We start from the raw sequence: 141104 nt of genomic DNA, 5'->3' as shown, positions 1-141104 counted from the left end.
TGTCACTGCTGCCTCTCCAGTTCTCACTATTTTTTTCCCCTCCAATTCAAGGCTTACATGAAAAGAACATCACACCTGTATGTGGCTGTAGTCATATTTCATGATCTACTCTTGTGTGTTCACGAAATCTTAGTATGTTATATGCGATGCAATGCTGCTTTCACAAAATCAATGCACACATAGAAAATGCTGTAGCTCCCTCCTACTCACTGCTGAATTATGTTTTGCTAAGTAAAAGTGAAGACAAAATGCCAAATGGTTAAACCAGCAATCATTAGCGCTAAAATTGGGAGTTAAAAAAATGAAGCGAGAGCACATTTCCAGCATTTTATGTTTGCTTTTTTAATGTATACTCCTCCCCCCCCCCAAAAAAAACAACAACCAGTGCATAAAACACAATTAGTTGTAAGTAACTCATTATTAGTTGAAGATTGTAACAGTTGCTTACACATATTGTACAGTAGACAGCATGTATTGAGTCTTAGCCAAAACGGCCACTTGGTTGAATAATTAAATAAGAACTCCAATCAAATGATCCATGATTTGCATGCCTTCTGTTGCCAACTAGCTCCATCTGTTTGGTTTTCAGAGCTCTGACACAGTGGCTCGTGTGAGTGAAACAGCAATAATGTAATTGTGGATGTGACAGATACACCAGATGATGCAGGGACTGTTTGGAAGTCTGGTCCAAGGCATACTGTACAGCATGGTGTCATATGGTCTGCAAGAAAGCATGACAAAAACAGTTTCATGAAGACTCTCTACTGTCTACTGATCCTGATTAACTTTAGTGACTGGCTCATTCATTCAAATGTACAGTCCTAATATTGGAACTGCGCTTAAAGGCTCTCTTGAAGCATGCATTACAAAGTTACTGTATCTTAATTGAATAGCAGGCTTCAGAGCTTGGAGGGTGAAGGACAATAGGAGCAGGGCCAGTCTGGCTGGGTGCCAGTGGACAATGCAGAGCCGGCCTCAGCTCTCAGCAGCAGGCAGAACCCACGCTGAAGTCCACATCAGGAGAGACAGCCTCTGCTGCTTTGATGGATCTGTCATAGCAGCCGGTGTCTGCCCTCAGCTGGAGTTCAGGTATTCACCACCAATAACATGTTACTATAGTATGATAGGCTCTTATTCAGTATTCAGCATTTTTTTTATTTATTTTTTTGCACATATCATGATGTGTTTGGAGGACAGCGTGGCATCTCTGATTATATTATTATTAAGACATCCTGTTAGCGATCTTATTAGCAGTCCATTAAAACTGGTGTTCACTCAGTTTTAACCCAGTTTCATCTGAACATTAAGACGCTCTCGTGTCATAAATTACTGAAATCTACACTAGCATTTCTATAATTTTTCCGATAACACAACAATTAAACAAAGCTTTCACCGACAATAAACAACATTCAAGACTCTGTCAAAGACCTCAGTGATAAGATAGCCAATGAGGCAGAACTTTCTCCAGTTTTATTCTTTTTCCATTGAAGTGCATTTGCTTAATAAACCAGTAATGCCAAGGTCATTCAATTAATGTCTCTCCCTTTTTATCAGCTTCAGAGTAACTGAGTGCCACTTTGCCCATCACACTTAAGTGCTTTTGTGTCCAAGTAGAATGATCATACAGTGCAATTTTTCTTTATTCTGGCTGATGGAAATGGAGTGAAATAATTAAGATATCTGAATTGAAATTATGCTATTTTTCTCCTTTTGTACAAACTGGGTGTTATTTTCACAGCTATCATTTGTATTTGCCATGAAAACATTTGAATCAGGAGATACACAAAAATGAGATACAATGCCATGTTTTTTTAATATCTTATTTCATATATATATATATATATTTTAGAAAATCATAGATGATATTAAAAATATGACAATAATTTCTCAGTCCACATGTTCAACCCTGTATGCTGACAATAGCTTTTGTAGATGTTTGTCATCCACTTTGCAGATTATGCTAGAAACATATGACATAACTAATTTGCAAGCTAAAGGTCACATAAGCAAATAAGCATTAGTTAAATATGGAATGGAAACCCAGATAATATTTTGAGGATGGTCTTTTTTATCTAGTAGTTATATACAAGTAGTTAGACAATTGTGTAAGGAGTGGTAGTTTTTAAAACTTTACACTCATACATTAGATCATACTCCATGCACTACAAATGATTATGCCATTTTTGAAAAAGCTCACAATATTCCAATTTATTTATTTATTTTTAAAAGCACTTTCTGTGACCCTGACACAATGAATAAAGACAATTTCTTTAACAGCACATTGTCACAAGAATAATATGCCAGGTTCACTGCAGAGTTGCACTTTTTTTCCCATTTTTGGATGCCTCTGTTAACTCTGAAAATGAAGATAAGGCTGAAGCACGTGATAATGAGGATTATACTCTTTGTGAAAAGTAATCAGTCAAATATTTCAGACATACTTGGTGTTTGAGAATGAGTAGTTTAATACTAGCTCAAAGGTCAAGAGTTTAAAACTGTCAAAAACTGCAACCCACATATGCACAACAAGTAATGTGACAATAAGTGTGATTTGTCATTATGCAGACAAAATTTAATTGGATCTATCTATCTATCTATCTATCTATCTATCTATCTATCTATCTATCTATCTATCTATCTATCTATCTATCTATCTATCTATCTATCTATCTATCTATCTATCTATCTATCTATCTATCTATCTATCTATCTATCTATCTATCTATCTATCTATCTATCTATCTATCTATCTATCTATCTATCTATCTATCCATCTGTCTATCTGCCTGCCAGACCATATTCACAGCTGCCTACTATAGTGAAGACAAATGTAAGAGAAGCACATATTAGTGAAACACAGTGACCAGAGTTGGATTCATTTTGCAAGGCAATGCTTTTCCAAACAGCTCCAAGACTTCCTGATCAGCTGTAATCCCCAGCTTTCACACATAAGTCATTGAGAGCGATGGAGTCCCCTCTGTTTACTCACTCCAAACCAAATGATCTTTCACAAGTAGACCACTTCAGATGTGAAATGGAATTTGCCAGGGTGTTCTATCCCAGGTCCATTTCTCTGTACGCTTTACCAATTCCCAAATAGGGTTCGGTCGCTCACAGATAATGTCTGTGAGGATTGAGCCTGGCTCCTCTGTTGTTTTAATGGCCCACGGGGAAAGGTATTTGACGGAAGTAAAGAAGTTCTTTTAAGCACATACACTCCGTTGAATTTCATTTTGTTTTAGTTGCTGAAATGCTTTTGTTCATGGGACAGTAGGGAATGTCTATGATAGTGAGTGAGCTTATTATAATATAGCACTATTGTTCACACTGAGTAACTATATGTATATAAATATATATATATATATATACTTGCATATACTTGCATGTTAGAGTTTAGAGCGATTAGAACTGATGGCTTTATCTTCGCAGTCATTGACAGTGTTATTGCTGTGGTACATAGTTATGATAAATGGTTGTTTTAGGAGGGCTGCATTTACTTTGTGGAGTCATTATGAGAATATTATGTATGAGAAAACAGTCATTAATATTCATTATAATTGCAAACTACTGAGCTGAATGCTGATGGAGTCTGCTCAGTTGCCAACACGGTCCTGCTTTTTCACTCATTGCATTTGTACGGCATTCAGTGTAGGTGTCTGTAACATAATATGACTTCCCCCCCCCCCGTAAGCTCATGACACCCTTGTGGGAAGTAGAAATTAATACAGTTATCATACCATTCTCTTGCAGTACACTGCAGTTCAGAAAGATGACATGAGATTATCAGAAAAAGATCAGTTTTTCTTTTTTTCGTAACTTGTTTTGTGATATATTTGACTGACTTTTGTGGAAATCAGTGCATTAGCTGCTTCATATTCTCCAAAGGATTCAGTGTTCCTATTCCAGTTGATAAGGGCTCCAATTTTGTTTGTGTCTGGTAATTGGAGCAATGTTGAAGCGAGGAGCACTGATACATTTCCCAGTCTATGTGTGAATGAGGCTGGCTATGGAAGGGAAAGGTCAGGCCCTGGACTTGCCTTCCTCCCTCAGGGCCCTGAGCAGTAGGGGCCGGAGAACACCACAAACAATTAAACATGTTGCTTCTCAGGGTAGAGCAGCCCGACTCCTGTTGGTTAGAGAAGTTTTTACCTCAGTGGGTTGTTGTTGGTCACTCTTCAGAGCAATAATCTGCAGGTCTGAGCAATCAATACAGCTACGACAGCTTCAGCCTCCATTAGTGCAGGCATCTCTTGAGTGCCTGTGCATGAGCAGAAGAGCACAGAATAGACATCAACAAGCACTTCCGTGCACGAAAACACATATACACATACAAACATATATTCAAGCTCATGCTCTGAATTGCTCTTCACACATGTACGCACACTCACACACAGACACTGATACAGGGATGCAAAGACCCTTCACAAATTCACATTACATTTATATTCAACTGCAGCATTTAATTCAATTTCCACAACATTTTGATGCAACGCATCAAACACATGCATGAGATGGGAGATTATTTAGATTTATATTTGTTTAGATTAGGTTTAGTTTAACATCATAAGATTTTCTCCATCATAATTCCTCTTCACTGCACTAGCTGAACTCGACCGTAACAATATGTTATCCTGAGCACAGAATGAAATTACTGATGCTGTCGTTTTCTTGGAGGGGCAGCCTTTTTTTCCTCTGGTGGAAGGAAAGACTGCGGTCGTCATTAATAGCTATATGAGTCAAACAACATGAGATTACATTATCACCCTTATTTAAACAAAAGCACCATCATTCTGTAACCAAGCCCTTATCAAATGGCTTTTGTTTGTTCTGCCCCACCCCTCACTCTGAAAAGATTTTCTGTAGTATCTAACTCAACACATTCCTATGATTTCCTGTGCACATTTACTACAAGACTCTTTATTTCATCAGTACTTTAAAAACTGAATAGAAAATCTAAGCGCATAAAAAGTACAAAATTAACCAAATCTAAAGACTGAAATAATAATAATGATGATAATAATTAAAGGGCCAATACAAAACCTTAAGCACTGGACCCAAGACCATGACAATTTTTGAAAACCATTATCTGTTCTCCTATTCCTGCTCTTGGCTGCTTTTTAGGTAGAACAATTATAGACTCAACAAGTGGAATGCCACTAGAATATCTCCAGCAAAATCTAGTACAACAGTAACTTTACATTTATGCAAACACAGACATACCTTGCTAAATGCTTCCTAGTTGAAAATCACAAAAAAAAAAGACATTTTTTCTTTAGTCCTTGAGGTGAGAGAAAATACAGGTTTCTTTGCCTTTAATTCTTGCTACTTGTAAGGTCCAAAGGTTAACTATTACAATAACATTATTACTGCAACAACAACAAAGAGTAAGAATAGGATGCACCACATGTTTCAATGGCAGACCTTGCTGATCACGTAAATAATATAAGCACAACGAAAAAATAATTAAAAAAAATATGTTTCCTTTATTTTGGGGGTCTTTCGTTTTCCTTTCATTAACAACACAGCATGCTAACGAACAGAAGAACACATTTTGGGCAAAATTCATTGCAGTTGATTGTTGGAGACAAATCCTGTATGTGGAAAAGTCTCAAGGTTGGTTTAAAAGAGAGATTTTTTTTTTCATTTGCATTCTTCTTTATACTTGGTGATGAAAAAAGCCCTTTAGTAAAGCGATCAACGATCTGGGTATATGCATCAGAATGACATGTTTACATAATGCAGAACAGATAATGATTAACAAGTGATTAATAGAGTCAATAGATCCAAACACACCTTACAAATCTATTTTGAGAGGACAGGTGTGACCGCAGATTTTAAGGAAGCCAGCTCTCTTTTTTGTCATTATATACTCATTGTCCAAGAATTAGCTTAAGGAAACTGTAGCTTTAAATGTCAAAAGACACATGGGGTAAAACCAATGTGATTGCTTTAAAAATTATTTGTGATTTGTGTCACTGTAGTTGTCTCTTTTTTGATTTCATTTAATTCTTAAGATACTGCAGTTTTTATTTTTCTCGCTTAAGACGAGTCAGCCTTTGTCTTTTGACTTTTTTCCCTTATCAGCTGTGTGTAGTCACAGTTCCCTGCAGGTTCAATTTCCCTTAATTGTTCAGTGACCTTTCTATATACCCTTAGCAATTAGCTGATGAGTTTGTCTGTACAGTGGGTCAGCATCACCGAGTTGTAATCAACACAAACGCAAGGAGGTTGGTCAGAAGAGAGATGAGCTTGGCATTCAATGGCTCGTACCTCACTATACTTTATTAATTACAAAACAATAATCAAATGGTTTTTGATGAAAGGGAGGTACATAACAAATGCTGACCAAAATGGCGGATAGAAAAAATACAAGCAGAATAATCAGAATTAACCCTACATGTCCCTGTAATTATTTGCCACTCCAAATGTGTGTATGATCAAGAATGCTTCAACTCATAATCATACACACTGATATCCATTACCATCAAGATTCTTGTAGCGAAAATACTTCAAAATGTTTTACATCTCTGGCCTCATGTTTAAAATCTCGACATAAGGAATCGTGCATTTACTTTCAGGTAAATAGTTGTGAAATGACACACAACCAAACTTTTAAAAAAAAAGAAAGAAAGAAAAAAAGAACATCAGTTTTATAACTCAATTTCATCCAGTTTTTATTTATAAACCACCAAATCACAACAACATCGTCTCAAGGTGCTTTATAATGTAAGGTAAAGACCCTACATGATTCCCTGTATCACTTCTCGTGGCAGCACAGCTGAATGAATGAAAGGGTGCTCCGCTGCCTGTCCAGTCAGTTGTGCAGAGGATGGTCACTTTATCTATGATAAATAACAATATTTTCAGCGACTTTCTCTCCACCACAGCTTCAAAAGTGTCCAGTTTGCAATCAAAGAGCTGCCTCACTCATTAGTTTATTCAGTCTGTTGGTGTCACCAGGTCAGATGCTACTCCCCCAACAGACCCCAGCACACGCCGCTCGCCACAACTGAGTGATGGAAAATCAACATTTTGCTGCACACACTGAATGATCTCTTTAGGAAATAGAACCTGCTCGTCCCCTTTATCTACACAGCTTCTTGATGTGAACGCCCAGTCGTCTCAGCATCCAGATCAACAAAAGGCTGAAGTGGCAACTGGGAGATATTTCTTCCCAGACCACTCCATTGTATAGTAAATAATAATACTAAAAACCATTTTACAGACAATTTTACTTTCTTGTACGGTAGTTGTAATTTATTGTTGTGTTCGATTTGTAGAGTTTCATCATAAATTTTCTTGTTGGTAGTTTGCTATGTCCTGAGGCCAACACACTGATCCCTGACAAAAACATACTACGAATAAGAAACACGTGCTCTGGAGTGATACTAGTACCAGTTTGGAGTTGAACCGGCTCATTCTCCATTTACTAGAGAGCCACCATGAAAGCACATCATTATTTCACCCTATATGTGTATTTGAAAGCTCGTTAGGTTATTGAAGCCCACTTTAGTTTATTTTATTTTCCCTTCTGTTAAATGTTTTAATATCACCAGTTGGCATTTATAAACGCTGTTGCAAAGGGTGCCTTCCATTTGCATAAACACCGACTGGTGATATTTAAACAAGACAATCCCGCTCCCAGTCCCTGACATAAGTGGTTCTTGGTTCTAGACCAACAAAGTGTTTGTGCCGCTCTCGAAATAGTTTTCCTGGCCCAGAGCCATCAAAATGTGAAGGACTGGTTCAAGAACAGGCTGTACTCATTATTGACTAATTCAGCATTTACCATTTTGTACAGTGATAGAATTGATTATTCAAATCAAGCCTTTGGCAGCAGAAGGAGAGTGGTCATGGTTTCCAGATTTCCTCTTTGGGGCTCTGGAATCTGGCACGTAGTGTCACCACATAGTACCTTACTCCTACTTGAAGGGCACCAAACACACACTGTTCTGGTTCTGGTGAGAGAGCGAGATACTCATTTATGTTTAACCATTGAAAATGGATTTTAAATGGATTTAACAAGGATGTACAGCTGTAGAAACTATTAACTGAGCTACTGTAACCAAGCCAAACTGCAGTACTGCAGCCAACATATAATTGTCTACATTCCATAAAATATCACTTACTAAATATATAATATAAAACTTTTGGTTATTAGACATGGGGAGATGTTTGTCAACGTGACACACTGTGATCAAGTACACCGATAGTTTTCCCACCACCTGAGTTGTGATATTCCTTTAAAGCTGCAATTATCAGAAGATTAACAAGTTCATGCTGCTACAACAGAATGCTGTGGGAATGGATTTTGGTTCCAAGAGAACTTGGCTGTTTGCCATCGCTGAAGGTGACAGAAATCTTGCCGATCTTGCACGACTCTGAAGGGGGATGGACAGAGCTGGCTGGGTGGAGCTTATGAATTTGAAAGTCATTACTGTTTGGGCTTCCACTCTGCCCTGACTGCCCCAGTCCACCAGATCAGCTTTACTCAGCAGATTCTTTTCCTGTGGGAAACAGAGGAGAGGCAGCAGACAGCTCAAAGCGCTCTAACCTAACACGTGGCTAAAGCTCCTACTGTCCTAACGCTAATTATTGATCAGATGATTAAGGCAGATGAAGAGATTTTTTTTTTTGAAAGCGAGAGCTGTGATTGTGCATCTCACAGTTGTCTAGAGCTGCAAAACATCAATACTTTCAATCAAACCAGAGACCTCTTCTGTCAGTCACACTGAGTGAGATGATTACAACTGAGTCTTAAGACAATGAAGAACTTTATGGGGCTTCCTTAGGCACACTTTGACTCCTTGCAGGGATTCTAATGAACTCAGACCTGCTAAAGAGGTCTTCAAACCACTTCAAAGATCCTGAGATACTGGCCCAGCAGCACTACTTCCAAATTCACAAGCTCTCCTTTGAGGATATGCATTGCACACACACACTGAGCACGCACAAAGAGAAGAAGCAGCTAAACTGCATCCTTTCATGATTAAAAAAGAGAAATAGCACCAGTGTGTATTGAAACATAATGTGCTGACAACATTTGAAATACTAAGAAACAGAAATAAAAAAAATAAAATAGACAGAATGACTGAAATTGCACATTTGTAGAACGGTTAAAGCAACTACTATTGTTTTTCTATTTGCTAAAGTAATAAGTAGACAAACAGAGTATTGGGATTTCTTTTTCTATTCAAGCCCATGGCTGCTGTGCGTTCACTTGTTTTGACCTGAAATGGAATGTATCCAGGCAGTGGACAATTTAAAATAAGGTAAAAAATAAAACAAACAAACAAACAAAAACAATAAGGGTTAGGGGGGGAAATTGTTACATTTTTCCCTCTGGAAAGATATTAAATGATTATGCGTCACTGGAATCTCAAGTATTATAGGTTTGCTTTTCACTTTTTTTCTTTCTGGGAAGGAAAAATGCTTTTCCACTTTTCGGCGCAGAAACAAAGTCTATGCAATGATTTAAGAAATTTAAAACAGCATTGTTGCACACATTTTTAATTTACCATCATGCTGAGTAAAGACACCTGCAAGTTTTGTGTTGGGAATCTTTCTGTCTTTAACAGGCCACATGTAACAGCATTCATCCCTCTGTGGCTGACACCAGCCTTTCAGGGAGCAGGTGACTTGTTAGTACTCTAAGCAACAACGGGAACAGATGTGTCCCTGACAGTGGATGGATGGTCAGGGTCCATCTGGTCAGTGCAGCCCTGGACAGGAATGATGAATACAGCTTCATCAGTGAATAGCTGTCATCAATCGCATAGCGTAGCGATGGCCGGTGACAGCCACACGCCGGCCCTGGGCCCCAGGTGTGGTGAGGAGAGAGCTGGCTGGCTCTGGAATGCAGGTCAATCAGGCAAGTCTGAGCCAATGATACATATTGCAATGTAAAGTGCATGCATTACAAAGCGGATAAGTGCATTGCTTAGTTGGAGTGCAACGAATCTGCTAGTTCTTTGATGCATATAGGCAGACTGGGTCACAGATTTATTTCACCACAGGGCTGTTACTGAGCCATCGAGCTAAGGACGAGTACCAGGCGTCTAGACAAGTCATGGCTCTACATTGTCTTCCCTGGCGGTCCCAGATGAAATGTGCTGCATCCTTGTCTGCTTCAGCGCATAGACATGGAGAGGTACTAAAGCACTGACCTTGCTCCAGACCATTCTGAATATGTTATGGCTTTCGGTTCCCTTGAACTGTCACAACTTTAAATCGACCACTTCTAATGGTTTCATACACTGTATGGTAATATCCGAACAGAACTCGTACTGTACCTCCTTGCAGTGGTTTTAAAAAATAATTATGTAATAAATGATAGTTGTAAAAAAAATGTATCGAAAAATTGCAAACATACAGAGTGGATAATGTTTCCTACTTAAAGCACAAGGAAGTAAAGAATGAACACTGAACATAAAGAAAAGACCTGAAACAAATCCCTCTACACAGAAACTTGAATGCTCATTCATTTATTTATTTTTTTCAGTCACAGATTGATAGTTATCTTTACACAGCTGTCACTGATGTTAGATCTCAGTGTGAGGATATAAATAGCCTGGCCATGTGGCACACTGTCGAGGAGAGGGCCTAAACACAAGTGCACATATGAATGGCCTATTAGAGAGCAGAAGAGTAATACATATTTATTGGCACATTTCACCTTTACTCTTGCTGAACACAAGGCTCAGCTACTTCTAATGCCTTCACATGTGCTGAAAGGCTCAATCATTTTATCATAACCCAATTGACAGTTATACAGTTAAATCAATACAGACTTTAAAAAGCCTTTTTTCATATGTTGTTTGTTAATATTGAAACGTAAGCCTCTCTTGATCTTATGTATATGTGTATATGTATAAGGGCCTGGTTTGTTGATAATTGGGTTTTCTCAATTATCTAAGTATTTATTCATTTACCTAATGAGATTTGTGTTTAACACATGCACTGTCCGTTTTATTCCCAATGAAAATACTCAAAAACCACTTAACAGTAAAGCAATTGTCCGAAGCAACAGCACACTCTCTATTACAAATATAAGAATTTTACAATTAGAAACCAACAAAGCTGATATTAGCAGCAGTGACATAATTCATAGGATTTTCACCCAGGAGAACAGGGTTTGACTCCTATGGTGGTGGTTTTCCCACTTTTCAGCTACTTTAATGTTATTATAACATATACCAAATGAGGTCAGGTAACTGTTGCCCAATCCTGCTTTGAAATGCATGTTTTTTTTTTTATCTTAACTGAATGATGTCAATATATAATACAGATGGCAAAATGCCTTAATAAATTACTGTTGTGTGATTACTAAATTATATAATGAAGACATTTGATTACAGTATAAAATACATTGCTTTGTAATGTTTTATGTCCATTGATAGATAGATAGATAGATAGATAGATAGATAGATAGATAGATAGATAGATAGATAGATAGATAGATAGATAGATAGATAGATAGATAGATAGATAGATAGATAGATAGATAAATGACAGGGGGTTGCCCATCCTTTTTTATTCCCGTGGTTTGATTCTCTTTGAGCAAAGAAAGGTGGCGTAAGCCGGCAGAGAGCCTGTTTTGTACGTTTTAGCTGCCCTGTCCTTTCCTCAGCAGGGTGTCTCTTGGGAAAATCAAGGGGAGGAGAAGGCCATGGGGGAGGGAGAAAACATACACACAGGCATTACATCTCCAAAGCACATTGAGGTGTCGGTTGTCTGATGCCGCTTACATTTAATTAAACCCCTTCTCTTAACATGCTAGTTTGGTTATTATGCGGCTGATGTGTTGTATTGTCTTCCTCTGTTTTTCCCTTCCCTCTTACAGATGCTGCAGATGACCATCTCAACAAGAATCACTCTCATGTTTAAAGCTACACTTTGCTTTGTGAGGCTCCTTGGAACTGACATTAATCCACTTTTTCTTCTATAGACTGACAAGAGCATGGAATGGAGGTGTCACACTTGCAGACAGTGGAGGGGGCAGTTCAGCTTTGACGGCCCTGCTAAAGTACTGCAGCTGCCTGTAACAGTCAGAGCGCTGCAAATTGGAAATCCAGAGGAGATCATCTGTAAAGAACACGTCTACCAGTGGTGTAGGATACAGCCATATCAGAGAGGGAAGATGAGAAAAAGGCACAGCAAAGCAAGCAGGCTGTTATAAAACAAATAAAAGCATTCCGCTCATTCTTGCAGAATAGAAAAATAATTTTGCACATAAGTGACATTGTGTCAAGACCAGCCATTCTTGCGCTCATCAAGAATGTGCGGTTCACATCTTGCTGATCTTGACAAAGACATTTCTTACGTTCGCTGGAGTCTATAGTTTTGCCAGGATCCTCAAGTATTTATTGGAGCAAATAGAACATGTGGAGCAAATTGCATTACTTAAAGCAATTTGACCAGGTCAGATGCAAAGATTGACTACACGTATTAAAGTAATTCTTTTCTTTGGAAGGAACATATTGGCTTCTTAGCAGGAATGCTCGTTATGAGTTCATTCAATCACTGACCAGTACCTTGGGATTTCTGAGGCTTCACTTTTCTCTTACAGTATGTTATACAGCTTGTTGGCTTGATAACAGGGTCAAAAGTGTTGCTTATTCATACCTCACATCAGTAAAACACACTGCATGTTAGACTTGTTGAAAACAAAAGTGTAAAATTTTAAAAATTAAAAAAAATTTTTTTTTCATTCACTGATTTATAAAAATATTTAACAAACAACAATGACAGTTTCCAACAATTTCCATTAAATATTTACTTTAAAAACAATTTTAAAAAGTTTTCAATAGAGGAAATCCTTTGTTTCTAGCAAATCTATTCTGTGGTTTGATTCCCTGTGTCTTGTGGACCACCAGCTACAGTGACAGCTTTCGTCTGTGATCTAGGTCGAGATCTTTGCTGTTGGGTAGAATCAGTTGAATCATTTGGATGCCTTGCTTATCTAATGGTTTGGTGATGGCAGAAGCCTTCAGCTTGCATTAAAGTAGACATCAGCCTACAAGAGAGACTGGCCCGGGAGAGAGAACTACAGTACAAACTAACAATGGCAGCTCCAGTTTTTTTATATTTATAGCGCCCAGCAGGTGTCAGCCACAGCAGTCTCTCTGCCCCCTTTGACACCCCATGGCTGCTGTGTTCCACCATATGAAAGAAAAGCGAGGGGGAGGGTGGGCAGCTGCCGCCTGGGATTAGGTACCTGAATCCAATCTTGAGGAGCAGTGGGCTCCAGTGGCGTTAAAGTGTTTTCTGGAGAATTTCTCATGTTCCCCACTAGCTGATTATTTCCAGATTTTAGTTCTGCCTCAACGGAGATGAGCTCCACACAGTTTTGCCAGTTGTGGTTAAGATGTAGCTTGACACTCACAGGGCACAATCAGATGAGTTGTGTAATCCCACTTAAGGAAGAACGTCCCACATGCAAAAAAAAGAAAACAAATCCTAATATTAGTATTTGTCAACACACCTGAGTACATTAAATGTTAATATTACATTTGAGGTATATATGAAATAAGTTAGCTTTTTTTTTTACCATTCATTTCTTCTCCAACCAAAACAAAAAACAAAAAACAAAGGCTTTCCTCTTCACCCCTCTTTGCCTTCGTCTTTCAGTGTCAGCACAGCTCTGTCTACTCTTGCTCATTAACCTTGCTTGTTCTTCCACTTCATAGCCCAGCTAATATGACCCCCCTCTCCCACCCCCTAACTCTTAGAAGACCCTCAAACCCTTTGAATAACCAAAGGAAAGGGGGTAGTTTTGCAGTATTTTGAAGCAACTTCTTTCTATGTTTTGTTTTAGTTTGATTTCATCCTGAAGTGTAATTACACAGGACCATTTCTGGGAATGTGTTTACATAGATTTGTTTAGCTAAAACTTGAATCATAAGACTGCATGTGCTGCGTGAACTGTATTTTGGCATTTCAATTACTGACATTATGGCAGATTGCATCCATTTGAAGAGGTATCTTTACATAGTATTTTTCAATACAACTGCAGACGTTTTCACGTGTTAAAGGATGAAAACCACAGCTATTAGCAATGTTAAGTGTCAAAGTGTTTGGAGTGTTAAAATTAGCTAGCAGAACTAGATTACCAAAATAGAAATACACAAATATCGATTAGAAGACATTTGCATTTTTGAAACCTTTTTGAAGCTTTTCAACTACATGATAACAAAATGTCTTATTTGAAGAGAGCTGAGCACATGTTGATGACAGTGCAGCCTTTTGTTATTTATCATTTTATCACTTACCATGTGGATTGACTTTATTATTTTACCGGTCTCATTTGATAATCAATCTTTCTAAAAATAGAAAGAAAGTAACAAATAATTTTAAGCAGAGGTTTATGGCCCTACATCTATCAGTTTACCTCAGAATATATTTTGATATATGACAAATAATTACATTTGACCTTGGTAACTTGCCGCATTGATCAAAAGTTCGCGACCATTCGAGTGAACTGTGACTATCATTATCATTTTCTAATTTCCCCAATAACAAAATGTCTGTTTTTTGCTTGTCTGTTTTTCTAATTTTTATGTCTTTTTGTTTGTTTTATTTTGCATGAGCAAAATGTCCAACTAGGGTGAGCAGACAAAGAGTATAATGACACCTATAGGCAGTTAAACAGTTCTGTGTAATTGCCAAGCCAAGTGATTGTAAAGGAAACTCTAAGTAGGTGTAAAACGTCATTGCTCATGTGTTGGGTAGCATGGCAACTGCATAACCTAGACCTGGGAGCTGTCATTACAATTAACCTCTTTCAGCTTTTTACATTTAGAAAATTTCTTATTGTGTAATAAGATATAGCCCTTTCACCTTTTGAATTCATTAGCATGTCTTTCATTTTTACATTTGGTTTGTTAGATTTACATACATGCTGTTGAAAGATCAGACACCTGGAATAGAAAATGTGACATACTCATGACACAATTAAACCTTGTTAGACATTGTAGCTTTAAATTATTTCCATTACCTGAGTGTGACTGAAAGCAGAATAACAAAAACATTTTTTATACACAATTAATTTGGCAAAAAACATTGGTGATGATTGCTATAAATCCTAATTATTAGTAATACAATTATTTTTCATGACATCCTGGAATCTTCCTGTCCTCACTTTAGTGTCAGCTTCAGCTACCTGCAATTTCAGTCAAACAGAGAAAGTAAAACAGGCAAAATACCTTACTGGCACTCAAATTAAATATAATTATTGTAGCAGTGGGAAAACATTATATTAGCCCTGTTTAGCCAAGGCCAATTTTGTCTTGTACTACATTTACAATTCCTCTAGTTGCCAGTGTATTTTTGTATTTTTAATAAGTTTAATAATTTGTGATTTTAACATAAAACACAATCAGAAACCTTTAAACGCCTACAATTACTTTGGTCCAAGCCACAAACTAGAGAATGTGTTACAACACATCTATGGAATGAGCCATCGTTCTTGATGAGTGGTCACATTAATAAAATAGTTAGCCCCACTTGTACATTTCAAGTTGTACAATACATATTGCTGTAGTGTCTTACTTCTAATGAAATGAATTGAAGAAATGCTCAGTGATCTGTCCAAGTGCTAGACAGACCACCTTCGCATTCAACTGCCCAGTAAGGATAAGTTTAGCTCTAGCTTACTGGTTTTGTTTAGAAAATAGTTTTAAATCTACATCATTTGTATTCACATGCATTACTTCGCACTTACAGTTCATCATTCAAACATTGTATAAAATAACACTTAAAGAGCTCCCTGTCATTCTTTTAGAAATAGGAAAGCCTCGAGGAACATTTGTGTTATTAAAGGAGCTTTTCTCACTTTGGGGTTTCCCTGAGGAACGTTTAAGTCTCAACTTAGAAGAAAATATTACTGCGGAGCCTTTTTAAAAGGGGACTCTTAATAATTGCCAAAGTACACTTGTGTTTCATGGGTTTTTTTAAATTAAATTTTTGCTTTAGGCATTGAAGTATAAATAAATACCACAGTAATAACTATAGTGTTGAACCTATATGCATAACTGCTGTTTTTGACCGACAGGTGCAATCAGTAAAAAATTTCAAAAAGGTGTGCAGTGGGCGCATCATCCACTGTAGACGTACACAATAAGCAACAAGTGAACACAGTAAAGGGCTGAGATTCATCAAGTGGACAGAAATATGACTTTTATCTGCAAAAAAGCAACTATTTGCAAACTATTTCAGCACACCAGCTTAAAAGGTGCTAAAATACTGATCGCTTACTTCACATACTTGCAAGAATTTATAGTCTCATCTCATAAAAAAAAACCCACTTTGAAGAAACATTAACAATACTATTTTCTTCACACAGCTGGCTGACACAGTCAGTTATTTTACATATTTGCTGTAGAGCTGAACACTAATTTGATATCGCAGCTTTAGCGTTAACCATTTGATTTCCATGTCATATGTTCTTTTCCATGAGCCGTTGACTCCCACACATTGCTTCATTTTCTGTTGGTAAGTGTGCAGAAGATTTAATTGTTTGTTTGTTTTTAGTTTTTTCTGTCACCCATTAAGGCATGTATATATTGCATCAGATGTTTGTAAGACAAGTGGTGGAGAAAATGGATGGATGAATGCTTGGTTTTAGTGCAATTTAATGTAATATAACTTCAATGGTTCATTAGATTGAATATGTGGTGTATACAAGAATAATATTGACCTCGAACAGTGAACACCTAATAAATTCCAACAAGCTAACATTTATTTCAGTGTCAAAAAGGATAAAATGGAAATTTAAAGCCTGTGATTGCATTTTCATAACACATATATTTTGTGAACTCTATGTCTTTTGGGATTTTTTTTACTCACTGTGAGTGTAAATCTAGTTTATATTAATTCAGACTGAGTGCTAAACCTCATCAGCACGATTGAAAGTTTCCGTAACGAACATGTTAACATGTAACTGTTGTCTTATAAAAGAAGTTCTCCTCTTTGAGGTGTCTAGTTAAATGACTTGTCTGAACAATGACAAAAGAATGTAATTAGTAGGTACTGATTTGTGAAAGTCATATTGATACAGATGACTGAGTCAGAAATAAGATTAAGGAGGCCAAGACATCTATACAGAGCTTTAATTCTTGGCTTTCATGAGCATTAACAATATGAATGCCAAGAATTTAAGCTCCTTGATGTCACTCTTCATTGCAAGGTGGTGGCACATTCAACACAGTGAAGCATCAGTGTTCTTGCTAATGATGACAGAGGAGGCCAGGATGCCAACAAGATCCAGGGGAATTCAACAAAAATCCCCATTAAAAGGTCTAATAATTAAAATATTGATTAATTAGTCTTACATTGATTTACAGTCACACTATATCAAACCTTGAGTCTCTAATTACCGTGCCATTATGCCACAGGCTGACCTTCTCATTTTTTGTCACATGTAATGAAAAAGAACATTTTTTTAACTGCCTTTTAAATTTTTGACCTGTAAAATTTTAATGGGGAGTACAGTGGGTGTCGAATCTGGATTGGCAGTAAAGTCATGGGTGGCTAATGTCTGTGAGTCTGGTTAAGTGGCTGTACACACCGGGAGCTGAAACACCTCTCTAGAGGGATTGGTCAGGGTTACTCTGTTTAAACAAAATTGCATCCACCAGTCTCTGCAAAGGCACAATGAATAATTACACCAAACTTGACTTTTCTAGTGTTTCAGTGCACTTTTTTCCCAAAGCATTAAAACATCTGTGAAATATTCCCCGAAATGTTTTTAAGAAGCATGGAAATGAAGTTATCAAAGTTCTTTGATACAAGCACTTTTTGTGGTTGGCATTTGGTGGTTAGTTAATGAAGAGGTGTTGAACAGGAATTGAATCCTATTTTCCACTCCATAAAGTCAGAAAATGGTACTTCAGACACTTAGGAATCCTAATTTTCCTCCTGAAATTGGAAATGTGTAGACATGAGAGTGAGGTGCAAATCATCAACAAAGTTTTGGTTGACCAGTGGAAGGGTGCAGTGCTGGATTCAACTATCCTCAGTTCCATCTATCTATCGGTATGGGACAAGTAATGCTACGCAAAGTAATTTTCCCCAATCGGTATAAAATATCAGTGAAGTTTTGCTTGTTTCAGAGTGTACTCCACAGATTTAGCATTGCACTCCCATAACATTTGTGGACTCGGGGTGGATTTTATATTTAATTAATGTAGGAGAAGTGGAGTCATTTTTATTCCTCATATTGTTCCATTTTATCAAAACTCTGCCGCTGGACCACCAACAGTTTGAGGTGAGATGCATCACAGTTGTGTATTCCTAGTAGTTACTGATGGAGCCATAATGCTTTTATACACTGCGTTGAAGTGTTTTACAGTAGAAATGAGGTCCAGCTACAAAGGTCTGCTAAACTTCTAGCTAAATTTTTTTAAAGCCAAACTTTGACTTAAATCATTTACACAACATCCAATAATATTCAGAGTATTCAACATGAATATATTTGTCAAATGGGTGTTGTTGTTTAATACACCTTATTTCCTTTGACTTATGTTGGAGTTTCTCTGAAAAACTGCATTAAACTTCACAATGATTGTATTTTAAAAGTATATTTGGCATTTTTAGATTTTTACAGAGCAAAGCCATTTGAGAAAGAAGTAAAAAGGAATTACTTCAAGCGCCTCATGGTGGTAAGTGTTTGACACGTGAGTTCAAGACTAGAAGATCTTTTCAAAAAGCAAAAGGCTATAGCAACAATTGAACCACCATCAAAGCAGACAGCAAACCAAACATAGCGCAGAAGATAATCCTCACTCCAGTGAGCCATACAGGATTGCAAGACTTAAACGGAATCAAGGGGTGGTTGTTTATTTACCTTAATGTGACTTATCCACATGTTGTCAACTGTAAAAAAACAAAAAACAAAAACATAAATAAAAATTCTAGTCGTAACAGATTTTCATAACCACCCATTATGCTAATACATCAGGTCTCCCACCAACCTCCCATCCAACTTAAAATGCTTCAGAGCAGCCTGTTTATAAGAACCGCCAAAATACAGTTAGCTGTAACCTCAGATAAACAAAGCAAGAAAGGAAGATGGAAACATCTTTTTAATGTGACACACAAAATGTTCTCCTCTTTATAAAGGTTGATTTAAACAAACAACCAAAAAAAGTCAAATGACAAAACCCCTAAATCACATCAACTCCATAAAAAAAGACCGGGGTAACATAAATGATATTTTTTAAATATTTTAATGAGATGTGAACAGTCAGTAATACACCTCTATGATTTTGCTGAATCAGAACATATATCCTCCCTACCTTTGTTTGCACCCTGTATTTGCATTTCAAAGGGAGCCCCTGGGAAGCTGCTTTGCATATTTACATCTGATTAACAACTTTAAATTAACATGTCAAAATCTAAAGAAAAAAAATGTTCATCACTGACAGAAGACTGCACAGTTTTTGTACAAAATAATGGAACATAAGAATGAACACAAACTGTGATTATAGGCTGTATGGAATTAGTGTAAATGAAAACTAGAACTCCTAGCATTATATTAATTTTATATTTTTCTAGTAGAGTGTATATTTGAAAAAAAAGAAAAAGAAAAGAAAATCAGACAAGAGTATTGTGGATGTTGAAATTTTGAACACTGCATGAAAGCAAGTAAGCAAAATGAAGTATGAATAGAAGGATAATATTGCTTTCTTGTGCAGTTGTTTATAAACTACAAATTTAAAACTGTAACTGAACTATTAACTATTGGAAACTACAAATCATGTGGAAAGGACTTAACTGCTCCAAAGATGGCTCTAAAGCAATGCTTTAATTATTTAGCTATATGTTTTATTTCATGACGTATTCCTCCAACACTCATTCAGATTTCATGACCATTCCTTAGTGGTCCCATTATTATGTATTTTTTACACATCTGCCCATAATGGTGAATTAAAAGGAGGGTGAAAGAATGGTCAAGCCACCACATCATTAAAAAAAAACCTTCAAAATCTAGCATTCAGAGGAAAGAAAAACACAAAGTTCACAGTGTTAAGGTAAAGCTTGGTCGTGGTTAGGAAAAAACAGGTTTTAAATTTCTTTGTTCTACTGAGCTCTCTATAAGATATAAAATATGAACTAACTATGTGATTATTAATTGGACCCATTGTAATTTGAGGATTCTGGACTGCATATTGTTGGCAGCTCTCCATGGGGTCTATCTGTGCAGGAACGTGTCGAGGGGGTACCAGCCAGGATGCCTCAGCCATTTAGAGAGCAGCTTGCCACTTGCGCATCAGCATACAAATGAGTGGGGTTAAAAAGGCACGGCTCCTCTCAGAGACAGCCCTCCTTCTCCAGCTCAGCTCCAAAGGGTCTCCATGGACTAATTTCCAAAACCATCTCTTAATGTGGGCTTGTGTCAATCACCTGAACAGACAGCTTTATCCCCTGATATGGAGTAGTCACGGAGTAGAGCCTAGCAGACCAAAGAAATACAGTATTGCTTTACAGTAGCAGTCAAATAAAAAATAAAGAAAAATATTTAATGCCAAATAGATTATTATTAAAAAACTATGTAAAAAAATTGTAAGAATATGAGCTCTTACTGCATAGTGCATACTATCATGTTTACAACAACATTTGTATCATAACTGTCTTCTGTACTAATATACATTTAGTCATTTTTGTCATAACTGGCTGTGTGATAACATGGACACGCAGTGCATCACAGTACAAAAGAGCTATACATAGAAGTCGACAGCAGTAGGCTGAATAGAGATACAGTTATCTTCCCTGATTCACAAACAGCAACACATGCCACTTAACTCCTAAATACAACTTATCTCACACTTCATCTGAAACCCTTTCACGCTCTGGCTTCAGTGAACATTGAATAGCCGAGAAACCGTCCCTCATACCGAGTTTTGCTTTTTGTGTTACAATCCAAGATGACATACGACACGAGAAATGATGAGAAAACTGTGGGGAGGCTTACTGTAGATTGATTCTCCCATTGCTTCATTCTTTTCTAGTTAGTCTTTTATTGGCTACAAAGGTAGAGTCGTTGTGAAGCTGAGTGAGAGAGGAGTGAACCAGCCTGCCCTGCTTAATCCATGGGGCATTGAAGGAGGGTGATCACTTCTTAAGAGCACAAAGGCCTACAAGGAAATCAGTGCAGTCTATGAGATCCCAAAGCTGATTTAAAGGGGAGATGTCCCAGCTTGGGCTCCAGGCCTTTAGCAAGAATAAGGCCATCCGGTACAATAACAATCCAGGGCTCCAGAGGGTAGCACTATTCATGGTCAAATAAGAAGATTTCAGGTATGGATGGAAACCCTGTGTCCCTTATAGAAATAAAGATGTTTGCTTCTTAAGAAAAGAAAAGTAGATCTGAATGATTCACTTGCAGCATCACACACAGCATTTCCAGATTTGCTTAAATCTGCTGAAGTAATGTAGTTAGATTATATGGATTTGGGGTGTATACTGCATAATACAAATTCAATTACATGTACAGTATGTTCAGGCAAGAGGCAAATTATGTGTAGTCATTTCTCTCTTTCTTATAAGGCGGATCAGGTCTATCTTTATCCAAGCATCAAAATGAAAACTTACATCTTCCATTTAGCAACAGAAGATAAGGTTTTTCTTTGTCTGACTGTATGATTAAGTGAAATACATGGCCTTCAGATGTAAAAAGATTAGTGACACAACTGTTAGCTTTACTGCCAGCGGCAGTTTTAGGAGATAATCATTACTCTGGGTTTTCCTGAGGCATTCCTGTTTTTATTTCAAAGGCACTGATTGCACTTCGGAACGTTTATCTACCTGATGATGTGTATTCATTCACACAAAGTTAACATTATCCCTGGTTTGTCATCTATGTAATTTATTGAAACTAACCCATGTGGACAAAACCAGCTTTAAGGCAAACACACAACGAAGAGGACAAATTTAGTCCATTCTTTCACAGTTCTAAAGACCAAATTCAAAATTAATGAAGCAGATCTCTGATTTTTAGTCATTGTAAAAATGTCATTAATGTTATTATTCAGTCACCTCTGTGGTTCTGAATTTATATTATCGTCCCTTCATCTGTTGAATCTTGATAGTATGCATTTCCATTTTCGCCACACATCGTGGGACACTGAGAGCTGAGAGAGGGACACCCGGGATGCTCTGTATGGGAAAGGCATTAGTGAGATCAGTGCACTGCACAGGGTTTTCTTTTCTGTCTTTTATTCTACCCATGTAATCCAGAAATTTCTCTTTAACATGCTTTTGTTTGAATTCAATTTTGTTTGTCACAGTATTTGAAGTGGAAGCATTCACACTCCTTTACTTGTTGCATGCTTTCCCTTTCACACTTTTAGCACATAGTGGTAAATTGTAGAATGCACAATCTATATGATTAATGAAACTAGCATTTGGTGCTGTAAGAAAAATTTAGGAAAAGTATTTTTAAAAGCTATATAATCTCTTAAAACACTATTTAGTCACACATGTATTAAGACAGTAGCTTACACAAAAGTAATTTTTGAAAACATTTTCTGTATGAGAAGTGTTATGTGCTTAACATAACAATCCAAAAGCTGAAACCTTTAGAAACTCCAAGTACAGCTGTTCAACACAACCTACTGCATCACCTTTAAACATCATTACTCGTCTGGCTCTCTACATGTCTCTTTATTACTTTACAGCTCACCATAGTTACCATCGGGACACTGTGTGGAGAACATCTAGTCCAAATGGCCTTATAAATTTGAATGAGGTAAATACTTATAGGTCAGGTGTTTGTTAAATGTTTCTCTTTTTGTTGAGTATGCATTTTTATCTTCTTTTTTTTTTATGTTTTCCAGGTTCTCCATCCTTTGTAAGTAGCGAGGTCACATTAATTTTAACTGTGAAGTGATGCACATTAGAAGAACTGAAAAGATTTTTTTCTTACAAATAAAGTATTTTTTAATATAAAAGGAAAAAAAATTATATCATCGGTGGAACTTCTTTGTAAGACACTTCACGGTGTCAAATGGACAATATTAGAAATGGATTATAGACTTTGTGCTAACAAAATTCTGGAATATACTCGGATATGCTGTAGGTACTTTAGCTTTACTAAATAGCCCAAATCATTTTGTGACTCTGTAAGATGACCCCTTGAGCCAGTTTTTCACACTTTCAGGGTAAATCTCATTAAATCTTCTAAATATTAATTAATAAATTCTGCTCAGACAGGTGCAAAATTATTTGGAAGTTTGGTTGTTTTACTTCATTTGAAACATACATCGTCACCTTTTGAACAAATGAAAAAAAAAAGTTGTGTTTGTAACCTCAGAGAACAAGCATACAAGAAGATCTGCATTTGCAAAGTATGACTGATACTAACTGAAATTTGACATTTGGCACAATTTGCAATTTACATGTAAGTAGTGCTTACACTTTATCTTTGTCAAAAAGGGCCCTGTGCAGCCAAAAACAGACCTGCATTAACTATCATTCTGAGTTCTCACGAGAAGCATTTGGGGTTTTAAGCTGTACGTTAAATGTAATAAATGAAATATCTTTGTAATACGTAGGCGTGCAGATGTGCAATACATGCATTTATTCTGATTTGTTCTGACTCAAACATAACAAAATATCAGCAATGGGTAAAACACGAATATGTTCACATACCATTATAATTTAAGGGATCATTTAGAAGTCCCTGCACTATCCAGTTTCCAATGAGTGGTATTTAACTTTGACAATTATTAAAATATTCAGGAGTGCCAGAAATCTACATTAAACACTTTAAATTTGAGGACTAATTCCTTTGGCAGTGCTAAAACGGCGCTATCCTAACCTCAGCTTGCTTATTTCAACTCAACAACTGCTTCATACAGCAGATGTGAGCATGAGAAACAACCTGCTGTGGAAAAAAACACAAACAAAAAGCATTAAATTATTAATTTTGTGGCTCTCCAACACCTATAGAAAAGGTAAAGAGTACCCATAGATACTTGATTGGATAGAAAAACCCACATTTTGTTTGTTACAATCTCATAATCTGCACATCTCAGAAGGTAAATTTAACAGCATAAAGTCATGAATTTGTCATCTGCCATAAAAATGCTGACCAGGCGTACAATTTTCAAAGTTCTGTATCAAGTTATTTTTGGTGTGTACAATACAGAGCTGGAAGGGAACAGCGCCCTATACATGAAACAGCTTTGTAGCCATACATAACTCTTGATATAGCAGCACCAAGAACACAGTACGTTGTACATTAATTGACGTGAACATCTCTATTTCCATGTTTTAAATAACACACAGTAGCCAAAAATTTCAAAAGCAGAAAGTCATTCCCATTTATTGTCATAGTTAACATTCACAATACGTTGTATTTCTCATCATGTTCTTTGCTCAAACCTGCAGCCTTTGGGTCCATTTAACTTTCAGGTAAATAGTACTTTGAGAAACTAAAAACAAACTATTATAGACTAGACCTCCGTCAGTTACACTGAGGGACACACAAACATGTATTGGCAAAGATTATAGCCAGTAAATTTTTATTGCCATATTTCAGCCGTTGCAGAAATATGAGAGCAATTACTCCACCACCATGTGAATTGACCACCTCTGCAATCCATTACACATAAATGTGTTGTGATCCCTGTGTTCAACAGCCTGTTATGGACAGAGATGCATTCCTTTCCTTCTAGTGTGCAGACATGTCTGAGGTCATGGCCATTTTGTCCATATCCCATTTCTTGGTGTATCTTTAGCAAGCAAAGCAAACCATGTGCTGTAGCTCAGATTGAAGCCTTTCTCTGTTCTTGGTATATATGGGTCAAAGAGGAATCTTTTGAAAAACAGGAAGATAGGAAAACTGCCCAGCACTAAATGAAAGGGGTTTACAAAGCGGGAACTATTCTCTTAAATGTCTGACCAGAGCGAACTGATAGTCAGAAGAAATACTCTAAGTGCAAATATTGCTACACCTGCTACATCACTTTTGTACCTTCATACACACAGAAGCATCTGGAAGGCAATACTGGACTGAGATTCAATTAACTTGTGTTATAATAAGGGGCAAAGACTGGGAGTTAGCAGTACACAACTAAGGTCCAGAGGTATGATTGACGTTCGCCTTCATTCAACCTCAGCGTGAAAGGAAGCGCTAAGTAAACAAATAGCATGCAATCAAAACATTTTCTGTGTATCAAATTGCCCAAAAAAACCCAAAGATTTTTTGGAAACATGAAATGATGTTTGCACAGGATTATAAGGTACCGTTGCTGTCTGCAAGATCAGAGCTGGAATGTGTATGCATTGTGGTTTGTTGATGAATTGAATAAGTCTGCGAGCTGTGCTGTAAATCTTTGAGTTGAAGGACGAACAGTATCTCATAAGAGTACTGGCCGCTATCTGAGGGAAGAGAAAGCCTCTAGGCGATGATAGAGAGGTAGAGGGGGCAGTCGAGGGGACAACTGGTAATTTCAACAGTATCTTATTTTGAATATATTTCTTTATGGGGAAAAAACATTGCCCCTGTTGTCTTCTCTTATGGCTTATTATTTGCTTTTAAAATCAAAATCTGGTGAGGTATAGTGAGAAATTATGATGGCCTGTCATAGAATATAACCCAGTGAATTGCTGCTGATTTACTGTATTGTTGATCATTTTTGTTACAATAAATAGTGTAATTTACTCAGGCAACAGTAAATGCTTACTTATCCAACTAATTACATCAAATAACAATTTTCATAGTTGCAGATGAAAACAAGCTTTTAGTTCCGGGCTTTCCGAGGGTCGTGCTAAGACCCCGACTACTTAGTTGCAACCCTTGCTAAATGACTGACAGTGTCAAATCCTGTCTTGAAGTTTTTATGTTTCACTTCACTGCACATATGTCAGAGAATATTTTGATCTTAACACCACTGCTAAGAGGAAACACTTTGCACACAGCATAATGAAAACTTTTAACAAAGCATCACTTGAACAGTAATTCCAGTGAAATTTCAGTCAATAATATTATGACAGCATTGCTTTCACTACTAAAAGGGTAGTAAAAAGTAAAAGGCAGCCACTAAGTGTGTAAAATAGATTCAAACACTATACCTCCATGACTTTAGCTTTAACAATAAAGCTGTCAGTCAGGTAGTGCAGGTATGCAGTGTAGGTCATAGCTAATCAGTGGGTCTGTGTTACATATATCAGTGCTACTTTAATTGTCCCAAATTGCTGTAGAGCTTATGGGAGAGCACCTACCCCAGGAAGTATTGATCAGCTTTAAAGTGGTGATTAGTCAGCAAAGTCTCAGCGCTGCAGACTAAAGGAATGGCATCACCAATTTAAATAGCATGACTCCTATTTAAGGTTTTATTGGAATTTATTTAATCTATAGTCAGTTACATCTTCATTTTATTTGTTTGTCCCTGTACAGCTTTTTCCCATATTTTAGCTTGAATTCCAAGAATTAAATATGATATATCTACTGAATCAATTCTCCAATACCATCTGGCCACTGTTGCTAATTTTAATCAGAAGTCACATTTATATTTACATGTATCATTTTAATGCCACTGACATTTTACAGATTGTTTTCATTTTGTTTCCAGTTAGACTTTGATCTTGTGAAAATATTTTTATTTTTGTCTGCTTTATTTGCCTGTTCTTTAATAAATATTATTTGAAATTAATACAGACACTAAATGAGTGTACTTGCATCTCATTATTATGATAGTAAACATTGATGGCATTATCATAAGTGTCTGCCTGTACTGATTAATAACATTTTCTTCACAGTACTACTATTGTACTCTCTGGAAAATAAGTAAATGTATAGAATAAATTATTTGGGAGTTTATCTAATAAATTTGAAATTTATTAGATTATGTACTTGGACACTTTCTGCCCTCTTGTGGTGGTATTTTGTAGAAAAAGGACTCAAATCTTCATCAGTTAGAAGATCTGAGCTACTAAAAATTAAATAACTAGCAGTATTTCTACACATGAGTATGAATGTATATATATATATTAGATGTATGAAAAATATAAAGAATTGAATAATTTTTTATTATGGAGTTTATATTTGTAAAAGGGGAATAAATACTGATGCATTACATAAAATCCATTTATAAATCCTATAGGCAGCTCTCTGTTTTATAGCACATGCACTGTTGTCCATTTAGTGTCAGTTTAATTTTTAGGTTCTTGTTTTGTCAAATTTGTGGTACACAACCCTGACTGTAAAACAAAAGATTTTAATAAAGACATCAAAGAAAAAGTATGAGCAGAATAGATTACCATAATTTAAAATCAACAACATGATATAGTAACACCAATCTTCCCTGACTCTGAGCCAGATTAAACAGAGAGTGAATCTGCTCACAAATGCCCAGCAAAAGGTCAGCACGGTATTGAATTTTTCAAAATACCTCCTGGCATTGCAAATATTTTTGACCACTGCGTAATACTTTGGGGAAGGATGAATCCCCACTCCTCCATGCCCCCATCTCTCCCTCTCTCTTACACACTCACACACTCACGCACATACACACGGATACCGCTACACAACGGCTGCCAGTCTGCACAGAAAAACACCGCTCTGGGTTATTCATCGATTGACCATTCAAATCCCAACATATGCTGCTCTGCCTCTATTCCACTGTGTTCTCAGAAATGGACGATTTCCTAATTCTTCCACAAGGCTTCCTACTCTGTTCAGGAGTCTCTCACACACCATGTAAATGAGAAAATGTAGGAAGGAATTTAAATTGATCCAGTACGTGTGCAAATGCGCTGGTGAACGTGTAAATGTGTATCTGTGTGTAGCACGGTGAACATTTTGGCCTATTTTGCAGAAAAAAATACTAGTACAATATATCATCCTAATTTGTGCCCTTGGAGTAAATTGTCCCGTGATATATATCACATGAATGGAATGAATGGAATGATAGCTAAAATAAGAAAGGGAACCTGAGAGTTTCGGTGTACTTTTTCAGTGTACAAAAATATTCACCCCAAGTGCTGCACGGTCAAGCATATCAGCTGTACTTTGCTTTTCATGTCTTTCTAGCTTTAGTCCAAAATGTTTTCCTCTCCAAGACCCCCTCCTGGTTTTACCCCTGTCGTTTTCCTTTTCTTACCCATCCTTTTGATCACCTAAAACATCAGCCCATCACCACCAGAAGCTGTGGTTTATGTCTCCCTGCTGTCCAAAGCTTGCTGTCTGCCTTCCAGTGAGAGCTCCTCCCTGCTGAGCAGCTGCCCGTTTGCCAAACTCAAGAGTTTGTGGGAAAAGTGAGCAGGTTTTACATGGAGGACTGCCTTAATGTTGTTCAGTTGGTGGGAAGCCACACAGGGCGCTGCACTTCAGATTCTCTGTTTGTTCAACTGTGCAGGGCCAAACTCAGTCCCGCTCTCCCTCCTGCTCTCCACCTCACTCCCTGTTCACGAGCACTTTGTTCTGTCCCGTTGTACGTTAATCACAAAGAGATTAATGTAGATTAATGAGATCTGGATAAAACAGCCAGAATGAAATGTTTCATGTCGTGATATATGATGGGATGTGTAGAGACACGAAACATTTTCATCTAAGTAAATGTTTCACATTTGGTGTACTTGGATAAGAAATACTTTTCATGTAAATACTTGACTTGCTGCATTGTTTCTGTTTTCTCTGAGCAGTAGAGGTATGCCTTTCAACTGGGGATTAGGAGGGGATGTGGCCTCTATAGGACTCCCTCAGAGCAAAGCCAGTCCTCCCATGTTAATTTCTCAAGGTCAAGAAGAACCTCTGCAATGTTTCAGCTTTGAAGGTGAACTGCATATACAATAACAGGAACCCTGCTGTATAGGAAAACAACAACAACAAAAAATGATTCAATACCACTATGTTCTTGTTTTTAAAGATCAAAAAGGCCACATTCAGAGGCGTTTCAGGCCTAAAAAGAAAGAAAAAAAAGATTTGTCTGCTGAATGCGAGTTCATATAGGACTTGGTGCTAAATGAAACTTCTGGCTTTGACATAATAAAAGTGGTAACTTTACTGTGCCGCAACATCTCTGTTCCGTTATGAAGAAGCATTAATATGACAATTTACCACACTGTTATTTTTCAGGAACAGAGCAATACACTGTCTATGTATAACTGGGCTACTTTACATTGTAATAAGGCAACAAAATTCAACACATTAAAGCACACTGTGTTCCCTTATGTATTTAAAAATAGGGCTTAGGAAAAAGCTACATAGTATGTGTCCCGCCTTTTGAGATTTAATGACTATCCTGTGACTCCACAGAGAATTACTGCCAGTAATTGATTATTAAAACTTGAAATTGCCAACCACATCCATTATTTGACAAGTGCATTTGTTATCCTTGTAATTAACAAAGCTTGGCACTTACCGTTTGCCAGTTCCAAGACCCCCAGAAAAATATATCAGAGGTTAGAAAGGCTACTTATAGAGCAAGCACTGTCTGAGCAATTATCTGAGACATAATACATTACCAAAGATGCTCAATACACCAAGAAATTGCGCCTCACACCACGGCACAAACCACACTGTCAAATCTCACAGTCTGTAAGTATAGAAGATGCAAACTGGTATAGCAGCTACTGATTAACAACAAATTTATTCCCATTGTTGTTGCTGTGTTAATGTATACATTTAACAACCCACAAATTATAACTTATAAGTCTTATTAGTCTTAATTACTTGTTTGTTCGTTTTTTAATTAATTATCCAATGTTTGAGTCCAATGTTTGTTTTGTGAAATCATAATTCTAAACAAGAAATAAACAAAATACTGAATGACCTTTCAGACATACAAAGAACAAATACCATCTTAACAACTAATAATAAGTTAATAGAATTTAATCTAAAGCTGGTTACTATTTAAAACCATCTACATGAGCCAGTCTGCATACTCTCTAATAAACATATATAGCTTTATAGTTACCAGTCCTATCTTTTTGCATGACCCCAACAGCTTCTGATTTTATTTAAAATGACAATTATTTTATTTATTTTTACTAAGAATAATTTTCCTCTTCACAACATTAACATACAGAAAGAGCAAAAACACTAGAGACCAAATAACACTCAGTCTAAATATTGTAAATTATTCAATATAAGTAAAACAAGGAGTCCAACATATTTTAATATGTATTTTACCCTGTATCTGTAATAATGCCATATATTTCATAGTTTTTCTTTCAAACTGACCCATAATTATTGCTGCTTAAGTCCACTGTAGCCACCATAGTGCTTCTGGATTTGCTTCTAGCTTTAGATATTTATGATGGGAATTCCTTTTGCAAAAGAACAGTTAAAGCCTCTAACTGTTACGCATCCCTGAAACAAAACTATTTTCATTTCGTTATAGACTCTGCCTGGACTCAAAACCAAGCTGAGATAATGCCCTTTTGTTGATCAAGAGCAAAGCAAACAGCAAGGTCTTCATTTCATTGGAGATAATCAGTAACTGGCTGAAATCAGATAATTGAATCCAGACTTGGGGAATGCAACATGAGGGTCATTTAAGAACAGAGCAAAGTTGACAGTTCTCAAGTACAAAACCTGAAGTCATAAGAGTAAAAGTGCACGCAGGAGTAAATTCAGTGCAGTAGCATGAAGTGTTAGGAACACTGGTGGTTGTCCATGAGGGCCAAGACATGGCAGAGAGGTTTTCTTTACTGGGAGAGATGGTGTATCCACAGGCCGTTTGGGCAGGATAGAGGAGGATGAATTCATTAAAGGAAGCGCAGTCTCTCCCAGCTGCCATCTCTCCCCCTCCAGCCAGACTCCGATCAATGGCAGGAATACATCCAAAACAACATTTAGCACAAGACCTCGGAAGCAGGGGTGCATTTAAGACTTCTCTGTGTGCACTCATCTCCCTTGGATGTGCGCACTGTTTCAAAATGTGCTACTGAAGTAGAACAGGGGAGGTATGGGGGCAATGTGTTTGTATCACAACAGAGAAGATTGTTTAACACAGATGCTTCGAGACAATTTTGTTCTGTTTCATTTACTGCACAGCCGTCGCGATCCCTTATCCTTTGCTAAATTTTTCTAATTCTATTAATCCTTTAAAGTCAATTGTAGGTGACATAATTACCTCAAATACATTACTTGAAACTGATATTAATTCACTAACCACTGGTGTATAAAGGCAGTCAGTGGCATCCAGTCAGTGTAAAATTCATTGAATTATTGCAATATATATCAACATTTCGATATTTCTTCATGCATTTTAGCATTATTAGCAGATTAATGCAATAACAGTTAATGATATTCAATAATTAAAGTGTCTTACTTCTATGTCTTAAGCAACTTTAATTTTACACAACCCCAAATAGCATCTTTATCACAAACTGTATATGTATTATGTAACTAGGATTGCACCTGACCTATTATTTCAAACATAAACTTCCACAAGCAAAAGTAAAATGCTTCTAGTACCATCTAGTGGTTGTAAAAATCAGCCAGTGCTGTTGAGAGAAAATAAATTACATATATATATATATATTGCCCCAAAAGTTCAATAATTAATTCCAGACAGTATTAGCCTGATGAGAGCCATATGCAGACTATATAGTGTGGCTAAATTTAACTCTGAGCTGGATTCCATTAGAAAATCACGATGTACGTTGGCACAATAAAAATCTTTCTGACCAGAGCAGCACCCCTCTGTGTGCTGATGAGTCGGCTCAGGAGGAATCTTATACTTTGCTCAAGTTTAACTGCATTTATATGATAACCCTGTATGCCCTATATTACTCAAAAAGACAATAATATATTGTTCCAGTGTACTGTCATATGTTACTGCTATTTAAAGAAAGGGTGAGTTTGTTAGCATAGTGGTTCCTGCACACAATACCAGATCTTATCTTTACAGGTATATGCATAGCCAGCAATAAAAATTATGTACAGACCATGTATAAACATTAAGTGAATTTCTAAGCATCAATTCGACCTACTTTATGGTGGTTTAACAAGCCATGTGTTTGCCTTGCAGCCTGTTGTTAAAACAACCAAAACAATCATACAAAAATCACACCTTACAACAGACAGGTTTATATGAGTTTATTTACAAAACTGCATTTCAATGCACTGTTGTCCAGCCACTGTGATTTAAAATACCTTGTTCTTACATTGTTGCTGTTACAAAAAAAAAAGATTGTATGAAGCTGAATGTCAATGTTAGAAGGACTAACATCATTTAAAAAAAAAAAAGTATCTGACACCGTATATCCACAGATGTGGCTATAACGTCAAAAAATACAATCAGCCCAGGTGTTGCAAATTGTCTGCCTGAATCTCGGGAAATTACAAAACCTAAATTTCAATTTACAGTGAATTCAAATATCAGTCATTTCTGATTACATGTAAAGAAAAAAAATCTTTAGCATTTATTTCATTGCTCTTACTTCAGGGGAACTTTTTCACTTATTCCATGGATACAAACGGTTCACTTAATCATAACTGTATCTATATAGTTTATGCAGTGCACAATGCAAAGTCAGTGAGGTTGGAACCTCTTCACCGGGGCATTACAGCTCTTTGCCAATCCCTTGTAAGGCATGCGCAGTGAAACTTGCTCAGAGGTAATTTTATCACTTCAAATTAAAAAAAGAAACAAACAAAAAAAATGAGTAACTTTCTTAAAAAATACGAATACCTAGCAAAAAAAATAGCTTAGTATAATAATAGCTTAGTTGTTCCCAGACTTGACAGTGTAGAGCCATACTACAGGTTTCCACAAGCATGTCCTTGTAGGGATTCAGTCATCATTTACTTTTAACAGACCGTAAATGTCACATATTTACAGCACTTTTGCTCTATACATACTGCAGCACACGTTCTGCTGGATTATTTTCAATGAACACTCAAATTCCTGCTGCTGTATCTCAACTACTACCACCACATACTTACACCAATACATTAACGGGCCAAAATGTAATCCACATGATCTTCAGCACCAGTAGTTATTTATTTTATTGTGAAATTCACCTTTTTCTGAATAAGAAAAAATAAGGTTGAGTCATGTACCACATTATGAAAACAACTATTTATCTTTTTTTTTTCCAAGGCACAAAAACACCATTGTGTTTCTCCAGAAGAACCAGGAATTAAGGTGCATGTGGGACCTCAGCTGTCTTTTGGGTCCCTTGTTCACAGGGTTATCCGAGCACAGTGATGTCTGAGCTTGCATGGAAGCACCCCACGGTTTAGCTGGTAAAAATCCACCAACTGGATCAAGTCAGTGAACCGTGTTTGACCATCATCAAGACTGTAAAACAACTCTCCTTCATCGTCCACCTACAATGAAGCATACACACAGACATATACAAATCCATGTAGAAATGAATGACACACAAAAAACAGGTCACTTGGTGCAAATGAGTTTAAATATTTCAGATAATTTTTCAGAGATTAATGAAAAACGTGCAAAAATACTATGTACTATGCAAAAGTTATAGGTAATTCAGTTGTTCCAGGTATAATCAGGTATCTTATCTGATTAGTCCAAAATTTATTCTGCTGTGCTATTCTACAGAGGATGCTAGTTGTTAATGTCCAGGAAAACACCGAGACAGCCTGACTCATCAGAAGAACTGTGGCAAGTTTTTGAGGATGCTTAAAATAACCCACGTGCCGAGTACTTTGAAACGGCTGTAAGTTTACCAAGGTACACTGCGTTTCGAATGCAAATATATTCAATACAGTTATCTCCTTTCTGTTGTATGAAGGTCATGAATGAATAAAGGGAAAAATATTTTAGGGGTTCTTTTTTTGTAATCAAGAACCACTTTATTTTTGAACCTAAAACCTTTGCACAGTAATTTTCAAATGGTTAATTATACTCACTGGTAATATTTGAAAATGTTTAATTTTTTGCATATAGCACAGTGAAAGTACAAATGTCTTAGGGTTGCTCTGGCTGTCCCTCAGAAGAAACACTCTGAAACAAAGAGAATAAAAAGTATAGCAGTCATTATAAAGACTTACCAACATTAAACGGACGGAGTGAACTGCCTCATATGGTAAATTACATCACATTAGAGAATATTGTGTTGCTTTGCTTTAGTGCAAACATGCTCATGTTGATGAAAAAATTATATATATATATATATATATATATATCTGCAAATCAAGTTTAATGTCTTAAATGAGCCAAAGCACAAATAGAAGTGTATAACTGTTTACCCATCAATAAGACCCTGTTGAGCAATTAGACGGTGAGACTCTTCACGAGACAGTTTGCCATGAAACCACGGCTGAGCCACGTGGATAGCTGAAGCAGAGATGCTACGTCAGAAAATATCTTTCAGTTGTACATTAAAAAAGTGAAATTGATGTTTCACACACCTATGTTTAGCACAGAGCTCTGGGCTGTGGAAGGGCTCCCATGACCACTCAAGCGGTGGCAGCTTTTCCTCTGTGGGCGAAGAGAATTACAACTAATGAGTGAAAATAATGTTAATACATAGTTAATTTATGATGTTTCATTTTGCATAACATTCTAGCTCATTTGCAAGTTGCTTGAGGCATTAAGATTTTCTCACGCTTGACAGTCGCATTTACTTTTGGGAAATATTATTAAATTTAACATATTATTTGAATATATTCAATGAATAAAACAACAGAAAGATGTTTAAACTAAAGTGAAGCATTATTAGTTATTAGCCTAAATTTTATGCTTTCTTTCTGTTAATAGAACCAGATTAAGAGACATTAAGACTTACCCTCCACGACAAGCCTTCCTCTACAGCTACTGAGAGCACCTCGGATGGGTTCTCGATCACCCGACTCTTTTGGCCAGAAAAGTCCATAGCCACCAGAGAGTTCTCTGATATGCTTCTCTGAAATGGCACAGTTTGCACTGATGTGTATTTTAAAATATTAATACATTTTTTCAGGACTTTTCACACACCTGTATATGTGGTCATATAAAACTAAATTCAAGTCACGTGATGTGTAATTCAAAATACCCCAAATTCTTGCTATTATTTTGGTTCACTCTCTATTTTGTACTATGAAAAGGGAGTAGATTTACTTCTGCTGCCTTGTGGTATTGCATTGCCATCTAGTGTTTGAGTAACATGACTCCATCTTCATATTTTCTAGATGATTCCAGACACACACACACACACACACACACACACACACACACACACACACACACACACACACACACACACACACACACACACACACACACAAAACTCAACTGAAAAGGGATTAGAGAGGTTTTGAAAGGAATTACACTTGGGCACAAGTTAGACATTAAGCTGCAATATAGTGAGTGTCTCTAAATAAAACTGCAAACACACCTAAGAAAATTCTTCTTCAGGATTACAAAGAAATACTAGATTCATCTCCATGCTGGCCAGTAAGTTTGCAATTTAAGTAGCTAAAACAAAATTATTACTTTTAAAGCCCCTCCTATTAACAGTGCTGCACTTGAAATGATATAAAGATAAATCCTATTACTTATAAATGTGCTAATCAGCATAAGAGCAGGGCTTTGTTTTTAACTCAGTGCAATGAAGCAGTAATCTAGTATTCTAGTTTGTCTAAATAGCCTGACATTGCATTTAAGATATTCATTTATTCTCCTGTCTTTCTAGCAAATCCTCTCAGTAAAGTTATTGGCAACACATGACACTCCAACACTAGAGAAGAGGTGACAAGTTGTTAAATCTGTGGACAGCTGATCACTATGTATTTTTAGAAAGCAAGTAGTTCATGAACATGTTCATTACCCATAAATAGACTGTGTCTGCTGTTGCAAAAATACTCTCAGCACAGTCTAAGGCTATTCTGGGACACCGCAGATTCCTCATTTGCTCCATACAATTATATTGCTACACCACTATTTGCTGGCTCATGTTACTTTTGTGTCTTTCAAGCTACACCAGAAAGAGGGGCATCATTTTGAAGATTTATATTTCACCAAATGAATGTATGTCCAGTGCACTTTATTTTTTAGCTTTCGTAGAATCTGATAACTTTTTACCTGCTAAATATAATACTGTACTTCCTAACTGTTTGCTAATGTTATCTGTTTGTTTGAATTTTGTAGGCTGTAGATTCTGCGCTATCAGGATTGTGGGCTAGAGCAACAAAAGCATGAGCTTAACTTGGGCAAATAAAGCTTTTTAAAAGGTTCCTTATTATTGAAGAAAACTGAAAGTTTGTCAGTTATAGAAATACTTCACAGGAGTCACACTAAGAAAAGCAAAAGGTGTATAGGTGATGGCTAGATTCTACTTAAGTCTTGCTTTTGTGGATGGCGTTTTACTGTCAAGGGTTACTGGGACACAAAATTGAAGTGAACCATTATTATTTCACCCGCTGTTTGCTTACTGTGACAAGTCAAAATGTCTGCAGTGAAAAGGTCCATGTAGGGTTGCCACACTAACCTGCTGGTTCACACAATCATTCAAGTTGTTGCTAACCAAAATTGTGTTTAAAGTAGCTTTAAAAACAGGTAAGTTGCCACATATGAGAAAAAATAATAAAATATAAAGCTAGTATAATTACTAAAACAAGAAAAACATTAACTAACCATTGGTGAGGCTTTTTGCTTCTGGTGTGGCTGAATGAAATTTTGGTAAAGTTGCATCCCAAACTAAAACACAGGAAAAAAGAAGTGATTAAAATTGTGCAATTTAATCCAAACATTTGTTGTGTGTTAACCCATAATCCTTCCAGACCAATGGTGTAGTGATTACAAATGGCAGGTACAAGTAAATATGTTGCAATGCACTGTGTATATAATTTGTGGACTAGCAGGGGTGAGTAATGCTCTAAATTGTATCCAGATTATATCCAGACAATGAACACATGCTGCTTCTATCAAGAGTGGGAGTGATCTTCCAGCATCACTCAAAAGTCTCCCTTGACCTCCTCCCAAAGCTAAATCTGATTCAAACACTGACTCAGCATTCCTACTCTTAGATATCACCCAGAGTTATTTATCAGCAAGCCAACCTTTAACAAGCGCATGGCTGTAATCCAGCAGGTCCTGGTCTGCTCGTCATCTGCACAAAGCAGCTTCAAGTCCCGGGCAGAACTGCATTTTGTGGACTGAGGTGAGAAGTTGGAAGAAAACAAAACAGCCCTGTGAATCAGCGTGCATCTGCTCCTTCTATACAGTTTTGGCATGTCTCTGTTTTATAGTAACAACATCAGTTACAGTACTGCTCTTACCTTCACACAGAAGCCAAATTCTGTAGGTGCCCCGTGTAGTTTTTTGGCTGCCAAAACAGTGTAGACATCACTGTCACTGAAGTCAGCAAAGAACTGGAGATGTCTTGGTTCCTGTTAAACACAGAGAGGTCATAATAAGACAAAGGTACAGAACAGGTATGGACTGGAGGTGTGAAGTATAAAACAGCACATGAAACAATCTTAAGCCTTCATGTCTATACCTGGAACACAGGAACATCTCAGGTGAGTGCTGAGTGTATCTGTATTTGAACATTTCTGTGGTTTTTTTGATGTGATCACAAATGCAAAAAAAAATGAAATACTAAAATAATTGAAAATTACAAAATAATTAAAAGTCTTAAAAAGGAAAAACTTGTATATATTTAAAAATATTCACATTTTAAATTCCATGTCAGCAACACGAGTTTGGAAACTGAGATCATATTTGAAAAGCAAAATGTTTTTTCCACTCTGTCTTAATACAGAAAGTCAGCTACTCAAAAGCTTGCATCTGTGCCATATTTTCAGTATCATAATGCACCAAATGCTTTTAGTGGGTGGCAAGTCTGGATTGCAAGAAGGCCAGTCTAGCCTCTGGATGCTTCATGGTCCACTCTTACTTAACCCTTGGATACACAACCTACCAATACCTACACTCTTCCACGAGTGGGGTCAAAAATGACCCCAAATAGAAACAATGCATTTTGCTATAAACTCGGTTGTGATTTGTTTTCAGTCAGTAGGCTCTGGTCCTCTTGTCATCAAAGTGCAAGAAACGGCGAATATCTTTAAATCTTTGAATTGACATAGTGGCCTTGTACAATGGGTTATGCAGAGGACTCCCAAAACCACACTGACTGGTACATCCCAGTTCTTCTCACTTCCTGCAAGAATGGTCAATCAAATGAAGGCCAGGAGCTTTTGTTTGATTACATTTTTCCACTCTTTTCCCCTGTCGGTTGCTACTCTTCGTGCCTCCGTGTTTGTGCATGTCAGCACCTCTTCTATTATATTATCAGACATGAACATCTTCCACGCATCTATTGGGGAGACAGTACTAGACCCAGATGCAAGCCCTGGCCTACTAATTCAGAATATTGTGGCTAGTTAAAGCAGTAAGAGGGGCTCATTCTGTTAGACTCAATATCCATTTCCTCTTCAGAGGACTCATCAGAGGACTCCTCTGTATCTGACTGGCCTTGTTCAGAGGGGGGGACAATAGTCTGGGTCCTCTATATCTGAGATGTCAGATTCTGAGTCAATGCCACAGATGGGCTCTTCATCCCATCTGTCCTGGATCATTTGTAGGGCGAGGTCCACAGGGATCCTAGCTGGCCTCATAGCAGCCATGTTACTTTAAATATAAAAAATAAAAAAAACATCAGAAAGGACAATGTTTGAAATGCACAGGAAACTATAAACAGAGCTGCACATAAATGGTCCTCAGGTGCGCATTTGCTGTCAAAATAAAAGACGCGTACCAGATAAGAAGTTGGAACACTCGTTTGCGTACATTAGATGTTCTGGAGGAGGACGGACATTTGTTCAGAACTCTTAAAGATGTCGAAGAAGCAAGCTCGTAAGCAATTACTATCTCCACCACAAAAGAGGCACATATTCTCTGAATTTCCGGGAATACTTTTATTTTGACAGTGAATGCGCACCTGCGGACCACTTATGTGCAGCCCTGACTATAAATCATGTATGTTACTGTGTAAAAATTAATTCTTGATCCATCCATGTAAGTGGGACGGTTGGAGTTGCTAAGAATAAAAGTTTCATAAAAGATTCCATAGGAACTGCTTGGGGTCATTTTTGACCCCACTTGTGGAAGAGTGGGGTAGTGATACAAAAACTGCATTTTTTTTTTAAATTAATGAAAAAATAAATAAAAATGCAAATGGCCTCATGTTACAAACATATTTTATGAGGAATACCTGGAATATGAATATATTACAACTTTGCATTTTAAAGATTTTGAAGAAAAACAACCCATGGGGTCATTTTTGTTTTTTATTCCTAGAGTTTCCAAGAGTAAACGTTCTTTGGGAGGTAGGGCCTTTAGTTATCAGACTCCACTCCTGAATCAGGTGACCCTGAATGACCTATTACTATGCTGTCATAGAATCCACATGCTGGGAACACTTCTTCTCATTTACCAAACAGATATTAACTTATTACATTGTTCTCCAGTAGTTTGAATTGTATGTTGTATCTATGATCTTCTTTGCAGTTGAGTTACATGGTTACCCATCCCTGAGCCTGCTTAGTTGTAGATTTTTTTCCAGTTAAACAGTAAAACAGAGTTCTTCCTCTTCACTGTTGCCAAGTGCTTGGTCATAGTGGATTTTGAGGAGTTCTCCTACAACATTGTAGGTTCTTTAATTTACAATATAAAGCTTCTCTGCAATATTGTTGTGGTGAACTGTCGTGTTGCTAGGGTTGATTTCAAAATGAGCTATTTTCCAAAGACAGGATTTAAGCAATTCATGTTATCTTTGGATTGCAATGTAATTAAAAGACCATAACATATTTGTTTTACAAGAGTAAACGATAAATGATATCTACATTTATGTCAAAGCATGCTTTGGATGATTGTATATGATGGGTAAACAGTACATTTTCATCTAATAATAACACATTATCAACCATTCTGGGTGTGGTTACTCTCTTAATGTAACCAAAAGATAAGGATAAATTTAGATATGTTGATAGCGGCTGTATTGAGATGGTATCAATAGCTATTTTGTTTCAAGGATAACTTTACAAAAAAAAAAAAACCCTCACAGACTTTCATTGTCCTGCTTTCATGTGACTCACTATTCCTATGTCTTTTTTTAATGTTACGCCACAGTCATTAGTGTCTGTGGTAACTGACTAGCAAACATCTGACCAAAACCAAAGAAGAAGAGTAAACACGATAGACTAAAAGTGGGCGCCTTGCCAAGGTCAACCTGCACTTAACAACAAAAGGTCTACTGTTGTAGAAAATGAAAGGAGTTGAAAAGTGGATGTGTTGGCGTGCCTGGTGGCTAGGTATAAGCTTCAATTGTCAGCAGCATTGTGAGTACAGTTTCTGCATGGCTGCTGTGCCAGCTGACCTAATGAAAATCCAGCTCAACCTGTTTCACTCTCCTCTCGCAACATGAGTGAGATGTAGCCAGAACATGAAGAGGTGGCCCAAAATGCACAAACAGAGGTCGTGTATCAATCCCTAGAAATTTAAACAACAGTATAGTTGTCCATTTGGAACAATGCATTTTTCATCCTATATCTTTCTTCTGTAAAGTACCCCTCGTCCAATGTACAGATGTGGATTTTTAGAAAATGAACTGGTGTAATGCAATAAGATTGGTTGTATGGAATAGCCCACTTAATAATATGTTTTTTTTAAACAACCTGTGATTTTCCCATAATTCATAATACATTCTGTGGACAAGTTATTTTGTTCTACAAACCTTGGAAGTCCCCTTATTGGAGAAATAAAGCCCTGACCGCCGCAAAACAAAATAAGACTTCTTCCAAGACTTCCTGCTTTGCTCTTTGGCGTGAAGGTATCCATGGATCTCAGGACAAGTGCTGGAATTCAGAAAGGTCTGCGTTGGGTAGAGGAATATTTGTTCTTAGTTGGGTGTGTGCATTAAATAATCACAGTAACAATCTCCACTACAGGGCAGAGAGAGTGCAGTGCAAACATAAAGAACCTAAGAACCTGATACCTGTATAAGGTCACAGTGATCCACCATCCCATTGGTTTCACTCGATATGGAAACCATGTGATCTGGGAAAAAGTCCTATGAATATGAAAGAGACATCAGTTATTAACTTCTTCCACCCACATAATTTTGGGCTAGTACAAAGAGACTTGCTGTGTATGACTATAGATATATATACATAGAATTGTATAATTACTAACTCACCAGTGGTTTCCTAAAGAATTCATATTTAGCATAATTCTTCCTAAAATACAACCGGCTGTCTGTGTCCATCGCCCAGCTTGAAAGTACTTCCATAACGTACTCATGGTCTTCCAGAGCTCTTTCTAGTGAGAGCAAGAACAAAGAAATGACATGTTAACCTGTTTTGCTGTTGCTGTTTTTCCTGTTCTTTGTTTTCCCTCTTATTAAAATATACTATCTAGAATCAGGTCAAAGCAAGGTTGAGGACATGGAATTAAATGTTCTTGAAAAATAGAGTAATCTCTGAAAATGATTCCCCAGCAAAAGTTGCATTGAGGAAAAGAGTTTGATTATTAACCTTACATTAATGTGTAACCTCCAGCTATGGGCATGGCAAGAGGTACAAGAGGTACAACATAAACAGTTATTTCCTAGAACTTAATTATTTCCTAGAATTTTAACTGATTGTTGAATAACTGGAAGACATATTGCATTCAGCCAGCAGTGTAAGTTGAATAAATATCAGTGCAAGAAGGTTATCAGATGAATATACTTGTTACTGACAACAATCTTGATTTAATTCAGGTTAAAAAAATGCTTAATAAACAAAACCCACACTCACTGACAACATCTACAGAACAGATTACCAAATGATGAAACAAATGATGAAACTAGTTTGTCTAAAAATGGCTAAATATGTGTTCTCATCTACAGCAAATTAGGTGTATCCCTGGCAAATTCACATGTACACGCACACATAGATGGATAATTGTATATTGTATACAAATACAGTATCTAACAGTAAATAATAAAGTACCGTGTTATATAAATAATTACAGTTACAGTCATAGTCCATGGTTACATAACATTATTTATTCTGTGTCCTTCTTTCTGACAGCTTATCATAACTAGTGTTGAGACATTCAGGAATTTGTTGTTGTTTGTTTGTTGTAGCTCTTCTTTTTGACATCATAAGCATCATTTAACCTTGGCCTCATTCCCCAGTCACCAGTTTCCCACTTGTCCTTCCTTAGACCACTCTGGGTAGTTATTGCACACTGCAAAGTGTAAAAACAAAGACCTCCTGCTTTGGATATGTCCGGGTCTAGTTACCTAGACATGGCAATTTAGCCTTTATAAAAAGGTCCACTTACAACAAAACATATCAACAGGTTCCAATGTTAGTGGTTTTAGTGGTACGGCTTATTGGTGTATTTTTTCATCCTTCATTGTTAGAACTAAAGTGCTGAGATCAAGCTGATATTTGTGAGTTTTAACTGCATAGAAAAGCACAACTGATTTTTTCAAAACCTTGAAACGGAGTGTTAAAAAGAAAAAGAATCATTTTGATAGGATTATTGCAAGACTTATGGGTAAACTTGACTGAAAATGCTGCAAATAATTTTTTGCCATCATTGTTTTTAAATTTAGTATGATGTAAATAACTGGGTAGCTGTTACAGCATCATCTTACCTATTCCTAGATGGGAGAGGTGTTCAAAAAGTGTCCAGGCGTGATCATCAATGCAGTGATTCTTCAAGACAAACAGCTGACATACATCCTGGGCAGTTACATCAGAAGGAACTTCTACAGCTTTGCTGGTATTATCTTCACTATAAACTTTAATTACCTGAAGCAGAAACATTAAATTAACAACCATTTCAGGCAAGCAGTGAGAGACGTTAGTGACTTTTAAAGATACATAAGTTGTGTTTTCAGATTGGACATACTGTAAAGGATTGTGTTATAAGTACCATACAACCCAATCAGTTTCACCTTCGTATAGTAAACAGGTAGCTCATTTGCCTATTTGAACAACATAATAGGTAAGAAAAAAAAGACACAACACAAATGTCCTACAAGGCAGAAAACAGAATATAAAGACTCAAGCCTGCAGAGAAACACAAAGAACACAAGACACATTAAACAGGAACTTACCCGCTTGTTTGGAGCCAAGCATAGTATTGAGTTTGGGCTAGTTCTGTAGCCAAAACATGGCTGAGTACAAAGCATCGCAAATGAGAGCTTTTGTGAGAAATATAAACACTCTCATCAGACAGCGCAGCAAGTGTCAGCTGTCACAAGCAGCCTTTCTCTCGCTCTCTCCTTATCTTGCTCTGTGCCACAGTGAAGCTGAAATTAGGCAATTAGATAAAACTCCCTCTCAGCAGATTTCTTTTCTGAATCCACATATGTGTATCACTGGTGCTCGATACCAAATCACCTGCCTCCTTTTCTCACCACTAAGAGTCAGGAAGCCAGAGATCAATCTGCTTATTTACTAGAGGGTGGAGAGAGAGAGTCACATGGCTCCAACCCCCTTAGAATTGACATGCACACACCCAAGGCAAGCAGATCTCCTACATAATGCCCTGTGTGAGCCCAAGAGCAATTACAAAGGTGCTGGTTCAAGTCAGTCTAAAGCTGTCAGAGGCAGGTATGGAAAGTGTAGGAGCAAAGACCAAATGGCTGTCTCTTTTCTCTGAGTGAGGTCAATTGGTAGCTTAAACCTGGACAGGAAAAGCCTGACACCTTTTCTGTAGAGATAGGTCAGAGCTTTTCAACAGGGCTGAGTGAGGTTCAGCAAATGGGCCCTCCACCTATGACATCACCTCTTAGTGTAAACCACTTTGTAATCAATCAGGTCACGAAGTGAGTATAAGAGAACTATCTTTTAAGAATGGTTTATTTCATCACTCATTGTTTAATGTAGTCATTGCTGCATATTAGCACTACAGGTTTGCTTTCTAAAATGGTTTTTACCTGAATAAAAGGAAAAGAGAAGAATTGATAATAAAGTGCAAAATCATACGCAACAAATTGATTTGTTCATTGTAGTTCATATATATATATAGTTCACTGATTTTAATAAGATGTGCATTTACTGCACTGCTGGAGGTGACTGTATCAGGGGCTTTAGCTGAGTTGCTTCAAGGATGTGGCTTTCTGAAAATTGGCCAAATCAAATCATCTGGGTATCAGATTTCACCGAGAACAGGGTAGGGTCTGTCAGAGGCGAAGGAGTCTTTGTGGGCCATTAGCATTGCAGATGTGCTTTATGTTTGCATTACTCAGCAGAAAGTTGCTTTCATGAACAGTTTAGGTTGGACGACAAGATGCAGTATATACAATGAGTAAATATACCCTTCAAAAGGGTAATTTTATCTGAACCATGAGACACAAAAAACAGTGGTTTTTTTTTAAATTTAAAACAGAAAATAATTCATTAAATAATAACTCGTGCATTTAGTTTGACTACTATAAACTAATTATGTTGCATGATTTGCCAGTACCGTTAATCATTAGTAAAGTGTTTCCAATAAAAGACAAGGCCACACACCCTGCTGCAGGAGCCATTGATGCCTTTATCAGTAAACACAGAGTTGCAGCCATGAGCAGGTAACCTTGATGCAAAAGCCCACATGTTTTCATCTGGAAAACATTTATGTTTTCCTTCATGTCTGTCATGCCAATCAAGTACAACTTATGTGTTACAGTGTGCAAAAACAGAGAAAATTACCTGGAGAATATTTTTCTCCTATGGAAAATAAGAAAGTGCCACGACTGCCTAACTAAAAGTATCAATTTACTCAGTATAGCAAAAGTTATGGGTACAGTTATAAGGAGAGGAGATGCCAGTTAAAGTGATGCTATGAAAAGTGCAGCGATCAAAATATTTTCAGAAGTGCATTTACATGTGTGAAGACTTTGAGTTTGATCTTATATTTATCTGAATGAATTAAAGCTAAAAAAAACTGATGCTGCCACACAAAAACTGCTATCATGGTTTCCCTATATATAGTTCTGATTTATAAAAGTTAAATCCACATAAATGTGAATAACGGTAATAATGGTCATTGCTACTAACTTCAACTGCCAGTAGTCTGTCTGATCAGTGCATGTGGTGCACTGAGACAGCTATTTTCTTTTCAAGTTGGAATAGTAAAATTTTCAATTCACTTAAAAAATCTGCATAGTAAGTCCAAATTAAGGCAACCTTACTATTTATACACGTATATGTATACTTACTTACACATATGAATAGGTGGTGAGCCACTACTGATCCACCAAATTACTGTTGAGGATACACTGGCACAATTTCCCAATATAAGCTGCATTTATCAAACTATGATGGCAACAAGGCTGTTGATTTCAAGAGTTGTATCACAAGGGTGAGAACACATCGTGCTGTGTCATAAAGGTCTGTGATGAAAAGTAAAAAAGAAAAAAAAAGAGTCTGGAACAGGAAGACTAAGTCCAGATACTGGGTATGCAGCACTAAATATAGTCTTATTGAACATAAACTTCTCTATTAGACCTTCTTATCTCAAGGACAGGACAGAGTGATCCATTTTACCAATTAGCCTTCTCTGGTTAAACCTTGAAGTGCACTCCCACAGCTGCAGCTATATCACTGAGTGGTGGTAAAAAGTTGGCCTCCAGCCTCGTCTATATAAGAAAACGACAGAGAATAGTTCTCTTAGCTATCCACTAAAATAAAACTTGAAAATAAAGAGTTTTAAATTATTATAAAACCTCCTTTCTGGTAGGTAAACCTGTTTACAACTGGATCATCACTTATAAGATTACATATCCAAAACGTTACTATTGTCCCGAGACCTAGAAGGAATTAGATCATTTGGAAAGTATTTTTTAGACCGGTGGAGTCAGTGTGCAACAATAAGGAGATGAATTAGAACACTAGCCAAATGTTATCAGCCAACACTGATAAGCCTGCTGGGAAGCTGTAGTTGCTACTTTGTAAATTACAGTGGCTGATAGAGGACTGGGCTCAGGTATTTCACATTAAACTTAAAAATATGTAATTGTGGTTTTGCTTGTGAACAGTCTACATTTTAATTAGATACATCCTATAAGATACTGAAACACTTTGTACTGATGTCTAAATTAAAGTATGAACATCCCTGCTTTCCCTTGTTCAGCACTGATATTCCATATTAAAGAAAAGTGACACTTCACCAGATTCCATTTGTGATATGAAAGTGCAGGCTACTTTCTGCTTTTAATACATCTTAACATCTTCAAAAGGCTACTGTAGTATTGATGTATAATTAATAGCAAGAATGTGTTTTATGGTACAATTATTTTTTTTAACAAAGTACTGCAAATATCTCAATTTAAATAAGTAACAATAGCACAGCCGAAGCACTGTGAACACCATATGTGAGCAGAACATTTATGAAGATTAAATCTTTGAGAAGTTTTAAACATTGTAAGCCTTTACATAGTGGTCACGGGAGACCAGATCTAATCCAGCACCATCTGGAAAAACAGCTTAAATTTAGAACACTAAACAGAAACAAAAAGCAGCCCTTCGCTAACAGGGAGGGAGACAATACAAAAACAAATCCATATAAGATTCCTACCCGCTTCTGCAGACAAAGAGGTGTGATGGCAGGCAACGTGACTCTTCTTGCATGGAAATTCATGCTTCTGCCTTACCTGCACAATTAACTATGAAAAGAAATATCCATGCATAGTAATTGAAAGTAAGGCTAATGTATAAATTATAGTTGGATATAATATGATAGTATTAAAAATAGTTTATATATATTTCTTTTCTGAGCCGTTCCAGTGCTAACAGTGTGATTCATCAAATTGCAAGTGTTAGAAATCAAATGTTGTTTCCTCACCACAGCACAAACTCCTCCTCTGTCCTTGGGGATGTAAAATCTCTTTCCTTTTCTTTCCTTTTAGAAAGGGAGTTTCTCAAAGTAAAAAGTTTCTCATGGTGAACACAGTTAAAATATACAGCCCAAGGCCAAAGAAACGTTAAATATTTATTTTTAAAAAGAGCAATTTTAGCCTAGCGATAATGTAAAACCAAAACAAGAAGCTGAAGAATTTCCCAGAAAGCACATGTATCATATTTTTTCATTCTTACTTTGTAGCCAGACACTACACTGCTATTTTTAGTCTCTGATCCACTTTTTTTTTTATAGAGAACATTCACAAGCATGAATATATTCTTGCTAATTATCAATGTTCAGTTTCCTTCTGAGACAAGGAATTTGGAAATGAGTAGCTATCAAAACCACAAAACTACAAAAACAAGCTCATAAAAACTAGGTTAATGTAGATCCATAAAAGTACATCAGATCTCAAATTAGTTGTTTTCTCATTTTAAAATGTTGAAAACTGTTAAAATCTGTGAATAACATTTATAACCTGCCTGGTGACTTTAAATGACTCTGAATGTCACATTGTTATTGGTGTGAGACTGGCTGCTATAAGTAGTTAAGAAACTGCTGATCTACTGGGCTTTTACAAAAAAACCACAGCTAAAGTTTAGAGAGAGTGGTCCGATACGAAAATAGCCAGTGGGCAGAAGTTCTCCAGGAGAAAGTGCCTTGATGATATCAAAGATTAGAGGAGAGTGGCAGACTGCTTCAAGCAGACAGGAAAGCAAAGAATCACTGGTTATAAAACAAGTATGCAGAACAGCATCTCTGAATGCACAACAATGTTAAACCATAAGGCAGAGGGGCGCCAGCAGCAGAAGAGCACATCAAATGGCAAAGTGTCAGTAGTTCAGACTGCTGTAATGGCATGGGATACATTTCTTAACTTTGGGCAAGATAAGGATCATTGAAACTCATTTCATCAAACCCAACTGAGTATTTTGCTGACCGTGTCCATCCCTTTATGACCACAGTGATCACAATTCTTGAACGTGATAAATTCACTGTACTCAAATGTGACAAGATCTCAATCTAAAAGGCTAGATGTGAAGTCGACTAATCTGCAGCTTTCTAATGCTATTAAGTCAAAATATTACATTTTGAGGAATGTTTCTGGCATCTGTGCCATGAGTAATTCAGGCAGTTTTGAAGGCCAAAGCCTCCAACCCACTACAAGCAAGGTGTGCCTAAAAAAAAGTGGCCAGTGAGTACATAACTAGACTCTATTAGACTTTTCATTTCACAAATTACACCCACTATGATTTGTGCATTCATCTGAAAGGAGGAAACAGTTGCAAACTTCCAGGATGCTGGAATTCATTATCTGATAAAAGTCACACACATACTGATGTGTTATTGTTGGATATCTGGTCAACTTCAAGGTAATGTGTGGATTCATGATTAAATACAGTTTATGTTTCATTAAAAAAAAACCTCTGACCTTGAGACCCTGCCTGCCTACCTGGAGGGGCGATGACATTATGCCATCAGCCTTTTACAGCTAAGGGGTAAAACTGATAAAATACTTTTTTAAAATGGTAGTTTTAGGTATAGTTCTCTGCGTGACACAACCTGGGAGCTTCTCCTACACTGAGATAAAGCTGTGACTTCTTAAATCCTTGAAAAAGAATTTAATTTTCTGCATCTACAATAAATTTCTTGTATCTCTTCTCATCGCTATATTTCATCACATTTACCCTCATAGCATGAAACATGGCGGTTTGGCTAAAGTTACTGTACTCTCACGCTCTCACGAGAACACACAGGAAAAGAAGAACCGGCAACAACAGACTTCATGTTTATCTGGAAACACAGTACATTGACTTGTGAGAGCACAGACAAGCAGACGCTGCTAGTTATCACGCTGCTAAAATGAATTGGAATTAATGGACCCAGAATGATAACAGAGTCGCCACAACTCCCATAACAAAGCTAGCGCCAGACACATTGTCCTTGACCATAGCTGTTTCAGACAAGACCCCTTGCAGGCTCTGTCAGAGTAAGACAACAGCCAGCGATGCAGCAGGCCAGTGGTGCATATATGAAGGTATATAGTGCATGCTAACCTCTGGGAAGGGAGATTTTTAGTGCAAAGCAAGGACCCCGCTGTCCATGTTTCATCGCTATGTTACTTTGTTACTTGTTAGGTTGCAAGGAAAAAGGAACAGCTTCTGCTTTTTTACATTTTATTTTATTTTTTGGATCCATCCATCCATTCATTACCTTCTGTTTATCCAGTTCAGAGTTCTGGTGGGGCTGGAGCACATTGCAGCTGTCAGGGCGAGGGACAGGCAACACCCTCAACATGCTGCAAATCTATCACACATTCATGCTATGAACTATATGTCAGAAACTGCTGAGGCAGCATAGGAAATTTGCACACCATTATAAACATTAGTCCAAGAAATCACAAGGTAAACAATATTTTCGTATTACCTGTCACGGTTCTGGGTCAGTTTGACCCAGTATTTTGAGTTGTTATGTTTTTGGTGTGTTTTTGCATTTTGGATTCTTTTCTTATTATGATGATAATGATGATTATGACTCTATGTTTCGGTTATTCTTGTTTAGGGATTAGTTCGTAGGTTTTTGTGTTCTCACGTTTATTGCAGGTTTAGTTCAGTGTCTAGTCTGTCTCTCTGTCGTGTCTGCGTGTTTGTTTAGTGGTGTCTTGTTTCCTGTTTTACTCTGAAGGTTCATGTTCCCGTCTTATGTCAGTGTTTCTAGCTTTGTTCCCCCTGTCTCATTAGGTCTTATTCCTCCCAGCTGTGTTCCCCTTCTGTCTCTAATTCCTTGATGACTTCCTCAGTGTATTTAAGCCCAGTGTGTCTTTGTGTCAGTGTCAGATCGTCTGTTATCCTCACCTTGTATTTTCGTAGTTTCCCTTATTGTGACACTGTGTTTCATAGCCTGCTTAGTTACTCTGTGTTTATAGTTTTTTCCATAGTTCCTTCACAGAGTGTCTTAGCCTTTTTAGTTTACACAGTGTTCTCTGTCTTCTTAGTTTTCCCAGTTTCAGTGTTCCCTAGTGTTTTTGTCATGCCTTCAGCCACAATAAAGGCTTGCCTTATTTTGGAAACCTAGTTCTGTCTCCACCGTGTCTGCTCTTGGGTCTACCTCATTCTTCACACCGGCGCACCCCGCCGTGACATTACCTCTGTAATTCATTCATTTACAACTCTATTTCTTTCTTGTGGAGTCATAATCAATTTTTTGCTTGTTTTTTAAAATACAATGAAAGCACAACAGCAGTGCTAAACAAAGCGATGTCAAGCATTGGGTCTTGCCACAATTCTGCAAAACCATTCAATTAAGAGAAAATGTGGTAAGTTAGAGAAGTACCACAATGGCGAGACTCAGTATCAGTTTCCTTGGCTGCCTGTTTTATAATCGAATGCCATCTCTAGAGGAATATTATTATCTTTAGATAATTATGATTGATGATAAAAATTACTACCCAGAAAGGCTCACTGGGAAGCCAAATGGACAATTTTGCGGGTGAATGGTGGATGAGGGGACAAGTGCAGCACAGTTGGAACAATGATGTCATTGGCTTTTTGAGTGCCTCTAAAAGGAGGTCACCATGCTGTGCCATTAGGACAGTGACATAAAAACAGCTGTTCAGCCTAACATACTGTCTTTATCTTCCCAAGGATCCTGGTGAGACTAAGAATAAGCACATGGATATACTGCTGGTGTTACACTATTGGCCAAGTTTTAAATAATGAGGCCAGTGTAAGCAAAACCTAAGAACTGACACTTCTTTAAACATTTGGTTTCCAACAATTTCTCTCTACTCTTGAATCTATTTAATGCCAATGCGAGGATGTCCTTATAGCTTTGATGGAAAAATAAAAGAATGAAAATATGGTCTTGAAAATGACTACAACAGGTTCCCTTTAACTTGATTTGCAGAGAGCGAACTGTTTCTCTCTCTCGCTCTGATAAAATAATTTTATTTTCAGTCTAATAATGGCATCCTTCACTTTCATTAACATGTCTTTGAAACTCATATTGAGAACACCAGTGAACAGCTATCAAATTTAAATTCCTTATTTTTGAGTCAACTCCTGATCTTTTATCTGTTTAATGTGTCACATAATAATGAGGAAACAGGTTTCACCTGTCCATGAAACTGCTTAACTCAGTTGCCCAATTAATCTGAAAATAGGGAACTATGTAGAAAAAAATGGACTGAAACAGTTGACCCAGTAAAGCCTGAACTATGAAATAATTCCCAGAAACAAGTGTTTATTTGACCTTCGGACAATTTTGTAATAAATAAATAAATTAGTAATTTGAATATATGAGCTTGAATTTGTATCACATTTAATATGCTGATGACGTAGTCTCAAAAACTCATGCATCATTTACAATACTCTAGGCATTAAGTGCTTAATGCAGTGCAATGCCTGCACTTCAATCATATATTCACAGTTTTTTTTAAACAATTCACTTGCAGCACCATTGTCCCAATATTAACTCTAGACACTTAGCTTAAAAGACTAAACCATGCATTTCTGTGCATATATTTCATCAACGGCAACAGACACATAAACACATAGATAAAGGGCTCACACTTACCAGCAGCTATGCTGCTGATAGCTGCTGGTGAGTGCACAGTGCTATAATTTTTATGTTTTCCGATGAGTCATTGCTGTGAGGCGACCCCCGCTGCTACACACACACACACACACACACACACACACACACACACACACACACACACACACCACAATGATAATGAGAAACAGTCAACTCCAGCTTAGAGTATAGGGGCTTTTGGTTGGCAAACCAAACTAATTTAACAGCCCTGGAAAATATATAGGCAAACTCACTTCACATTTGAGGCAGACCAATGATTGCTAGCTTCCCAAAGCAATGAATGTGCTCTTGTTTCTGAATGTGCCAGTGAGTTTTAAAAATGCATAGTCAACAACAAATCAATTTTTGCTTTGCTTGATAAAAAAAAAGTTTTCTGCTGAGTTGTATGAACTGACTAAAAAAGAGGAGAAAAGAAAGTCTTCATAAGCTATCAATTCCTTGCATCTGTACAATTTGTTGTAGCTTGTTTGTAGTGTTAACAAGGCAAAAATACTTTAATTATGGGGAAAAAATGGTCATTGTCTATACGTAGTCTCAGTAGTCATCCAAATAGCCTGTGAGACTAAAGTGGGGGAAAATCTGAGAGGAATAAACGTTAAAATTGCAGAAAAATACTTTAAGGATTTTTACTGACAGAAAAAAAAGTCCTGCCAGCATAATTCTGCTGTCCTACAATAAGCTGCAAATAAACTATGTACATCTATCTTGCTCACTATATAAAACAACTTAAATCCACAACTTAATGCACTATATTATAATGCAGCACTTCACATTACATTATTTTAGGCCATGGTTCTTTGCATAAGACTAACAACATTTTCAAACTAGTCAAGAATTCTATGCTACCAACACACAAGTTTTAACTACTGAGTTTTTCAGCATCAGTAGGTACTTCCTGATTTTCAGTGCAAAGTAATCACACACCCTGTGCTAAAACAAACAATAGCGCTGTTAGGCTCCAGACCTGATAATTGTAAACCATAAAAGTTCTTCTGAAAAATCTAAAGGTGATGTAAAACACCCATTGTCCATTTTGTGGTGGCTGCTGCTTTCAAATACTACGGTATAAAAACCTGAGATTGAAAACATAAAATCACAGACTTTGTGGCTTATCTAAGCATGCTGACACAGCATTTTTAACTCCTGACAGCAACTAATTTCCTTACTCACATAACCGGTTGGATCATTCATATGGTGCTAAGGTCAGATGACTTCAGCAAGCTAAATATTGCATTTTTTCAATTATTCAACTTTAACAAAATGTTGTGCAATTTTGTTTTCTGACATTTGATCCACTTAAAAATCAGCATTAAGTGAGTACGTGAAATAAAACATCTAAGTGGACATGACACAGGTCTTGTATCATGATAATCATGGACCAAAAACTGTCAATATGACACTAACCTGAGATGTACAGCTTTTGGTCCATGGTAATAAACATTCAGAAACAAGAGGGTTCAGGGTTGAGGTGAGAAGCTCAGGAAGAGGGGAAGAGAATGATGCCTCGCTCTCTTTAGTGCTCCTGAAGGACAAAAACAAAGAAACAAGAGACAGAAACAAACTTCAATGAAGCAAAACTGTGTAAATTTTCAGGCAACAAGCATATTTTGATGACTCAGCCATAATATAAAACAGCTTCACAGAAGAGTTGTATGAAGCACATGTTATCTGTCATATAACAGATGCTTCAACATTGTAATGAGTCATTTCTTGGGTGAAGGCATAGGGAGATCTGACCAAAACAAAAGGCATGGCTCCATTCTCCTCTAACAAACGTAATTCACATTTTTTACTACCGGGTGCCTGCTTTCACCACATCACCAAAACTCACATTCAAAGGTTTATTTCTAAGCCTTATGTGTACTGTTGACATCATTTTGAGGTCATAAAGGAGTGAAATATCCCCCACAAGAGGAAGAAACCCCCATAAAGAGACCACCCTTAGGACATATAACTCCACCCCACCTGTTTGAAGTAGTTCAGATTAAAGGATGTGACAAGACATGCATACAAAGAGTTCTTTTTTAATGACTAAATGCTATGATAAAGTAAGAATAAATTAGATTTCAGTATGGTTGCATGGTATGAGGTGTATTTTAACATACATTTCTTTAGTACAAAATAGTTAACAATTATTATGTTATCATCTTATCTCTCTTAAAGTTAATATTAAATGTTGCACTGCACTACACATTGCAGCTTTTAAACAGAGATCTACCTCTTCTGCAAATAAGACTGTGCTATTCTTGTGCAAGGCAGCTTACACTGTAAAGTGTAGAGTAGAATACACTTCTTGTGGTTTAGTGCAAATTAAACCAGCCTGATTAAATTTTATAAACAAACTTCTTGTCAAGTATAAAGGAAAATGAGACCTACCTGTTCCCCCTGCAGAGTTTAATGCTGATCTTCTGTTTATTTGGTGTTATTAAAGGCTCTTGCAACGGGAAGAGTTCTGCGCTGGGAAAGCCACTCACATTACCCTTGTCACTCTGAAAAATCTCTGCTTTCTGTCCGAGGCTTTGAGAAGTGTGTATCTCGTCCAGTGCCTTATTCATATCACTCATGTGGGCCAGCTAAATCCAAGGCATCATCTGGAGCAAATAGAAGAGACAAGCTTTTAGACTGGAGTATGTGCAGACCACAGTTGGAGCAAGCTGCCTGGCGGGGCTCATCTGCTCACAGCTCAGCAGAGCACACACATACATACACACAAGTCTCATCTGCTGCCCACAGGGCTGGCCCAGTGGAGCAAAACGATCCCTCCTACCCAAACATGATCCACCACATAAAGATATTTTTAACACAATGACTCCCGAAACAATCATCCTCGCTCTGATGCAGTCAAGTATTATCAATCATTAAAATTTGCTCTGCCACCTGTTTTTTGTTTTTTTCTTTTTATTGCTTGCCTTTGATAATGTTTATATGCACATTGGAAAGCAATAAATTACCACACAAAGCAGACTCTCACAAAAAGAGGTTGGTATTGAGTACAGGTGGGTTATGACTAGAGATGGCACGATACCACTTTTTTATGTCCGATACCGATATCATATATTTGGATATCTGCCGATACTGATATGAATCCGATATAGTGTGTTTTTAAACAATAAAACTGTTTTTTTAATATCTTGCTGCATTTTGTATAAGTTCAGACAAGTCTCGCACACCACGGCCGCTCTATCACGCGACGCATACTGCTCCAACGTGCTGAGTTACGCCATGTCGCAAGTTTTGTGAGGTGCTTTCGTGATATTTAATGGATCGGATTACATTTTTTATTTATCTCCAATATCTGATCCAGTAATTTAGGTCAGTATCGGACCGATACCGATACGTGATATCGGATCGGTCCATCTCTAGTTATGACTACTATAAAATGAACTGCTCTTTTGTTATGGACTTTGCACAAAGATTGCATAACATAGTACACTGCGGAATGCCTGTGGTTGTAAAGAGTAGCCAGCCCAACAGAATGGCTGTGTGGTTGGAAGTGTCATTCAGAGACTGGCTCTGTGTGGGGGATGGTGGGGATGATAACATCATTCTCAAAGGTAATGTGTAACAGAGTTTGACCAAGGGAGGACAGGCTACTGAAGGAACTTACTAACAGGCAGCATGGGGAAAGCAATAACTCACCACCCAAGGCTTACTTAATAATGTCAGAACCTAGTTTTGTTTTTTAAAGGAAGAAATACAGAAAATGTAGAATATAGTATAATGCTCCACCTCAAAATGATAAGGGACCAAGGGGAAAGTTTTTACTAGACTGATTGTTTTACCTGTCTGGCTCCAATCTTACGATCTACCTCAGCATCCGTTACAATAACCCACTATACATGCTTGTTTTTTATATTATGCCAGTAGGCTATCACCATGGTGTCCTGTAGATACCCATTAATCGACTGCACTTATCTGAATGTTTGTATACCAATTTATTACAAGTGGCAACTTTATGAAAACATATAACATAAATGAACTTTATATGAACCCGCCCCCCACCCCGGCCTCACTGTGGTCATAAAGTGATGCCCAACAGATTCTTCTTCTGTTGGTGAGCTTGTGTGAATTAAAGTTGGTGCCATTCCCTTTAGCTGAAAGGAGTGGCACCAACTGAATTTGTGGTCTTGTCCAGGTGCTGTAGCCCATCGGCTTCACAGTTAATGTGTTGTGCACATTCAGAGATTCTCTTCTGCATACTGTGGTTGCAGCCAGTGGCTCTTTGAGTTACTGTTGCCTTCCTATCAGCTCAATGCAGTCTGGCCATTCTCCTCTGTCATCTCGTATCAACAGGGTGTTTTCTCCCAGAAAATGCTGCTCACTGGATATTTTTTCTTCTTCTAGCTATCACTAAACGCCTAGTAGCAGCAACCCCAGTTTGAAGTTTGCTCAGTTTGAACTGCACCAGGTCATCTTAACCATGTCTACACACCCAAATCTTGGAAGCTGTTGCCATATGATAGGCTGATTCTTCAGCCACTCCTACATTTGAGAGTGCTGCAGCCTACTTAAAATACAGAAAATCCTAATTTTAAATTTTACTATGATTAAAATATGTTTTCCTTAATAATATAATTAAAAAAACAAATGACACAGTCCGTTAGCTATAAATTGCTAATGCTACCAAGTCATATGTAGAGAGTTAAAACCAACATGTGACCCACCTACCACTGGGACACAAAAAAAATCAATACAATAGCAGTGAATTTAGCTCAAAGTGGTGAGCAATACCACAAAAAAAAAAATCCACCCCTATTACAAGTTTTAATTTGCTTTTTATATTAATAAACATGTTTCAATAAACACTTAACTGTACATACTTAGGAGTAATTTCAAACGGAGTTTCTGCTATTACTGCTGCCCACCAGGGGGCCCCAGCCCACACTTTGGAAGTCATTGAGATATTTGTATTACGCTGAACAGGTGTGCCTAACAAAGTGGCCGTTAGGCATATGTTCACATGGATTCTAGTAGTAAAATGCTTTTTTCTTAAATATTTGCTCTGATAGCGCTGGAGAAAATCATTAGCCACATAGTCCAAGGTTTAATTTCTAAAGAAATCGTATTTGTTAATTCTGAAGATCTTCTTCTTTTAAGTAAATAAGTATAATTGCTTTGTCCACAAAGCAACACTTCAAACTTATGGAGCAGGGTGATTCTTTCTGCTTTTCCTGCGCCCTGTACACTAGTATGAAGAGACATAAGTTTAGAAGGGTTACCTTTATACCTCCTTAAATGGGGCTGATAATGCAAGCATTCAAGCAGGTCCCAGTATCCCAGCAAGGAATGAAACTCACTGGACTCACATGTAAGAGAAGCTACAGGTAAAGTACAAGCTGCTTTAAGTCATGAAGTGGGATCCGGTTTTACCTGTTGTGAGCGAGTGACTGTTTTCAGTCGGATCCAATTTCGCTCTGCATCATGTGTGCAGAAATCAAAGCAATGATTATAATAATAAAGGCAACCGGCTTGATAAAAGCTTTATTCATAACACTGCTTGCCAATGACAATAAGTGTACTGTACACATCAGTGTCTTTCTGCATATAGATTAAACAAAACTCTGTAATACTTAAATATAGACAGGTCTGGTCTAAACATCCAGTATTATTTAGATAATACATTTTCTTAATACACCCAATAATATTACAACTCAGGAAATCACTAATAATTTATCGAATTGTTCTTATTTATCATCTCTGAGCACTCGAGTGAAAACAAAATAAAAATAGAATCATTAAAATGTGCAGCCGGGGTTATATCGCTTAATGATGTGAGAAAATAAACCAAAATTTAGCAATTGTTAATTAACAAAATATATGATTTTATGTATGCTGTTGGAAACTACTAAAGAAAAAAAAAAAGGGGGGGGGGGGGGGGGGGCTTTCTTCTTCTTTGTCCTGGGATAAAGGGCTCCAGAGAAGTCAAAGCAGGCAGGTCAAGTTTCTCCTGAAAGAGAAAAATATGTTTCATTCAAGTGTTGTGGAAACATTCAAGAACTTCTATTGTCAAGTGTTGGTTTCTGCTTACTGTAAATGATATGCAGTCAGAAGAATTAAGGCACTGCTATGGACCGGACTCTCCCGTTTGAACATTGTCACTATTAGATGGCGGTTCACCCTCTTCGCTCTGTAAAGTAGAGCCATTGCTATCCACCTCGCTATGTTCACAGTCCTGTAATGCACAGAAAAGAAACAAACTGCAATCACTGGATTTCACTGCTATTTCAGACAATATAAAAGAGGTAAAAGACTGCAATATCTTTTAAGGTATTTCCTTAAGATGTGGGCTACAAGTGGGATTTGTTGTAGAGAGGGGAAAAGGATCATCCCTACACAGTATAATACAAAAAAAGTCATACCAGCCATTATGTCTTTTAAGTATAGCTATATACATAGTTGAAGAAAGAAAGCACACAACACTGCACCATTAAAATGTGGACTATTTCCTGAGGGTTTGAAATTGTTACATGCTTCACTGAGTTAATTAGAATTAACCTTGATTTTTCATCTACGCACAATAGTCCTTTTTATTTACTGCCTATTGAGAAAAGTTAAAGATTAAAAAGGAATTCACAACTTAACTCTGTTCAGGATGCATAATCTGATTTGTGGATTACCAGCAATATATCCAAACATTTCTATCATGTGGCATGCAAAAAAAACAAATAAATGTATTAAATTTATTTACTTTGTTATTTGCCTAATAAATCTTTTTTTTTTTTCAATTTTAAACTAAACTTGAAAGTTTGACAGATTTCTAGGATGTTTTCCTATTTTTATGAAAGGCAGAAAAATAAATTTGTTAGTTACATACTGGTTAGTATTAACTGATTATGTGTGCTTTTAATGTACTGGGAGTGACAAACAAACCAAATTCTATATTTGTTGCTCAGTTATTAGAAAATTGTTGTCTTAGGCCACAGTTACAAATCACACTGATCAAAACTCAGACAGCATGCGGTTATGAAACATGCAGTCTCATCATGTCCACAACATCCCGCACAAATAATTAAGAAACCGTAAAGTGGCTTGAATTGTTTAGTTATTCATTGCCATGGATTGCGCCACTCACTCATCCTCGTCTCGCTCACAGCTTCTCTTATCATTTCCTGAAATTAACTATTAACATACAAAATGCTACACCACAACCTTACTGATCTTTAATTTCAACAGGACAAGATAAACATTCAGTCAGGTAAAAACACGCAAATCCCTATGCTTTGCCTTTAAAGGCTTTGGGAATATAGCAGGTAATCTATATTAAAACCAAAATTGAGTTTTAAAAATGGGTCACATGAACTATATAACAGTATTCCATTATTCATCAGAGGTTATAATATTTCTGAGACTCCCCACGGGCCAAAGCGTAACAGCCTTGCACAATACCAAACCAAAAAGCTCAACAGCATTTGGAAAACAATATTGTTATAAGACGAATGTCTTGACACTCTTGTCTACATCTGTAAACCTCTTAATGGAAAACCAAGTGGATGTGTTAACCATCATAAAGGAGGCTATATGTAGTATAAACAAGCTACAAATAATAACTGTAGTCACATAAGTAGATGATAAATTTATTTTACTTTAACTTTTTACTTACATATTTTAATGTCAGTGTGAAGCACTATGAACACTAACCTTGAGTTTAGATAACTGCTTTGACTCTGTGACAGATGAGAGACTTGGAGTTGGAGAGACAGGTGGTAACACGGGTGAGAGAGGTGGCTTTGGCCGATAGGTAACAGAATGACTCCTTTTCACAGCCGAGGACACTGCCTGAGCAAAGCGGGACGGGGTGGCAGGAGAATAAGGCCTGGGTGCTGCAAAGCTTCGAAATTTTTCCAAGCTTAGCCCAGTGCTTGGCTCTCTAGCTGGCAGACTACTTTGCCTTGTCATTCTCATGAGGGGCACATTCCTGTTGACCTGTTTAGGGGTCAGCTGAATATTAGCGGCCCCTGTTGTCTCCTCGTCACACTGCGCAGGAGGAGGAAGAGGAGGGGGTGGTAAGTTTGCTCTTTCTGCACTTCCTTGAACTTCCCTCAGGCCAGAGCTAGAGTTGGCGCCAAGACTCTTCTCTGCTGCTGAAGTTACATAATACCCAGGTGTTTTTTTGTGCTGTGACAAGCGGAAAGAGGCAGGCTTAGGTTTCGTTGCAGGTGGAATTTTCATTTCCTTGACCTCTGCTGGGGACCCAGCTGGAGATGCCCCAACTGAGGATGACACCTTGTCTGTGTTACATAAACTTGTCGGTGATGACAACTGAGTAGATTCAGGTATACCTCCATTAACAGTGTGTTGATTAGTAGCAGTGTTAGGCAGTCCATCTTCCCTGTGTAAAGTAGAATGCAGCTCACTTTTTTCCTTTGAGACTTCCTGTTCCATCTGTCTTGTGCTCTCATCTGAATGAGCAGAACCAGTATTGAGTACCTGTTGTGAGGCTTCAGTAGGCGTCTCCAGTGTCAATGCAACTTCAAAATATCTCAGTTTCTCCTGAGATTTCGGAGGCACAATAGTATACGTCGTCATCCCCACCTTGGGGATGTAGTCCCTTGTAAGTTCGTTGGAAGGCTTAGGCTTTGGCTCAGAGTCTGTGGCATACATAGGTGGCACTTTTGCTGTGACAGGGGCACTTGGTGTTGAATCTTGGCGTAATGAGGTCTCCGAGGTGGGGGGTAATGCTTGCTCAAGCTCAGGAGGTCCCAGATCCTCCGTCAAAGTGGCCATATCTTTTTTCCCGGGTGATTCACAGACGGGGGCAATTGCTGGTGAGGAATCTTCGTCCGCGTGTTCCGGCAGGGGCACGGGGAGCTGTGTGAAATTTGATTGCACTTGAGCATCTTCTCCAGTGGAGCATGATGTGCTGGTGGCCACCGAATTCTCCCTGAGGCTTTCAGCGTTTGCTTGAACAGAGGCCTGTGTCTCCGCATTCAGCATTACAGGCGGTGGGAGGCTGCTAGTTGTAGTACTGCATTCGGTTTCAACACTGTGAGTTGCAGACTCCTGACAGATGGAATTTTCAACTTGAAGTGGGACACAATCTGTAGAAAAGGGAGAATTTTTCATGTGAAACAGGCATTTTGACCTTCTTTAAGAGCAGACTTGCTTAATTAAGGCAAAATGTAGAAGAAAAAAAAAAGTAGAAAACAATATTGCAGTGCAAACCCACTAGCATCTGCCAGTTCAGATGAGTCTGCGCCATCAGTTTTCCTCACAGTCTGAGTTACAGAATCATTCACTGTGCTCTGCTGTTGACTGGGAAAATAAAACAAAGAATTAAAGGTATTGCTAATGCAAACATGTCAGACTTGAGTTTCATTACTAGAGTTCATTTCGTACTTGCCATCTGAAGACAGATCAGGGGACTGATCTTCCACTGACATCATGCTCTGTATCTCAACATCTGGGGACGGGGAATGTGGCGAAACATCAGATGACGTGTTGAGGCTGTCGTCTACTCCTTGCATTTTACTAGCAGTTGCAGACATTACAGATGCAGTCATCTCCTCTTGCTCCCTTATTTCTTCCAGTCTGTGAGCAGCATCACCTGCTGGAAAGCATGATAAAATAAAAAGCAAGGTCAGTCAAAGGCCTATTCTAATACAGAAAGGACTCTAGTAGCGTATCCAACATCATATATTTATAAAACAATATTTGGCCAAAGGGATGTGTTGGCTGTAAATTACACACAATTTTTAATACAACTAATGCTATTATAAACTAAATCTGCCACAAGGAAGGTGCCAAGTTTCTAATTTAAATGGTTCTGATAAATAAACTCCACTGAACGATCCTTTACACTTCATTCTCCCTTCTCCAGTTCTTAATTTAGCGCTACGGGAAGCACTCGCACAGGGGCGCTGAGCTAAAGGAATTTCAAGGCCATTTAAACAAAGCTTACTGTTCTCACCCTCTGATCTCAGCAGCCACTGAGCCACACTAAGCTACGGAGCAGACGACCTCTCTCTGTGAAGTTAGCGCTGGGAAAGATCAAGAGCAACCAGTGGATGAAATGATAAAATGTTTAGAAGGAGAAAGCAGTGACTGTGCATTCTGTAGCTGTGAGTTATGACTGGGGGATAAGTGACGAGTGAAGGGATTTTGGATAATAATAAAAAAAGGAGTTCTGAGACTTTTTAACGTCAAAGTAAAAGTAAAGAAAACAAAAAGAATCACAAAACTTACTTTAATAAAAGCACACCACTAGATATCACCAAAATATGGAAGCTAGAAAACAAGCTGTGATCTTCGTTCTGTCTTTAACTGAAGAATATAAGCCAACCTTTTTTTCCCTCAACGTCAAATAACAATATTTTTAGGTTTTGCTTTAAATTGATCTATATACAGGACGGGCGGAGTTTCCCCTCACAGGACAAATACAGCAAAGGTTCACTGTGTCTACACAATCGCAGGAAAGTATTTCTCAACCAAGAGAAAAAATGTTAAAGAATTCAAAACCTGCAGAGATTTGGAAAATAAGAAAAAAGCTTCCTTGTGTATTTTCAAAATATACATGCTTTGATATTTTCAAAAAGGAATTTACAGGTGTTTGAGGACAAAATACTAAATATAGTCAGGAAAACAGGGAGAATAAGCTCAAGAGCAAAAACACTAAACCACAGTAGAAGGGCAGAGATTGTGCAAGCAACACCATACTGGCACAAACTCTTGTTCACAAATGAAAAATAAGACATGCCAAAAGAGCCACTTTTAGTGTGTAATTGTGCATGCTCTGAGCAGTGTATACAGAGGTTCTCGGGATGTAAAATGAAGCACTTTGCAATTAACACCACTAGGAGGCACACAAACCAAATGAACAAAAAACAAGCTTTAGCAAAATTCACTGTTGAGCCCTTCGCACACATGCCAAAATGTCACACATTTAATCCAAATCTACACTACAAAGTCACTTTTATTTATTTTTCATTATCACTCAATGTAATGTAAATAAAAGACCAAACCTTGCACATTTTCATCTGGAAAAACAGGTTCTTGAGCAACTGCACTTGGAGATGCAGGAGGAGGCGGCGCCTTGCGTTTGGTTCTCTTCAGTGAAGACTCTGCTGACGACCCACGACTCAGGCCACACACCTACATAAAAAACATTTTTATTTTAATCAGCGCTCAAAAATAAAAGACGTCGCCTTTTATCTTGTCAGTTTCGAATTTTGTCAGAGGTTTGCTCAGATATCAGACACACCATGTTAACAGTGGCCTCACCTGATCGCCGTGCAGTCGAACATTCGGTTCAGAGTAGAGCCTCTGGCGAGTCCTAGGGTCAGAGGTGCAGCTCTGAGATACGAGGATCGGAGGCTGGGGTGCACGCCTCTTCTTTGGCGCATCAGTCGAGATTGTCGGAGAGCCGAGCGGAGACGAGTTGGAGCTGGGCAAAGCCATACTGAGTGGTCGAGGCTTGCTCACGAGAACAGGAGAAGCTGGGGCACTGGCTGTCGTTGGCTTTAAAGAACAAACATCCAATCAGAACATGATAAGAAACCTGTTTCCAAACAACACAGTGAACATTAACTAATAGCAAACCAAAGTAAACAAACCTCCCTCTAAAGATTTCAATGTACTTTGTGATACAGCAACATCCCAATTAGTAAAATTAAGATACTTTTTCTAAGTCACATTTACCTGGTCAGATTTTTTCTTGCTTTTTCTGAACACGCCAAAGAGGCCTTTATTTTCCTTTTCTTTTTGAGTTTTATCTTTGCCCGGTGTGACTGTTCCTGAGAAACAAAGAACAACCCCCAAAAAACATGCTGTTATAAAAACAGAGAGACATGTGATGACTCTGTTGGTGGCGATCGTGTGGTGAAACTGAAATACCTGCATAACTCGGTGAGTCTGGACACACAGGCGTAGCAGGTTGTGCTGTCGAGTCAAAAAGCATGAGGTTTAGTGCAGAACGTGAAACACACAACAATGACACACAACAAGCAAGCTGGAGAGGTAGAGCAAGAAACACATGGGATAGCCAATATGCAAAACCAGTGAGTTTGGCCTTTTACTATAGTAGCACTCACCTTGTGTGTCTCTTGCATAAACCTCCCGTATTGCATAATCATTAAGAGAATTGGACAAGTTTAAAGGGGTCCTTGATTGGACATCTTTCAACAGGATTGTTGTCTCTACGTCAAATTCGCATTTCTCACAGATTGCTGGTAATAGTTCAGCAAGGGGGACTCGAGGATTTACTCGCAATATAGTTTTCTGGGTCTTTTTGTAGTTTATCACCATCCGAACAGTTGCCTGGAGAACACAGAAGGAGACAGGTTGATAATCTGTTGTGGTGTTTACTGTGTGTGAGACTATAACGTTCAATGTATTCATGTACCTCGGGCATCTGAGGACCTGTCTTCTTATTTTTATCCTCCCCTTTAGGTTTAAGTATGATCTTCTCTGCATCTAAAGTTCCTATGAGAGCACTGGGTTTGAGCTTGATGTTGTTCTTGTTGGAAGTAATCAGCTCTAAAGTGTGACTTGAGGGGTTCAAGCGATACTTTGCACAGAGTGTCACCAGAAGATCCATTAGGGGTTCGCTGAAAGATACACAGAAATAAATATGTATGATTAGTTCAACATAAGGAAAAGGAGACATATCATAAAGAAGCAAATGAAAGTTCATTTGAAAAAATGTGACATAAAGTCTCAAAAAAAAGTAATGAAAACTATTTTTAAATCAATTTTTTTTCCACTGTAAGTCCTTTAAATTGCTTTAAAAAAAATATCAGAAAAAACATTTAAATCCCTTATTGAAAAGGTTACTAAAATTTGAAGATGATCATCTAATAATCTGTTTACCACGGCAGATTCAAATCATCCATGTAAAAAAATAAACAAACAAACAACAAAACTTATGTCACGCAGTGACAGAACTGATTAAAAAGCTGCAAGAAACAGTGCAATGGAGAAATACAGGGATTTAAGTCAGCAACAGCCATGCAACATTGTAGCTTTACTGACACTGTCAATATTGTCACAATCTAACAATGTACCTTGAAAATAACCTCTGTTGTGTAGCAACTCTAAAGAGGCTTAGACACAGGAAAAAAAGGTCAATTTAATCTGATCACACTGGATTAGTTTCGGTCATTTCTCAACACACAGTGCGAAGTGCAAAAGATAACTCTGAAAGAATATTTATAAACTGTGTGCATTGTGAGAAAGATAGTGATAGCTTAAGTAAACGCTTGACTAAAAGTTTGACACACATGTGATTACAATCATGCAAGTCAGACTTAAGAGTCTGAATTTAGGTGTATTTAAATGCTGCATGGTGCTATTCAATACCAACTCATCCAGGACCACAAAACTACGCTTTTGAGGGAAAAAATATTACATTAAAGCAAAAAATTAATGAGGAAACACTGCATCTTAATTTAACTGGACAAAACCGGATCCTTTATATTTACATGAAGATTGTGTTTCTTTCTCGCAACCAAACTTTCAGTCACAGAGCTCACTTTTTAAAATAGTCAATGACGATTTGAATTTCCAATTTTTAGGAAAGGGTTAACACTCACTGAAGGATGTAAAAACCTTAAAAATATCATCATTTAATAATTTTACAAAATAGCCTTTTTTTGGTAAGTGGATTTGTATATTGCTTTTCTACTCTGACTGAGTACTTTTGTAATGTAGTACTTCTATTAACCGATTCAAAACATACAAAAAAACCACATTGTACAGTGTAATATTTTATGTCACATTTAACCATCACACACACACACACACACACACACACACACACACACTGAGCTATTTAAGGGTCAGTCTCTTGCACAAGGACACTTTATAAACTGAAGGTGCCTGGGATCAAACCACCAGCCTTCAGTTTAGAAAACCTCACATACTTCCTGAGCTACAGCCTCACCAGAGAGTGCATTTCACTCTCTGTAATATGTATTCCTTTGATTTCTATTTGGTAGGCATTTGCACTCTTTTGACTTCATGGGTTTGGATCTCAAGGCAATACCTATTGAGTCAGTTTTTTATTGGGTTCTAGAAATTTGCAAGTTACAGCTTGCAATGCTGCCGTTTGTTTCTAATTAGATGATGTCATCTTGTTCCATGTATCTGCACAAAATCTCATCTCATTTTATTAGCTCAGCACGCATACGGCACATCATTTCGCAATTTTAATTGAATCTTTTTTACGAATTTCTCACATAATTGCCTACAGGCATTAGTAAACCACGCAGTATGCAAAAAAACAACACTCCAGTATATTGAGTTAATCCAGACTGATGTCTGAATAAAAATAAAGAGACACAAACATGCCGTCTAAAACCACAACCTGCAGCTATCCCACCTGTTTGACTCATAGACTTCATGCACTGACTTAGTTTACATCAGTGTCACGATTTAGTGCTTAATGTTTTGAGTATTAACACACACCACGTGGAAGCAAATAACAAAAATCATCCTTTACACGCACACTAAGTATATACAGATATAGATAAAGTGATCTGTACCTTCCATGAACTATGGCCGTTGTTTCCACTCCACCAGGCAGAACCACGGTCAGAGAGAGTTCTTTATCAATAAGGTTCTCCTTCTGGTCCATCTTTAAATAAGGGTTTCCTGGGTACCGCTGGGAGAAACCTGGGGACTCCAGCCTCTTTAATCCAGGCGGGGATGGTGCTTTGCTTTTGGTCGACACCCTGAAGTTGGACAAGAAACAGTAAATTATTTTCAGGATGGCTTCATTATTCATAAAAAGTCTGGCTTCTGCTCTGACAAAGCCAGACAAATGAACATTTTAGAGTTTACTGGGGTTGCTTTCCCTACTTGTGTGTGCATTATAAGAAATGTCATTAAATGGTTTCTGGGACTTCAGACAATATTCTGATTGAAAATCAAAATGCACTAGACAGAATGAAAGAAATCTTTCTTCCTCAGGTTTTCACTAAGCAATGAGGGTAATACATGAAAGAGATCAAGTTCACTTTGCAAACAAGTCACAAGACAACCAAGTGAACAGCTTTACTCATTGAGCCTGAAGAAATGGCTCTGAATGGACAGACATGTGAGAGACTGATAAAAAGATCCAAGCTACAGAGCTCAATTTCAGTCACAGAAACCGTGCAAGGGAAAATGTAGTTTTATAGTGAAGTGCTGTTCCGTGTGTACAAGACTGTGCATTAGTGTACAGCACTTGGTACAGTTAGAAAATTTCTCTCCAATGTGTGCAAATATGACAAACACAATTTGAGTGTTTGTCAAGGCTCAACATTCCTGAAAACTATGTAAATAAAGTATGGTAGAGAGCAGTAGCAGTTATCTGAGCTTTACAGGCTGATCTGGCTGCCACACATGCACACACCCACACACACCTTTTATTCAAAGACTTTCTGTCAGCTGGCCATCTGTTAGACATATTTAAAACATCTGTGACAAGTAGAATTTCAAATAATGACACCGTTTCCACAAAGCTTTTGACTATAAATTAAAATGTTTTGATTTGTCATTATAAGGTTTAAAGATTAACTGCTACACATTTTGTTTTGTATTGCCTTTTGTCTGAAGAGGAAAAAAAACAAACAAACAGCGGATGCTGTCATAAGAAAGTCGAATAAACGGCACATCTAATCAGTGAGTCAGTCAAGATTCGCTAACTTTAGAAACTTCCAGGTGTCATTTTTTTTTATTCAGTTGGCGTAAGCGTAGATTAACACAAAGTTCTGCAGACCAAGCGCTGTGAATTACAGCCTGCAAAGTCTTACGTGGGGGCACGTCTTATTCAAACAAAGGAATCCAAGCAATGCAAGGTCACTTGCTCCACTCAGCCGAGTCTACCAAAGGACTATTAGTATCGCTCTGGGGGTGGATGTCCTTAAACACTATGACATTTATATACACCACAAACACACACATTTATTTAAAAAAAAAAAAAAAAAAAAAAAAAAGAGAATACAAGAGTAATGATACTCTTCAGACACTATAAATCATAAAGTAACATATAGGACTTTACTTATACTAAGTTGTATATTATGAAGTGCAGAATCTTTAGAATGAAATTTTAAAAAGAATACATTGAAAATGAAACATGCTAATAAACAGCGCTGCAAACATATGCTACATGACTATGATTATGAGCCTACTGTTCTAAGACTGGGAAGCTGGAAAAATGCATCTGCAGCCAGGGGCTAAGAAAACTAATTTTTAATATAGTAGATACCAAGACCTCCAGGACTGATGACTGAAAATATTCAAAGCTTACAGAATCCTGCGTATGCCTGCTATGTAGTGTTGCTCAAATTCTCCAGTTATCAAAATTGCCACAATGCACTGTAAAAAGAAATCAGAAAGTGATGGTTACTGACAACATGGCTGATAGGATTTGCTTGCCTTCAAGCCTTCCAGGCAGGAAGATTCCTTTTCTTTTATATTATTCTTGGTTTTCAGCTGCAGTTGTGTTAGGTTTAGGAAAAGATCATGATTTGGGTTGAAACACACCCTTTAAACAATGTTTATCACCCCCCAGAGAGCCTGCCTGGCATGAAAGCCTTCAAGGCAAACTTCTCCCATGTGCAAAAACCCTACCATCACAGTGAGTGCTTTTGAAAACTGACAACACATTGCATGCTTTACTAGTGAATACTGCGCAGCATTTACAGCATTATTGTTTAATAGTTCCAAAAGCATACACTTGACAGGATGTATTACCTTTAAAACTGAAAGGAACAAATAAATTCTGAGTGAACAAAACAAGAAGGTCAACTGCAAACCTCACTCAAACCAACATCCATAATGTAATCCATTAGTTTGTGTGCAAAGTCCTTTTCTGACCTCTTGGAATTGCTAACCAGTTTCAAACTTGTAATTTACATCAAATACATTATTAAAATATAACCTTGAGATAATGCCAATCAAAGTCGTTATTTAGTCTTAGCATTGCTGTCAATGTACAGCGTGTATTATGAGGGAAAAAAAAAAAAAAAAAAGCTCCCTTGTGCATCATCACTAAACAGCTATTTTATGTCCTGTTAGATATCTCCACCACCGCTTTGCCTCTTAAATCTTCAGCTGATTCAGTTACTGTAACAGTTTGTACCTATATCAGACTCATTAAAACTTTGTCCATTAAAAAGTTGTGCACATATAGACTTTACATTAAGGCCAAACTTGTACTTAAGAGAATAACATAACAGTAAATCCTCTCAAATATAGTTTTAGAGCAGGGGTGGGCAACTCCAGGCCTCGAGGGCCGGTGTACTACAGGTTTTAGATGTGTCCTTGAACCAACACAGCTGATTTAAATGGCTAAATGACCTCCTCAACATTTCCTGAAGTTCTTCAGAGGACTGGTAATGAACTAATCATGTGATTCAGGTGTGCTGACCAAGCGTGATATCTAAAACCTGCAGGACACCGGCCCTCGAGGACTGGAGTTGCCCACCAGTGTTTTAGAGTCTTGAAATAAATATGTGATCTGCACTTCAACCAGACTTGAATACCATCGTCTAACTTGCTTTCACAATACACATCTGAAAATGTTAACATCTAAGTAGGCGAAGGGCCTTTTTAACAACACAGTGAAAGAGTTTGGCGATGCTGTGACATGAAGTTCTCTTGCTGTCCTGACTTTGCCTGTATTTCCACAACACACATTTAACTGCACTGAATTACATTGATGTCATAATGTTCACCAAATAAAATCTGGAACAACCTGTTCCAGTGACTATGCAGCCTTTTAAAATCCATAGACCAGAGCACAGAAAGAAATCTTAAGTAAGAACCAAATTAGATTTACTTTTTTACACTTTTAGACCTCTTCTACTTTGAGAAAAGAAAAAGAAGGGTTTACTAAATTAAGTGTTTGACCTTTGACCAAAATTCCTATTAGAAAACAACAATGCATCAGTCTTATATTAGAATGAGTCAATTAAAAGCTACAATGTCTTCAAATGTTTTAATCACTGACTGTTTGGATTTTAACCAGACAAATCAATACAGTTCAAAGTTCAGAGGTGTAGTCTGCTGATTTCAAAGCTTTGTGTCGACACCATTTTTCTAAACACGCTTATCCTCCCCATCTTTGTGTGTTTGGTCACATTAGAATTGTGATTTTGTTGTGAGTAAATCTCCGATAATTGTACAAATTTGCCACGCACACCAGTTCCTCTGCATGTTTCTAAACTGACAGGTACATGCGTCGCAGTGGAGGCAAGCTGTCGCTTCTGCAGCACCTGGAGCAAAAGCATTTGTCACACTCCTTTTGCATGAATATTGCCATCTTTACTTTGGGTTTTGCAGGACGAAGAGCAGTAATGAACAGTGTTAGATGAAAAATAATAAGCAGGCTACAAAGATGGTCCCGGATCACCACGTATAACTCAGGAAATCCCTACAAATGACAATAGAAATTCTAGACAGACATTCACGCTGTTCTCTGCTCTGTGTACAAAGTGCTGATTCCATTAGTTGGGGTTACTCATTTGGCAAAACATTTGGAGGATAATCTAAACCTTTTTTAGATACCCTGTAAATGAACCCAATAGCAAGATAACTAGTTTTACTCATATGCTTTGTTCAGTGGAAAAAATGCATCATGTGATATTTGACTGAATGCGCCAAACAGAAGCAATTAATAAACCCCTATGGAAAAATACACAACAGCTTTGCATCGGTTCCAGAGTCAGCTCGGTTTATACAGCTGTGTCATCAGTGATCTTTATCATCACATATTAGGTAGGTGACAAACCCAAGACACACAAGCTGGTTGGTTTGTGCCATCCCAGCCTGTGTTGATGAGTGGCTGAATGAGACGGAGACATGTTGAAGCTTGACTGTGCTGTTTCATTTACAGGTTTCTCTGGGAGGTCCAGCACTCAAAAACAAGCCCATTTAGCATCTGAGAACAAGCCTAATGGACATGATCACAGACTACCAGGAAATAATAGAAACCTGTTGCTGCTGTGCCATGTCTTCTACTTTATCATAAGATAGTCTTGTAAACTTTAACAGCAAAAGCAAATGAACTGGAACATTCACTATGATGCCTTGCCTTCTTTCTCGATATAATGGCAACAAATTTGCAAACTGGAATGTGTGCAACATTAAAACAGATAAAGACAGACACGTGGCAAATTAAAATAAATAACAACACAAACTATCTTAATGAGGTGTAGGCCACCATCTGCCACTAATAACACAAACTAATTCTTCCTTGGCTTTGACTCTGAGTTTCTTGATCTCCACTGACAGGATATTCTGTCATTTGGTGTTGTGATGACGGTGTTGGTGAAGAAGAAGTTGAAAATCTCCCTATTGTTCAACTAGGTTTTTATCTGGGGATTTGGAGAGTCATAGCACATGATTCACTCATACTCATCAAATTATTCAGTGCCTGCCCGAGGGATGGACACGCACTCATCTTAGAAGAAATCACTCCCATTTGGCAGTCTTTCAATTATAATACAAAAAGGTAATCACTCAAAACTCCTTTTTTACTGACTTACAGTACAATACAGTCTTCAAGCATGATAAAGTCATCAAAACCCCTCAAAGGTTTCCAGTTCTATATGTCAATAACAGACATAAAAAGTTACGGTTAGAGGTCTTTTCGCCATGTTTCACACAAGATATCTGGTGCTAGATCACAGGAAAGATGCATAAATTTATATCTCCTTGATCAGATTTGGGAAAACAATAAAGAGAGATGTAGGCATAGAATAAAATCTTAATTAAATCTGTCATGCAAGTGCTTCTACAAATTGTTCTGCATGTCATATATGGAAAATATTTTTTAAAAGACAGACATCAGATAAGAAAGATCGTGTATATAGACACTTAGCTGTGCTTTACAATAAACAGCCAAACATGAAAAACATAATCTGACCATCAGCAGGAGCAAACCAAAGGATACCCAGATTCTCCACATAACATACATGCTAGGCCACACTTTTACCAGGAAAAAAAAAAATGTAATTGCATATGTATATTTGTTTTCTACTAAAGTCAGTTAAATGGAAGAAGGATCAAATAGGACTAACTCTGAAGAAACTAAACCAAGAATAATCTAAAACACAAAAACATATAATGATAATGAAAATAATAATAAAAGACTACTGTGCTGTACTAGCAGCTGCTGGGTAGCTGGATGGCCCCTTAGGGAATGATGGGTTCATGCACGAGGAAGCAAACAGTTTCTCTTTTTTTTTTTTTTCCTTCTTTTTCATAGAAGCCCTTTGGTCACACTATCAGACAACACCCTGATTATTTTAAGAAGCAAGAGCAACAATTCAATGCTCCAATGACCAAAACACCCCAGATCTCAACCAGCAGTAGCTTACTAGCAGTCAAAAGTACAGGCTCAAACATGCCACAATGCAGGAAGTCCCACACACCCTCAACTTCAAGTCAGAACACACATACTGCTAATAGTCTGAATGCAAAAACAGTGAGTACACAAAAGCCTTTCAGGGTCCTCTCCAACGCCCTAAGAACACTTAAGTAGCAGCAGTGTTACGGTGTACAGATAATCACACAGACGGAGCAATGAGAAGCAGAAATTAGAAGAGCAGGTGAGAGACCTGCTTTTCCTCTCAGTGTGCCAGCAGTTCATTCCAGGCTCTTACCTCTTCACCTAAAGTTGTTCCCGCTCAAATAACTTCCATTCTGCTGTGTGTCTCCCATGAGTAGTCAGACAGACTAAAATCTAACAGTATAGCTTTAAAGGGCCCACCTTAAAGCCACGCCCAAAGCTGTGACATCAGAAATCTGCCTCCTGTACCCAAATCCTATCAGCCCTCTTGCTGTGCCTCTGAGAGTTTTAGCACTCTCCCAGTGGCCATGAGCAGAAAGGTAAGCAGCTTTGCCTCCCTGGGCAGAATCCGTGGGCGGAGCCAATGGACAGTCTACTGGCACACGCTGCAGCATGTGTGCTCACAGTGCACTTGGTAAATATGCTGAATTGTCATGTGTTTTAATCATGAATGATCTACTCATGATGGCAATGATGCAATTATGGCAGTAAACAAACGAGAGAAGTCAAAGGGATTGCATGCTAATTTATTTTATCTTCTCACTGGGGCTTAAACCCATCCTGGAAATTTTCCTGCTCACTAACTTCCTCAGGTGGTGCTGCTGTGTTTACTTTTCATTAAGACATTGCCAACTCTTCAAAACCACACCTTACTTCTGCAGAACTGACTCACTCCCAAACCATGTTAGACGAGTTGACAGTTACGCAAAACAATAATGATAGTGCTACTTGATAATCAAAGGTATGAAAATAACATGTACTTTGTAACAGCATGTAGTTCCTCTTCATAAAACCGAGAAGCCCGGGATTTGGATTGCGTTGAAGCATTAAGTTCTGAAGTTTCACCTAATTTTCCTCACTTCAAGAAGAAAACTCTGAACACACACTAAGTATACAACACTAGAATTAACAATATTCTAAAATAAATAGAGATTTCCTGTGTTAATTTGCTCCAAACACTGTGACCGACTTGAAACTCTTTATTTTTAATTTTTTTTGCTTTATTTAGGAAACTGTACACTGTCTGGTACGGAATACATTTGATTTTCTATTGTGAAATGAGTGCTTATTGCCAGTGCTTTATCAGCAGGTCTACACTTTCACTTTAGAATGTGCAATCCACTCTACAAACACCACCACCAAATACCATCGAATGATAAGGAGGATAAAAGATGAATGGAGATGTTGGTATGTAGCAGACTGGAAGGACAGAGTTAGGGAGTTAGCAAAAAGATTAGTTGCTGCATCTGAGAATCTCAATCTAATTACATCATCAATCCATCAATACTCCTACACTTACATAACCCATATACAGTCACACAAGTGATTCTCTTTAAACCCTAACCTATTATGACAAACTTGTCCCATTTTCAAGATTTCCCACCCTCATTTCTGCCTTCTTTACTCTATGTTTTGTCTCCCAGTCACTCAAGGACAGCCTAATAGATGTTGGGGCTCCCCCACAGTCAAGCTGTCTGTTGACTGCCACTAAAATATTTCATTACTAGAGAAGGCAAACACAGTGGGCCACCTCTGCAGATGGCGGCTAGGTGACCTAGCCACCACATTCAGCGTCCTCGCCGTGAAGGAAAAATCCCTCCTTAGTGGGGTGGCAGCTCCCCCATGCTGGATTTTCAGCCAATTTGTTAAAGACGGTCTGATTTATTCCTGAGCACTGCAATCCTAATATAGCCAACCCCCATCTGTTACCTGCAATTTGTGACTTTGAGCTTCACCTTCCTGCACCACCCCATTTTTCAGCCCACATTAAACAGAATCCCTTATCTTCATCCGCTTCATCTCCCCTATTCCCCCTTCACAGAGAAATCATGACAACTGCATTCACCCATTCAAAAGACCACACCTACACTTACCTCCTTGCTCAAAATATATTTTTATCACTTGTATAACAATTTTTTTATCGCAAAAAAAGTTATAGAGGCGCATAGCTGGAGAGACGGCGGTTCCCGAAGAAAGACAAAACACAGGGCCAGAGCCGCAGCTGGTAATTTGGTAAGAGGTCACTCACTGTAAACACAAGCTTTTTAAGGAGGGTCTGGAAAGGCCATTACTTCCTAAGCAACGTGGGATGGAAAGAAATTAGGAGGAAAAAGAGCACATGGACCCTATGAGAACTCGCCACCTCCTATGTGTATCGTTTATTACTGCAAGCAAAACAAAAACTTGTTCCCACAGCGCTTTTTTATATCACCTGATCTAACTCAAATTCTCCAGTGTCATTAACATAAATTTGCAAACTTCTAAAAATATCTAAAGACCGATCTTGTGACATTATTAGCATTTTGCTGTAGTGTATAATATCCGCTTGTCACAATCTGCCTTAGGCAGTTTGCATGTTCACCCTGTGCCTAATGCTACTGCAGAGCCAGAGTAAGCTTGCGGGTCAGTTAGATAATGACATCTGGGTCCATTCAGTGCGATTTCTCGACATAATTCCAGCGGTGAACTGGACCTGCTATGGTACATTACCCTCACTTTATCACTAAGCAGCTCAAATATTTTCACACCAAACATTGCACCATAACAAAGCCACGGCTATGTAAAGAAAAATATGTGTGCCAACCATAAAAGAAAGAACGCAGAGCTTTTTTTTCAGGCTGTCTGTGTTTAAATGAATATATTTCAATTTAATAAATCTGTCAGAAAGGTGAACATGAAAGAAGTCGACTGGGCTGCCAGGAATTCTTTTCAAGATACACATAATAGCCCCACTCTGGAAACTGCACAGAAAAGATAAGGCCCAGTAATTATTACTTCAGTCTCTGTAGATTTCACTAAACACAGATTTATTATTTTTGTTTTTTAAAGGGACACTTTAAATAAAGTTACTTAGCGAGAGAGCAAACATCCCCCTCGAGTCATAATTTCAGCTATCACACGGTGTCCTCTTTTCTGAAACAATGCAGCGTTGTTTTCAGTGGGGGGATCTTTCAAAAGCACGGCATGCATTTGATTTTTTGCTGATCACATGAACTGAGACTCTTTACAGCATGGAGTAATACACTATGTCTAACTGCAGTTTTTACAAAACCATGCCACAAAAAGCACCACAGCTGGAACAGCCACACTGCCTGATCCACACTCCAAAGTATTTCAACTTCCTGCTCAGTTTCAGTGTGAATGCCCTCGCTGAAACTGCTTACGTGCCTGTTTGTGTCACCCTGCGGTTCATTAAGTTGCTACACTGTATGTTAGCAGATGATAAGGCTCACAAGAATATCAATTCATTAGCAGTCTGACAACTAGTAAAATTCAACATAGGAACTGTGTAGTGCTTCAACGCGCATATGCATGACAAACATACTGTATGCACAGTGATAGTGCCCTCTAGAGAAATATATCATGGTGTACAACTTCATATTACACCTGCCTTTTATTGTCCTGATGCCAGTTTAAGCTTGTCACTGGGAGAATGTCTTGTTAAACAGATCTGCAGTAAACTTAACTCACGCCTGTTGTGATTTGCTGGCCTTTTTCTATATCTCATCTAAACAACACAAACACTGATAATGAAGGTCATGCAAATGAAGGGAAATTGTTCTTTGTGACATAAAATGTCTGAATGTTGTTGGAGATATATAAAAGTTTCTATTGAGGCCACACAAAGGCCTGATTCATGCGAGGTCACCCTGAATGTTACACAGGCTGAGAGTGGGAGGCATCCAACTGTTATGCCCTGGAAAAGTGCATAACAGAAACAAAGAGGGGCTACATGCAGGCAAGATCTGTGCACTAAACTCACTTAAACAGGTTGGTGTGAACCTCAGCGTTTTAAAACTAGAAAAATATTTGGGTTTTTTTTTTTTTTTTAAAGAGAAGAAGAAAAAATTTGAACTAATATTCTTGTCTGTTTATTAAGAAGTTTTGCTGGTATTTACGGTCAGTGCGTTGGATTCAGTCTGGTAACAAAGACGAGCCATTCTTCCCCATTTTCTGGATGATAGCCATTTTGACTGGTTTAGCCTCTTCAGTCTGAAAGCATCCATGAGATAAAACACCCAGTATTCAAACACACACTAACTCATTACCCGTAACAGCTTGTCGTTTTCTCATTTTCCTCTTGCTTCATTGCATCTAGTGGGTGGACATCTTTAAATCACACCCTTTGCCTTGCCGTTTGAGCACACAGAATCTGAGTGGGACTTCTGATGGCACCATGCTGTAGGCCAAATTATAGATTTTTCTAAAAGACGACAGACTTGTTGTCTCTAGGTATAATTTCAACAAAGAAAGGGGAAAGACTCTAGCCTATTTGAGGCCCTGTGTTTTCTGTACCTTTACTTTGGTCACTGTGTTTCAAATTCCACATGCCTGCATTCTTCAAGGGTCTCAGTTTGATCTGTCAGTCTTGTCATAGTTTTCATCTGTAACTCGTGTGAGCAGCTGTGCCCTATGACTGCCTGCACGTCAGGGAAACAGCTGTGGCGATTCCCAATACCTTAACTAATTCCACATTTTACCCCCGAGGGAAGCCAGCCATGTGAGATCATGGTTTAAGGTGTGTCCAATTAGTGGGGCCAGCTCCAAGCAGTCCACTGCTGGAGTAGGTAGGAATTAAAAAGCCTTCTTACTGGACATAATAGTGATGATTACAGTTAGAAATGGTTTTCAAAACTGTGTTACTGAAATGCTAAAAGAAGACACTAAGAACTGAAGGAGGAAAGAAACACTACCTATTGTCAAAATAACATATGTGTATGTGCTAGCAACATCTCTGCTTGAAAACAAATGACACATAGGTTTTGAGGTCAGTGCAGTCACACATAAATCTTCATGTATGACTGCGTTTCAAAAAGCAAGAAGCAGTGGGTTAAGTCACCCCAATTCTAATAAGCCAGAAATAAGACAGGGAACACATGTCTTCATCTACACCCCAGCAGCTTATGGAGGAGTGTGGTTTACTTTTCCAAATAATACTCAAACCACAGAGAGATTTAGGTAGTCTGCTACTCCCCGTTGCCAGGGAGTGTGGCTGTGCTCTCAGATGACACAATACTTATGAAATATGAATAAAAGTCAGACTGAAAGAGCTGTGTTTTTTTTTGCTTTTTTTCAGTGAACTATAATGTGCCGGAATGCTATTTTAACAAATGAGGAAATCACAGTATGCAGGGCAGGACTGGAAACTTTGTATAGCTATCGTGGAAGACTGAATTGGAAACTGTCATATGCTCAAATTCTCCATCTCACCTCTAATTTCAATCTGAAAATCTCGGCAGATCGCCTCTGAATGCCAAAAGAGTGAGGAGCGGCTATAAAAAAAAGCTCTGGAAACTCACTCTACCCTTTTAATGATTCCAACCACTGGAATACAAGCAGCTGACATCATCTCCAAGGCTATGAACCAAAAGCTGATGGGAAATTCCATCCTGTCATATATGCACAGCATTTTTTAACTGCAATTCAAACGTAACAAATCAGTGTTTGCATTACAGAATATCAGTTTCAACCCCAACACACACACACAGGAAAAAAAAAAAAAAAAAAAAAACCACAAAAAAAAAATGCCACCAGGCTCATCACAGAGACAGGGGGCAGAATGTTTTGCCTGCAAAATAGTTCCCATGACCTCTGCATATGGTCAAGGCAATTTCTCAGTAAAACTCAGAGAGCAGGAAATGAAGAGAGTTCAAAGGTTGAAACATCTACAACAACTGACTCTGCTAAGATGTACTGAGTGATAGGAATGTTAGCTGAAAGTTTCTTATGCAGATGCATTAATTTACTGGTTGTTAAAAAACAGCTGGCCATGAGCAGCCAGTTGTTGTCAGAACCCCATTTGCTAGCGTTAGGTGGAAGGGTATCACTGTGATATTATATTTCTCCACAATGGGAAAACTGATACACAATTCCATGTCATTATTTCAGTCTTTCCTACTTCTGTTTTCTTTATTCATTATTTTTATTATTATTATTATTAGGTTTTTTTGCAGATCAGCACCACGGAGATTGTTCAGTTAAAAAAAAACAAAAAAACAATAAAACATGATTAATGGGCATAACACTTCTGCTGGAACACGTTAGATCCTAATGATTTCTGTGTTGGCTGACAGATAAAAGTTATTACAGCTGGCAATCCAAATGACTGCTCTACATACCTCAAATCAGAGCTCCGTGGATGAGACTGGGATCCATGATCATCCATTACTAAATTCATTGGTTTGACAAACTCTCCCGGACTAGTCAAACACAAACAAAAAGCACAATTCATTTTTAGTGGGAGCAAGCATACTAAACGTTGTACCAGTTTGTCAAACCTGCTGCTTTCAAGTGATGCAATCGGGCAAATACTGAAATATGGGCGAATCCCACATGAGGTCATCAAATTATCATTCGCATCCAGTCGTTTTCCTCCTTTCTTTGTATACAGAAAATGGCATTATGATTTAAACTGATTACTAATCACGCCTTACCATGAATGCAGCTGGTTTTCTAAGCAGCTTCCAACTTCCATCGGTGTTCGAAAAAAAAAAAATTAAAAAAAAAAAGTTAACCTTAGTTGTGGAGTCCTACTGTCTCGATAAGAGATCCATGACCCCGTTTTGCAGTGCGGTCGTTCATTTTTCTGCGGACCATCCTAGAGTAGTTTATCCTCCTCCGTCCCTCCCTATGAACCACATGCAGTCATATATGTGTGTCTATTGACACACTGCACAACTCTGCCAACTTTTCTGTGTACATGACGCTGCATCGCAACACTGAAGCGCAAAAACGGGGCGTTTCTCTCATTTGCTCCCTAGTACTAATGTGGCTTTCAGAATATAACGGCAGCGCATTCAACTTACAACTTGGCATGAACACGTGAAAAAACAACCCAGCACGACCATCCCGTAATAAAATCCACAAGCGTAGCCCGTCAAAAGACTCAAGAAGCCTAGTTGTTTTTTTACTTCCTTTTAATAAACGCTTTATTTGTCTGCAGCGACATCATGAGGGTAAATGTGGAAGCCAACAATCCCCCATCCATGCATATAATAAAGTTAAAAGTTCCAGTCTGTTAAGTCTTAAAAAAATAAATAAATACATAAACACTGTAAAGCGTATCTTGGAAAATATATGGCGTGTTCAGTTTCTGAAAGATCTTGACTGCAAATAATATTAAATCACACCTGAAAAATAAATGAGAGTATTGTATTTAAATCTATGCATTTTCCAGGGCTCCTAAAAACAAACAAACAAAACAAAACAATATTTCATAGACGTTGCTTGTCTTCCTTTCTCCAGTCTTCCTGGAGCATTTGGGTGCAAAGTGTCTAAAACCTTTAGAATATCACTCCCCAGCATATGTAATCATTTAAATATTATTTTTTTCTGACTGATGAAGCATGGAGCTTCATCTGGAGCTTCATCAGTAGAAGCTCCATGCACACAAACTCAACAAAAAACATTACACATAATGCAAATGTCCATCAAGAATCAAGAATCCAAGATTCTTGATATACACTTAGAAAAGAGATCACAGGGCACTGCATCCATTAAACACACGAATAACAAACAACAGCACTAAAAAAGCCCATGTTGTTAGGAATGAAAGCAACAAGAGAAATAACAAAATAGAAAAAGATATACCACGCATTAATTATTTATGTCTTACTGATCGACCTACTTGATACCCACAGTAATTCCCACCATGATAATTTCTAGCATCTCTGTCCTTATTAGCTACTTGAGAAGATTCCCGTAACCACTTCAGTACAGTACTCCCTCCGGCACGCTGGGGCAGACACAGTCTCTTTCTCTCTCTCAGGATTTTCCAACAGGAATCTGTGCCAGAAGAAGCGTGAAGCATCATAATCGGACAGAAAGGCTTATTTTAAATCATTTTTAAAAGAAAAAGAAAAAAGTTCTGCTTTTTCAAGTAATTTTCGAAGTGAAGTCTGCACCTGTTGAGGATGGAAAACTAATGGTGAGTTGAAATCACAGTGACTTTTTGTCCAAAAAAAAAAACCAAACAAAAAAAAAAAACAACTTTCCAAGCGGTCTCCTGTAGTTAGACTCATAGAAGAACTCACCTGCTTCTTCAGATATTAGTGGGGCTGGCTCAGTGTCAGGAGTGCATGGGGAGATGAGAGTGGGACAGCTAAGCCTGAGCCAGTCTGTTTGGCCTGACAGCAGGTCAAGTGATTTATTTTACAGCTGTACAAAGGGTCTGCTTGCACCAATTACATCATGGCTAAAATAAAACAAACACATTATTTTTGTTAGAAATGAAGTAAGTTTCTTTTTGCTCTCTCTCCTTTTGCTGTCTTCCTAAAAGTCTTTCTCCTTCTGTAGTTTAAACCAAAAGATTACATAATCTGTCTGTACAGTAAACATTCCTTATATCAGCTTTTATGACAGTAACAGCTTTGGAAGGCCTGGGGGATGGAGGGGAGATGCTGAGAAGTCAGTGTTACATTTAAGAGACCCTTTCTTGGTATTTTAATCTAAATTTATTGTTCATATGTGCACATGATTTTTCAACCTTGGCAGTGCAGCAGTCTTCATAGCTACATACACATTATCGATATCAGTTTTTATGACAGTAAACGCATCGGAAGCTCTGTATAGAAAAACACGATGGGCAACAACTAGAGTGCAGATTGTGGTTCACAATATATTACAAAAGCAAATGGGCATGGCAGCATTTACTCATTTCATCTTAGATGACTTCCTGTTTGCCTCACTGTTCATGCCATTATTAGATTGTTGTCAGTTAGAGATGGGAGTGTCCTATTTGGTCTTATCCACACTGTATTGCAGTCTGGCAGTTTTTTCGTGAAAGCATTTAACATTTAAGCTGGAAGAATATATTATTTGAATGTAATGAAATTATATGAATCACTAACCTCATTGTAGTCATCTCCAGGTGTGCAGTATAATAGGTGAGGGTTGACCAAAACTAAATATTTAGAAGTTAAATTCTCATTCTGTGTGACAGTTTGTACAGTGTGAACTCTCATCCCCCAAACCACTGCCCTGTTGCACAAATATTTGCATATTTTATTTCTTTGCTTTGATGCATTGTTTAGCAAATGTGTTAAACGATGTAAACGTGAGCCAACAGATCTGCAATACAAACATCTTTAGGGGAAGTGTCTGAATCAGGGGCGTAATTTCCAGGGAGGTTATGATCTCCCCAATAAAATTATGAATTATCTTGTATAAATAGGCTGTTAATTTTCTTTACTCATTTCAGTTATTACCAGCAAAATAGTTGCATGTTTAAGCATCTGGGAATTTACCCAGATTTATTTAGACAGAGATTTTGACCCCCTGCCCCCCCAAATGTTCAGCACAAAGTTACGCCGATGGTTTGAAAAGTTTAACCCACACAGCCCCCAATTTTAAACCAAATCACTGATAACAAATCGATATTAGCAATATAGGACTAATACTTTATCCTACAACTTTAGTATGTAGCCCAACTAAATAAAAATTTTAAGAAAAAGAGTAGATATTCTTCAAACATGCACTATGAAAAAACCCCGAATCAATATCTTAACTGGGGCCGCACAGCAAGAAGGTGCTGAGTCAAGTTAGGTCTCCCCTGCATAACTGGTTTTCCCTGTGTCAGTTGCACGTACCGGGCTGTTGAAATCATGGACAAAGAGTATCCCACATTCTTGATTTTTAGTTCACAAACACTTGTTGTAATGACTAACTACTCCTGACATTTTCCTGACAATAGACTGAATGCAAAAACATTGGATAAACCTATTTTTCTGAATAGAAATTTATAATAACTCTGAGTCAAATGGGTAATATTACATTCACAATACTTTCATTTTAATTTTCACTTATTGTCATTCATAATATATTTTAAAGATGTCTACAATATTTGTAATATAGAAGATATAAAATGATTCCATGAAAAGTACAATACCTTACAGTGTATACAAGTATGACTAGGTCATTGAATCAGTGCCTGTTGTGAGTCTCAAGTAAGTTGCCTGCAATGATATTTAAGGTCCAGCAGGTGTCAGTATGGAGCAAAACTGTGTCGACACAGTTTGGGGAATGTGCTGAAACGCTTCACGAGGCCTCATCTACCCATCACTAGGAAACAGTTGTCATGGTCCACCCTACTATATGCCACATTATGATAAACGCAAGAGTCCTACTTACCACTCTCTAAAGGGCTAAACTGAGAAGCTTTCCTGAAGAGATCTACAGTGCTTAGCTTCCTAATGCTCTCAGCCACCTTAGATGCCTCCTTCTGGTAGTGAAGCGCAGCTGTTTCTTATAAGCCCGCTAATTGTCAACTGGGAAGGTGTGGATGTTAGTGGTGCATTCCTGGACATCAGGTGAGATCCTACCCCAGAATCTACTTCACTACAAATTCATCTTGTGTAAACAATAACGTGGCGCACAGCTTGACGTGAAAGGCACATACCTTTGACATTGCCTGACACACACACACACATAAATGCAAAAAAGGAGTTTTGAAAAAATCTCCGTTTTCGGTGATTCGAAACGCCATTTAGGTGTGGACGAAACAGCTGCGTTTTCAAAAATACTCGTGTAGGTGTGAACATAGTGTAAAAGAGTTAGTCGTTTATTTTCTTACTACCTGTCATTTATTGCAGATTACTTGTATTAGCTTAATTGTTTACTAAATGTTTGAGGTGTGAAATAAACCACTATGGAGAAAAATATGGATGTGTGTGGTTGGAGGATGTGTGTGTGCGTGCGTGCGTGCGCGCGGGGGGTGGGCTCGATCATTTTTCTTGTAAAACAAAGGGGGGCCTAGCAAAAAAAGTTTGGGAACCTCTGGGTTAATTGGTTAATCCAAATTGCCCATAGGTGTGAATGGTTGTATGTCCCTGTGTGTTGGCCCTGCGACAGACTGGCGACCTGTCCAGAGTGTACCCTGCCTCTCGCCCTATGACAGCTGGGATAGGCTCCAGCATCCCCCGCGACCGTGAAAAGGATAAGCGGAAGTGAATGGATGGAATATCTGAACTGTCACGTCTATTTTATTTACAGCCCATAGCCTATGGAATCATGGAAACCTTGAAACGAAACTGAAAAAAAATATTGTAACTGAAATAAATGTATTGAAAAATCTTGTATCGAAACCAAAAAAAATTGATAGTGAAAAACAATTAATTGAAACTGTTTTCGCTTACAATTTTTTTTTCGGTTTCAATCCATTTTTCAGTGTCACTCTGCTGGCACTGGTTTGGCGTCCGGGTGCGCGCTGGGGGGGATTCCGGCCCGCATGTATTTGCCTACATTATAGAGGCCACTAGTGCTGACCAAGCTGCCATCTTTCTCTCTTCCCGTCTTTCAATGCCTGCTTCAATTTCAGCTTGACCCTCCAAACCGCAAGTAAGTAATAATTTTTTTGTCATCTTTCCTTGCTGTCCCACTGGACTGGACATTAGTTTAGTTTTTTTTAGCTAGGTATGGTGAAGTTGTGGTAAAATGCTGGTATTAGCCTATTCATCGTAGCAAGCTACCCTGAAGCTAATATTTGCTAAATTTAGGGACACCCGTGTCTCTTTAGGAGTTGGAGGCCGGTGTTGAATGGCCCAAGATCTCATCAACAGGCAGTGTTGGATGCACGTATTTAAAATACAAAATATGAGTAAATGTATCCGTTACAGTTACTGTTCAATAGGTGATATTGAGAATACAGTTAGTTTGTTGAAATAAATGGATTACATGGCGGTATTTTCCTGTTTCATATGTTAGGCTATGGTCTCTCTATTTTTGGTAATTCCACGCTGGTGGAAACCCAAACAAAACTCGCAATAAGAGCCTCTAAAAATTATTATACACAATGATTTAATATGAAGGCAATAGCAGAGTGTTACAGGCATCGCCCTAAACAATGTAGCCTCATGGGCAGTGTAGTCCGTGCTGCAGGGAGAATGGACTGCCATACCCGTTATGTGTCTGTGAGCGAGGGAGGGAGAAAAAGGAAAAGTACGAGCTGTTACGGAGCAGAAACGGGAGCTGGAAGCATGTAAATATAATAATAACCACTGCAGCCAAAAAGAGTGTCTGACGAGCCCAGCTGTAAGTAAGCTGTTAAGACTCGACTGTACATCGTGTTCGTGTTTTGGTCCGAAACAATAAGCAGCCTTTCAACGCCTCTCTCTGTCTCTCGCTAGCAAACTTGACCCAGACAACAAAGTAAAGCTAGTTTTCAGCTAGGAGCCCGACACGGACCTGACATATTAGCCAGAGGTCCCTTTACTACGGTTCGGAGCCGCGGACCTGTTTTATATATGCGCTGAATAGTTTTCTACACGAGATCGCTGCAAAAAGTGCAGCCTTACCTAATGTCCACCCTACTGTTACTCATTTATATTAAGATTTTAACATCTAGTTGGTATTGGTATGGCGAGTAGCCTTCAGTAATAGTAATAAATCACACAGCAATAGTACATTCATGTAGTTGTAAAGTATTCAGAATACATTACTTCTATAATCTTTGGCTGAATACATTTTAAAATTAACCTTCCCAACACTGTCAACAGGTTAGCACCTCATACCACAGTGCATCAAAGCAGTCTCATGAGTGCTGGGAAGGACAAGCCCAGAGCCCAAAACAGACAGTGCAGGAGATGACAAGGTTAGTAATTGTATGGTGAAAATTATACTTCTAGTTATCTTGATTGGCAAAAGAAAAGTAAATACAAAATCTGCTTCTCACATATACGGCATATAGGGCATTTCCAAGATTTTTTTTTTTTTTCCAAAACTTCTTCAATTTCTTTCATTACAGCTGTCTTGTGCCAGATGTTCTGTTGACCCACAGTGAGAGGAATCATTTCAGAAACACCAGGAAGACTGAAACTCGTCGCCGGGATCAAGCAGGGCTCGTGATCTTCACCAGCAGCTCCCTCACAAGAAGGATAAACCCAGCATTTCATGAACACTGATGGAGACCTTTGCTTTGTGTAATGTTAGAAGTACTCCGATAATCCTCAGAGGGTCTGGACTTTGACATAATATCATATCTTTAAGTCCTGTAGAAAGTTAAATATATGTTGTGCTCTCTGGTTACTCTGGTATGAATGACTCTGAATTACTTTATGATAAATAACACACTATTGTCAAAAAACAGGGAAAAAATTCCAGATCAAGTTTTTAGTTCAAATACAAGTAATAACCTTTGACTTTAATCAGGTTTTATTTAATTATGTCAGAGAAAACATCATGTGCTCTTCATGTAGCTGAGTACATTCAGTGTTTAAAACAGAAGTTGTGCAGGTCTGAGATCAGCAGTTTTCTGAAACACCAAACTGAGGTACTGTTAATGCTGATGTATAGTGACACAGTTACAGGGGTGATTAATCCTTTTGACTTTTTGTCTTTAAATTTATCAATAAAACAGCTGCAGCTTTCACTGACAGCACATGTGGTACTTTAACCTTTGTACTGTTTTCTTCAGTTAATTTTGGAGTTACTACTGTCGAGGAGGGAAATTATTTTACTGCTATTGGTAAATAATTGTCATTGCATTAATAATATAATTTGCAGCATGGATATTGCATTCAGGGGTAGAACAGTGTGTCTTTCAGAAAGGCTAAAAGTCACAGGCTGACAGGAAACAGGCTTGCAGAGAGTTTGCACAAGCAGGAAGTTATTTTAAGCAACAGTATGATCATTGCTTTAACAATGTAACAGATAGCTTTAAGAAGGCCTTAAGATGCTTATGCACACAGTTATTATGTTTAGTAGAGGTTCTTGATTAAAACATTTATTTAGTAAAAGTCATATCCATAGTTTCAGTTCGATTATTACATATACGAGAGTGGTTTCTGTCTCTCTGTCTGGTGAGGGGTCAGGAGCTAGTCGCGAGGTGAAACAGGGTGCAATTGTGGTTAGCACACAGACGCACACACACACACACTCAGTTAGAGAATCATTTATAGGTGAAAGTTTAATCATGTTTTGCTGATGTTGCAAAGAGCAGTTTGTCGCAGAACTGCTGCGAGCATCCGGCAGTGACAGGAAGCACCTGTTGTGAAGATAGGAGACAATTGTTCTTTTAAACTGTGTCAAAAGTCGTTGTGGTTTTGATTTGATCTATGTATAAAATGTGTCTGTGACGTATGAAGGGGCGTCAGTAAACAAACCCTGATGCTATAAAATATCTGTTCATGCTTTGATTGAGTCGAGGACTACTGGCTGTCTGCGTACAGAGTGTCTTCCCACGCGTGTATTCATTAAAATCATCGTTTGACTTCACCCGGCCGGATCGGTGTGGTTATTCTTCGATCACCTCTTGTACCCTTCCTCAATATTGAATCTTAACATTTGGGGGCTTCGTCCGGTTATTGGGGAAGGAGAGTTGGAGGTTTGGACGGAGAAATCCGGGGTCTTGGGTGGTCTGACGGGCAGACGTGAATTCCAGTGGTCTAAGTGAGTGGGCATAAGCCGGCTTATCCAAAAGGTAAGGCACTACCTGTTGAATTATTTCCAAAGTGTGCCAAATTGGATATGATAAAATTTAAGTCTACTCACTGAAATTACTGGTGGATGTCTGTTTTGATTTTGATGAAAAATCTCATGAGTTGATGCAGTTAGAGTTCTGCTAAGAAGAAATGAAAGTAGTTAAGAGTCTGATAAGAAAAGTTTAAATAATGGGTTGAAGTCCCAAAGAAATTGAGTTAGAGTCTCAAGTAGTTGGTAGGGAATTGGTTATTGTGTTGGTTAGAGTCCAAATTTGGTCATAAGAGTGGACCTGAGCGGTCAAATTGGCCACTAGGTTGCACCTGCCTCAGTTATACACTTGTTTCGGGTGTTGATTGTTGTTTCAAAGTATTATAAATTATTCTAGAACGGCAGTTCGAGTCTGCTAGGAAGCGCAGTTCTCGGAGGTAATGCTCCCTCCTGGCCGAGGACGCTTGGCCCTGACCTATCGGCGAATAGGGTTAGTACGGTTGGCAACCGGGGAGAACTTGGGAACCTCCAAAACAGCTAGGAGTTAGTCTCCTTACCGTTTGCAACGGTATCTGCGCTTTTTTGGACAGGAGAAGTTGGACTTCGGGCGTGTAACTTTAACTTAACACTTCGAGGTAAGCCTTGGCTGTGAAATGCCAAAAATAGAGCTTCAGGTAAAGTTTGGGTTGGTTGACGCTTTTAAATTGAGTTAGGGATTTTAGAAATGAGGCCAGAAACAGTTAAAGTCTTGATACTGGTTAATTGGTCGCAAAAAACTCAGGGAGTTTATCCGCTGGGCGGTTATTTTAAATTTGTCTAAAATTGTGTAGGCGCTAAAGCTGACAGATCTGACAGTAGTTGTAAATATAAGACGTCTTTGTAATAAGAGATCTCTGTGTGAAAGGAGTCTGAGGCAATGCTGCTGCTATTTTTAGACGGTGTGTGTGAGTGAAAATGCAAATGAGTAAGCAGTGAACTGTTTAAGCCACAGTTGGTTTTACAAATACTGCTGCAAACAGTGTTGAGTGTGTGTTTAAAATGCCATTTATGTTTAGTAAAGGACTATAAATAAAGTTTTGAGTTGCCGTAGGGGATGCATAGTAACTGACTGAGTTTGGATGTAGATATATATATATGTTGAGTGCACTGTATATACTTAAGACTAACACATCACTTTCAGTAGTAACTTTTCTCCAGCATTAGTTGCTGGTGGGTTTTATTTTTTCAATTTCTTGTGTGAATGCGGTGACTAGAAGGTTTTGAATGATGAATAAAGGTGTGAGAGGTATTTCTTTGGTGATGTAAAGTAGGATGTTTTAAAGTTTGAAAGTGTTTTTAATTTAAGAGATGCATGAGTGATGTTATAAGAGTTTAGTTTATTTAAAAGGTGTGTGTGAGAGGATTATGAAATCATTGTGTGAATGATGCTACATTTTAGGTCAAAAGTTAGTAGAATTACAGAGGGTTTGTAGATTGTAAATACAAAATAAGTTTGATTAGCCTGGAGAAACAGCAAAGCAGTTTGAGCTGCTCTGAGCAGCTGCGTGCGGTGTGTGTGTAACAGGAAATGGTGTGGGTGACAGGAAGTTTGCATGCTCATATAAGGTGATGTGTGAACAGGGGAAGTCTGAGAGAGAAGTGTGTGTGTAGGCAAAATGCAGAGTGTGTGCATGAAATAAGGGAGTATTGTTTTTTACATCAAGGTTTAGTAGAACTAAAGTAGAACGTCACAAACAAACAAAAGAAAATAAAATGAAGAGAGAAAATAATGTGGTTCCCTGACCGGGAGAGAAAATAACTGACAATTACATTAATGAATAGAAAACACACATACACAAAGTGCCATATGTGAAATTATTCTAGGAAGGAGTCAGAATTGAGATAGCTTATTATAGAGATAGTTTAACATAAGATGCAATGAAGGAAGCAGCTTACATTCCTTTAATTCCCAGAGCCAGTGTGTTCCCTCCCCTGCCCACTTGGGCCCCGTATCAGGCGAGTATGGAAGGCTGGATAGCCCATGACGGGTAAGATCCCACCTCGAAACCCTGGGACAACCTAAGGCAGGCACAGTCACGAATACTCTCGGACCTGACGGGTAAGACCGCTGGGCTAGGGTGGAGGTGGAAAGTGGCAAGTGGAGCCCTACCTTCTGGCTGAGGACAAGGAATGCTGCTATTTAAGGTAGGAAATCAGAATTTGGGTTAGTAAAGTTGGGGAGGAGAAAATTGACTGTTTAAAGGCAAAATTATGAAGGAGTCTGACACACTGTAAAAGCACCATATGCAAATTCACACACACAAACAGGAAATGCATTAAACTTATAAAGACAAGACAAGCTCATGGAGTTTAATGCATAGACACTGATTAAACCTGGCTAAGAACACAAACATATGCAATGAAGAACAGCTTGCTATTTTGTATGAATGATACAAGGGTGTGAATGCTTAATAAAATACATTTGAGTTTGTAATTGAGGAATAGAATAAGCCATATGACAAAGGGAGTTATGAAAACAAAAAAAGGGATTAAAGTAGTTTTAAAAAAAAGAGTGACTTAGGAGTGCTCTCGTACTGAGTGATCAACACTAGTGATCACTGTTGGAAGAAATAAAATGATTTAATGAGTTGGGAATGTTTAAACATATGTTTCTGTTGTTACAGCTTCTTGAGAGATGATTCAGTATGCAAATTAGCTGGAGTGTGTGGTGACGAAAGAACTTCCTGAGTGTGTGTGTGACTGTGACTTTCAGGAAGAGGAAGCATAGCAGAGACGAGAAGTGCAGATTGGGGTAGGAAATTTATAGTTTAGTGATATGTTGTTGTAAGGGGGATTTATGCTGAATTGAAGTATATTATAGAGCATAAGGGGGTGATTTTTGTGTGCAAATTGTGTGGTTTTAATGAGACTTTCGGTGTATTGAGGAGGTGAAATTATGTGGTGGCAAAACTTTTGTGCGTTTAAGGTTGTTGAGGTTGTTGTGGTGATGGGTTGATTTTGTCAGTTAGGTTTGGGTTGGTGTTTTTGTTTTTAATAGGGGGAGTTTTAGGAAACATGGACATGTCTAAAATTGGGCCCATTATTTTGTAACAGTGCACTTAGAGGAAACCTGTCAGGTGATTTTGTTTTGTTTTTATGAGCTAACAATCAGCTCTATTTTTCATTTCTGTTTTAAGCAGGCCTGCAACAGTGAATAACGGCGCTGAAAACTCTTGGGAGGAGCAAATATAAGGGGGCTTTCCAGATTACAATTGGCTGAGGAGAGAGCTACCTGTGGGGACTGATCAAGGTCGTAAGTCCCTGTAAAAAGGATTTTATGCGAGTCAATCCAGTCCAAAAGCATAAAGAAATATTTCCCTATGGAAAATAAAAATGACTGAGCTCATTTTGCTGAGGGTGGAGTATCTGATCGTGCGGGAAGCTCCACTATCAGCAAATATATGGTGTGACTGCATGTGAGTGAATGTGAGACTGTATGTGAGTAAGGATGAATTAATGTGGACAAACAATTTGTTTTTACCAGAGAAAATTTCTGTTTTGTTTTGTTGACTGGGGTTAGATTATGGGATTATAGTATATTGTTGGGAGAATGCCAAATGCCACTGTTCTGTTTTATGTTTATTTTTATGACATAGATTGGATCATGAGTGGGGAAAACTGAGCAGTTTTAAGTTTTGTATAGTATCTTGACACATGAAATGTATCAAGATAAAGGGGGGTTTAGGGTTTAATAATTTAATTGTTTAATAATTTAGGATCATTTTAGGACCTTTTGGGTTTTTGATCATTTGGATATGGTAAAACTGAAACTGTTATTTTTAAGTTAAGGTTAAAGGATTAAAAGTGAACTTGTCACGGTTTGCGAGGCAAGCCGTGTGGAGTTGTAGAAAAGGACCCAAAAGGCGGCAGCTCTGGTGCAGGTGAATATTTATTTACAACGGTGGAAAAACAAGAAACCGGAAACCTAAACTGGGTAAGCTAATAACACAAACCAGAAACGAGACGCAGGGAGATCGAGGGGAAACAACACAGACGAACCAGCAATTACCATAACAGAAGACACAACTTAAATACACCCAGAGAACACAGGGGATACTGATAAACATAACGAGACAGGGCAGGAGTGAACACAACATTACGCATACTGACGAGAGACTGTCAAAGTAAAACAGGAAGTACACAGAGGTTCAGACAGGAGGAGAGAAAGCACGGGGAGAACACAGACATAACAGGCTGGGGGAAACATGGAATAAACACAAAGAGAGACGAGAGCTCATAAATACACAGAGGGGCACAAGGGGGTAAGAGCCACAAAGGGAAAAAACACTTAGGGAACACCACAACAGGACACCTCAGAAAACCTGGCCTAAATAAGGAGCGAAAATACAAGGAACCAAGAATACTGGGCCAACATGGCCCAGGACCATGACAGAACTGAATCCTGTTTAGAAGATACAATGCCGGTTTTTCAAAGCTGTGAATAAATCTTAGAGGGAAAATTAGTGAGGGTTGAAGGAGTAGAACAGGTTTGATTTTTTGATTTTTAGAAGAAGTGGTTATAATGTAGGCTTACACATACAGATATTACATAGGTTTATCTTTAGGATAAAGGGGGAGCTTATACGGAGAAATGATTTTTATACATATTGCATTTTGTGCTTTTAAAGGAGTTGTGGCTCAAATTTGTCTCTGGAGGGTCACGAGCCTTTGGCTAGCGCTATGATTAGCCAATCTACTGTGAGGGTAATATGAGTACATGAAGGATTGCACACGCTTACAGACACAGAGTTAAGAAACACACATGACAGTATTGCTTCCAGGCAAAAGGCCTTAAATTCATTTAGCTTTTAACTGAACTTAAAGAAGGACCAAAGAGGAAGGAAAGCATATATTTTGGTTAAGTCTGATAAACTAGAATTAGGAGGTATTGTTACATTAAAAGGAGCAAAATGAAATAAAAAGGCTATACCAAAATGGGTTATAACATAGGAAATGTGAGGTTAAAATGAAGTTAACACATAGGAGTTGTTTCAAGGCAGCATTTACCTATGATGAAATGTATACAGGAGTAATTGCTTATATGCTTAAACTTAATTGATTAAAGTGGTTGTTTTCTTTTAGAGTAGAGGAACTTGCAGCAGCGACAATTTGTGCACAGGAGGTTGATGATCAGATAAGGGAAAATAGAGCGAGCAACCGGACGTGAAAGCAGGGCTCAAAGAGTTTTAAAGGGATGAGTAACGTTGAAGAGTATACATAAATACAAGTCAATAAGTTAAGAAGATAATTAGGATCAGGCTTTTGATTAAAGAGTCTCAGATAGGATAAGTTAGGGAGATGCAAGAAAAGGTGTTTTGTTTCCTTTGCAGAAGACCACAGGAGGGGCGAGGATCCTGGAGATCTCGAGGTTCGAGACCACCAGAGAAGGGTCTGCGTGAGGACACAATGTATTGTGACCTCTGGTTTTCCAGAGGTCAAAAGGGGGAGTGTCGAGGAGGGAAATTATTTTACTGCTATTGGTAAATAATTGTCATTGCATTAATAATATAATTTGCAGCATGGATATTGCATTCAGGGGTAGAACAGTGTGTGTCTTTCAGAAAGGCTAAAAGTCACAGGCTGACAGGAAACAGGCTTGCAGAGAGTTTGCACAAGCAGGAAGTTATTTTAAGCAACAGTATGATCATTGCTTTAACAATGTAACAGATAGCTTTAAGAAGGCCTTAAGATGCTTATGCACACAGTTATTATGTTTAGTAGAGGTTCTTGATTAAAACATTTATTTAGTAAAAGTCATATCCATAGTTTCAGTTCGATTATTACATATACGAGAGTGGTTTCTGTCTCTCTGTCTGGTGAGGGGTCAGGAGCTAGTCGCGAGGTGAAACAGGGTGCAATTGTGGTTAGCACACAGACGCACACACACACACACTCAGTTAGAGAATCATTTATAGGTGAAAGTTTAATCATGTTTTGCTGATGTTGCAAAGAGCAGTTTGTCGCAGAACTGCTGCGAGCATCCGGCAGTGACAGGAAGCACCTGTTGTGAAGATAGGAGACAATTGTTCTTTTAAACTGTGTCAAAAGTCGTTGTGGTTTTGATTTGATCTATGTATAAAATGTGTCTGTGACGTATGAAGGGGCGTCAGTAAACAAACCCTGATGCTATAAAATATCTGTTCATGCTTTGATTGAGTCGAGGACTACTGGCTGTCTGCGTACAGAGTGTCTTCCCACGCGTGTATTCATTAAAATCATCGTTTGACTTCACCCGGCCGGATCGGTGTGGTTATTCTTCGATCACCTCTTGTACCCTTCCTCAATATTGAATCTTAACACTACAAAGATTGAAGACATAGGATGATCTGTCTGCTGTCACTGGGTGGTGCTGAGGTCTGAATCTGAGGATGGCTCCTGTAATCACAAACAGAACAGAATCATCACAAACTGAATGTTACGGTTCGGCGTTGGCAGTGTATTGTTTTAGGCTTTTTGTTTTGGCGTGACTGTTATGTGTTTCCTGTTTTACTTTGAAATTCTGTGTTATCTTAGTGTTCAGTTTACGTTTCCTTGTCTCGTCAGGTCTTATTTGCCCCAGCCGTGTATCCCTCCTGTGGTCCATTCCCTAATTGCTCCTTCTATGTATTTAAGCCCTGTGTATGTCATGGTCGCGATCCCCCCGTTGTAAATAGTTTGGCGCCTTGTGTTTGGTGATGTAAATAAATGTCGTATCTTGCTTTAAATCTCGTCTTGGGATTATTTTTGTGGAAGTTGCACGCCGGTTGCCTAGGCCGGGGTGTAACACTGAAATATAAAGTTTATCTCAAATCTGAAATAGAGCTGATCCTTCTCTGTCCTCACACACTCGGGATCTGAAGTTGTTCAGTCCTACAGTTCTGCCGACAGCTGTTTATTTTTAATTTGTTTTAAAGGCCTTATATACTAACACATTTTCTAATATCATGTTTACCTTTGAGTTGTTGATGCTTTATAAATGGACATCTGCAAAGATGAGATGATGGAGCAGGTTTCAGTCGAGGTTCAGTCTGCTGCTGCATCCTGGTCACAACATACGGAGGTGTTATCAGCTCAGTATTGAACAAGAAATATTAATGTTTCAAGTTATTTGTCCTAAAGCAGCGGTCTCCAACCTTTTTTGCGCCACGGACCAGTTTATGCCCGACAATATTTTCACGGACCGACCTTTTAAGGTGTCGCGGATAAATACAACAAAATAAAACCAATACCGGTACCGAAAAAAAGATTTATTCATAACACACAAAAGACCCAGGAAAACCAAGTTAACGATAAAAACGATAACAAAATAACGCTGAAAACCCATAAAAACCCTGAAAACCATACATTTCACACCTGAGCCTCAACTCTCGCGGCCCGGTACCAAACGGCTCACGGACCGGTACCGGTCCGAGGCCCGGGGGTTGGGGACCGCTGTCCTAAAGGATGCAAGCTGTACAGAGTACTGCACATGTGACTTTGTGAACATAACTCATTAAAAATAATTCGGACAGTTTAACCTGAATATTTGTATCAAACTCAGTAAAAAAAATGCTATAAAAAAAAATCAGCGTGTGATTCTTACTCTGAATCTGAATAAGTACGCGGGACCACTGCGTGCAGTAAGACCATCTCTTTTACTTCCTGTATTACCATTCCCCCGGCATGCATTGCCAGTGCGTAACACGTAATTACACAATCAAACAATGAACACATACTGCCCATACAACAAATGTACCAGAGACAATTATGAATACACCACAATCAGATGAAAAATGTAACATTTTAACTTAAGCTGACAAGCGGAAGTAGTTGGTTTCAGTACATAAGTATCGGGCTTTGCTATTTAATCCATAGCTATTGACTAATGAGGGGTTACTGAAGGTTTTTAAAAGTTGGCGTTAATGTCCTTCCACATGTGGAAAGCGACAGAAAACATGCTGCTGTTTGCACATATTTAATAATCAGCTCTGCACAGGAGCAGAAGCAGAGTCCAGCCTGTTGCTCTTACAGTATAATACTCATAATAAAAGTACCAGAGACAATTATGAATACACCACATCTCGCCTTTTAAACAAAAACAGAATATTACTTTTCTCAGGACAGAACTTCCAACCAGACTACCTCTTGATTCTTTTTTTTTTCTCTTTTTCAAAGCCATACAAGAACATCTGGCAAACAATCTGCATTACATTTTTAACCTTTTCTTTTTCTTTTCTTTTTTTGACAACTCTCTTTAGATTTATTTTACTGTGCTCTACAAAACCATTATAACACAGTTATATAACAACAACCTTTTTTTTTTTTTTTTTTCTCTTACAGATCTAACTTTTTAGGTTTGACTATTGGCCTCCCTGACTTGGTTCTGACCACATCAGTGTTAACAGGTGTAGCAGGGATCACACTGGGTGTTTGAGGCTTCTGCAACACAGGCACATTAGCAGGTTCATGCACAGGTGAACTTAAAGGAATCAAATACACACGATTACGCCTCACAGTCCCTTGTGGTAACTCCACTGTTTATGATCGGGGTGTAGAGTGATTTTGGATAAGAGTGCCTGTAGTTTTGACATCAGTCGCCCAAACTTGCTCTCCTGGGGACAGGCTGCATAAAGGTTTTGCGCGGTGGCGCCTGTTGAAGTTTGCCATCTCCATCATCCTCTTCTCCCTTTCCTTTTGAGTGAGCAGTGCGTTGTCCGGCAGTGTAGGCTCCAGCTGCGATGGAAGCATCGGCAGTGTGGTTCGCAGACGTCTGCCCATTAAAAGCTCTGCAGGGCTGTATCCGGACTGCAGTGGTGTAGCTCTATAGGCAAGAAGAGCTAGATAAGGATCAGCTGCTTTTTTCAGAAGATTTTTTACAGTCTGCACAGCACGTTCTGCTTCTCCATTACTTTGCGGAAACTTGGGACTGCTTGTGATGTGTTTAAAGCCGTATGCTGCTGCAAAGTCTGTAAAGATTTGACCTGAATACTGTGGCCCATTATCAGACATGAGGACCTCTGGGATGCCATGACGGGCAAAGAAAGATTTCAGGTGAGTAATGACGTCGTTTGATTTTGTCCTGTTTAACAAAGCAATCTCAACAAATCTAGAGTGATAGTCAACAGCGATAAGGTAAGTTTTCCCTCCCAGCTCGAAAAGATCTGTGCCCACTCTCTGCCATGGGCGGGCAGGGTATTCTGTTGGCATGAGTGGCTCACTGTTATTGTGTCTTTCTTGAATACACGTTTTGCCCTTGAGCACAATCTCAGAGATTTGTTGACTCAGCCCGGGCCACCACACTGTTTGGTGTGCACGAGCTTTACATTTTACAACACCTTGGTGTCCTTCGTGTAGTTTTTCCAGCACCTCGTTTCTCATTGCTGAAGGAATGATAAGCCGTGTGTCTTTTAACAAAAGGCTGTCTTCAACAGTGAGCGTGGCTCGGTCAGGCCAGTAATTTCGCAGTAAAGGCTCTTGTTTTGCATGTTCTGGCCAGCCTTCGGTGCACATGTCCATGACGCGAGCACACACACTGTCGCTTTTCAGTTGTTCCTTCAGTGTTTGCATATATGATGAACTGACAGGCATGTTTGCTACAATACTGTCCACATATATGTCTGTGCTTTCCATTAGCTCTTTGTCTGACAGGTTCATTGGTTTTTTTCTGAGGTGAGCGGGACAAAGTATCTGCTGTCCAGAGCGATTTCCCTGGGGCGTACTGCACAGTGTACGAGTAACGCATGAGTCTCATTCTGAATCGCTGGATCCTGGGTGGCAAGAGATCCAGAGCTTGTCCTCCCAGTAAGGAAACGAGAGGTTTGTGGTCCGTTTCAAGACAAAAATGTTTACCAATCAGGAAATCACGAAAACACTCACACGCCCATGTTGATGCCAGTGCCTCTTTTTCCACTTGTGCGTATCGTGGTTCAGTAGGAGAAAGGGACCTCGATGCATACGCTACTGGTCGCCATCCTTCTTCCCACAGCTGCAAAAGAACACCTCCGAGACCATAGGATGAAGCATCTGCTGATACTTTATTGTCTCTGTTGGGGTCATACATTGCGAGCACTGGGGGTGAGGTCAGGGCATCTCGTAATGTTTTGAAAGCTCTCGCTTGGTCAGTTCCCCAATACCATGCGTTCTTTTTGGAAAGAAGATCTCGCAGGGCTTTGTCTTTTTCAGCTAAATGGGGGATGAACTTGCCCACTTGATTCACCATGCCCAGAAAACTGTGCAACTCTGACACATTAGTTGGCTCTGTCATTTCTGTAATTGCCTCCGTTTTCTTCGGGTCAGGACTGATACCTGTATCCGCTATGATGTGACCCAAGAAAGCAACCTTGCTCTGGGAGAGCTCGCATTTTTCAACATTCAGCGTTATGCCTGCTTTTTCCAGTCTTTGCAGTGTAGCATGGCGACGGGAATCATGCTCCTGATGGTTACGTCCCCACACCAACACATCGTTAATGTGACACACCACTCCTTCGAGACCCTCGATGACCTCCGCCATCATGCGCTGAAAGTGTTCGGGCGCTGAGTTGATCCCAAACGGTAGGCGGTTAAAGTGGAACCGCCCAAAGGGTGTGATGAAGGTGGTGAGTTTGGCAGACTCATCGGACAGGGGAATCTGCCAGAAGCCCATGTTGGCATCCAGTTTGCTAAACACTTTGGCTCCTGCGAGCATTCCTAGACTTTGTTCAACCGATGGCAGCACATATTTTTCACTGCACACATACTCATTTAGTCCGGTAAAGTCTACGCAAAGTCTTAGCCTAGGGCTGTTTTTCTTTGGAACAACAACCATGCCGGCACACCAATCCGTTGGTTCCTCAACTCGGGTAATGACACCAAGCTCTTCCATTCATTGGAGTTCCTCCTTTACCCTTCCCATTAGAGGCAGAGGAATCCTTCGCGGAGTTTTGAGTGAGTACGGCACAGCATTCGGTTTGAGTTTAATGTGATAGGCCCGCTGCACTTTCCCTAGACCATTGCAAAGTTTAGGGTAAGTAGTCTTCAGAGTGTGCATTGAAACCGCGTCAACTCACACCAGCAGGCCAAGAGCTGTAATGGCGGGCAGGCCTAGCAGTGGAGTGCTCAGGTTTCTTATAACATAGACCTTCTCTGTTGTCTGTTTCGCTCCATAGTTGAGCTGTAGCTTTGTAAAACCTGCAACGTCCAGTGGTGTTTTTCCAGGGCCTAACAAAGGTTTTTCTGGCTGCTGGAGAACTGGTCTGTGTTCGTTAGCAAAAATCTTTGATAAGTCCGAGTCAGCAATTACAGTCACATCTGCTCCAGTATCCAATTTGAAAGTGATTTTTGCATCTTTCACTTGTATGATGGCTGTCCACGCCTGGCCGTCACTTGAAACTGAGCCTAGGAAGAAACCTTGCTCCTCTTCCTCCTCAATACTTTGCACTGTCTTGCTTTGTCTGCAGAGTCGCTGGTAGTGACCTTTTTTTTCCACATAAATGACATTTTGCATCATTTTCTGGGCACTCAGGTTTCGGATGTGGAGAGCCTCCGCACTTGTAGCATTTATTACTTTGTCTCTTGCTATATTGCTGTTGTGTTTTGACAGTTTTATTTTTGAACATGTTGAACTTTGTTTTGTCGTGCTTTTGTATCACTCTGTCAACTGTTTTTGCATTTACATGCATTACATTTGTTTCACTTCTCAAAGCTGACGGTTGCTTTTTGATTTCTTCTGACTGCCTGGCCATTTTTATAGCTTTATCCAAGTCCAAGTCTTTTTCCATCTGCATGCGCTCAGACAGCCTCGTGTCGGCCAAGCCCACTACTATTCTGTCTCTTATCAGTTCATCATGGAGCGGTCCGTAGTTACAGTGCTCTGCTAATGCATGCAAAGCAGTCACGAATGCATCAACAGTCTCATTCGGCTCTTGTTTGCGCATATTAAAACATGCGCGCTCATAAACAACATTTTTCCTGACAATGAAAAAGTTGTGGAAGCTATCTCTCACTTTAGCATAGTCCCGTTGGTCTACATCACTTAACTTTAGTCCTCTCAGGACGTCATCCGCTTCGTCTCCCATACAATATATGAGAGTGTTCACTTGGTTTTCCTCCGAGCTCGCAGACAGATTACTTGCCTGACGGAATCTCTCGAAGCGACGGACCCATCTTGTCCATTCGTGTGGTTTGGAAAAATCAAAGGGCTCCGGTGGTTGGATGCTAAACGTAGCATTGGGAGTGCTAGCCGCGGTGCTAACTCCTGCCCTCGGACGATCGTCTACGTCGTCATTCGGCATTTTGTTTCCACCTTCCCCTTCTCCTCACACTCAGCAGATGTATGGAGTCTTACAAGTCACACAGCACTTCTGACACCATGTGTGATTCTTACTCTGAATCTGAATAAGTACGCGGGACCACTGTGTGTGGTAAGACCATCTCTTTTACTTCCTGTATTACCATTCCCCCGGCATGCATTGCCAGTGCGTAACACGTAATTACACAATCAAACAATGAACACATACTGCCCATACAACAAATGTACCAGAGACAATTATGAATACACCACAATCAGATGAAAAATGTAACATTTTAACTTAAGCTGACAAGCGGAAGTAGTTGGTTTCAGTACATAAGTATCGGGCTTTGCTATTTAATCCATAGCTATTGACTAATGAGGGGTTACTGAAGGTTTTTAAAAGTTGGCGTTAATGTCCTTCCACATGTGGAAAGCGACAGAAAACATGCTGCTGTTTGCACATATTTAATAATCAGCTCTGCACAGGAGCAGAAGCAGAGTCCAGCCTGTTGCTCTTACAGTATAATACTCATAATAAAAGTACAGTAACCGTGGTTAGTCACTAAGCAGCCCGGTGCGTTTCTCTTGATTTCTTTAGTCATGGTAAATTCATTCACCTGCAGGGGTTAGCTAAACAAACTTTACAAAACAAGTTTCTCCGAAAGCCGAGTGCTCATTTTAGCTAGCTAAGGACCTAAATTATGGATTATCTTAAAAAACACATTTAATTTACCAAAAATATTGCGGTGGGGCCTCAGGTCCTCCTGTCCGGTAGTCCAATTTACTGAAGAACACCTCAGGCTGTCACTTTGAAATAGTCGGTAATGTAAACGCTGGACCTCTCAGCATCTGCCATTCCCGAACAGACACGTGCAAGTTTGTCCGTGACCGCAGCCGCGTCGTCAGTGTTTTCTCCAGTCATTGGTCAGCATTATAATATATGCAAATACATGCGGGTCGGAATCCCCGCCCTCCCAGCGCGCCCCCGGACGCCAAAACAGTGCCAGCAGAGTGAAACTGAAAAATGGTTTGAAACCGAAAAATGGATTGAAACCGGAAAAAAAAAATTGTAAGCGAAAACAAAAAAAATTACAGTTTCAATTAATTGTTTTTCACTATCAATTTTTTTTCCCGGTTTCAATACAACATTTTTCAGTACATTTATTTCAGTTACAATATTTTTTTTCAGTTTCAATATTTTTTTCGGTTTCGTTTCAAGTTGGCATCGTTCTGATTCCATAGAAGAGCAAAGACGTGGAGCCGTTACCGACATGGTGAGCTGAGCTCAGAGTGAATGAAAACATGATCCATAACAGCTGCGCTGTTCCTGTAATCACCACTAAAACCTTTACTGGGAAAATGTTAGCGGGAGTTATTCATCAAAGCACCTCATCAAGAAACGCTGAGACGAAGAAAAGCAAATTTTGTTGATGCTCCATCCACTGCCCTTTGTTTTTTACACAGCGAAAAATCTCCAGTAAGCCTCAAGATGTCGTATTAAAATATGCAGATGAACAAACAGGGGGGAGTCTAAAGGCATATTAATTTCAAAGCTTTCTTAACATTTTTCAGATTGAAAGTGAAATATATAATATATTTTTTAATGTATGAAATTTTATTAAATGGCATTAATATTTTAAAATATAAAAAAGAGATTTATTAGGCTGGACACTGAATTATCATTAATATTAATTAATGTGTAAAACATCATAATGTCTGTTTTCAGCAACACAAAAAAAATTGCCTCCTATTAAGAGACAACAGAGAAAAGGTCACTTGTTTATGCCTTAGTTTAGATTATTTTCTTTGACTTTGACCTTTGACTGTACTTGATATTATTTATAGATTTTTGCCTTTTCTGTTTTCTTTAAAAAATGTGATATGGGATGGGATGTACATTCAATCAAAGGGTTTAGTTTTTGCTTTTATTGTTGTTTTTTGACATATGTTGCATGCAGTTGAAATCTATCACAAACCACCTCTTATCTCATCTAAGTACAAAAACACACTTTGAGGTCATACAAAATTAAATATTAAAGATTGGTTACTGATAAACTAAAGAAGTGATACTGAAGCTTTGAAGTGGCTCATATCTTAAGCTGTGCATAATGAGCTGTACGCTGACAGAATGATGCATTCCTGTTTAGAGGTTACTCACTGCAGGCTGAGCTACAGGAAATCAAAGTTTATTTTATGTTTGCAGAAAATCATGTTTCTGCTTTTTAATTCCCTTTATACAGTATTGGTTTATTTATATAATACAGCAGCTGGATCTTTAGCTAGCAACTCACCATGCGACAAAATGCAACCAAACAGTTTGTCTACTTACTGATGTTTGTTAAGCTGAGAAATGCTGAATTACCTGCCAGTTAAAAAGAAACATCACTCACTTCATGCTTCCACCTCTTCTGTAGAGTTAGCTAGATGCTGAAGTAGTGTAAACACAACTTACAGTCACCTGCACTTTCTTAAACGCTATAAATGATGCTCTTGAACCTAAAGTAACAAGTCCATTTTGAAAATGTAGTAGAAAGTACAGATATTTGTTTATAAAGGTAGGGAGTAAAATTAAAGAGTTATCAGAAAAATGAATACTCCAGTAATGTACAGATAAAAAAAAGTGTTTCTACTTCGTTATTTCTGCCCTCTGACAACAAAACACCACTTTCTACAGTACAATATTATTTATTCAAATACTGTTCGTGAGCGTATTGGATTACGGTGTGGTCAAACACTACCTGTTTATGCCCTGTCCTTATCTTCAACATCATGCTGCTCTGTTGTATCATAATTGCTCCTTGGGGATAAATAAAGTCTTTCTGATTCTGACTACTTTTACAACATCAACAACATCAACAAAAAAAACCCTGTAGAATGAAGGAGGGCATCACATAAAAGCTTCCAGTTCATCAAATCTGACTGAGCAGTCCTTACCTTTAAAAACAATCACTTTTCTTCCTTGGTAAATGGCCTGCATTTGTATAGCGCTTTTCTAGTCCCTAAGGACCCCAAAGCGCTTCACACTACATTCAGTCATTCACCCATTCACACACACTGGCGATGGCAAGCTACATTGTAGCCACAGCTGCCCTGGGGCACACTGACAGAGGGGAGGCTGCCGGACACTGGCGCCACCGGGCCCTCTGACCACCACCAGTAGGCAAACATGGGGTTAGTATCTTGCCCAAGGATATTTGGCATGCAGCCAGGAGGCAGCCTGGGATCGAACCACCGACCTTCTGATTAGTGGCTGACCTGCTCTGCCACCTGAGCTACAGCCACCCATCCTTGCCTGTTCTGTATTATATGTTTCTTAATCTCTGGTGAAGTTATAGCACATTTTCTAAAAAAGTAACTTTTAGCTGCCCCCTTATTAATAGGGGGTCATCCCCTATATATGATGTGTTAGATTTTTACACCAGATGTAAACTGCTACACAATAGAGCTACTATCTGACTTTCTCCCAAGGAAATAAAGCAGCTGTACCTTTAGCTTACAGACAGATTGTGCAACACACTGAACAGAAACAGTGTGTGCGTTTTTTGATATTTGTTGAGCTGTTTGAAATTTGCTTCCGTGTTTAATTGCCACTTAAAAAAACATTACTCCCTTTTATCCTCTTGTGTGACCCTAGAGAGATGCGTAAGTGCAATGACCACAAGCTACTCAGATCAGTACTAAAACGCTGTTCTGGATCATTCCAGCCCACTTTAACCCCTGAATGTACTTCTATAAATGATGCATAAATTATGTGTGTGTGTGTGTGTGGGGGGGGGGGTTGTTTGTTGGTTTTTTTCCCTTTTTCTTTTCTTCATTGAGATAACAACTGGTGATGGATACACTAGAGGCTGTCTTTTATACGTTGTGGCTTCCTCCATTTAGGTTCAAATTAGTGTGATGCTTGAAAGTGTCCAGTGAAGCGCAATTACTCCCAGCAAATGTCTTAAACCTAAAGTACAAAGTAACAAAGTATTTGTATTTCATTATTACCCATTTCTGCTCTTGGAGAAAGAGAGTACATTCAAACTCGAAGCTTTTTTTTTGTTGCCTTTCGTTTCACACACACATTAAACCACAAAGGTAAAACTGAGTAACGAGGACAATTGATAGACCATTGAGTTTGTGACAATTGCGATTGCATTTGTATCATGCTAAAGCCAGAGAGAGGAACCCAGACAGATAGTAAGCAATCTGTGGGGCTTTTTAGTTCAGCTCAATTGAACCTCAACTTCAGTTCAATTACATTTTATTTATATAGCACCAAATCACAACCCCAGCATTCATATTTAATAGTGCATAGGTATTTCTAACACATCGTACCAGTCAGACCTATTAGTAGATCTAATTTTACCACAGCTGAAAGGAACTTGACAGGTGCATGACAGCTCATAATACCCCCAGTTTTCCTCCAATCAAAGAAGAGAAACAAACCTACCTTCCTCTATTCTACATTAAAACAATTGGTCAGTAAAAATCTGTTGAATTGCAAGTGATTAGTGAGAGGCAAGCCATAACATAACAAGTTTTCATTTGCATCTTTTAGCCAAATAATGGATGTAAAGACAATATAACTCTGCTGTTTATGCTGTTCTGTTTATCATATATTTTCTAACCCTACAGACTTTTTTCTTGTTGGAAGCTAGCTGTTCATTCTGAAGGTGTAGCAAGATGCAAAATGTGGCACAGTTGTTTATGCCACCAAGTCCAGACAGCTTCCGTCCCTTTAGTCGCGAGTCCCTTAAAGCCATCGAAAAACGGATTGCTGAAGAGAATGCCAAGAAACCCAAACAAAAGAAGGAAGAATGCAAAAATAAAATTAAGCTTACACCCAGCCGTGACCTAAAGGAAGGCAAATCACTCCCCCTTGTATATGGGGACATTCCAGATGGCCTGGTGTCGATACCACTGGAGGACCTGGATCCCTACTACAATAATCAGAAGGTAGGTTTGTTTGAATTTAACCTTGAGCACTAAGCTCAAAGTTTAGATCACTGCTCTGAACACAAGAGAATCAGGATTGGATTGTGCCTCATAAGGAAGAAGGCTATTGTGACAAAGAAAACATTTTTCCATTTAGATTAAGTCATCATTTGTGACACTGCATGCAGGTATTATTATGGTACTTTTGGCTTTAAAATGTAAAAATGATTTTAATGACATTTGTCATCAATATATAAAGGTGCTTATTAATTATTGCTGACATTTAGTAAGCAAGATATAACTACTCTTATATCTTAGTCAGCTGGCAGTAGTGTGCAAAAGTCTTGAACCACACTTGATTACCACTGCAAAGGAGGTAATGTTTTTGATATGTGCATGTGTCATTCTGTCTGTAAACACTTTTGATCTGACTCTGTTTTAATATTGATCTGAAGGTTAAAATAAAAATACTGCTTTAAAGAGCTATTTAAAATTCAAAACTACATTTCTTGCTGGCACTGATTGTATTGACAAAATATAGGTATACAGGGAATGATACTGTCATGGTCCTGGGTCATTTTGACCCAGTGTTCTTAGTTTTCCTGTGGTATTGTATTTTGTTCCTTATGTTCATTGGATTGTTTGGTTTGGTATTTGGATTCCCCCTGTGTCCATGCTTTTATTGTGGTGTTTGTTATGGTACCGTGTTCCCGTCCTTTGTGTTCTGTGTTCTCCTCATCCCCTTGTGTATTCATCCTTGTTCTCTGCCTCTCTCTCTCTCGGCCTCTTTCTCTGTGTACTGTGTTGTGTTTAAGGTCCACATCTTGGTGTCAGTATTTTCAGTTTCGTGTCCTCCCTGCTCGGTCATGAGTAATTGTCCTCAGCTGTGTTCCCCGTGTGTTCCCACTTCCCTCATTACCTTCTGTGTATTTATGTCAGAGTATCCCTTTGTTCCGTGTTGCGTTGTCCCTCTAGGTCAGGGGTGTCAAATTCAAATACACAGTGGGCCAAAATTCAAAACTGGAACAAAGTCGCGGGCTAACATTAATATTTATTGGAAAAAAAAAAATCTTCCTCTAGATATAAGAATGAATCTTTTCTTATGGACTCAAACACGTTTTGCTGAAAAACTGAATATGGAACAAGCAAAGCTTAATACTAAACAATATATATATTAACTGTATAATACCAGTAGGCCAGCTCTAATAGTAATTTGGTATGGCTTCGCGGGCCAAATGTAATTAGGGACAGAGTTTGACACCTATGCTCTAGGTTGTGTGCGTTCCCCTGTGACTTCCCAGCGCCTCAGCTTTAGTTTCTCCCAGTATAGTTTTGTATCACTTCTTATGTTCCTATTAATAAAGACCTGCCTTTTGAGTTTATCCCGCGTGTCTTGAGCCGTGCATTTGGGTCCTCTCTTGCCTTCACATAGCCGCCGCATGACAGATACATGGTAATATCACATTACTTTGACCTTATTTGACCTCTAATTAGAGGTCAGATGTTTGAACTTTCATAAAATGTTTATATTAGCAAAATTTAGGAAAGGACACTAGTATATGGGGATTCTAAATTTCACATTACTCCATACTTTATGTGACCTCTGATCTCACTTTTATGTTTTCATCATTTTACATCATGTGATATAGAATGTATTATATTTATAAAGAAAGTATTGTCAGCGAAAGAAAATTAGTCTACATAGATTAAAAAAGAATAGAAAATAAGTATGCTTTACATTATGCCAAGTATATTAAAATGTGTTTCAACAGGGCAAATAACAAATGGCTGCACTATGTACTTGCTTTTACCACACTAAAAACATCTTAAAATACATTTAAAAAGAAGAAAGAAAATAAAATGAAGATGTACAAACATAATGCGGTTTCCTTAATAGTAAATAACTGCACAGAGCTGCCTTAGTGGAGGTTTGGACTTTTTGCTTTCAAGGAATCAGACTTTCTTGTCACTTGTAATTCTTGCAAGTGGTGTTGAGCAATAGTTCTCAAGGCTTCCTGAAAATTTTTCTTTGGTCATTGGCTGGTTTTACACTCATTTTCAAAAAAATCCAAACCTATATGGCCATGTATGAAAAACAGATTGCCCCCTAAACTTAATAACTGATGACAAAATTACCCCAAGAGCGCATCGATCATTCATGAAAGAGGTCACAAAAGACCCCAGAATACATCCAAAGAACCGCAAGTCTTATTTTCCCCACTTAAGGTCAGTGTTTATGACTCCACCATAAGAATAGAAAAAGAATAAAACAGAATAGCTCTTTATTGTCATTGTACATGTACAATGAATTTATGGGTGTTCCAAGCAAACTGTGCAAAAATTCAATATAAATAGTAAGGTGAGGAATAAATAACAAACAGGAGAGATACACACAATCAAGAGGAAAATATACAAACTAGAGGAATATATGCAGGGGTGTCTTCAAAATGCCTTGGAAATAGTGACAAGGTTTGAGTATAAAGTCCATGTGTAGGTGCCTTGAGTGATGGAGAGTTACTCAGACCGTGGCTCAGATTGCTTTCTTTTCATCATCACCCTTCACCTCCATTTGTCACGTCACATCTGCCCTTAACAAATAGGAAAAAATCCAGCCAGAATAAATCCTGACACAGGACCTGAGCAAAGCATCTGGTTGTTGACTTCATAAACAGCCATCTGTAAAACATGGTGAAGTCTCTGTCAGAGCTACATTTCAGCCAGTGGTGGTGGAGATCTTGTCAAATTTAATGTAATTATGAACACAGAAATGTGCTGACAGATTTTCTTATACCTTCCTATACCATCTGGAAAGCGCATGACTAGTAATCATTCACATTTTTCTGCATGACAATGATCCCAAACACACTAACAATGAAGTAAAAGCATACCCAGATTGGAAAACACACAGTGAAATACTATCAGGTCTCCTAGGAGCCCAAAGCTTAAGATTACTGAAGCAGTTTGGGATCATCTTGACAGAACAGAAGAAAAAGCAGCCAACATCCAAAGAAGAGCATTGGAAGCTCCCTCAAGAACTATGTCTGAAGACTACTTAAAGCAATTCCAATGAAAGCTTGCCTAAGACATTTCAAGCTGTAAAATAAAGGTGGTCATACCAAATATTGACAAACTTGCCTTATATATTGTATTTCTATATATGTTTGCAGATGTCTCAATAAATCTCTCAATATTTAAAAATTTTAAATATAAAAAGTGGCTCAACACTTTTGCAAGTATTATATGTTATATAGATGTAAATTATAATGATACAATGCAAGACAGCGAAAGAGTATCCATATGTATAAGAGTATAAAGATGTATAAATGTCTGTCTTTTCTCTCCCAGACTTTCATTGTATTAAACAAAGGAAAGGTCATTTTTCGCTTCAATGCCAGTGCAGCCTTGTACCTCCTGAGTGCCTTCAACCCTCTACGAAGGCTATCAATTCAGATTCTAGTACACTCATATCCTTTTATTGGGATATGAATCTGATACGCATGAATAATGTTGATGCTGAGCTGTCTGCTGATGTAAGCCCAGGGTTTTGATGCATTCTCAATCATCCAGGAAAGTAAATCTCCAAAAGTTGATTCATGGCCATTGATCAGTGGTCTTTGATCAGTGGGTTTTGGTCAGCGGTTGATGATCAATGGTCATGAGAATTTGCATAATTAAGATTACTGACCTCCAAGCCCATTGTTCCTTCAGTCATTATGCAAATGTGCTGTTTATAAGATTGGGGAAAACTGTAGTCAGCTTGGATGAGTGACGAAATGTTTCTCCCACAAAACGCTACGTCCAGATGAACAGAATCAACTTTTGAAGATAAGCCCAGGGTTACATGTTCACGTTGTTACTTTATTTATACGGGAAAAAAATACTTTCACAACAAAATCTGTTACTTCCTTGACAACAGCCTGTAAATTGTTCAGCGTGGTGATCATGTGCACTATTCTCACTAACTGTGCATTTATGACACTGAGCGATCCCCCTGAGTGGGCAAAGAACGTGGAGTAAGTGTTCTACAAACATACATAACATACACACAGTGTAGATACTGTGAAGAGTAACTGGTGTTCCTTTTTCTAACAGGTACACATTTACAGCGATTTACACCTTTGAATCCCTCGTTAAAATTTTAGCTCGGGGGTTCTGTATAGGAAAGTTCACATTTCTAAGAGATCCCTGGAATTGGCTGGATTTCTCTGTCGTTGTCATGGCGTAAGTACAGGGCTTTTTCATTATTTTTGTAGTTTTTGTCACACATCTGGAATTGACTCGCCAAAGAAAAAAATAATCAGGCTTTTATAAACAGAGACATTGCTTGTTGGTGTTATTTTTTGGTACTGACTGTAGCTTCATTATTACTGTTTTTGCATGGTTCTATGTTACACCTACTGTCATCTCTGTAAATTTTCTAAAATAATTATAATTGTTCTTGCAGGTATGTACCCCTGGGCAATGTTTCAGTCCTTCGGACATTCAGAGTACTAAGAGCTTTCAAAGCAGTTTCTGTCATTCCAGGTAAGCAGTTACCATTTTTGTTTTGTTCTTTTATGTTTTAATAATTATATATAATAATTAATTGGATCCCTTTTGGTGCGTGGATATTTTCCTCTCGCTTAACTGTGGACCTTTCTGTGAGCTACACAAGAAGAGCTAATTTTGTTTGCACAGTTATTCTGTGAACTGTGCAATTTTGTTTGTCCATGGAGCAAAATGCAAAACCATGTACTGCTTTACCACTTGGATCTCTAACTAGTTTATAGTATAATTTAGCCTCCACCCACTTTTCATATGGTTAAAGAAGCCATACTATTCCATAAAGGGTGGTCTTATTAGTGTCTTATTGGTGAAGGCATGTCTTCCATTTTACTGTTTTCTGGCTTATAGACACATTCAATCTCGAGTTAGAAAATACATGTTAATAAATGATAAGTTGGCTTACATGACTTAGGATGCATGTCATCTTATGACTGGTTCTATAGATGGCAATAAAAAAGACAAAGAGTGCTCTCATTCTAAGTCCATGAATGCTCAAATGAAATCAAAGGAGCTTGCAAAGAAAAGCGTCTGGACTTCTTTAAGTTGCTTGAAGACGTTTCACCTCTCATCCGAGAAGCTTCTTCAGTTCTAAGGTCAAATGGTGGAGAGTCCCAGATATAAACCTAGTGGGAGTTTCCCCCCACAGAGGGACAAAAGGACCCCCTGATGATCCTCTAATCGCCTGAGCCAAGGTGTGAAACTGGGTGTGGGTCCCAATCAGCCAGAGTTTCGGGTGAGCTCATTGTGAAACCTGGCCCCACCTTATCATGTGAATTCCTGAGGTCAGATGTCCCAGTGGGCATTAAGGCATCTGGGAAGGGATCTCAAAACTGGATTATAGATGGCAGAGAGTTGGTGTCTTAACAATGTGGTGTATGCTGTACAGTGCAGCGAGGAATGCCCAGACCTCTACATTGGAGAGACCAAACAGCCACTTCACAAGCGCATGGCACAACACAGAAGAGCCACCTCCACAGGACAAGACTCAGCAGTCCATCTGCATCTTAAGGATAAAGGACACTCTTTCGAGGATGCCAATGTTCACATTTTGGACAGAGAGGACAGATGGTTTGAAAGAGGAGTGAAAGAAGCCATCTATGTCCACTGTGAGCGACCATCTTTGAATAGAGGCGGGGGTTTACGACACCAACTCTCTGCCATCTATAATCCAGTTTTGAGTTCCCTTCCCAGACGCCTTAACGCCCACTCACATCCTGGGCCATCTGACCTCAGGAATTCGCATGATAAGTTGGGGCCAGGTTTCACAATGAGCTCACCCGAAACTCTGGCTGATTGGGACCCACGCCCAGTTTCACACCTTGGCTCAGGCGATTAGAGGATCATCAGGGGGTCCTTTTGTCCCTCTGTGGGGGGTTACTCCCACTAGGTTTATATCTGGGACTCTCCACCATTTGACCTTAGAACTGAAGAAGCTTCTCGGATGAGAGGTGAAACGTCTTCAAGCAACTTAAAGAAGTCGAGACGCTTTTCTTTGCAAGCTCCTTTGACTACGATGACCTGGATGACTGAGAACCTTCACAGACCTATAGCTCAAATGAAATATGCTATAAATACAGCTACAAAGCCTTCTAAAATTTCCAAAAATGGATTGAATAATGGCGGCACCATTGAACAAGGAAAAAGAATATATTGAATAAAGACGCCATTGTTGACAGTAAGTGTTTCTAAAGATAAAATCCACTGGCATCACTTTGTATTGTTTGCTTATACATGCTAATAATATTTACTGTTTCTTAACTGACTGTAATCAATTTTGTGTTTGACAGGCATAAAAGCCATCATTAGTGCATTGTTCCAGTCTGTGAAGAAACTCACTGATGTGATGAGTCTCACCGTTTTCTGCTTGAGCGTCTTTGCCCTAATAGGGTTACAACTGTTTATGGGCAATCTGAAAAATAAGTGCATACGAGAAGATTTTTCAAAAGGTCATTGGAATAACACAAATGCGACTGTGGACTTTGAAAACATGAGTGAGTATTTGATTTTCCTCTTTAATGCTTTTTTAACACTGTCACAGTACACACACACAAATATATATATATATATATATATACATATATATATTAGGGGTGCAACGATACACAAAATTCACGGTTCGGTTCGATACTTTGGTGTCACGGTTCGATATTTTTTCGATACAAAAAAATGTTCATGCATTTTTAATTTGTCATTTATTAAAATTATAAATATATATTTTAACTCAAAAGTACAGTTTTTAAATTTAACCCTAACCCTTGTGCGCGTTTTTTATTTTGACAGCGAATGCGCACCTGCGGACCACTTATGTGCAGCCCTGGTTATTTAGCTCGTCATATTGCAGCCACAGAAATTCTTTTGTCCATGAAACCATAAAGCTGCACTTTCTTTTTGCCTTATAGTCTCATTTGTCATAACTTCTCCGTTTTGTGGTAAGCTTTTCTTTGGCTGTCACTTCTTCACCCCGACCTGTCTTATTTGGCTCAGCAGAACTAAAATATATATACTGCTACTTTTACACACGGACTCACACAAGCTCAGCGATTCTCTGCGCGATCAACCTCTCACATGTTTAAGCTTGCTGCGGGAGATTTCACTTGTCATGTTTGCATAGTAAGCTAACGATTAATAAGACGATGTCAGAGGAATTGGTGCACAAATTATCATCACTCACAGATCAGTGCTGTGTTTGCAAAGTGAAAGCAAAAAAACGCGCAAATTCAAACGCGATTTCAATATGTCACATATTGACAGTGGCTCACCGATGCCAATGACATAATTACCCAGCTACATTTCTGAAAGAATGCAAAAGCATTGACATATATTTTTCCTACAATAGCCCGACGGGCAGGGAAGAGATAGATTTTTGTAGCCCGACTGGAAAGATCGCTAGCTCCAGGACGTCAGGCTAGCGATTTTGCAAGCCCTGTATCTGATTGAGGAATCACTCATCTTTGGAAAAGAGAGTTTATTACAGAGAAATGTCTCTTTCCAAAATAAAAGCTATACTATCCGCTTCTTCTGGGCTATATTCTCAGCAGCATAAGGAGAATCACGTGCTAACAGCTGTCTAAATGACTCGGCTAAAGTTTGTAGCATGCATGCTTGTTGTTTTTGTCTTTGCACTAGGATGATGTCGGCGTAAATGTGCAGTCATATTCGTTGTGTTCCCACTAGTGCTTTCAGGTTAATCTCGTTGAAATGACCTTAACGCCACAACACGGCAAATCTCCGTTAACGAGCTACCGCCGATCGCCCCGTGCATGGGGCTAGACGGCCAACACGTTAACGAGCTAACTGCGCTAACACACTAGTTCACACCAATGTAATTAAGCATTGCATGGCACATCCAACATACTGTTTTACTTTAGTCCATGACTCGCTTACCTTCAGGGTCATACGTCACATGAAAACCAAAATAATTCCAAACGCCAGATCTGAATGAGAGTGGGGGAGGTCCATCTTGCAAGGAGAGCTTAACTTCTGTCTCGCTAGCTTGCCCTGCGCTCTTCCTCCTGACTATGCTGTCTGTGTTGAGCGCTCAGTGGATCTGCGCTCGACAGTGCAGCCTAGGCGGAGTAGTCGAACGCAGATTCACTGAGCGCTCAACACAGACAGCATCGTCAGAAGGAAAGTTGATAAAATAAATTACAAATGTTGTATTGTTCGATACATATGCGTACCGAACCGAAAGCACTGTATCGAACGGTTCAATATCGATACGAATATCGTTGCACCCCTAATAAATAAATATATATATATATATATATATATATATATGTATGTGTGTGTGTGTGTGTGTGTGTGTGTGTGTGTGTGTGTGTGTATATATATATATATATATATATATATATATATATATATATATATATATATATATATATATATATATATGTGTGTGTGTATATATATATATATATATATATATATATATATATATATATATATATATATATAAAAACACCCAGCACGCCCCTGCGGGCGGTTCATCCTTCAAGCTCGGGTCCTCTACCAGAGGCCTGGGAGCTTGAGGGTCCTGCGCAGTATCTTAGCTGTTCCCAGGACTGCGCTCTTCTGGACAGAGATCTCCGATGTTGTTCCCGGGATCTGCTGGAGCCACTCGCCTAGCTTGGGAGTCACCGCACCTAGTGCTCCGATTACCACGGGGACCACCGTTACCTTCACCCTCCACATCCTCTCGAGCTCTTCTCTGAGCCCTTGGTATTTCTCCAGCTTCTCGTGTTCCTTCTTCCTGATATTGCTGTCATTCGGAACCGCTACATCAATCACTACGGCCGTCTTCTTCTGTTTGTCTACCACCACTATGTCCGGTTGGTTAGCCACCACCATTTTGTCTGTCTGTATCTGGAAGTCCCACAGGATCTTAGCTCGGTCATTCTCCACCACCCTTGGGGGCATCTCCCATTTTGACCTCGGGACTTCCAGGTTATACTCGGCACAGATGTTCCTGTATATATATATATATATATGTATATATATATATATATATATATATATATATATATATATATAAGAGAGAGAGAGAGTCAGTTTTAACAGGAGAAGGTGGCATGCTCCCCCCTGCCTGTTTATGTAAGAGACCATTCCACCATATGTGGGGGTATTTGTAGCTGATCAAGCGCTACGACAAAACTGGCTTACATAAGGACCGCTCCAGGAAAGAAAGACCAAGAGCTACCTCTGCTGCTGAGAGAAAATTCATCTGAGTCAAGCCTCAGAGTTGTGCTTATTTGTAGTATGCTTTCATTTCAGAGTGGAAAGAAACAATAATCTGCATATTTTTCAATAAAAAAATTGGGGTGTTCTAAAACTTTTGAGTGGTAGTGTAGTAGTGGTGGGCAAGCAGAGGAAGATAGCTGTAGTGATAAATGTAGCTATACCGAGTGAGAGCAAAATCAGGAAGAAGAAAGCTTGAGGGTCCTGATCAGTATCTTTGCTGCTTCTAGGACTGCACTCTTCCCAGCAGAGACCTTGGATGTTGTTCCTGGGATCTGCTGGAGCCACTCACCTAGCTTGGTGGTCACTGTACCAAAATAGTTTGATAGTAATAGTGATAGATGTCTTCTTAATTCAAATAAATCGTGGGCCATAGAGTAAGAATGTCAAGGTCCTGGGTCTGCAACCCGGTATTTGTGTTCAGGCTCTGAATGAATATTCTTTGATTTAGTGTTATTCATGTTTTCCTTATTTGTCTCCATGTGTTATATACTTTTCTGTAGCCTTTAGTTTCCCTTTGTGCCACATTTAGTTACTCTCATCTCCGTGTTTCATGTTCCCTCTGTTCCCCTCATCAGTCATGTCTCTATGTCCCAGTGTCAAGTCTGGGTCTTTATGAATGTCTCATGTTTCCTGTTTTATTTTGATAGTTCCTTGTCCTGTGTGCAGTGTGTTCAGTTTTGCTTCCTTCCTGTGTCTTTATGTGTGATTCCCAGCTGTGCTCTCCTCCTGTGTTAGATTCCCTTGTTACTCCCGTATGTATTTAAGCCCAGTGTTTTCCTCAGTCTGTTGTCGTGTCATACCCTCTTTGCTGTGTGTTTTCTTCGTGCTCCTGGTTTTTTCATCCTTCTTCTCCAGTTTCCAGCTTCCTAGTTTTATAGCCTCCCAGTGTTTAGTTCTTAGTTTCCGTGTTCAAGTATTGGTTTGTTTTTTGTGAGTTTATTTCATGGATTATTTTTCCCAGTAAATAAAGGTGCCATTTCGAGTTTACTTTTCCATGTACGAGTCCTGCATTTGGGACGTTCATCCTGCTTGCCACACAGCTTACCATGACAAAGAAGCCAAAACGTCCCAATAGCTTGTTGTTGGGCTGTGTATGTTAAGCTCTTAATATGTATTTCACTCTTCTCTGATTCAATAAAACATTTGCAATACAAGAATGATGCACTCTTGTTGTCTTCTACATTGCATAATTGAAACCTAAATCTACTTCTGCTGTTTTATGTATTGTTTTGGACTTCTAACAAACCATTCTTGTCATAGTCTCCCCATGAATTGCATACAATAATAAATAACTGCTATTTTCCTTCTTTCCCCATCAGGTCTTTACTATTACCTGCCTGACAACAAAAATCATCCATTACTTTGTGGCAGCAGCATTGGAGCTGGGTAAGCAAGTTGGCTCTCCAGTTATAAGAGAACTGAATAAAATACAAAATGAACACAATCCTGGTACAGCCCCAGTTTTACAAAAATGTCAGTATTGTGTATGTGTAAAAAAACAGACTGCAGTAAATTTCTAATGTAATAAAAATATATTTTATCTACAACAGAAAATAGAAAAAGTATCACTGTGTAACATCCCCTCATCTCTAACAATAATCAATAAATGTCTGGAAACTGAGAAGGCCAGCTGCTGAAATTCTGGAGAGGAATATTGTTTATAGTCTTTTTTTGTTTTGTTTTGTTTGTTTGTTTTTTCATTTTAGGATGCACAGAATGTTTTCAATAGGTGAAAGGTCTAGACTGCAAGTAGGCTGTTTCAGCTGAAATATGCAAGGCCTTCCCTGAACATCATGCCATGTGGATGGGGGCATACACTGCTCATTTTCAAATCGTAAAACATTTTCTGGATCATGTTCACAGACAGCTTCTTCTTTTTTTTATTTGTGGATGACAATGATGTCTGGGAGTGTTTGCAGTGATTTCCATGGCAGAATCATGAATGCTTTTCTTTTTTTTTTTTTTTGCAATGCCTGAAGATCATGAGTTCTAATTTACGTTGTTTTATACCTTAAACACTTTAGATTGTCTGAATCTTTTGAGGGTTACGTAATGTGGATGATAAGATATTCAAAGTCTTTCAAGTCAATTTTAAGTAGAGGAACATTTTTCTGGCCAGGCAATGAATGCAGTACAATGAATGTAATTAAATCATTGTGTTTTGTTTTTATTTACATTTTGCACATTTTTTAAAATTATTTATTTATTTTTATTTTATTATTGTCTATTTATTGTTATGTTTTGTATTTGTTGTAACTTCTGCTATCTACTAGGTAGCAGGAGGGAAATAAATCTCATTCGGGACATCACCAAATGAAAAATACAACAACAAAGATGTAGGATTGCTAGAATGCTAAATCAGCCAAAAATGGGACAACTTTCCTTTCCCAGAAATCCAGCAACTGGTCTGTTCAGCACCCAACTTTTATGGAATTAGTGTTGTTTCATGCATTCTTTCATAGTATTGCATTGACAATTCTTTCAGATCTTAACTGATCTTTTCTTGCAGGAAGTGTCCAGAGGGGTATATGTGCAAAAATGAGGGAAATAACCCAGACAATGGTTATACCAGCTTTGACACATTTGGCTGGGCCTTCCTTTCTCTTTTCAGACTGATGACACAGGATTGTTGGGAAAAGCTGTATCAGCAGGTAGGCTAAAAAGGGAAACTAAAAGACAATAAAAATGTAAAATGATTGTGTACAATTTTAGTAATGCTCATTTTGGTAAATTTTCAGTGTGTTTAACTTTTGCATTATTCAGGCTATTGGTCAGTTTTCTAATAAAATCCCTTGTTGTAATATAAAATTTTACATTTAACATTCAATTTATTTTATTTCTTTTGCTGATCACTTACCCCGTGAGAACATGTTTGGTTGGTTTTGATAAGACATTTAACCTGTAGGTTCAGATTACTCCTTCTCTCGCCATATAAAGAGGCGGGGCTTGCTGTGTTTGCAGGAAAAGCATTCATCCACCACCATATTTTCTTTAAAGATAATATTTAGAGGTTTCTGTATGACACTCTCACTTTTAGCACTTCTTACAATTAAGTAGCAAAATTGAGACTATTAACAAGCTCTCTAATGACAGTATTTCTCAGTCATGATATGAAACATAGGTTGACACAAAAGCTTTATACTAGCATGGTGGATGGATTTTATGAGAATGGCCTAGTGTGTCACTGTAAATAATTGTAATTGTCACTATAACTAACTGTATTTATTTAATAAGTTTTATATTTTGCTAAATTTCTTGTAGGTTTGTTACTCTTGAATATACTTCAGGTTAATATGGTTAATATAATTTTGGTAAATCGCAGCAAAAATTTCTGGCACAACTTCACCTACTTCCAAGGTGCATGGAGAGGATGAAAGAATTCACAATGCAGGAACTCCAGCAACACTTGAGGGAAGATGAACAACTTTAATAATTGACCAACGCGTTTCAGCTTGTGGCCTTCATCAGGGTCATAGTAAAACAAAAACAGAAAAAATTTCAAATTAACCAGTCAAAACTTCATAGATAGATCAGCTGACGTATTGGTTATTTGGTTAATTCGCACCCAAGTAAATACTGGACTAGATCATTAATGATGAGGAGGGGGGGAAGTGACAAAACCCCCACCTGTCTGAAAATAACACATGCATGAAATGCATAAGAAGGATACTATAAATATACACAAAAAAGGGGGGGGGGCAGTATTTAATTATAAAAGCATATTTGAATTAAAAAACAAGATTACATCATCACATGGGGACACATTTGTTAAAAGGTCCTCATTTATGTCTCTAAAATGCTAAAATCTCTAAAATGTAGGCTTAAAATATAGACTTAAGATGAGATGTCTAGAACACTACTCCTACTCCAGCCAAAGAAGGCTTGGAACCAAGCTCAACTGGGTTTTTTATTCATTGTTATTTGTTCTAGGAAATTAAGCTCAAACATTATCTTGATCCATGCCCAATAAGTCAGGTAAGGAGATCCCAAAAGTGTTGCTTCTGTTCATCAGGATGTAGTGTTTTTAGTGGGAGAAACGTTTCACCAGTCATCATCAGTTTTGGTCAAGTTACTTGACAACAGTAATTAGTTACTAATTACTTATCCAAGAAAGTAATGTTGTTACTTTACTGATTACTTATTTTCAAAAGTAATTACTTACTTTAATACTTAGTTACTTAAAAAAAACATGATACACAACCTGATCACGTATTAATGCAATAGACCTTTCAGGCCAATTCAATTTTTTCTGCATAATCCATCATATAAAATTGAAAAAAAAGTATTTTTTTAAAAGTTGTTTAATTAGTTTTAATCTTTTAATTTTATGCACATTGCATCAAGCAAAAGTTAAATTATATGCAACAGTCTTTGACTTGAAGAAATTTCTTTAACATTTAAACCTATTTTGTGCATATTCCAGAATATAAAATACATTAATTCTTTGTGTTTATACTCACTCTTTCAAATAGATGCAAGTAAAGCACAGCAAAAAATAAATGAAATCAAAGATTCCACAGCACAAAGTCCTGTCATTCTGAAATTTATTTTCACCTGTTTACCTGAGGTGGGGCCGGTGGAAGTTTGCCCGGTGCCGCAGCGGTCATGTCACTGGGGGGATCCCACATTCCCATGGCAGCATGCGAGGTGTTTGCTGAGATTTGAAGAATCAGAGTAACTTTTTTGGGAGCTCAAAAATTTGTGTCATCTTCTTTTGTATAATTAGATTTTTGGCCTTTTCGGGCTTTATTGACAGATACAGTGAAGAAATGACAGGAGAGCAGAGGGAGAGAGATGAAGACATGTGGCAAAGACCTGCGGGTCAGATTCGAACCCAAGCTGGCCCAAGCCGCTCTCAGCCATATGGTCACCTGCTGAAAGCACTGAGCTAGCTAGCTAGCTTTTTCTGGTCTTGCCTTTGTCTTGTCATCAGCGTCTCCTTTTGTAGTCTGTCTAGTCTCCATGTTTTTGTTATCCTTTGCTATGTTCCTGTGTCTGTCTGGTCTCTCTGTGTTCTATTTGGTCTCATTCTATTTGCATTCATTCATTCATTTCCTGATTTATTTAGTGTCCTTCTTCAAGTATATTATGTTCAATTTCGCTTCCCCTCTGTCTCGTCAGTTAGATTCTGTTCAGCCTAGTTCCTTGTTATTTCCCATCTCTCTGATTACCTGCTGTGTGCAGACTCCCCTTTGAGGGACAGTGTAACAATAACCAAACTGTGTGCATCCCTCTTCCATTTCAGTTTCTGCTGGTCAGATTATGTGCTCTGAATTTAAGTTCTTATTGTAATAAGACTTTGGCAACGAAGCTGTTCGAGGTTTACACATTGTTTTCAGAGTCTTGCATTTTGGGTCTAATTCCTGCCTGCCACACATCTGAGACTTGATGATTACTTTATAAAAAATGAAAGTGACAAATTTACAGGCACCTCAAATTTGAGAGCTTCTAAAATAGAAAGTATTCACTGTGAAAGGGTAGAATTTTATAGCCACATATGCCAAGTATCAATACTGTATTTTAAGTAACTGTAAAAACACCAAATTCTTGTTTGTTTTTCCAGACTTTGCGGACATCTGGGAAGCCATATGTGATCTTTTTTATGCTTGTAATATTCCTTGGTTCCTTCTACTTGATCAACCTGATCCTGGGTGTTGTAGCTATGGCCTATGACGAGGAGAACCAGATTGTCAAAAAGGAAGCTCAGGAGAAGGAGGAGGAGTTTCAGGCCATGCTTGAACAGCTGAGAGAGCAATATAAGGAAGCTCAGGTACACTGACTAACTCCTTTATTTTTCCCAAGATATAATTTGGCAAGTAGCCTTCAGTAATAGTAATAAATCATACAGCAATAGTACATTCATGTAGTTGTAGAAAGCATGAAAGTATATTAAGTAATCGAAAGTATTCAGAATATGCTACTCTCATTTAGAAACATAACGGAATACGTTACAAAATTCGTTTTGGGGCATGTATTCTGTAATCTGTAGTGGAATAAAAGTAACCTTCCCAACACCGTTTAACACAAAGCCCGGGCTGACCCAGGACCATTGCTCACGCTGCACAGCATAAAGGCCCTTTCGTTTGGATGCAACATGCGCTGCACTCACCGCTAACTAAGAGCAAAGGATCCAAATTTGTTGCGCTGGCTGCTACGCTCTGCTTGCATGTCGTTTTCTTACAGCCACTCCACATGTACTAGCCTGGTCCTGGTCGTTTCAAAAAATGTATCTCTCTGACTTTATATCCTCTACGAGAGTTTGTGTTGTATTATGTTCAAATGTTTAATAAAAGCATAGATCGCTCGGAGGTAAACAATCCCGTTACGAGAGAGACAGAGAGGGAGAGAGGGGGAGGGAGCAATACACACACGCACACACAATAACACACATGGAGGCAGCCTGGCGAGGGCTGTCGGATCATGACAGTACCCCTCCTTTAACGGGAGCCTCCCGGCGACTGACCAAACTTGTCCGGGTGCTGCCTGCGGAATTCATATCGTCATCGAGAATAGCGGATTGCGGCACCCAGCAACGCTGTTCCAGACCATACCCCTCCCAGTCCATCAAATATTGGAAGCCCCTACCGCGCCGCCTAGCGTCCATAATCCGGGCAGGTGGTGGGGAACCAGCAGGTGGGCACAACGGGCTGGTCTGGACTGGTTTCACCTGAGAAACATGAAACGCATTATGAATCCGCATATTGTGGGGCAGAGACAACTTCAACGTCACAAGATTGAGGACCGAATGAACGGGGAAAGGCCCAATGAAGCGGGGACCCAGCTTTTTGGACTCAGTCCGAAGGGGAATGTACCTGGTTGAGAGCCATACCTTCTGGCCAACCTGGTAAGCGGGTGCCGGGGTGCGGCGACGGTCTGCCAAGCTCTTGTTCCGTTCCGCCATCCTCCAAGGGTGGAGAGCTAGGAACTTTGTTCTGAGCACAGATGGTACATGCAGCGACATACTCCTGGACGTCTTTCGCCAGAGCAGACCACCAGAACAAGAGTCTTAAGAACTTGATGGTACGTTTCTTACCCGGGTGGCAGGAGAACTTAGCTGTGTGTGCCCAATGAATGACCTTGCCACGGACAGCCGTGGGAACATACTGTCAGCCCACTGGGGTGAACCGGGATCAGGTTCCAGTTGCAGAGCCTCCCTGATCAACTTCTCAATCTCCCACGTCACCGCACCCACCACACAGCTGGCCGGGATGATAGTCCTCTCCTCCTCCTCCCCACTGGGAGCAAACTGGCGCGAGAGGGCATCTGGCTTTGTGTTACGTGACCCTGGCTTGTAAGTGATGACAAGATCAAAGTGAGTAAAAAACAAGGCCCACCTGGCTTGCCGGGCATTGAGGCGTTTGGCTGTCTGCAGGTACGACAGATTCTTGTTGTCCATCCAGACCAGCACCAGATGCACACTCCCCTCCAGCCAGTGGTGCCATTCTTCCAAGGCCAACTTGATCGCCAGCAGCTCCCTATCCCCGACATCATAATTACGCTCTGCCTGGGAAAGACGACGGGAGAAGAAGGCACAGGGATGAAGTTTACCTTCTGCTCGTTGGGAAAGGACTGCTCCCACAACAGAATCCGACGCGTCCACTTCCACAGTGAAGGGTCAAGATAAATCTGCTTGAATGAGAATGGGGGTTAACGAGAATAACAGTTTCAGTTGCACAAAAGTCTGTTGGGCCTGGGGTGACCACACAAACTGCTGTTTAGGAGACGTGAGAGTAGTCAACGGCAACACCACAGTACTCAAGTTACAAATGAACTTACGGTAGAAGTTAGCAAAGCCCAAGAATTTCTGGAGTGCCTTCCGGGTCTTAGGCTCCAGCCACTCCACCACTGCCTTGACCTTAGCAGGATCTGCTCTCAACTGTCCCCGGTCAATCACAAACCCCAGAAAAGACACTGTTGGGACTTGAAATTCACATTTCTCACCTTTGACGAACAGGTGATTCTCCAAAAGCCGTTGAAGAAGCAGTCGGACGTGTTCAACATGCTTCTTACAAGTCTTGGAAAAAATGAGAATATAATCCAAGTACACAAAAGCAAAGTGGTTAATGAAATCCCAAAGCACGTCATTCACCATAGCCTGAAACACTGCTGGAGCATTGATTAGACCAAAAAGCATGACCAAATATTCGAAATGGCCCAAGTGCGTGTTGAATGCGGTCTTCCACTCGTCCCCTTCTCGAATACGAACCAAATAATAGGCATTGCGAAGGTCCAGCTTAGTAAAAATGGTGCCTCCCTGGAGCAACTCGAATGCGGATGCTAGCAGAGGGAGAGGATATTTGTTCTTGATGGTTATTTTGTTGAGACCACGGAAGTCAATGCAGGGGCAAAGGGATTTGTCTTTCTTTTCGACGAAAAAGAATCCTGCCCCAAGCGGGGAAGTGGACGGTCGAATTATGCCTGCCGAGAGTGAGTCCGTAATATAGCGCTCCATGGAGTGGCGCTAAGGCTTGGACAGGCTGTACCGGCAGCTGGTGGGCAGTGTAGCTCCTGGAAGCAAATCAATGCCACAATCATAAGGTCGGTGAGGCGGAAGCGACAAGGCCAAACTCTTGCTGAACACTTTAGCTAGACCATGATACTCAGCCAGAACAACAGAGAGATGAGGAGCACAGACAGAGTCCTTCGCCGTTGTCGGCGTCAGATTGGGAACAGCTGACCGTAAGCACTGCTTGAGACACCACTCACTTCATCCCCCCACACTACCCTGGGCCCAATCTATCTGAGGGTTATGACGTTGAAGTCACGGGTAACCTAACACCAATGGAGTATCAGGCGCCTTAAACAGAAACAAACTTATCTTTTCAACAAGATTACCAGAAAGAACCAGCGTGATTTCATGAGTGCGATGCATGACTTTGGCCAGCACTTCCCCATTGAGGGCAGACACATGTAAAGGAACATGCAGGGAAACAAGCGGGACCCCCAATTTCCTGGCTAAAGTTTCATCCATAAAGCTTTGTTCCGCCCCTAAATCCACTAGTGCATTACAGGAATGAGTTATGGACCGAAAGATAAGTTTGGTGGGGCAGCTGAGGTGGGGTAACACATCTCCGGTCGCACCCATTAGTAACCCCGCCGCTACTGACGGGCCGAATCTTTCAGCCGGGATGGGCAAGAGTCTGCAAAGTGCCCCTTCTTTCCGCATGCAAAGCACTCACCCATCTGGCGTTTCTTCCTCCACCCCGGCTTGCTGAATCTAGCTCGCCCTAGCTGCATTGGCTCCTCCTCCGTCTCCTCAAGCTCATGCTACCCTTCTCCTCCCCCATCGGAAGAAGCGCTCAGCCAACCACCTGGGCTTCCTATTGCCCTGCGGGCTTCCTCAGACCGCCCTCCGTATTCTCGCATGTGGTCATCAAGGCTGACACACATATTAATCAAAGCATCCAAAGATTTGGGTAATTCTTTGGTGGCCAACTCAAGTCTGAGTCCTTCATTGAGGCTATTGAGAAATGCCCCCGAAGTGCTTTTTCTTCCCAGCCAGTCTCCACAGCCAAGATCCAAAAATCCACAGAGAAATCCGCCACACTCTTTTTGCCCTGTTTTAATGAAAACAAACGGTGAGCAGCTGCATCCGGATTAGAACCTTTATCAAAAACACAGCGGAATTTGGTCCGAAAGTCAGGATAAGAAACATTGGGGTTGGAACACAGCACTGCCTGAGCCCACTTCAGTGCTCTCCCAGTCATGAGTTGTACCATAAGAGCAATTTTGGCACCGTCGGTAGCATAGGCTTGAGTCTGTTGGCGAAAACTCAAGTCGCACTGGGTTAAGAAGCCTCTGCACTTATCTAAATCCCCTGAAAATTTTTCAGGCACAGGTAAGGTGTGCTCACGCATGGGTGGAGGTGGAGAAGGAGGAGGAGGGCAGGCGGCTGCCACGATTAAGGGGGGTAACTGAGGCACTGAGATACCAAAGCAGTTTAAAACTAGCTACTGGTAGATAGAAAATACCTTTCTGTGCCTTGCTCATGTTTTGAGCCATGTGCCTGTTCATCTTAGCCACTATGATGAACAGGAGCCTGACAGGAGCTTCCATACAGTACTAAGGCAGGTTACTGGCTGGTAGTTGATGGGACTGTTCCCATCTGGGGGTCCATGGGGGTCAGAACTGTCCAGCCTTCAGTTATCCATTCTGGGTGTCTGCCTGTGACTAGTAGCTGGTTCATTTGTGTTGGAAGATGTTCATGGTGTGCAGTCAGATTCTTCAGCCAGTAGATGTGAATCATGTCAGGGCCTGGTGCTATCCAATTCTTCATACTAAAGAATCTTTCTTGTCTGCAACTGTGACGCTTAGTGACTAGCGGCTCTCAGAGCAGACCACTTCGAGCTGTATGTTTGACAGGACGTGTGGCAGCAAGAAAGCCATTGCTAAGACATCAGAATAAGACAAAGAGGCTTGCCTGGGCCATGACATTGGACTACTGAAGGATGGAAAAAGGTATTATGGACTGAGGAATCACAATTTGAAATCTCAGATTCATCACACAGAATCATTGTATGCCATCGAGTAGGCGAAAGGATGATTCCACAGTATGTGGCATCAACTGTCAAAAATGGAGGAATAACTGCGAAGGTCTGGGCTGTTTTCCTGAATCCAGGGCCAGTGACTTGTACAGAGTGAGAGGCACCCTGAACCAAAACGGCTACCACAGCACTCTGCAGCGCCATTCAATACCCTCTGATATGCGCCTAAGTGTGAATTATACAATTATGCAAATCCAAGTTATGCCAGAAATACCGAACAAAACGATAAGCTTGAAAACATGCAGTGGCCACCACAGTCTCCAGCCTTGAAACCCATCGAGCTGGTTTGGGAAGAACTAGACACAAGAGTGAAAGCAAAGCAACCTACAAGTGCTGAATATTTATATATTATGTAATATATATGTTATATGTATATATATATATTAGGGGTGCAACAATACACAAAATTCACGGTTCGGTTCGATACTTTGGTGTCACGGTTCTATATTTTTTCGATACAAAAAAATGTTCATGCCTTTTTAATTTGTCATTTATTAAAATTATAAATATATATTTTAACTCAAACGTACAGTTTTTACATTTAATGTTGCTGAAACAACAAAGTAATAAAAAAAATAAATCTATCTGATCGAGAAATCACTCATCTTTGGAAAAGAGTTTATTACAGAGAAATGTCTCTTTCCAAAATAAAAGCTATACTATAAGCTTCTTCTGGGCTATATTCTCAGCAGCATATTAAACATATCAGGTCCCCATAAGGAGAATCATGTGCTAACGGCTGTCTAAATGACTCGGGTAAAGTTTGTAGCATGCGTGCTTGTTGTTTTTGTCTGCTTCCACTTGTCTTTGCACTAGGATGCTGTCGGAGTAAATGTGCAGTCATATTCGTTGTGTTCCCACTATTGCTGTCAGCGTTAATCTCGTTGAAATGACGTTAAAGCCACAACACTGCAAATCTCCGTTAACGAGCTACCGCGGATCGCCCCGTGCATGGGGCTGGACGGCGTCAACACGTTAATGAGCTAACTGCGCTAACACACTAGTTCCCACCCATGTAACTGAGCATTGTGTGGCACATCCAACATACTGTTTTACTTTAGTCCATGACACGCTTACCTTCAGGGTCATATGTCACATGAACACCAAAATAGTTCCAAACGCCACATCTGAATGAGGGTGGGGGAGGTTCAATTTGCCATGTTGCAAGGAGAGCTTAACTTCTGTCTCGCTAGCTTGCCCTGCGCTCAGTGAATCTGCGTTCGACTACTCCGCCTAGGCTGCACTGTCGAACGCAGATCCACTGAGCGCTCAACACAGACAGCATCGTCAGAAGGAAAGTTTAAAGAAAGATAAAATAAATTAAAAATTTTGTATTGTTCGATACATATGCGTACCGAATCGAAAGCACTGTATCGAACGGTTCAATATCGATACGAGTATCGTTGCGCACCCCCCCCCGTGTACTATCATTGTCTTATCTTCCCACTTCTAGGCAGCAATAGCTGCTGCTGAAGAAGGAGCTACCGAGACCAGTGATAAAGTTGGTGGCAAAGAGAGTTTCTCTAAGACCTTCAAGATGAGCTCCAAAAGGGCAAAGGAGAGACGCAGCAGGCGAAAACAAAGAAAGGAAGAAGAGAAAGTGGCTGAGAGTAAGCCTCCTAAATCTGAGTCAAAAGACAATATACAGACGGCTTGCAGGAGGTCATCTACACATCAGGTAATTTCCTATGTGGTATGATGTGATATGAAAGTGTTATATAAGTGATCTTTTCAGTTCTAAAGTCCCTTTCACTTCTTCATTGGTTACTTTATTGCACTTTGTTACTGGTATTCATTACTGCATCTTCACTACATGCATTGTAAATTACAATATGACCTAATACCAAAAAGTTTGGACACCATTTAAAATGTAAATAAAAATAGAATTCAATGAATGTAAATCTCATGAACCAATATTTTTAGTCACAAAAGAAAACAGAAAACATACCAGATGGTTAAACAGAGATATTTTACAATGACTTTGACACTTTAATGTTGAAAATTAGGAATTTCCTGTTTCATCTACTGTCAGGTTTATTGTCTGGAAGCATTGTTACAACAAAAAAGTAAATTACCAAACACAAATTCCCTTACTCTGTGATGAGTTTTTAATCAGAAAGCCTTTATAACCCTTGTCAACAAGAAGATTCTCTGGCTTTTGTCACCTCTTGCTGGGCTCCTGACAGGCAGGAAAAGCAATTGGATTGATAATCTGACTATCCAGTTCTGAATTATGTGTAGCCATTTGAGATAACTTTTAAATTTTTTTCTCATTGCCCTTATCATCTTCTTTGTTTATGAAAATTTTTAAGTTTTTTTATAATTGTATATGCCATCATCAGCATGTTCATCCAATAATTCATCACAATGATCATCATCACCACCTGCAGCATATTAATAATTTCCATGGTGAAGCCTAGGATGTGGGCTAATAATAGCAGCAGTTTTGAGGACAAACTGAGTCGGAGGGGCTAGTCACCAAAATGAAGAAAATGATATTTTCAATCAACTTTCATAGTGGACTGAGCAAATACAAGTTGTACGAGAAAAATAAGTAGTCAGTCTAATTGAAGTAGAATATAATTCTTGAGTTGCCTGATGGTACTCTAATTATAAGTTAATAATAAATAAATAAATTATTATAAATAATGAATAAATAATTTTCTTTAAATATCTAAATATTTTTCATTACAGCAACCTGGGTGATTCCATCTAATATTTTAAAACACTCTTTCTTAACCCTTTAAGACCTACCATAGGACGAACTCCGCCAGAGCTGATATTATATTTTACATGCTGTAGTGCAATTTTTGGGAGCATTTCAAGTTGCTATACATCAATACAATCATTATAGTCCAAATTCTTATAATATGTATGCATTAAGTGCATAGTAATTACATAAATTGCAAAAAAGTGCAATAAACTACAAAAAAATTGAAAATCATTTTTGTTTTTTTAACATATATTTCTAGTTAGAGAAATTTAAGAGGTTTATCCCTCAAAACTGTAAATACAAAAAAGTTGCACAAACTAGTTTCCCACCAAAGGAAATTTATTTTGAGTGTTTTCATAGTTTTATTTTTGAGATACACCAATTTTCATATACTACAGGAAAAACGAAAAAATATATTATAGTGCAAATTTGCAAAATAACAGCATATGCATCAAAATAAACTATTTCCAGCAGTGAAATATGAGTCCTAAGCATCCCAGAAACGACACAGAAAGTCATGAAGTCAAACATAACTTTTAAAAACACAAGTATAAGCTCATGAGGCCACGATGGTAAAAAAAAAAACTACATTTCCGCAAAATGACGTGACTTCCGGTTTCGGGCAGGTCATGGCGGTCATGTGATAGTTCGCGCTGATGGACGTAGGAAGTGTTACAAACAGCTGATCGGATCGGCAAAGCGTGTTTCTGGAATATTATGTTTTTGTTGCTACAAGCGCTTTTTATGCAGTTTTTGCAAAGCTATATGTGGAAGGAAACTGTGACCGAGGACAAGCTGATGGCATAAGATGTAAGTACAATTACTCCGGTTTCATATGCAAAAAAAATTATAGCGCTAGCTCACGTGGTTGCAGTGCTACCGGGATTTAAAAATAGTTACGCAAAATGGAGCGTGTCCGCTCCTACCGGTTCTAAAGGGTTAAAAACCACAACAACAAAAAAACTACCCCAGGCTAACAATAATAACAAATGAGAACCACCTCCAACACACAAATCAAAGACGGGTGCAAAATGTGTGTGGCCACAGGGTTAACCAATAAATAAAAATACCACCGACCCTCTCCCCAGACCTGCCTGCTAAAATCTTAGCCTACTTAGCTTCTGGAGTGCACCAGGCGCACAAAGCACCGACAAGCCTACCCCCGACAGGGAACTAATCCCCACCCGGGATTACTCCAAAAATAAAAAAGGCAAAATAAAAAAATGAGTGCCTGAAGGAGTAGGTTACACTCAGCTAGACACTCCCCTGTGCTAACTGGAGAGAGAACGTAGTAGATATGATACAACTAAACAAGTGACCGGCAAACAACACACCAAAACTTAGTCGCTGTTCCTTCCATTCATTTCCCAGACAAGCCCCCACATTGTTACATCCCCACAAAGAGGTCTAGGGATGTGAGTGTGGGGACCAGTAACAAATGGGTCCGGAAATAGAATAAAAAGGAAAACAGACAGAGTTGCTCTATAATAATATAGTTTTATTACAAATAATATAGTTTTATTACAAATAACCTTAACTTAAAGAGCCAGCAACGCCATTCTACCAATAATGCCAAAGAAACAAAGGAAACAATCACAGCAACAAAAGAAAAAACTACCTAACAAATAAGGGACGCACTTTCCACACTTCCTACTTTACTCCTCGCCGCGGGGAGACACTCTCAGGGCCCACAAGCCTGTCTACTCACTAGTCGAAGGAGGCTGTCTGTACAAAACCTAGCAGAAAAAAGTGTAGAGCCACAGAGGGGAAAAACCACCTCACTCACAGTTCATCCCCTGCTTATATAGCCTCAGAGGTGATTGCTGACTGGGCCCAAGTGGCAAACGAGGCTAATCAAAAGCAGCTGTGTCCTGGGGAGAGAGGAGAGTGAGAGAGACAGAGGGGGTAGGAGTGGCAAGAGAGGAGGAGGTGGAGAGAGCGGGCAAACACCCAACCCCCACACTCCCATAGCCTCACAGGATGTAACACAGAGTTACCCCTACTAAATGTTACAGCAAATTGCCTATTGGTTAAATAACTCTTAATCCACTGAACAGCAGACCTTTCAAAACCAAAACAATTTAATTTATCCAATAAGATTTCATGATCAACTGCATCAAACGCTGCGCTCAGATCTAGCAACACTGTTCCAACAATCGTTTTATCTTCAATATCGCTTCTCCAAAAAGTCGATTCTGTTCATCTGGACGTAGCGTTTTCAGTGGGAGAAACATTTTGTCACTCAGCCAAGTGACCTCTTCAGTCTCAGCTGACTGCAGGTTTCCCCAATCTTATAAACAGTACATTTGCATAATGACTGAAACCAGCCCACTGAAGGAACAATGGGCTAGGAGGTCATTTCCTTCATCATAATTAATTCCTTCAATATCACTTATTAAGTCATCAGTTATGTGAGCCAAAGGTGTAGTTGTAGAATGTTCTTTTTTTATATGCATGATAAGCAGAATTTCATTCATTAGTCCCAAAAGGTTGATTCTGTTCATCTGGACGTAGCATTTTCAGTGGGAGAAATGAAAGTGACTTCTTGCCACAGCGCGAGCCATCAGACATAGATTGGACCCAAAAGACAGATTCAACAGAGATGCTCAAGATACGTGACATGACTTTTACTCACAAGACTTGAACAGCGGCAGTGCTTGTGAACATAAACAGCGACTATATACAAGGTTAAGTGACACTATTATGGTATTAAATATGTAGGTCAACACTAGTGCAGGGGCAGGTACTATATACAGGGGCAAGAGCAAAATACTACTAAGAACAGTGACAAACCCTGAGCTGTGACGATCATAAAATGCTATAACTATGAAGACTATACACAGGAACATGAGCTAGAGCCAGAGCTATGACATGGGCAAAAATACTACAACTATGCCATATACAGAAACGATGCTATCTACAAGAACAGGAACTAGACACTGATAACCGAGATGCAAGATAAATACTGTGAGTAACTGGGGTGGACATGAGCAAGTCAGCGGGGTCCTAGAGTTAGATGAGATGTCAAAGGGAATATAGGGTCAGGAATGTGAGTGGGAGGACCAGTGATCAGTCACTGCAACAACAGGAGAGGTGAGTTAGAAAAGAGTAAGGAAAAGACTGAAGAGGTAGATCCATTTGAGGATATTTCATGGCTTACATTGTCTGCAGATGGAGGTCTGTGAGAGGGGGAGGCAAGGTCATAAAAGTCTTGGTGAGTATGTGAATGATCCACTCCAGAAAGGTTCCAGTGGTGAGACAGGGAGGCAGGCCGATGAGAGTGGGCTATTTTCATTTATTGTGCAAATGTACTGTTTATACGGTTGGGGAAACCTGCAGTCAGCTGAGACTGAAGTAGTCACTTGAATGAGTGGGACACTGACAGTGATTTATGTTAGTGCTGTTGTTTATCAATGGCAAAATACAACACATTTTTTGTATGGTTACATTTCATATATAACAATCTATCCCCAGGCTGACACTACTGACACAGACTACAGGCAAAGTAATGGAGGAATAAGCCAGGAATATATGGACTTTCTTAAGAGCCGAGAGGCCAGACAGAGACCTCAAAGTCTCACTAGTGTAATTACGGACACAATAGAGGGTAGGTGTTTTTTTACAATTGCATGAATTGCCATTCTTGTCTTGACTACATCTACAATGTCATTGTAGCTTCACACAAAAAATTTTCATCACTTTGCCATCAGAACTTGAAGAGTCAAGGCAGAAATGTCCTACTTGGTGGTACGATTTTGCCTACACTTTCCTCATCTGGGAGTGGTGCCCAGGGTGGCTGAAATTCAAGAAAATCATTCATCTAATTGTGATGGACCCATTTATGGACCTATTCATTACTATTTGCATTGCACTCAACACATTGTTTATGGCCATGGAGCATTATCCAATGAGTGATGGGTTCCAAAGCATGCTTAATATCGGTAATAAGGTAAGTCAAATTAAGAGCTGATTACTTTTAATCAAATATAAATCAAATATAAATTTTATCAGTGTTCATTATTTGTGTGTGTGTGTGTGTGTGTGTGTGTGTGTGTGTGTGTGTGTGTGTGCATAAAGATATTCACCGGCATCTTCACAGCTGAAATGGTCTTCAAGGTTATTGCACTGGACCCATTCTATTACTTTCAGAAGAAATGGAATATCTTTGATGCGATCATTGTTAGTTTAAGCTTGATAGAGCTTTGTTTGGAAAAAATGAAGAATATGACTATCTTGAGATCATTCCGATTGGTAAGTCTATAAATGCACATCTACGATAACAAGCAGTAGTAAGTGAAACCTTTGGAATTGTTAGCATCTATGTATAAATTTTTCATAAATCAGCACAACTGGGAGCACCTGGCCAGCCTCCCTGGATCCTGTGACAGTTTTTGATTGGTTTTCATCCACTCAGCAACATGTCAATTATGTAGTTGGCTTTGGTCATGTTACCTAATGCTACAGTTAGACTACGGAAAATAGTCGTTGGAGACATGAACAAAATTATTGCAACTGGGTGTAATGAATTTGTAATCTCATGGCGATCAAATTCAGAACGAGAATACTCTACTAATCCCAAAGAAAATTATGTGGTCACAACTGATCCAAGACACTAAGAGAAGTAACCAAACAAAATTAAATAATACAATGTATTACAAAGTTGCAAAATATAACAAAATATATTTTAATACAAATACCTCTAATTATAAATATCCCAGTATATTGCCTAAAATTAAATATATATAGTTGAGATTGAGGTTCCCTTCTAATCATATTGACTTTGTAATTTTTCTTTGTTGAGGATGTGATATTGAGGGTGTTCACCTATTGCAGTGTGTACTTGATTAAAATTATTTCTGCCTGTGGCTATGGCATTCTGTGGTGCATTTGGGCAAGCTAAATCTCTCAAGCTAGGCATACACTGTACGATTTTTTTCAGTCACGTTATTCAGCTCCTGCTCAAACTGTACGATTGACTCGCAGGGGTTAAAAGTTCGTAGGTCACGATGCAGGGTCTCACACTATACGGGCCAATGCTCTGATGCGACCTGAGTGCTCACACTGTGCGTCCCTAACATGAAGGTTATAACACAAAATCTGTCACTCGCTCTCTCTCTCTCCCTAACTGTCTTTCACTCATCCAACTAATTTTGTCAGGCCAAATCAAAACGGCTTAGATGAGCTTGCCAAAGTTCTACAAGTTGTGCTTTCATTGCTTGTGTCCAGATCACACGCTGCACTGCCGTGCTGCTCCGTCTTTTCACTTTCATTTCTGTGTTTGCGCGTGTGCAGTGTGAGAGGATGCGTTGACCACCTCAAGACAGCTGATAGGATTTCAAACAGGTTTGATTTTCTTACGACCAAACGATTGATGATCGGGATCTGGTCGTGGGGTGTTAATCGCTTCTCGTTACACCATGTATACTACATGATGCACGACACACGATGAAGCCGAAACTCAGGCCGATCACCAAAACAGTCGCACGACTGAAAAATTGGCTCAAAATGGGCCAAAAATCACACAGTGTATGCCCAGCATTACTGAATGTGCTCCTGTGAGTGGCAAGCAGGACATGGAGAGGGCGGGAGGCATTATCCAGTATTTCCTTTATCTTGGACAACATTTACCTCAGTGACACCACCTTTAGAGAGTCCACCCAGAAAGAGTGGCCTGATGGTGTTGAATGCACTGGTAAAGTTTAAAAAATAATATGACCCCAGGAATCCACACAGATACAAAGCTTCTCAAGAACACTAAACAGGTCACCTATTTCCAGCAAGCTTCTCTGTAACAGAATCTGCACACAGATTCTACAGAAATGATAGAAAAGCTTTTCTATATAAAGGCAAGTAGCACAATCACAAAGGTAGGAGCCAAGCTATGTTAATTGTTTATCACAACTCAATTTCGCTGTGGGATGAATACAGTCTCTCTGATTCTGCCACTGAGCCACTCCCTTAAGTAGTGACTCCATCGAGTTCATCAAAGACAGCTTACCAGCGGATGTCCAGAAGGCAGGAACCTGAGCTGAGTCCCTCCACTACACAAAAACCAAGACACCAATACACACACAAACAGGGATAGAGGAGAGGTAGAAAGCATAAGAGGGAGAGACAGATGAAAACGTAAGGACAGAGGGACCATGAAACTGCAATTGTTGGGGTAAAGGTTGTTTCCCAACTTTTTAAACATAGTTCCAAAGGACTCACCTGCTTCTTCTTGCCACTATACATCATGGCCTGTATGTTCTGGTGTTTTGTGAGTTAGGTAATGACTTTTTTTGTTTTTGTTTACAGCTTAGAGTATTCAAGTTGGCGAAATCCTGGCCCACTCTAAATAAATTGATCAAAATAATTGGTAATTCAGTGGGGGCTTTGGGCAACTTGACACTGGTCTTGGCCATTATCGTCTTCATCTTTGCTGTGGTGGGCATGCAGCTATTTGGAAAAAAATACAAGGACTGTGTGTGTAAAATTTCTGAGGACTGCACTCTTCCTCGTTGGCACATGAATGACTTCTTCCATTCATTCCTCATTGTTTTCCGGGTGCTTTGTGGAGAGTGGATAGAAACCATGTGGGACTGTATGACAGTGGTTAATGAACACATGTGCATCACTTTCTACATGATGATCCTGATTATAGGAAACCTTGTGGTAAAACTTTCAATGGTCAATTCATTAATTTAAACTCATTAAACTGATTAAAAATGTAATTCTTATTTAAGTAATTGTACATAGTGCAGTTTTACAGTAATATGTGTTTTGTTGTAATCAGTTTATAATAGTTTCAATATAAATTTTACCTGTCCATGTCATTACCTGGCAGGTCCTGAACCTCTTCTTGGCCCTGCTGCTGAGTTCATTCAGTACTGACAATCTAGCATGGGCAATGGATGACAAAGAAACAAACAATTTGCAAATTGCCATTACACGTATATACGAAAGCATTTCCTTCAGCACTAGCTGCAGCAGCGCCTGCCTTAGAGAGAAGAAACAAAAGAAGGATGAGGAAAAATCTCTGGATGAACTCCACAAACCTTTAGGGCCGAACAGTATCCTAAACCATGGCAATGGGGAGGTGATCGGCGTAGAAAAAACTGGGGACAAATACATGGTCAGCACCAAAAGCAATGATTCCCTAACATCTTTCATCAACAACCCTAGTGGGACTGTCACCATCTCTATGATTATGAAAGAACCCGATACTGAGGACTTCAACAGTGCTTCATCAGATGTAGCAGGATGTCCTGCGGTAAGGATGTTCTTGGTCTCAAAAATCTCTACAGATGCCTGATTTTTGTTTTAAACCAAGCCTTACAAAAGTTATTTATGACACGCAATGCAACCACATAGTGTAAGAGAACACTGTTGTTGGCGTAAGTTAGGTATTTCATTAGTAAAGGTGAAGGGATCAGCCTAAAATCTAGTCATGGCAATGACATGTATCATACACACTTGATTCAAAATCAACCAAAAAACATAAAATCCAATTAGGAAAAAAAAAATTTTTACTGTAAAAACCACTAACATGTTTATCAAACCACTTTCATAATTTGAAATGCAAATATAAATTGTAAATTTTAAACACTTATTCACAAATTGTGAAAATAGCAAAGTCATATACAAATAATTACCTAAAAATGCAGCCAGTGCCTCAGGTGTTTTTTGTACAACTATTTAAAATTACTACTAAAATGACAGAACAATCTGTCATTTTGTGAAACTAGTCTTACTCAATGGCTTTGTTATATCAGCTCATCCAAGATTTTCATCTACACTATTGATTTCATCCACAGATTATCATTGATGATGGACAGTTCAGCTGCTCAGATGCAAGCACAGTGGATGATGTACCAGCTGGAAAGAGAGGAAATTCTGCAGACTTTGAATTAGAAGATGATATAGATCCTAATGCTTGTTTCTCTGCTGGTGAAACTAACACCTGCTATAACTTTAGTTTTAATTTGAATCTGCATTTTCCATGTCTAAAACACCATTCTAACCATTTCTAACCATCCTAACCATTGTCTCTTTTCAGTCTGTGTGCAGGCGTTCCATTGCTGTCAAGTAAATGTAGATGTGGGCTGGGGTAAAATATGGTGGGCACTACGAAAAACCTGTTATCAGATAGTGGAGCACAACTGGTTTGAGAGCTTTATCATCTTCATGATCCTGCTTAGCAGTGGGGCCCTTGTAAGTATTTACATAAAAACATCTGGCATCTAATCAGGATCAGGCAGTTCTTAACTGTTCATTTTTAAAACGTTTTTCATTTAATATTACTAAATCAGTCTCTTTCGGTGATCTGTTCTCACGTCTGTTTTGGAGCAAATCCTAAGATATTGTCTGCAAAGTACTATTGATATTTTTAATGGAAATTTCATTATGTGCATGTTTGGCATTAATACACTTTCCATTTGTATTTACACTTACCTGTCTTTTTCCTCACATTTAGGCATTTGAAGATATCTACAATGAGCAGAGGAAGACTATTAAAACAGTTTTGGAGTTTGCAGACAAAATTTTCACTTGCATTTTTATTCTGGAGATGTTAGTGAAGTGGATGGCATATGGATTTGCTAAATATTTCTCAAATGCCTGGTGCTGGTTGGACTTCCTAATTGCTAATGTACATCGAAATGCTGCTTAGACAGAAACACACAGTTTAATATATCTTTGCCGCTTATAACGTATTTGTAATTGTATTTTTTCCAGATCTCACTTGCTGATCTAGTAGCCAACACATTAGATGCTAATAATTTCGGTCCCATGAAGTCTTTGAGAACCCTACGAGCTCTAAGGCCACTAAGAGCCCTGTCACGCTTTGAGGGCATAAGGGTAAGAGCTGTTGGAACCACCTATCCATTCAGAGTCACGTTGAACTATCTACCACTGCATTAACTAGCTAACCGCACTAACCCATTGATGCCGTGCAGCCCCACGTCATCAATGATGTCGACAATAAAATTCATCTACATGGAATTTTATTGTTGACTTGTCATATACCAATACCACATAAATGGACAAGACAGCAGGGTAATATTCACAGGTTGTCAGACGTGAGCAGGTGAGGTACTGGAGCCTACAACAAGAGGTTAGCTCACAGAAAGTGGAGACAGGAGTTATTAAAGTAATCGTTAACTATTCGACCAATCTAAGAAAAATTGGCAGATTTGTCAACTACCAAAATAAACTTTAGTTGCAACCCAACGCAATGGCACTTAAAAATGTTTTTTCTTCCTTTTTTATTTATTAATTTATTTTTAACCATTACCACAGTGTACAATATCATGCATCAGTTTAGATTTCTGTGATCTCTGTCTGCTGTACAGATATGTTATGTGATTTGTGTATTGATGTGCAGGTGGTTGTCAATTCCCTAATGGCAGCCATTCCCTCCATCTTCAATGTGCTGCTGGTATGCCTCATCTTCTGGCTGATCTTCAGTATCATTGGAGTCAACTTATTTGCGGGAAAGTTCTACTATTGTGTCAACACAACCACAAATAAAAATTTCCTGATATCAGAAGTGAAAAATATGACAGACTGTCGGCAAATGGAAAATGGAAGCGCTCGAGTGATGAATCTTAAGGTCAACTTTGATAATGTTGGCATGGGTTACCTTGCACTGTTGCAAGTAGTAAGTATTTTGTTGCAAATTTTGTAATAGAAGAACATGTTTTTCTACCGTTGTCACTTGCTGTATTTTTTTCTATAGGCTACATTTAAGGGTTGGATGGACATCATGTATGCCGCTGTTGATTCTCAAACCAAGGTAGTTATTTTTATATCTCACCATATAAATGCTTTAACCCCTGTAAAATGTCAATGTTTTATTAAAATCATATTACACTTTCTTTTGCTGAGGCAGTGACACATTTCTGATGAAAAATTTGTAACAATGTAAAATATATTTTTTGAAGTGAAGGGTTGGTCTAACATGAGCAAGAGTTAGCTTTATCTTAAAGATCTGGATGACCTCTACTGTAATTTCCTACTTCTAAATTCAGATAAAACAGGTTATTCTACGGCCCTAATAATCTTAGAAATATGGTGTCTAACCAAATGTTAACTCTGGATGGCATTACGGTGGCCTCCAATAACATTGTGAGGAATCTTGAAGTCATTTTTGGCCAGGTAATGCACATATTAAACAAATATATAGGACTGCTTTCTTTCATTTGCGCAATATCTCTAAAAATTAGAAACATCCAAAACCAGTTTATGCAGTCATTACCTCTAGGATGTACCACTGTAATTTATTATCATTAGGATGTTCTAAAAACTCCCTGAAAAGCCTTTAGTTGATTCAAAATGCTGCAGCTCAAGTTTTTGACAGATACTGACAGGGACTAGGAAGACAGAATATTTTATGCACTGTACACACAGTGCTAAGTAAACAAATACCACCAAGGCAGAGTTTTCTGTAAAATTAAATCACTTAAGGCACACATCCGCTTGGCCAGAACAGTAATCTAAAGGATGTCTCTTTTTTAATGTCTTGTTTTTTTGTTATCATTGTAGCCAGAAGAACAACCAGACTATGAGATCAACCTATATATGTACTGTTATTTTGTTGTTTTCATCATATTTGGAGCATTTTTCACACTCAATCTTTTCACTGGTGTTGTTATTGACAACTTCAATCAGCAAAGGAAAAAGATAAGTATCAAACCTCTTTGTAAAAAGAAGAATTGGTATTTTCTCTTTTTTGATTTAAGTGATTTAATGTGCCTATCATGTTTTCTTTACTTAGGAGGTCAAGACATCTTTATGACTGAAGAACAAAAGAAATACTACAATGCCATGAAGAAACTGGCATCAAAGAAACCACAAAAACCGATCCCTAGACCATCAGTATGCGAGTCAAACTTTGACTGGATTCAATATGAATTTAAAATTGTATTGTTTTTCTTCTAAAATATATTCTTGTTTATTTTACCCATGTCTATCTGTTTCAGAACAAGATTCTAGGATATATTTTTGATTTTACAACCAAGAAATCTTTTGACATTGTGATTATGGTTCTAATATCACTTAATATGATTGCTATGATGATGGAAACTGCTGAACAATCAGACTACAAGAAAAAGGTTCTCTACTATATAAATGTGGTATTCATTGTCGTCTTCACTGGAGAGTGCTTATTGAAGATGGTCTCGCTCCGGCACTACTTTTTCATGAATGGCTGGAATATATTTGATTTCATCGTTGTTATTCTGTCAATCATCGGTATGACTCACCTTCATTTACAGTTTCTCTCTGATAAGTTTTTAATATTGCAGTAATCTGTCATCCAGTGTTTAATCATTTCATTTCTTTCTTTAGGTTTGTTTCTTACTGAGATAATAGAAAAATACTTTCTTTCACCAACCTTGTTCAGAGTCATCCGACTGGCACGGATTGGCCGCATCCTCCGCCTTGTTAAAAAAGCCAAAAGAATCCGCACACTCTTGTTTGCCTTGATGATGTCACTTCCTGCCTTGTTCAACATTGGTCTCTTGCTCTTCTTGGTGATGTTCATCTATGCCATCATTGGCATGTCAAACTTTGCATATGTCAAGAAGGAAAGAGGTATTGATGATCTTTTCAATTTTGAGACTTTTGCAAACAGCATGATCTGTCTGTTCCAAATCACCACCTCAGCTGGATGGGATACCCTACTATATCCCATTCTCAACAAAAATGGAGATGACTGTGACCCTGAGATGGAGAATCCTGGTAGTACTTTTAAAGGAAACTGTGGAAATCCTACAGTGGGAATTACTTTCTTTGTGAGCTATATCATCATCTCTTTCCTTATTGTGGTGAATATGTACATTGCAGTCATCCTGGAAAACTTTGGTGTAGCTACTGAAGAGAGCGCTGACCCACTGAGTGAGGATGATTTTGAAATGTTTTATGAGGTCTGGGAAAGGTTTGATCCTCATGCAACACAGTTCATTGAGTATAAAATGCTTTCAGAATTTGCAGATAATCTGGAACCACCATTGCGCATAGCCAAGCCTAACAAGTTTGACCTGATCTCTATGGACTTACCCATTGTGAGTGGTGACCGCATTCACTGCCTAGACATCCTGTTTGCATTCACAAAGCGTGTTCTAGGTGAGGGTGGAGAAATGGACATTCTAAAGGAGCAAATGGAAGAGCGTTTCATGGCTTCGAATCTTTCAAAGGTGTCCTACGAACCCATCAGTACCACCATCCGGCGCAAACAGGAGGCTGTTTCAGTTGTTGTGATCCAGAGAGCATTTCGGAAGTATGTACGGGAAAGTCTAAGAAAAGACACAAGACTCCATGAGACATCAAGTAATAACAATCAAAAGGATGAAAAGCTCATTAACATGGAAAAGGATGACACAGACAAACTTTAAGAAAAACTTCCAGTGCCGATACAAGCAAACTGACACTTTCTGCGGCCTCTCAGCATTCATGTAGAAATAAAAATAGAAAATAGAAATAACAAATAGAAAAAAACAAATAGGAAAAAGACAAAAGTGAAAAAGAATTTGTGAACAAAGATGTCAAAGAACAAGATATATAAAAGGAAATCTGTGCTACACCAAAGACACTGTAGTGAATGCAAAATGTTTACAACCTTTCACAGTGATCATGATATCCACTGGAGTCTCTTTTTTAATATGGATATCTGCTATTTCAAACTGACTGTAATTTTTTTTATCTTAGAGAATAGACAAGTGTCATTTAGGCTATAGTATGACTCACTTGGAAGGATTAAGGAGCAAGGACCCCTTACGTCTGCTAAAGATGGGCATCATTACTTAAAGTGTTATGAAACGCATATAAGTTAATCCTTTAACTTGTATTGAAGCTAATTTTGCTACCTGGTGTCTTTAATTCACTAGCTGTGACCTGACTAACCTAAATGGATCCTGACTTAGGTCTGACAGCATTCCCAATAGATAATTGCAGATGGCAGAGCAACAGTTAAGGCTAAGGTTTGGGGAAGGCTTCAGAGAAGAATGGTGGCTTTCCAGCCAGGCATTTCCCAATGTAATAATGAGAGACGAATGATGATGGTGCACTACAAACAGCTTGTAGTGCAGGGCATATATAGTCGTATAGAGAGAACTAGAAGGGGAGTGTTTGTCCCCACTTCAAAATGCAGATAAATTATCTCCAATTCACTAGCTGGGACTGCATCCTCATTTAGATATGACAGCATTTCTAGTGGAAATCAATTGAGGCTGCTGCTTGGGGAAGGCCCCAGAAGAGACTGGCTGCAGCTCCTGGGCTAGGCAGATCCCCAAAGAAGGAATTTCCAGGAAGCAGTGATGAAAATGTGTGTTGCAAATGTCAAAGATGGTTGCAAATATATGATTGGTAGATTGACCTCATGACCTCAAACTGGTGATTTGTGATTTCACTGACTGAAGTGGATCTAATGGCAGAAATGCAGAAAGAATAACTGGAGAAGAGATCCGAAGTATTCCCGATGATGAGAGAACTTAAAGTTGAAAGTAATGGATCAAAGGCTAGTAAATCCTTAGGGGTGAGTCTATCTTGAAATAGAATATGAAATCGGGATTACCTGGCTGGGTAGTTTACTTCATTTTGCATTAGGCACTGATGACTACTGTGTAGATTTCGTAAAATAATCAAGGTGACAATAAGCAGTTTTGTAAACACTGGTTGAATTTGGAAGAACAATTACTGGAGAACCACCTTCCATGACAACCCCATGATAACATCTATGATAACCCAGAGAAGTAGGAGAAGGGGTAGAGCTAAATGTCGTCAAGTGGGAAAGCTGATAATCATATAAGAAAATGATGCCAATTGATATGGCTAGCAGATATTGGTGTCCTAAAAAAAAGGGGGGGGGGGGGGTAGCTATTTGTTTACAAGAGGAGCAAGAAAATGCTCAAACCACTCAAGGAGGAAATTAATGCCACTGGGTTTTCCCATGGCCAGAGAAACCTGGAACCAGACGATGTTGAGGGTCAGTGGGGTTGTGTGGGCATGCTGGGCAGGAATGACGGTGTCTGTAGAATGAGCAGGAGTCCAGGTAGCGGCACAGACATAGAACTTGTGAAGTCATTGAAATAATTGCAAACTGTGCAGTCTCCTAGTTGAATGACGAGTCTACCCTTACTATCTATGCCAGGTGGCAAATGAATGCTCGCAAGAGATTGTGTGGGTTTGAATTTTTGGAGGAGCGGCTGGAGCTAAGGAGCTAAGGTGTGACCAGATGTGCAGCTTATGAGCTGTGAGCTATTTTGGACTGGGATGATATAAGGTAAAGCAGGATGTGAAGGTGCTCCACATATCAAACAAAAATGAGAATAAACAGCTTGTAGTACAGGAGGGTCATATATAGCCAAAGAACCAGAAAGGGCGTATTTCAGGTGTGACTCTGCTCCTGAAATTCTAAATAATTTTCTCCAATTGTTGTTATACCACTGACTGTTATATTACTCAAGCAGGGAAAAAAGGTTGTATGTTATCACTAAATAAAAATCATGATTTGGTTAATTTTCTTTCTATATTTATTTTTCTTTTTTTTACTCTTTCAAAATGGTTCTATCTTCAGGTATAGGCTTTCCACCAAAAATCACTACTTTAAAAGAAAACTAATGGCACAGTATGATTATGCATGGCAGAGTGCGTGCCATGATTTGTCCCAGTCCATCAGGTGCAAAAATGTCATGAGGAGGCTGTTTTTTTTACACGTTACAGAAACTTTCCTTGTAGTAAAAAAACAAATCCAAGCCGAATTTGTTGATTATCTTTATCAGTGTCAGAGCAGAAACCCTAGAAAAATACTTTGCAAATTGTTAGATCATTTTTTAAATTGTTGACATTCCTGTGTTCCAGCTATCTAAAATTTAGACTATTGCTAAACATGTATACATTTTACCATTAAAGGTTCCATACAATATGAAGTAAATGTGTTTAACTGCAGTTTTTACAAAAGCATTCACTCCAGCTGGAAGAACCACATAAAATGTCAACATTCTGGCCAGTGTGAATGCCCTCACTGAAACTGTTTACATGCTTGTTTGTGTCATGTTGTGGTTCAGTAAGTTGGTACAATGTATGTTAGAAGATGATAAGCTTTACTACAATATTAGTT

General features: G+C 38.8%; 3 protein-coding genes and 3 long non-coding RNA genes across 13 annotated transcripts; 3 read left to right on the top strand and 3 right to left on the bottom strand.

The window, feature by feature from the left end:
* Window positions 1-32035: 32035 nt before the first annotated feature.
* grb14 (growth factor receptor-bound protein 14) lies at window positions 32036-54321 on the bottom strand. 4 transcript variants are annotated; one of them, XM_080291109.1, is made up of 14 exons: window positions 53766-54320; window positions 52794-52911; window positions 42556-42712; window positions 41104-41225; window positions 40903-40977; window positions 40642-40779; window positions 37184-37294; window positions 36965-37060; window positions 36540-36602; window positions 34714-34830; window positions 34337-34406; window positions 34175-34262; window positions 33836-33929; window positions 32036-33286 (listed from the first exon to the last, which is right to left on the bottom strand). In XM_080291109.1, exons 1-14 carry the CDS (start codon window positions 53951-53953, stop codon window positions 33140-33142), a joined length of 1584 nt encoding a protein of 527 aa, XP_080147235.1. In that variant the 5' UTR covers window positions 53954-54320; the 3' UTR covers window positions 32036-33139. The 4 variants fall into 4 exon arrangements, 3 of the variants coding, with proteins under 3 accessions (XP_080147235.1, XP_026000560.1, XP_026000559.1); XM_026144775.2 differs by lacking the exons at window positions 52794-52911; window positions 53766-54320 and adding an exon at window positions 46470-46715; XM_026144774.2 differs by lacking the exons at window positions 52794-52911; window positions 53766-54320 and adding an exon at window positions 43021-46430.
* A 2534-nt stretch (window positions 54322-56855) lies between these two features.
* Window positions 56856-82139, bottom strand: cobll1b (cordon-bleu WH2 repeat protein-like 1b). 5 transcript variants are annotated; one of them, XM_026145857.2, is made up of 16 exons: window positions 82009-82139; window positions 79914-80074; window positions 78315-79784; window positions 78000-78080; window positions 65867-66055; window positions 63727-63931; window positions 63416-63641; window positions 63219-63263; window positions 63024-63118; window positions 62607-62843; window positions 62348-62477; window positions 60726-60936; window positions 60556-60641; window positions 59028-60427; window positions 57418-57561; window positions 56856-57336 (listed from the first exon to the last, which is right to left on the bottom strand). In XM_026145857.2, exons 3-15 carry the CDS (start codon window positions 78353-78355, stop codon window positions 57454-57456), a joined length of 3054 nt encoding a protein of 1017 aa, XP_026001642.2. In that variant the 5' UTR covers window positions 78356-79784; window positions 79914-80074; window positions 82009-82139; the 3' UTR covers window positions 56856-57336; window positions 57418-57453. The 5 variants fall into 5 exon arrangements, with proteins under 5 accessions (XP_026001642.2, XP_080147232.1, XP_080147234.1 ...); XM_080291106.1 differs by having other exon boundaries at window positions 78000-79784; XM_080291108.1 differs by having other exon boundaries at window positions 60726-60933; window positions 78000-79784.
* LOC145419295 (uncharacterized) lies at window positions 82053-106934 on the top strand. The gene is made up of 3 exons (XR_013902499.1): window positions 82053-82187; window positions 103169-103489; window positions 106814-106934. It is a non-coding gene; the product is annotated as an uncharacterized LOC145419295 (long non-coding RNA).
* LOC145421198 (uncharacterized) lies at window positions 82814-85267 on the top strand. The gene is made up of 2 exons (XR_013902501.1): window positions 82814-84466; window positions 84620-85267. It is a non-coding gene; the product is annotated as an uncharacterized LOC145421198 (long non-coding RNA).
* Window positions 92621-99671, bottom strand: LOC145421197 (uncharacterized). The gene is made up of 3 exons (XR_013902500.1): window positions 99282-99671; window positions 93254-93342; window positions 92621-92697 (listed from the first exon to the last, which is right to left on the bottom strand). It is a non-coding gene; the product is annotated as an uncharacterized LOC145421197 (long non-coding RNA).
* Window positions 106935-107397: 463 nt separating the features above from the next.
* Window positions 107398-140503, top strand: LOC113008443 (sodium channel protein type 2 subunit alpha-like). The gene is made up of 22 exons (XM_080291105.1): window positions 107398-107481; window positions 107561-107689; window positions 107913-107992; window positions 109801-110004; window positions 114070-114136; window positions 115260-115401; window positions 118314-118520; window positions 124748-124972; window positions 129482-129614; window positions 129718-129956; window positions 130085-130258; window positions 132305-132661; window positions 132834-133259; window positions 133804-133936; window positions 134046-134200; window positions 134463-134636; window positions 134723-134845; window positions 135372-135647; window positions 135726-135782; window positions 136532-136864; window positions 136969-137239; window positions 137336-140503. Exons 1-22 carry the CDS (start codon window positions 107411-107413, stop codon window positions 138379-138381), a joined length of 5022 nt encoding a protein of 1673 aa, XP_080147231.1. The 5' UTR covers window positions 107398-107410; the 3' UTR covers window positions 138382-140503.
* Window positions 140504-141104: the final 601 nt, after the last annotated feature.

The sequence above is a fragment of the Astatotilapia calliptera genome, chromosome 16, assembly GCF_964374335.1.
Source record: "Astatotilapia calliptera chromosome 16, fAstCal68.1, whole genome shotgun sequence".
NCBI classification, from domain to species: Eukaryota; Metazoa; Chordata; class Actinopteri; order Cichliformes; family Cichlidae; genus Astatotilapia; species Astatotilapia calliptera.
This window is presented reverse-complemented; position numbering and strand designations above follow the sequence as displayed.

Coding starts and splice junctions, on each gene's coding strand:
- LOC113008443 (XM_080291105.1), top strand. CDS start 107,411: ATGTGCACTATTCTCACTAACTGTGCATTTATGACACTGAGCGATCCC. Junction 114,137..115,259: donor GGCAGCAGCATTGGAGCTGG/GTAAGCAAGTTG, acceptor CTTTTCTTGCAG/GAAGTGTCCAGAGGGGTATA. Junction 132,662..132,833: donor TGATTATAGGAAACCTTGTG/GTAAAACTTTCA, acceptor ATTACCTGGCAG/GTCCTGAACCTCTTCTTGGC.
- cobll1b (XM_080291106.1), bottom strand. CDS start 78,223: ATGACCTCATGTGGGATTCGCCCATATTTCAGTATTTGCCCGATTGCA. Junction 63,642..63,726: donor CAGGTCCTCAGATGCCCGAG/GTACATGAATAC, acceptor TGTGTTCTCCAG/GCAACTGTTCGGATGGTGAT. Junction 63,264..63,415: donor TTATGCAAGAGACACACAAG/GTGAGTGCTACT, acceptor TTGACTCGACAG/CACAACCTGCTACGCCTGTG.
- grb14 (XM_080291109.1), bottom strand. CDS start 53,953: ATGAGTGATATGAATAAGGCACTGGACGAGATACACACTTCTCAAAGC. Junction 34,407..34,713: donor AGGAAGGCTTGTCGTGGAGG/GTAAGTCTTAAT, acceptor CTTCGCCCACAG/AGGAAAAGCTGCCACCGCTT. Junction 34,263..34,336: donor GAGCTCTGTGCTAAACATAG/GTGTGTGAAACA, acceptor TCTCTGCTTCAG/CTATCCACGTGGCTCAGCCG.